Here is a 121,896-nt window from a genome sequence, read left to right on the forward strand (position 1 = left end):
CGACCTAGGTCCTAGAACATAATGCACATTGATGTTTATTTTAGAAAATATCACACGTGTTAAAATGTAATCAATACAATGTAATGGTCTACTATAGTTTGACGACAAATAAATAAATAAAAAAAAAACGTTTTCCACCTCAGAATAAAATCAACTTGACCGAACAAAAATTTCAATATGTCCCAGTACAGACAGTAAAAGACGGAGACTTCTGGATACAAAACGAAATGAATTTAGGAATATTTTTTTTTACCTGGGCTTCACCGGAGCACAAACAGAACAGCAATAGTAGCAATACAAAATCATTCCGACATTCCGTTGGAAATTAATTTAAATGAAATTAAAATTAAAACAGACAAATTTCAGGTAATCACAGAGCCAAATAAGCAAGAAATTAACCAAAAATATAACTTTCGGGAAGACCATCTAAGCGACGAAAAAAAGAAAGCGCTAAAAACCGTCATCAATCAAAATAAAGAAATACTACACTCAGAATCTGAAAAATTGACATTTACACATAAAATTAAACATGAAATCAAGATAGCCGAAAATATACCAATTTATACAAAATCCTATAAATATCCTTAGATATTTGAAGGAGAGATACAAAGACAGGTACAGAAGATGCTAAAAGATATCACCATACACCTCTCCCGTAGGGATAGTACCGAAAAAAGCCGATGCATCTGGACAAAACAAATTTCGTTTAGTGATCGATTACCGAAAACTCAACGAAAAAACAGTAAATGACAAGTATTCGATCTCGGATATAACGGACATACTCGACAAATTGGGTAGAGCTCAGTATTTTTCAACAATCGACTTAGTATCAGGATTTTACCAGATACAACTAGCCGAGGCAGATACCGAAAAAACTACGTTTTCCGTGAATTCTGGAAAATACGAATTTACCAGAATACCCTTCGGCCTGAAAAACGCACCTAACGTATCCCGACTTTAGTAAAGAATTCATTTTAACAACAGACACGAGCGACTATGCGATTGGAGCTGTTCTCTCCCAAGGTACAATAGGAAAATTACTGTACCACCGAAAAAGAACTACTGGCAATCGTGTGGGCGGTAATGCATTTTCGACCGTATCTTTACGGAAGAAAATTTAAGTTAGTTATAGACCATCAACCCCTTACATATTCCTTAACCAACACGAACAGTAAAATCGTTCGATGGAAGCTTAACCTAGGAGAGGAGTTTGACTATGAGATTGTATACAAACCCGGCCGGCAAAACGTCGTAGCAGACGCTCTCTCAAGAATCAACATAGTTTCAGAAAATCAGACTGAATCCCTAAGACTATCCCTAAGAAGTATAGAAGTAGAACCATCCTCAAGGGCACAAGTGATGATTATTCCATACCCTGTACTGAAAAACCAATGAACCTTTTCAGGAATCAAATCATTTTAAAATTAGGCAACAAAGTCATAACATCGTACGAACAAGTTTTTCCGAAATAGCACCGGCACATAATAGCATCGGAGGTATTGGATGCTCTCGGCTAGAACTTCTGTTCGAACTGGTAGCTTGGGTGCTAATTCCCTAAGAAGTATAGAAGTATGTAATATAAGAAATTATCCCATCCTAGCATGATCCATTCTAAGTACAGTTTACATTCAATCCCAAACCAAATGCGACTTTTTCACGTATGTGGATATCCCGGTCATAAACCTTACTGAAATGCGCGTATCGCATTTACCTCGACCTAAGTCCACCGCGCAGGCAGCTAGCAATATATTTCGTGATTGCTTGCCCTGCATAAAGCGAAGGTCCATAACCAAATTTATGACGTCACAGCTGTGAACGTTTTTACCAGTCCTTCTCCATTACCAACGACATTCTCTCTCTCCCTCTCTATGGCTTTTCCGAGTTCTCCCGCTCCAGGTACGTCCGATAAGAAACGATAAGAATAATTGTACGGCTAGAATTAAGTAAAAAGCGAAATACATATTCATTATCAAAACACCACTCAATCGATCACCTTCGTGTGAAGTCCGAAAAAACTCACCTACATGGCGAACCGTTGACATGTGTCACGGGTCAAAGTCATTAGTGAAAGGAAAATTCTCAATCTCTAGAATCAAGCCGTAACAATTGTGAAGCAGTCAAAAAAAAAAAAACAAAACCAGTTCAAATAATTGTGCGAAAACAAATGAAACTTTGAAAAAGCATATACGCAAAAGCAGTTAGATCCAGCGGCAGACGGAGGTGCCGAGATTGATAAGGGTGTGATAAGAAAAATGGGAAAGTCCAGCTCGAAGCACGTAACGCAAAGTGGGGACGCACAGGTAAACATCCTGAATGAGCTAGAAACTCACACCGAGTTTCACGAGGCTAATGAATTAAAAATAACAATCATATTAATACTAGTGGCAGTGAATCTGGCAATAAAAATTTATATGATAGTTAAAAGACACGCCCGAGGCCAGGCGTTAAAAGCTGCGAGGTCAAAGTTTAAAGTTTAAAGTGTAGAACAGGGGTCCTACGGGACGAGAACAACAAAACATTACCCAGTAGGGAACAGTGGTCCTACGGGGCAAAAATAATAAAGAAAAATTTTCCAACCTTTCAGCATCTTTCCAACTATTACAAAAGGTAGGAAGTAACGGGCGATGTCAACCAGGTAAAACAAGTGCTTGAAATAGATATGAAAATAAGTTAGATTTAAGTGCTATGGCAAGCAGTTATTCTGATGCTTAAAACCATTTGTTAGTAGTACACAGATAAACTAATTAAAATGCATTTACGCGTACTTTAGTGAGTTTTAAATCAGCTGGGTGATGAATAATGTTGCGTTTGTGATCAGTTTATTTAGCATATTCAATAGTTAGCACTATTTAAAAACAAAATAAACAACAAATAGTAATAGTATTTAGCGGGTAATAGCACCACCGATTCCCTCCATCGAAAGTCAAATCTTATTCGTCATCCAACAACACAAATTGAACAAGATAATAACACACAGGCCAGCAACTCTGGCATCACTGCTTGTTTACGAACCGCTTCCTCGATAAACGCACGATGTAAAACATGCGGACACTAGCTTCCGCACAAACGTCAAATAGCACAGAAAGGGAAAAGCAAAGAACATCCACAGTCGGCTCAATCAGTCATCGGAGGCGGACGTCAAATTCACTCCGCAGTGACACAAAAAATTCGCCGCTATCGGCCATTCTACATCATCTGAAAACGTGGCCGTAGACAGCTCGAAGATCCGTCCACAACGACTAGCAAGAGGACACCAGCTAACGAACGGGGTAGGAAAACGACTGCGACGCTGTTAAAGCAAATCTAGCGCTAGGAAAGAGCAAAACCCCAAACGCGGTGTGATAGGAAACTTGTTCGCGAATCGGCGGGCACCGAGCATATTAGCGGACACCCCGAAAGGGTAATAACTCACCAAAGAGGGTGGTCACGCAAAGATTCAATGTAGCCATTATTTCAGGGTGTTGTTGTTTTTGGTTCACCTCGCATTTCTTCGGCGACGGCTCAGTTCATTGCGTCGGCAGGCGTGCTATCATCGACCCAAGCGGCGCACGGACAGACAACGATTCTTGTACTTCAAATTTGATGGCCTGACTCCTCTCGTTTGATTCGAGCATTGTTGACGGTGGACAAAGCGGAAAGTTAGCTGACGCATACGGTGCAAGAAAAGTACCGTGGCCGTACTTAGTGCGCAACTCGCGGCGTTGGATACCGGCGAGTGAATGCTGACGGAACGAGCGACGCCATTGAGCTGCAGCTGATCGATCGCCGGAAGAGAGCAGCCATTGTGTGTTCGCCGTTGGCAAAATGGCGACGTAATTGAGATGATGTAGGCTAAGTTCACAAGTCTCCGGTACCGTGAGTAGAAAATCACTATTGTAAATATCATGAGATAACGCTGAGGAAAGTGAAGAATTTAGAGACGGTGGAGGAAGGAAGGTATTGTGAGGTTATGATTTGTTGAGGATGAAAAAATAGAGAAAGAGTGCGAAGAGCAGGCCAGTTTTGAGAGAGAAAGTAGGAATGTGGGGAAAGGAGCAGGAAAGTACAGTTGAGTGAGGTTATGATGATGGCTTATGATTGAATATAAACGCATGAAATGACACACCGACTTCATTTTGATTTATTTGAGCAAGCCTGGAGTAACAATGGCGCCCAACGTGGGGCCCGAACCCACGACCCTGAGATTAAGAGTCTCATGCTCTACCGACTGAGCTAGCCGGGCAAAATATATATATTCTATTTTTCTCAAAAGTAAATTCAAAGCCTAATGGCGTCAAGAGGAATGCGAAGCCAGGAATTCCGGCAAATGGCAGACCCACGCGATGGAGTACCTCGCACAGTGAAGAAGCCTTCCCGCCGTGATCTCGAACGCATGAATGCGTTTAATGAAAGGAAGATTGAAGCCAGGAACGATGAAAACTCTTGGTATCACGAGACGGAGAGAGAGGACAAATACCGAGTGGCCATCGATAAGAAGAGACCACCACGTAAGAGGAGAGAAGCACCGTTAATTCAAGTTTCCACCTCGGAAACAAAACCAATTGACGAAGACATTTTTACCGGCGACTGCAAGGGAGCGACAGTGAAGCGGAAAACTATCGGCCATAATTTGGAATTTTCTAGTTTTTCCGACGTATTATCCAGTTCACACAACACGGCACAAAAGTGTGAACCACGACTCCAGCAGATGTGTCCATTCCCATTGTACCAACATGCAATGGTCGAAATATTGAACGCCAGGATTTTGTCAGTGCAGAGAAACGAACAGCGGAATCCCGCCTTGACAGGAATGCAAGATGCGTTAGAAGCTATACGCGCAAAGGACTTGCTTATTCCAAAACCCATCTTTGACTATATCAACAGTGTTGGTCAGAGTATTACTCCGACTGGAGATAAAGTTTGGTTCAACTATCCCGACCAAGCCATGCCACAGGGACCAATAGAAGACGCAGAGAGCGGCACGTTTGGAGTACCAACTGCAGCGAACCATAATGTCTACGAGGCTTATTGGAGTCCACACGTCACCAAACAGTACATTCTACCAACTATAGAATATAATAGGGGCGTCGTGACGGAGAGAGAGGACAAATACCGAGTGGCCATCGATAAGAAGAGACCACCACGTAAGAGGAGAGAAGCACCGTTAATTCAAGTTTCCACCTCGGAAACAAAACCAATTGACGAAGACATTTTTACCGGCGACTGCAAGGGAGCGACAGCGAAGCGGAAAACTATCGGCCATAATTTGGAATTTTCTAGTTTTTCCGACGTATTATCCAGTTCACACAACACGGCACAAAAGTGTGAACCACGACTCCAGCAGATGTGTCCATTCCCATTGTACCAACATGCAATGGTCGAAATATTGAACGCCAGGATTTTGTCAGTGCAGAGAAACGAACAGCGGAATCCCGCCTTGACAGGAATGCAAGATGCGTTAGAAGCTATACGCGCAAAGGACTTGCTTATTCCAAAACCCATCTTTGACTATATCAACAGTGTTGGTCAGAGTATTACTCCGACTGGAGATAAAGTTTGGTTCAACTATCCCGACCAAACCATGCCACAGGGACCAATAGAAGACGCAGAGAGCGGCACGTTTGGAGTACCAACTGCAGCGAACCATAATGTCTACGAGGCTTATTGGAGTCCACACGTCACCAAACAGTACATTCTATCAACTATAGAATATAATAGGGGCGTCGTGACGGAGAGAGAGGACAAATACCGAGTGGCCATCGATAAGAAGAGACCACCACGTAAGAGGAGAGAAGCACCGTTAATTCAAGTTTCCACCTCGGAAACAAAACCAATTGACGAAGACATTTTTACCGGCGACTGCAAGGGAGCGACAGCGAAGCGGAAAACTATCGGCCATAATTTGGAATTTTCTAGTTTTTCCGACGTATTATCCAGTTCATACAACACGACACAAAAGTGTGAACCACGACTCCAGCAGATGTGCCCATTCCCATTGTACCAACATGCAATGGTCGAAATATTGAACGCCAGGATTTTGTCAGTGCAGAGAAACGAACAGCGGAATCCCGCCTTGACAGGAATGCAAGATGCGTTAGAAGCTATACGCGCAAAGGACTTGCTTATTCCAAAACCCATCTTTGACTATATCAACAGTGTTGGTCAGAGTATTACTCCGACTGGAGATAAAGTTTGGTTCAACTATCCCGACCAAGCCATGCCACAGGGACCAATAGAAGACGCAGAGAGCGGCACGTTTGGAGTACCAACTGCAGCGAACCATAATGTCTACGAGGCTTATTGGAGTCCACACGTCACCAAACAGTACATTCTACCAACTATAGAATATAATAGGGGCGTCGTGACGGAGAGAGAGGACAAATACCGAGTGGCCATCGATAAGAAGAGACCACCACGTAAGAGGAGAGAAGCACCGTTAATTCAAGTTTCCACCTCGGAAACAAAACCAATTGACGAAGACATTTTTACCGGCGACTGCAAGGGAGCGACAGCGAAGCGGAAAACTATCGGCCATAATTTGGAATTTTCTAGTTTTTCCGACGTATTATCCAGTTCACACAACACGGCACAAAAGTGTGAACCACGACTCCAGCAGATGTGTCCATTCCCATTGTACCAACATGCAATGGTCGAAATATTGAACGCCAGGATTTTGTCAGTGCAGAGAAACGAACAGCGGAATCCCGCCTTGACAGGAATGCAAGATGCGTTAGAAGCTATACGCGCAAAGGACTTGCTTATTCCAAAACCCATCTTTGACTATATCAACAGTGTTGGTCAGAGTATTACTCCGACTGGAGATAAAGTTTGGTTCAACTATCCCGACCAAACCATGCCACAGGGACCAATAGAAGACGCAGAGAGCGGCACGTTTGGAGTACCAACTGCAGCGAACCATAATGTCTACGAGGCTTATTGGAGTCCACACGTCACCAAACAGTACATTCTATCAACTATAGAATATAATAGGGGCGTCGTGACGGAGAGAGAGGACAAATACCGAGTGGCCATCGATAAGAAGAGACCACCACGTAAGAGGAGAGAAGCACCGTTAATTCAAGTTTCCACCTCGGAAACAAAACCAATTGACGAAGACATTTTTACCGGCGACTGCAAGGGAGCGACAGCGAAGCGGAAAACTATCGGCCATAATTTGGAATTTTCTAGTTTTTCCGACGTATTATCCAGTTCATACAACACGACACAAAAGTGTGAACCACGACTCCAGCAGATGTGCCCATTCCCATTGTACCAACATGCAATGGTCGAAATATTGAACGCCAGGATTTTGTCAGTGCAGAGAAACGAACAGCGGAATCCCGCCTTGACAGGAATGCAAGATGCGTTAGAAGCTATACGCGCAAAGGACTTGCTTATTCCAAAACCCATCTTTGACTACATCAACAGTGTTGGTCAGAGTATTACTCCGACTGGAGATAAAGTTTGGTTCAACTATCCCGACCAAGCCATGCCACAGGGACCAATAGAAGACGCAGAGAGCGGCACGTTTGGAGTACCAACTGCAGCGAACCATAATGTCTACGAGGCTTATTGGAGTCCACACGTCACCAAACAGTACATTCTATCAACTATAGAATATAATAGGGGCGTCGTGACGGAGAGAGAGGACAAATACCGAGTGGCCATCGATAAGAAGAGACCACCACGTAAGAGGAGAGAAGCACCGTTAATTCAAGTTTCCACCTCGGAAACAAAACCAATTGACGAAGACATTTTTACCGGCGACTGCAAGGGAGCGACAGTGAAGCGGAAAACTATCGGCCATAATTTGGAATTTTCTAGTTTTTCCGACGTATTATCCAGTTCACACAACACGGCACAAAAGTGTGAACCACGACTCCAGCAGATGTGTCCATTCCCATTGTACCAACATGCAATGGTCGAAATATTGAACGCCAGGATTTTGTCAGTGCAGAGAAACGAACAGCGGAATCCCGCCTTGACAGGAATGCAAGATGCGTTAGAAGCTATACGCGCAAAGGACTTGCTTATTCCAAAACCCATCTTTGACTACATCAACAGTGTTGGTCAGAGTATTACTCCGACTGGAGATAAAGTTTGGTTCAACTATCCCGACCAAGCCATGCCACAGGGACCAATAGAAGACGCAGAGAGCGGCACGTTTGGAGTACCAACTGCAGCGAACCATAATGTCTACGAGGCTTATTGGAGTCCACACGTCACCAAACAGTACATTCTATCAACTATAGAATATAATAGGGGCGTCGTGACGGAGAGAGAGGACAAATACCGAGTGGCCATCGATAAGAAGAGACCACCACGTAAGAGGAGAGAAGCACCGTTAATTCAAGTTTCCACCTCGGAAACAAAACCAATTGACGAAGACATTTTTACCGGCGACTGCAAGGGAGCGACAGCGAAGCGGAAAACTATCGGCCATAATTTGGAATTTTCTAGTTTTTCCGACGTATTATCCAGTTCATACAACACGACACAAAAGTGTGAACCACGACTCCAGCAGATGTGCCCATTCCCATTGTACCAACATGCAATGGTCGAAATATTGAACGCCAGGATTTTGTCAGTGCAGAGAAACGAACAGCGGAATCCCGCCTTGACAGGAATGCAAGATGCGTTAGAAGCTATACGCGCAAAGGACTTGCTTATTCCAAAACCCATCTTTGACTACATCAACAGTGTTGGTCAGAGTATTACTCCGACTGGAGATAAAGTTTGGTTCAACTATCCCGACCAAGCCATGCCACAGGGACCAATAGAAGACGCAGAGAGCGGCACGTTTGGAGTACCAACTGCAGCGAACCATAATGTCTACGAGGCTTATTGGAGTCCACACGTCACCAAACAGTACATTCTATCAACTATAGAATATAATAGGGGCGTCGTGACGGAGAGAGAGGACAAATACCGAGTGGCCATCGATAAGAAGAGACCACCACGTAAGAGGAGAGAAGCACCGTTAATTCAAGTTTCCACCTCGGAAACAAAACCAATTGACGAAGACATTTTTACCGGCGACTGCAAGGGAGCGACAGCGAAGCGGAAAACTATCGGCCATAATTTGGAATTTTCTAGTTTTTCCGACGTATTATCCAGTTCATACAACACGACACAAAAGTGTGAACCACGACTCCAGCAGATGTGCCCATTCCCATTGTACCAACATGCAATGGTCGAAATATTGAACGCCAGGATTTTGTCAGTGCAGAGAAACGAACAGCGGAATCCCGCCTTGACAGGAATGCAAGATGCGTTAGAAGCTATACGCGCAAAGGACTTGCTTATTCCAAAACCCATCTTTGACTACATCAACAGTGTTGGTCAGAGTATTACTCCGACTGGAGATAAAGTTTGGTTCAACTATCCCGACCAAGCCATGCCACAGGGACCAATAGAAGACGCAGAGAGCGGCACGTTTGGAGTACCAACTGCAGCGAACCATAATGTCTACGAGGCTTATTGGAGTCCACACGTCACCAAACAGTACATTCTATCAACTATAGAATATAATAGGGGCGTCGTGACGGAGAGAGAGGACAAATACCGAGTGGCCATCGATAAGAAGAGACCACCACGTAAGAGGAGAGAAGCACCGTTAATTCAAGTTTCCACCTCGGAAACAAAACCAATTGACGAAGACATTTTTACCGGCGACTGCAAGGGAGCGACAGTGAAGCGGAAAACTATCGGCCATAATTTGGAATTTTCTAGTTTTTCCGACGTATTATCCAGTTCACACAACACGGCACAAAAGTGTGAACCACGACTCCAGCAGATGTGTCCATTCCCATTGTACCAACATGCAATGGTCGAAATATTGAACGCCAGGATTTTGTCAGTGCAGAGAAACGAACAGCGGAATCCCGCCTTGACAGGAATGCAAGATGCGTTAGAAGCTATACGCGCAAAGGACTTGCTTATTCCAAAACCCATCTTTGACTATATCAACAGTGTTGGTCAGAGTATTACTCCGACTGGAGATAAAGTTTGGTTCAACTATCCCGACCAAGCCATGCCACAGGGACCAATAGAAGACGCAGAGAGCGGCACGTTTGGAGTACCAACTGCAGCGAACCATAATGTCTACGAGGCTTATTGGAGTCCACACGTCACCAAACAGTACATTCTATCAATTATAGAATATAATAGGGGCGTCGTGACGGAGAGAGAGGACAAATACCGAGTGGCCATCGATAAGAAGAGACCACCACGTAAGAGGAGAGAAGCACCGTTAATTCAAGTTTCCACCTCGGAAACAAAACCAATTGACGAAGACATTTTTACCGGCGACTGCAAGGGAGCGACAGCGAAGCGGAAAACTATCGGCCATAATTTGGAATTTTCTAGTTTTTCCGACGTATTATCCAGTTCATACAACACGACACAAAAGTGTGAACCACGACTCCAGCAGATGTGCCCATTCCCATTGTACCAACATGCAATGGTCGAAATATTGAACGCCAGGATTTTGTCAGTGCAGAGAAACGAACAGCGGAATCCCGCCTTGACAGGAATGCAAGATGCGTTAGAAGCTATACGCGCAAAGGACTTGCTTATTCCAAAACCCATCTTTGACTACATCAACAGTGTTGGTCAGAGTATTACTCCGACTGGAGATAAAGTTTGGTTCAACTATCCCGACCAAGCCATGCCACAGGGACCAATAGAAGACGCAGAGAGCGGCACGTTTGGAGTACCAACTGCAGCGAACCATAATGTCTACGAGGCTTATTGGAGTCCACACGTCACCAAACAGTACATTCTATCAACTATAGAATATAATAGGGGCGTCGTGACGGAGAGAGAGGACAACTACCGAGTGGCCATCGATAAGAAGAGACCACCACGTAAGAGGAGAGAAGCACCGTTAATTCAAGTTTCCACCTCGGAAACAAAACCAATTGACGAAGACATTTTTACCGGCGACTGCAAGGGAGCGACATCGAAGCGGAAAACTATCGGCCATAATTTGGAATTTTCTAGTTTTTCCGACGTATTATCCAGTTCATACAACACGACACAAAAGTGTGAACCACGACTCCAGCAGATGTGCCCATTCCCATTGTACCAACATGCAATGGTCGAAATATTGAACGCCAGGATTTTGTCAGTGCAGAGAAACGAACAGCGGAATCCCGCCTTGACAGGAATGCAAGATGCGTTAGAAGCTATACGCGCAAAGGACTTGCTTATTCCAAAACCCATCTTTGACTATATCAACAGTGTTGGTCAGAGTATTACTCCGACTGGAGATAAAGTTTGGTTCAACTATCCCGACCAAGCCATGCCACAGGGACCAATAGAAGACGCAGAGAGCGGCACGTTTGGAGTACCAACTGCAGCGAACCATAATGTCTACGAGGCTTATTGGAGTCCACACGTCACCAAACAGTACATTCTATCAACTATAGAATATAATAGGGGCGTCGTGACGGAGAGAGAGGACAAATACCGAGTGGCCATCGATAAGAAGAGACCACCACGTAAGAGGAGAGAAGCACCGTTAATTCAAGTTTCCACCTCGGAAACAAAACCAATTGACGAAGACATTTTTACCGGCGACTGCAAGGGAGCGACAGTGAAGCGGAAAACTATCGGCCATAATTTGGAATTTTCTAGTTTTTCCGACGTATTATCCAGTTCACACAACACGGCACAAAAGTGTGAACCACGACTCCAGCAGATGTGTCCATTCCCATTGTACCAACATGCAATGGTCGAAATATTGAACGCCAGGATTTTGTCAGTGCAGAGAAACGAACAGCGGAATCCCGCCTTGACAGGAATGCAAGATGCGTTAGAAGCTATACGCGCAAAGGACTTGCTTATTCCAAAACCCATCTTTGACTATATCAACAGTGTTGGTCAGAGTATTACTCCGACTGGAGATAAAGTTTGGTTCAACTATCCCGACCAAGCCATGCCACAGGGACCAATAGAAGACGCAGAGAGCGGCACGTTTGGAGTACCAACTGCAGCGAACCATAATGTCTACGAGGCTTATTGGAGTCCACACGTCACCAAACAGTACATTCTATCAACTATAGAATATAATAGGGGCGTCGTGACGGAGAGAGAGGACAAATACCGAGTGGCCATCGATAAGAAGAGACCACCACGTAAGAGGAGAGAAGCACCGTTAATTCAAGTTTCCACCTCGGAAACAAAACCAATTGACGAAGACATTTTTACCGGCGACTGCAAGGGAGCGACAGCGAAGCGGAAAACTATCGGCCATAATTTGGAATTTTCTAGTTTTTCCGACGTATTATCCAGTTCATACAACACGACACAAAAGTGTGAACCACGACTCCAGCAGATGTGCCCATTCCCATTGTACCAACATGCAATGGTCGAAATATTGAACGCCAGGATTTTGTCAGTGCAGAGAAACGAACAGCGGAATCCCGCCTTGACAGGAATGCAAGATGCGTTAGAAGCTATACGCGCAAATGACTTGCTTATTCCAAAACCCATCTTTGACTACATCAACAGTGTTGGTCAGAGTATTACTCCGACTGGAGATAAAGTTTGGTTCAACTATCCCGACCAAGCCATGCCACAGGGACCAATAGAAGACGCAGAGAGCGGCACGTTTGGAGTACCAACTGCAGCGAACCATAATGTCTACGAGGCTTATTGGAGTCCACACGTCACCAAACAGTACATTCTATCAACTATAGAATATAATAGGGGCGTCGTGACGGAGAGAGAGGACAACTACCGAGTGGCCATCGATAAGAAGAGACCACCACGTAAGAGGAGAGAAGCACCGTTAATTCAAGTTTCCACCTCGGAAACAAAACCAATTGACGAAGACATTTTTACCGGCGACTGCAAGGGAGCGACAGCGAAGCGGAAAACTATCGGCCATAATTTGGAATTTTCTAGTTTTTCCGACGTATTATCCAGTTCACACAACACGGCACAAAAGTGTGAACCACGACTCCAGCAGATGTGTCCATTCCCATTGTACCAACATGCAATGGTCGAAATATTGAACGCCAGGATTTTGTCAGTGCAGAGAAACGAACAGCGGAATCCCGCCTTGACAGGAATGCAAGATGCGTTAGAAGCTATACGCGCAAAGGACTTGCTTATTCCAAAACCCATCTTTGACTACATCAACAGTGTTGGTCAGAGTATTACTCCGACTGGAGATAAAGTTTGGTTCAACTATCCCGACCAAGCCATGCCACAGGGACCAATAGAAGACGCAGAGAGCGGCACGTTTGGAGTACCAACTGCAGCGAACCATAATGTCTACGAGGCTTATTGGAGTCCACACGTCACCAAACAGTACATTCTATCAACTATAGAATATAATAGGGGCGTCGTGACGGAGAGAGAGGACAAATACCGAGTGGCCATCGATAAGAAGAGACCACCACGTAAGAGGAGAGAAGCACCGTTAATTCAAGTTTCCACCTCGGAAACAAAACCAATTGACGAAGACATTTTTACCGGCGACTGCAAGGGAGCGACAGTGAAGCGGAAAACTATCGGCCATAATTTGGAATTTTCTAGTTTTTCCGACGTATTATCCAGTTCACACAACACGGCACAAAAGTGTGAACCACGACTCCAGCAGATGTGTCCATTCCCATTGTACCAACATGCAATGGTCGAAATATTGAACGCCAGGATTTTGTCAGTGCAGAGAAACGAACAGCGGAATCCCGCCTTGACAGGAATGCAAGATGCGTTAGAAGCTATACGCGCAAAGGACTTGCTTATTCCAAAACCCATCTTTGACTACATCAACAGTGTTGGTCAGAGTATTACTCCGACTGGAGATAAAGTTTGGTTCAACTATCCCGACCAAGCCATGCCACAGGGACCAATAGAAGACGCAGAGAGCGGCACGTTTGGAGTACCAACTGCAGCGAACCATAATGTCTACGAGGCTTATTGGAGTCCACACGTCACCAAACAGTACATTCTATCAACTATAGAATATAATAGGGGCGTCGTGACGGAGAGAGAGGACAACTACCGAGTGGCCATCGATAAGAAGAGACCACCACGTAAGAGGAGAGAAGCACCGTTAATTCAAGTTTCCACCTCGGAAACAAAACCAATTGACGAAGACATTTTTACCGGCGACTGCAAGGGAGCGACAGCGAAGCGGAAAACTATCGGCCATAATTTGGAATTTTCTAGTTTTTCCGACGTATTATCCAGTTCATACAACACGACACAAAAGTGTGAACCACGACTCCAGCAGATGTGCCCATTCCCATTGTACCAACATGCAATGGTCGAAATATTGAACGCCAGGATTTTGTCAGTGCAGAGAAACGAACAGCGGAATCCCGCCTTGACAGGAATGCAAGATGCGTTAGAAGCTATACGCGCAAAGGACTTGCTTATTCCAAAACCCATCTTTGACTACATCAACAGTGTTGGTCAGAGTATTACTCCGACTGGAGATAAAGTTTGGTTCAACTATCCCGACCAAGCCATGCCACAGGGACCAATAGAAGACGCAGAGAGCGGCACGTTTGGAGTACCAACTGCAGCGAACCATAATGTCTACGAGGCTTATTGGAGTCCACACGTCACCAAACAGTACATTCTATCAACTATAGAATATAATAGGGGCGTCGTGACGGAGAGAGAGGACAACTACCGAGTGGCCATCGATAAGAAGAGACCACCACGTAAGAGGAGAGAAGCACCGTTAATTCAAGTTTCCACCTCGGAAACAAAACCAATTGACGAAGACATTTTTACCGGCGACTGCAAGGGAGCGACAGCGAAGCGGAAAACTATCGGCCATAATTTGGAATTTTCTAGTTTTTCCGACGTATTATCCAGTTCACACAACACGGCACAAAAGTGTGAACCACGACTCCAGCAGATGTGTCCATTCCCATTGTACCAACATGCAATGGTCGAAATATTGAACGCCAGGATTTTGTCAGTGCAGAGAAACGAACAGCGGAATCCCGCCTTGACAGGAATGCAAGATGCGTTAGAAGCTATACGCGCAAAGGACTTGCTTATTCCAAAACCCATCTTTGACTATATCAACAGTGTTGGTCAGAGTATTACTCCGACTGGAGATAAAGTTTGGTTCAACTATCCCGACCAAGCCATGCCACAGGGACCAATAGAAGACGCAGAGAGCGGCACGTTTGGAGTACCAACTGCAGCGAACCATAATGTCTACGAGGCTTATTGGAGTCCACACGTCACCAAACAGTACATTCTATCAACTATAGAATATAATAGGGGCGTCGTGACGGAGAGAGAGGACAAATACCGAGTGGCCATCGATAAGAAGAGACCACCACGTAAGAGGAGAGAAGCACCGTTAATTCAAGTTTCCACCTCGGAAACAAAACCAATTGACGAAGACATTTTTACCGGCGACTGCAAGGGAGCGACAGTGAAGCGGAAAACTATCGGCCATAATTTGGAATTTTCTAGTTTTTCCGACGTATTATCCAGTTCACACAACACGGCACAAAAGTGTGAACCACGACTCCAGCAGATGTGTCCATTCCCATTGTACCAACATGCAATGGTCGAAATATTGAACGCCAGGATTTTGTCAGTGCAGAGAAACGAACAGCGGAATCCCGCCTTGACAGGAATGCAAGATGCGTTAGAAGCTATACGCGCAAAGGACTTGCTTATTCCAAAACCCATCTTTGACTACATCAACAGTGTTGGTCAGAGTATTACTCCGACTGGAGATAAAGTTTGGTTCAACTATCCCGACCAAGCCATGCCACAGGGACCAATAAAAGACGCAGAGAGCGGCACGTTTGGAGTACCAACTGCAGCGAACCATAATGTCTACGAGGCTTATTGGAGTCCACACGTCACCAAACAGTACATTCTATCAACTATAGAATATAATAGGGGCGTCGTGACGGAGAGAGAGGACAAATACCGAGTGGCCATCGATAAGAAGAGACCACCACGTAAGAGGAGAGAAGCACCGTTAATTCAAGTTTCCACCTCGGAAACAAAACCAATTGACGAAGACATTTTTACCGGCGACTGCAAGGGAGCGACAGTGAAGCGGAAAACTATCGGCCATAATTTGGAATTTTCTAGTTTTTCCGACGTATTATCCAGTTCACACAACACGGCACAAAAGTGTGAACCACGACTCCAGCAGATGTGTCCATTCCCATTGTACCAACATGCAATGGTCGAAATATTGAACGCCAGGATTTTGTCAGTGCAGAGAAACGAACAGCGGAATCCCGCCTTGACAGGAATGCAAGATGCGTTAGAAGCTATACGCGCAAAGGACTTGCTTATTCCAAAACCCATCTTTGACTACATCAACAGTGTTGGTCAGAGTATTACTCCGACTGGAGATAAAGTTTGGTTCAACTATCCCGACCAAGCCATGCCACAGGGACCAATAGAAGACGCAGAGAGCGGCACGTTTGGAGTACCAACTGCAGCGAACCATAATGTCTACGAGGCTTATTGGAGTCCACACGTCACCAAACAGTACATTCTATCAACTATAGAATATAATAGGGGCGTCGTGACGGAGAGAGAGGACAACTACCGAGTGGCCATCGATAAGAAGAGACCACCACGTAAGAGGAGAGAAGCACCGTTAATTCAAGTTTCCACCTCGGAAACAAAACCAATTGACGAAGACATTTTTACCGGCGACTGCAAGGGAGCGACAGCGAAGCGGAAAACTATCGGCCATAATTTGGAATTTTCTAGTTTTTCCGACGTATTATCCAGTTCATACAACACGACACAAAAGTGTGAACCACGACTCCAGCAGATGTGCCCATTCCCATTGTACCAACATGCAATGGTCGAAATATTGAACGCCAGGATTTTGTCAGTGCAGAGAAACGAACAGCGGAATCCCGCCTTGACAGGAATGCAAGATGCGTTAGAAGCTATACGCGCAAAGGACTTGCTTATTCCAAAACCCATCTTTGACTACATCAACAGTGTTGGTCAGAGTATTACTCCGACTGGAGATAAAGTTTGGTTCAACTATCCCGACCAAGCCATGCCACAGGGACCAATAGAAGACGCAGAGAGCGGCACGTTTGGAGTACCAACTGCAGCGAACCATAATGTCTACGAGGCTTATTGGAGTCCACACGTCACCAAACAGTACATTCTATCAACTATAGAATATAATAGGGGCGTCGTGACGGAGAGAGAGGACAACTACCGAGTGGCCATCGATAAGAAGAGACCACCACGTAAGAGGAGAGAAGCACCGTTAATTCAAGTTTCCACCTCGGAAACAAAACCAATTGACGAAGACATTTTTACCGGCGACTGCAAGGGAGCGACAGCGAAGCGGAAAACTATCGGCCATAATTTGGAATTTTCTAGTTTTTCCGACGTATTATCCAGTTCACACAACACGGCACAAAAGTGTGAACCACGACTCCAGCAGATGTGTCCATTCCCATTGTACCAACATGCAATGGTCGAAATATTGAACGCCAGGATTTTGTCAGTGCAGAGAAACGAACAGCGGAATCCCGCCTTGACAGGAATGCAAGATGCGTTAGAAGCTATACGCGCAAAGGACTTGCTTATTCCAAAACCCATCTTTGACTATATCAACAGTGTTGGTCAGAGTATTACTCCGACTGGAGATAAAGTTTGGTTCAACTATCCCGACCAAGCCATGCCACAGGGACCAATAGAAGACGCAGAGAGCGGCACGTTTGGAGTACCAACTGCAGCGAACCATAATGTCTACGAGGCTTATTGGAGTCCACACGTCACCAAACAGTACATTCTATCAACTATAGAATATAATAGGGGCGTCGTGACGGAGAGAGAGGACAACTACCGAGTGGCCATCGATAAGAAGAGACCACCACGTAAGAGGAGAGAAGCACCGTTAATTCAAGTTTCCACCTCGGAAACAAAACCAATTGACGAAGACATTTTTACCGGCGACTGCAAGGGAGCGACAGCGAAGCGGAAAACTATCGGCCATAATTTGGAATTTTCTAGTTTTTCCGACGTATTATCCAGTTCATACAACACGACACAAAAGTGTGAACCACGACTCCAGCAGATGTGCCCATTCCCATTGTACCAACATGCAATGGTCGAAATATTGAACGCCAGGATTTTGTCAGTGCAGAGAAACGAACAGCGGAATCCCGCCTTGACAGGAATGCAAGATGCGTTAGAAGCTATACGCGCAAAGGACTTGCTTATTCCAAAACCCATCTTTGACTACATCAACAGTGTTGGTCAGAGTATTACTCCGACTGGAGATAAAGTTTGGTTCAACTATCCCGACCAAGCCATGCCACAGGGACCAATAGAAGACGCAGAGAGCGGCACGTTTGGAGTACCAACTGCAGCGAACCATAATGTCTACGAGGCTTATTGGAGTCCACACGTCACCAAACAGTACATTCTATCAACTATAGAATATAATAGGGGCGTCGTGACGGAGAGAGAGGACAACTACCGAGTGGCCATCGATAAGAAGAGACCACCACGTAAGAGGAGAGAAGCACCGTTAATTCAAGTTTCCACCTCGGAAACAAAACCAATTGACGAAGACATTTTTACCGGCGACTGCAAGGGAGCGACAGCGAAGCGGAAAACTATCGGCCATAATTTGGAATTTTCTAGTTTTTCCGACGTATTATCCAGTTCACACAACACGGCACAAAAGTGTGAACCACGACTCCAGCAGATGTGTCCATTCCCATTGTACCAACATGCAATGGTCGAAATATTGAACGCCAGGATTTTGTCAGTGCAGAGAAACGAACAGCGGAATCCCGCCTTGACAGGAATGCAAGATGCGTTAGAAGCTATACGCGCAAAGGACTTGCTTATTCCAAAACCCATCTTTGACTATATCAACAGTGTTGGTCAGAGTATTACTCCGACTGGAGATAAAGTTTGGTTCAACTATCCCGACCAAGCCATGCCACAGGGACCAATAGAAGACGCAGAGAGCGGCACGTTTGGAGTACCAACTGCAGCGAACCATAATGTCTACGAGGCTTATTGGAGTCCACACGTCACCAAACAGTACATTCTATCAACTATAGAATATAATAGGGGCGTCGTGACGGAGAGAGAGGACAAATACCGAGTGGCCATCGATAAGAAGAGACCACCACGTAAGAGGAGAGAAGCACCGTTAATTCAAGTTTCCACCTCGGAAACAAAACCAATTGACGAAGACATTTTTACCGGCGACTGCAAGGGAGCGACAGTGAAGCGGAAAACTATCGGCCATAATTTGGAATTTTCTAGTTTTTCCGACGTATTATCCAGTTCACACAACACGGCACAAAAGTGTGAACCACGACTCCAGCAGATGTGTCCATTCCCATTGTACCAACATGCAATGGTCGAAATATTGAACGCCAGGATTTTGTCAGTGCAGAGAAACGAACAGCGGAATCCCGCCTTGACAGGAATGCAAGATGCGTTAGAAGCTATACGCGCAAAGGACTTGCTTATTCCAAAACCCATCTTTGACTACATCAACAGTGTTGGTCAGAGTATTACTCCGACTGGAGATAAAGTTTGGTTCAACTATCCCGACCAAGCCATGCCACAGGGACCAATAGAAGACGCAGAGAGCGGCACGTTTGGAGTACCAACTGCAGCGAACCATAATGTCTACGAGGCTTATTGGAGTCCACACGTCACCAAACAGTACATTCTATCAACTATAGAATATAATAGGGGCGTCGTGACGGAGAGAGAGGACAAATACCGAGTGGCCATCGATAAGAAGAGACCACCACGTAAGAGGAGAGAAGCACCGTTAATTCAAGTTTCCACCTCGGAAACAAAACCAATTGACGAAGACATTTTTACCGGCGACTGCAAGGGAGCGACAGTGAAGCGGAAAACTATCGGCCATAATTTGGAATTTTCTAGTTTTTCCGACGTATTATCCAGTTCACACAACACGGCACAAAAGTGTGAACCACGACTCCAGCAGATGTGTCCATTCCCATTGTACCAACATGCAATGGTCGAAATATTGAACGCCAGGATTTTGTCAGTGCAGAGAAACGAACAGCGGAATCCCGCCTTGACAGGAATGCAAGATGCGTTAGAAGCTATACGCGCAAAGGACTTGCTTATTCCAAAACCCATCTTTGACTATATCAACAGTGTTGGTCAGAGTATTACTCCGACTGGAGATAAAGTTTGGTTCAACTATCCCGACCAAGCCATGCCACAGGGACCAATAGAAGACGCAGAGAGCGGCACGTTTGGAGTACCAACTGCAGCGAACCATAATGTCTACGAGGCTTATTGGAGTCCACACGTCACCAAACAGTACATTCTATCAACTATAGAATATAATAGGGGCGTCGTGACGGAGAGAGAGGACAAATACCGAGTGGCCATCGATAAGAAGAGACCACCACGTAAGAGGAGAGAAGCACCGTTAATTCAAGTTTCCACCTCGGAAACAAAACCAATTGACGAAGACATTTTTACCGGCGACTGCAAGGGAGCGACAGTGAAGCGGAAAACTATCGGCCATAATTTGGAATTTTCTAGTTTTTCCGACGTATTATCCAGTTCACACAACACGGCACAAAAGTGTGAACCACGACTCCAGCAGATGTGTCCATTCCCATTGTACCAACATGCAATGGTCGAAATATTGAACGCCAGGATTTTGTCAGTGCAGAGAAACGAACAGCGGAATCCCGCCTTGACAGGAATGCAAGATGCGTTAGAAGCTATACGCGCAAAGGACTTGCTTATTCCAAAACCCATCTTTGACTACATCAACAGTGTTGGTCAGAGTATTACTCCGACTGGAGATAAAGTTTGGTTCAACTATCCCGACCAAGCCATGCCACAGGGACCAATAGAAGACGCAGAGAGCGGCACGTTTGGAGTACCAACTGCAGCGAACCATAATGTCTACGAGGCTTATTGGAGTCCACACGTCACCAAACAGTACATTCTATCAACTATAGAATATAATAGGGGCGTCGTGACGGAGAGAGAGGACAAATACCGAGTGGCCATCGATAAGAAGAGACCACCACGTAAGAGGAGAGAAGCACCGTTAATTCAAGTTTCCACCTCGGAAACAAAACCAATTGACGAAGACATTTTTACCGGCGACTGCAAGGGAGCGACAGTGAAGCGGAAAACTATCGGCCATAATTTGGAATTTTCTAGTTTTTCCGACGTATTATCCAGTTCACACAACACGGCACAAAAGTGTGAACCACGACTCCAGCAGATGTGTCCATTCCCATTGTACCAACATGCAATGGTCGAAATATTGAACGCCAGGATTTTGTCAGTGCAGAGAAACGAACAGCGGAATCCCGCCTTGACAGGAATGCAAGATGCGTTAGAAGCTATACGCGCAAAGGACTTGCTTATTCCAAAACCCATCTTTGACTATATCAACAGTGTTGGTCAGAGTATTACTCCGACTGGAGATAAAGTTTGGTTCAACTATCCCGACCAAGCCATGCCACAGGGACCAATAGAAGACGCAGAGAGCGGCACGTTTGGAGTACCAACTGCAGCGAACCATAATGTCTACGAGGCTTATTGGAGTCCACACGTCACCAAACAGTACATTCTATCAACTATAGAATATAATAGGGGCGTCGTGAGAGATGCGTATTGGAACCCTTTCCCAGCAGAATGGTTACCAGCTGGCGCTAGAGTTAATGAAAATCTGTTAGGATGGCTACCTTTAGAGCAATGTCATCGTACTGCCCTACAGAAGTTACAACAATGGCGCCCAACAAAACGAACCATTTTAATCTGTGGTTTATGCATATTTAATAGTTTGTTTAGTGTTTGTTTTTGGATTTTAAAGAAAATAGAGTTTTGGCACGATCCAAGAGTATTGCATTAGGTTGCTGATTTTGCAACTCAATTGCTTTTGTTTAGTTGGCTAATCATAGACCTTAAGGATCATGGATCCATCAAGCCTGACAGAAGAAGAGATTTGGTATGAATTGGCGTTGCGCCACGTGAATAATCTCGGCGTACTTCCTCGCAGAGCAAGATCCGTTCGCTTACGGGCGCTCATGCAAGAGGATGAAATTAAAGGAACCATTTATAAAAGTTCCGCTCATGTAAGCAACAAAAGTTGCCAACCACGAAAATAAAACACGCCAAACGGTGGCTGACACGCCACGGTGTTATTTTGCATCGGAAGTCCTCGTTCGGCGGTAATCATTTGGACAAGGAATTAAACAATTCAGCTATGCAGTCGGCGAGCAAGGAGCTGACGACGAGGAGCAATATGCTATTCACACACGTACTTCGGCAATGGCTCGAGGACCTAAATCAAAAATCGAAACCTCGCTAATCCTTGCACTTAAAAGGACCAGCACTTCAGAATCTCTGACGAACACGGTCTAACCACACATTGTTTGATCTACCAACAATCATTGCGATAGGTCCTTATCTCAGGCTTAGGTCTTGAACGAGATGATATTCTTTTGCATGGGGATCACTATGAAATCTCACAAAATCAACGCGATCGGGAGGCGCGGTAAATCCTCTTATCAGGGCTCATAGTGATTTAGGTCGCGGAAATGCTTCCTTTACTCAACGCGCATTTAAGATTAGCCCTCTAATCGTTCAAAGATTAGCCAACATTTAGTAGTAATTTTTGTTACATGTAAGATTTCTAGTTCTATTTGCATTCTAGAACTAGTATAGATCTAATGAGTGTCGAACCACAGGAGCGGCGAAGCACAGAAGATGGGACAAGAACTAGCGTAGAGACCTTTGCTCATTAGTGGGCGTTCAGATCACCTTTGGCAGAACTTGCTGCCGTTATGTTTGTTTGTTAGTTAATTAGCTTAAAGTTGAGCTCTTAGATCTGGCGAGCTACAAGGCTTGCGTATATTAGTTATGATATAGTTATCACTATTTTGGGGTCTACCCAAGTCGGTAACGTTTGGATCTGTTCGTTTACCTATTCTAAAGATGCTCGTTATTATCGGGGTGTCATTTTTCCTGCCTTCCGAGACAACGTTCCAATTGCCCGCTATAGATTGTTTTATTGTATATGTCCGCAAAACGATCGTCGAGTTTGTCTGCTATGATTTCCAGGAAGATTCTTAAATTACAGGTTCACGTCGGCCGTTTATGGTTCGCTCATGCTTCGTCGGCGTTATGATCTACACTCAATGTACGTCATTATGAATAGTATATTCGGTTTTTGCTTACTTTTGCGATATCCACTCCTGGTCTTTTGCTTCCATTCTTTTGATTAACTTAATTTCATTTAGTTTGAGCCCTTCGAATAGTAAACATGTTTCGCCAAACATTTGTAACGGGTACCTCAAGTGCAGCCGATAGCTGGTGCGAGAGCACCAGCGTGATCCAGGTAAGCAGAACTTCAATATTAAAATTTGATTTTTTTTTTTCGATTTTCGCCAATTATTGTTATATATTTTTTTTTCTGTTTTACTAGCTGGCGCACCTGCGCCGTTGGTTGGACTTCCATCCAGGCACCCCGGCGTCATCATTTGTCGCCAGTGTACCGTTTTTACACATGCTCTTTGGCCACTACCTCCTCGGAGGTACTGGCTGCAGCCGTGCAGAGCTGGTGGCCGAGGTGAAAGCGTGGGTGCGCCGCCGCTGGCGCCTTGCGTCGTTACCGGGCCCCACGACCGAGGAAGATCGATGCGGCTAATTTTGGGAATTAGGGCTTGCATACTACGACACACAAAGTCAGCCTCAAATATTTTGCAAAACTAAACTTTTATTTGAGCCATCATCTACGTGATCGTTCTAATCCAGTTACAGTTGGCTTACTTCTTAGGCATTTTAAGACAAAAATAAACGTTATAACCTTAAAATCAGTTTTAATTTTAATTTGGGAATACTTAATAGTCTGTGTAAGTTATTAAATAAGTCGCAAGTGTAATATAAATTGTCTAACATAGTTTGAGTATAAGCTTAATAAACCATTTAAACAACAAACAGATTAACACTGTATGTTCACCCCTGTTTATAGACCGATAGATTTATCTAAAATAACCCTAACAGTTCAAAGAAACCCTGCTAGAGCAATGGCAAACAAATTCGAATCTATTGATGCTATTCGGGCAGAGATAAACTCAATTAGAGACCTTATTAATGAGCCGGGCTTCATAAATGAAATAAAACAAGCTCTCTCTGAATTTGAATATCAGGGCTTGAATGTGACAAGCCTAATGAATATATTATATGCCAGAGGTGCGGCTGCTGATAAACCAACTGGGGAAATTAGAAAGGATGTGCTGTCTATGATAATACTATTCCTAACCAGAGGCAATAACATTAGCAAAATGCTGCTCAGAACAAATGAGATAGGTAAGACTAGACTAACACATTTAAAACAAGTTTACCAGTTAATGGATAATGTTGGAAAGGGAGGGAACAATGTCCTGACATTGTCAAGAGTTGCCGCCATATTTCCTATAGTGACAATTCGCATGTTGAACTTGCAAAAGGTGCAGATACCAAGAGCTACGTCATTGTCAAGCACAGATTTTGGACAGATGAGTTTCCCAGGTCCATGCAGACAGTGATTGCCGCAGCATTATTTCCTAATAATTGAAATTGGCGCTATCAAACTAAACCAAGGAATGACCTTGGTAACCGACGAAATAAAAATAGGTAATTCTCATGGACGGAATAGAAACAAGACAATATATCTCGAAAATTTAACAGATGTCACACCGGAAAGCCTGATTAATTGGAAGCACAAGAATATTCCTGCACGGAACGACCGAAATTAGCTCTGCGCCTAATTCGTATTACTGTTTTTGAATTAGTTGATTTTATCAACAAAATTTCCAAAATAACTATAAAATTAGTTAAAATTGAGAATTTACTTTGCTGAAAAAACTCTTATTTTTAGAGAATGTGTTTAGTTGGTGAATATCCTGGACACAAACCAGCAATATTTCAATCCAACACGAAATTCTCATTGACAACTAATTTTGTTATTAAAATCACAAAATTTGTTTCTATTTATCGATCACCATCATAACTGAAGGACAGCACAAAGAAAACAAATATGAAATTGGTTTTTTAACAAGTTTATTAGCCAAAAACTCATGAGAAGTGTCAAAGCAAAACAATCCATTAAAAAGCTAAAAAGGACAGTCTTATTGAAACTGCTTGCAAATTGTTTAGATGTTTTTCGCATGTGTTCGATATATCTTTATTTAAATTTCTAAACCGATATGTAAGATGTCGTTAACTGTTAGTGGAAATCGTATTTATTCAGAATTTGTGCGCACTTGAAGCGATTGTGCGTAGTAATGTTTTTAGGCGGAACAGTGAAGTGAATTTCGAATGTTTCACTCTAATTGTGATGAAGTTTTTTTGTATCTTCAAACCTTCCGAGCTGCGCCGTCCGGTGTACTATTTGTATTCGGTTTTTGTTTTCCGAGTGCTCAAAGTTTTCAGTGAGAATGAAGAAAACAGTGATTTAGAAGAAAAAAAATTCAAAAAGATGTTTACGTTTCGTTTATGTCTTTTTGTCCAACACAACATCGTATTTATACCTGCCAATATGGAAAAGACAACCGCGTCTGAAATTTTTTCGGCAGTAGTGTGCCATCTAGTGGCTAGTAGTCATTACGGTGTTACCGTTTCGGTGACAGGGCGCCATATAGCTGCAGATTGCAGAAGCCAATTCAACCATATATGTTGGTTGAAAACAACATTTTATTTCTTTGATTCAACTAAAAAATTAGTTGAATGGAAATGAAATGTGCCTTAGCTAAGAAATGACAGCACGTTTAATTTGTGAATTCAACTAAAAAAAATAGTCATTTCAACAAATATTTTATTATTATTATTAAGGAAATGAGAATAAAAAATCTAAATTAGCAAAAGTAAGAATTTTTTAGTTGTCTCAAAAAATAACTAACTAAAATCAGCAAATCAACTAAATTTTTCGCGAAAATGCTGATTTCGGTCGTTCCGTGTGTAATAAATAAGGATAATAAGATTTTCACATTTATTGATAATAAACGCCTTTTTGACCTGGGTATTGACGTTAAAAGAATAATAGAACACCAAACAATATTAGAGAATGTAATATATGCGCCCCTGGAACAGCCGTGGATTACGATGAGTACAGTAATTATCATATGTGGTATAGTAACGACGATATGTGCGTTCTGTCACAAAGGAAAGTTTTCATGCTGTACTAAAACCAGAATAGTGCATAACGGCAAAAGTGGATCATCGAATGACATGACCCACACAAACAAGAGAAAATTAAAAGAAGAACAAACTCAAGAAACTATAAATATTCCTTGTATCACTAACACTAGAAGAAACACTGTCGGAACAATGGTAGCAGGTACGGTCACAGCAGAAACACATGCACGCAAAATTGATGGTCAATCGAATAAAGACGCGAATATACTAGAAAAACCAGACACGCAACCCTCAAAACTGAAAACTAAAAACAAAAGCACTCGACATATCGTAGTGATCTGAATATTCTTTATTTATTCTTATGGGCTGTCAGCATATGTACGAGAATGATTGAAGCAAAAGGTATAAAGGAATGACTGAACAAGGGAAGCGCATCCCAGAATGTTTGAAGAAGAATGTCTAAATAAGCTCCACGAAAAAAAAAATATCTATATATATGAGACAAATAACTAAAAGACAAATCCAAGTATATTTCTAGGTCTATTTAACAGCCTGAAACCCGGTCTCCGTTCGAAAGGAAGAAGGAGTCGCGGTCACAAGCAGATCATCAGTCTAGATGCATAAATGAAGGACGAAAAGACGAATATGAACGAGGTGAAAAATGAGGTAATATTCGGCGTGTAAAGAAAGTTGTTTTAAAAAGAAAAGAAAAAAGAAAAAAAAATTAAATATATAAAGAAATAAATAATTTAGGAACAACAATGCAACAATCTTCGCATGCCACCACTTTAAAGAAAAGATCTACTTTTACAGGATGGGGGGGGAAGCTAACACTATATCGATTGCCGAAGAAAAAAACATCCGATACGACATACGAGCAATATAATCAGCCATGAGTCTTTAATTATTTACGAAATTTGATTTGTGTTAAAACTCAGTGGAAATATATATATATATATAATCAGTCATGAGTCTACAATTATTTACGAAATCTGATTTTGTGTTAAAACTCAGTGGAAGTAATGCATTATTGAAATGATAACAATTGAGTGTTAGTTACAATTTATAGTTATGCGCATGCAAATTTATTAAGAGATTAGCCCTAGAAGAAATAAAAGCCCTGGCCAACGTGTGCGTCCAACGTATTCATCGCGGTCGTGCAAGAAGGAAGGATGTCGGTAGCATAGCAAAGCTACCTAAGAGAACGAGAGGGTGTGGTCGAATGCGGTGGCAAGTCGAAGACAAAGGGAACCGTGGACCCATCAAGATGTCGGAAATATGAACACAAGAGCCTGTAAACCGGAAGAAGGCGCAGATTCGGTATTGGGGATCATAGCAACGAATTGAAGTAAAACGCAGTCAACGCAGTTAAAGACGATGCGCGGGTGCACCACAAAAGTCCAATGTGCTATCTCGTGTTTCACACGCAGTAAGACAAGAAGGAAGTAAACGCAGTCGACATCGTCGAGAATGATCTGCGCGGGGGTGCCACAACAATACAAGGTACTACCCCGTGTTTCACTCAGTGGGCATCGTCAAAGCTCAACTGAGTGCCATAAACAAGCATAGGAAAAAATTCAATGATCATTGGGAAAGCGACCACGAAACCAGACGAAACATTTTTGGAGATACGCTAGAAGCCTCAACTCATCGGGCAGAATAATGCAGTAGTTTCGATGACACCTAAAACGCAAACGAAACAGCGATTAATTCTTAAACTATGGCCAACAAACCGGAGGGTACTAACGGAGATGTTTGATTATGAAAACCCAGACGAGAAGAAGGAACTACTATGGAGGAAACGACACGGCACCCAGAGTCCGAGACTAGCAACCGTTCGATCACTCCACCCCACAGAGGAGGTACAGACAAAAGCGACTACAAGGCGGCACTGGGACTGGAATGGAAGCACACGCTACGGCATTGTAAGGTTAGGGAAGCTAACTTCATTAAATATTTAAATGGAACAAATTAATATGTAACAAATGAATATGTAAACAGAAAAAAAAGGAAATAAAAAATTATTAATCTTTTGTAACGGCAATCTTAGGGCTAAAAGTTTTACATTCCGATAACATAACCTGTTAAGTTACTACCCGCGCGATCAACTTGATGTTATCATCAAGCTCAGTAAGTAAGGGGGCATGCAACAGCCCTAATTTTATCATAGATCAGGCCGAAATCTATATCTTAGCTAGTACAGATAGTAGATCAGTAAAGTTATTGCAATGCTCACGGCTGGCTATTTTAACATATTGCATCAGCCAGAAAAAACTGTACCACCAAGCGAGTTAATTGATTATGTACACAAGCGACGCGCTCGCATTGAATTCACGTATACCCTTAGGTAGTAGTTATAGGTGGTAGTTAGTCAACCAGATATATGTAAAGCTGGAATATATATATATATATATATATATATATATATATATATATATATATATATATATATATATATATATATATATATATATATATATATATAAATATAGCTTTTGGTTAGGTACTTACATTTTGAGTATAAAAAGGACGGTTTTTGATTTTAGAGGTGCTTCTTAATTCTACTGTTAAGAGTAATGCTCCTTGGGCGACCGGGTAACACCGTAATCAAACTTGGAATTAAGGAAAAAGGCAAACACAGTTAGACCAGGCACAAAATTATGTGCTGTAGGGTAGTTAGTGCGTTGAAGTGTAAAAGCTGTTAAAAGAATAAAGGAAAAAAAATAAAGTGCGGTCTATCGATTTAACAGGTAAAATCTGTTCATTGAAAGAAATACCCCTCTCGCCGCTCGAGTTTTCGCATGTGTTCAATAAAACATCATTTTTCAAATTTAGAAAAGGTTTTCGAAAGACTTAGAAGATATAACTTGAAATTAAATGCAAGCAAATGTAGATTCTTCAGAAGTGAAGTTATATATCTGGGACATAAAATAACTGACAAAGGCATTCCGCCAGACGACTCGAAATATGAAGCAATAGAAAATTACCCAGTACCTACAAACAGTGACGAAGTGCGGCGATTCGTAACATTTTGTAACTATTAAATTGTAAAATTAATAAAACAGGTACGTCCGATAGGAAACGATAAGAATAATTGTACGGCTAGAATTAAGTAAAAAGCGAAATACATATTCATTATCAAAACACCACTCAATCGATCACCTTCGTGTGAAGTCCGAAAAAAAAACCACCTACAAGTAGAACCATCCTCAAGTGAAAGTGATGATCTATGAAACAGTTCACTCAGCAGACACGAGTGATGATTATTTCATACCCTGTACTGAAAAACCAATTAACCTTTTCAGGAATCAAATCATTTTAAAAATTAGGCAACAAAGACATAACATCGTAACCACCGGCACATAATAGCAAAACAAGAGTTTACAGGAAACGACATGATCAACATTTTCAAAAATTTTCTTCATGTAAAAGGAACAAACTGCATTAGAATGCCAATTTCACTAATTCAACAGGCCCAGGAAACCTACAAAAAATATTTCTCCACTAACAGAACTTACAAGATTCTCATTTCAGAAATACTGCTAGAAGACGTAAGACTGGAAACTCAACAAGACGAAATCATCAGAGAAGTCCACAACTACGGGCATAGAGGCACAAAGGAGAACAAGCACCAAAGATTAGTAAAATATTTTTTTACACAGATCGAAAAAAAGCTCAAAATTTTCATAGGTGCCTGTGATATTTGCCAAAAAAAAACAAAATATGAGAGGTAATCGCCAAAATAATTTAGAAAAAGCACTTTCGGCAAGACACCGTTCGATAGAGTCCACATTGACATCTCCTGAAAGGTCAAAAGTGGCTAACTATAGTAGATTCCTTTTCCAAATTTGCAAATGCAATTCACCTTCAATCAAGAACAATAATAGATACGAAAAATGCTATAACTGGGCACATACGTCAGTTCGGAAGACCAAATACTATAGTATGCGACCAAGAACCATCATTCAGATCAATCGACTTTGTCGGATTCTTAAGTGATCTAGGAATTGAAATACATTTCGCCAGCAATTCTAACGCGAACGGTATAGTTGAAAGATTCCACTCCACACTTATTGAAATCAATTAGATCAACGAAACAACAATTCAACGATCTCTCTCTCTCTCAAAGAACACGTTAACGTCGCGATCGATATCTACAATAACACTTTCCATGAAGCTACTAGAGCTAAACCGCGCGATTTGATATTTAACACTTTAAATACAACAAATACTTTAGAAATAACAGAAAATTTTCAAAAACTTCAATCGAAGGTTAAAAATGAACTCGATAAACGAAGAACAAAGTACGAGGATAACAACGCACACAAACACCTAAAACATTAGACCCAGGCGAAGAAAAATATATTAAAATAGCACACAAAGACTAACAAAAGATAAGAATCCGTATAAAATTGTAAAAGTTAAACAAGACAATGAACTTTCCTTTGAAGACTATAATGACATTAAAATCCATAAAAATCGACTAAAATGAGTGAACACCTAAAATGTCCTTCTACTTGCAGAATAATCTCACTCAGCATGATAAACGCCACCATATATAAAGAGATAACAAACAGTAATGGACTACTAGCGACGAAAATCGATACAGTTAGAATCAAAATAGGATACAATAGAATAATACACAAAATAGATCTGGAACTACTAGAATACAACATCAATTGTATTGAGAAAATAGCGAAAGCAGTAAAAATTAGTGACCATTCAGAAAACACAGGTTTAGTCGATGCTCTAGGAACAGCAATAAAATATATTTCAGGAAATCCAGACAATAACGACTTGAATATGATCCAGCAAAACTTAGGTATATCGAATGAGCAGGAAAACAAACTCGCTAATAATCAGATGGAACAGATCACAATCAATGAAATTTTTCAGAACAAAAAAAACAATATTACAGCAATTTTGAAAAAGATTAACGCAAAATTATTCAGAGAATTCAGTTCATCACAAGGCAATAAGGTGAGGACAGAAGGCCACGTGTTGAGTTTCAAACCGAACACGTGGCTCGCTCAATTCCCTTTGCGCATCGTATATCTCTTGAACTCTCTCGTATATGAGCAAACTGTAGGCAGCCTTGTCGAGCAAATTTTATTTCTCTCTCCTTTTTCAGAATGCTATCAGGAAACCAAAGCGAAAAAAATGGTGGATGCATTGAAACTGACTTTGTTTCACAGAAAAATACAAGACTTTATTTTTATCGCGATAACATATATATTTTTATGTACTAATCGCATCTAAACTTTGTCACGGTAGATTTATGATAAAATCCTCCAAAGCCGAGATATTCGATGAACAAGTAGAGGTATGCATTTCCGAGCGTTCCAATTTTCAGCAGTTCTTTAGTCAGAAAAAAATGCAATACGACCGCTAAATTCAATGAATTATTCTGAAAATTTCACAGAATATTCTCAACTAAATTTCGAAGACATTGTCAGGTGGGTTTTTCTATATTCTGCACCGTTTCCAAGAAACGGGAAAATGCAAAAAACCTACCACTTTACAGTACTGTCCTCAGCCCTTAAAGCAGATTTAGAATTTATACACCTTATTTGGAAAACAGAAGAGATAATCCAACTGATAAATGACATAGAATACCAAGTAGAATTCTCCAAACTAAACCTTATTAACGGGAACATACTTTCATTATCAAAATATCAAGATATCAAAATAAATGATATCAAAACAGATGAAATTTTTCGTTTTTGCACAGCTGGTATAGGAATCAGTAGAAACCAAGTAGCCATACATATAAAAATCCCTATACTGGACGAGAAATTCTACGATTTGCTGGAACTCCACACACTCAATATCAACGGGACCCGCATCAACACGCACATCCAACTGGTAGCGAAACACAGAAACCAAATCTACATGCAAACAACAAAATGAGATATTTGCAGTAATCACCTTCCACTTGAAGACGAATGCATCCTTAATCTTCTTGTTCATCAAATCAGTTACACGAGCGAAAGAACCTTCGAAAATCATAGAAATCTTTGTAGGCATCATCTTAATAGATACCAATAGCAAAATCGAAGTATCAGACTCATGTGGGAAACCCAAAGCAATAACCGAATAGACACACTAATAGAAATTGAAAACTGTACAGTGAAAATACACAATCTAACTTTCTACGGGAATCCAGAACTAATACACAAAGACAACTATCTCATACCAATATACAACAAAAGCTTTCAAACGAAGTCAGAAACAATCAAAGCTGAAGATAACCTTTTGACAAGGATACAGAACTTGGAAGAAGTCAGCGAAATCCAGCAATCATTACACCAAACACAGAAAGAAGCGACACTAGGAGGATTCTGCCTCCTAACACTAACATTTGCTTGTTTATCCATTTATCTCTGTAGAAGGAAGTCATACCGAACGAAACTCCAAATCGATGGGTTGCCGAGATCACCTACAACAACAAAGGCAAGCGATACAGCAACTGCGATAATAGTCACAGCAACCGGAAATAAAACCGAAAGTAAAAAACCACGAGTCATCCCGATACCGAGATTTGAACTTTTGATACATCAACCGAAGACGCTTGATGCTTAAGGAGGGAGACGTTACGGAAAATCCATCCAGTACCCTAACTCGATATCGCGACCACACCAGAATATTCATAACCGACATGCGGAAAGAAGATACCACGTACACCACGGACAAATCGATGACCCAACAAACCAATCAAGCTACCAGTAACCAACCGGATGAGGAATGCTGACACAACAGGATCGACAAACAAAACCATTTGGATCGAGCCGGTTTAGTCAGTTCTAGTGAAGAAGTCGTTTAGTGCATTTGTAAAATCTTTTAGCGTTTCCCAAGAACGTCACCAATAGCGGACGATCGAGATTCCCAGCATCAGCAACAATCGCCGCCCCAGCATCAGTCACGTACACGGTAAACAAATCTTGTATCGCCTTTCTGGCGCTGGGGAATAGCAAATCGACAGGATTCTCACGATCGGCAGCTAGCAGCTAGGTTAGGCTTAGAGTAAAGTTAGAACGAAAATAAAGTTTAGTTTTTAGTTTAACCTCAATAGTGAAACGAGTCTGTCTTTTTCAAAAACCCATTTGCGAGGGTAGATATTTTAAATGGCGCAGTCGCGGTAGGATCCAAAGTGTTAAAGTTGTTCCGCAATAGTGCATCCGCGAGGGAACATCGCAGAGTCGTGTTAAACTACACCAAAGGATCCGCAGAACCTACAACCGAAGGAATATCGGAAAATTTTATAAGAATCTACAGCGAGAGAATATCGCAATCTAAGTAACCGTAAGTAATTTTGATCTTTTTAATTAACCACTATTGCATAAGTTTAACGCATCTAACATTTCTTACCTATTGCTTAAAAGTGAATAAAAGTACATTATAGTGAAGTGACATTATTTTAGCAAAGATAAACAAATCAGTGAGTGGAAAATGGAACAGCACCTCAGTAGTAACGAGTTCTCTCTCCTTTTTTAAAAAACCCTTTGCGAGGGTAGATATTTTAAATGGCGCAGTCGTTCGAATTGTAGTGCGGTTTTTTTAAAGTGATTTCTTTCGGCACGAAGAGCCATCCCCGAATGTACATCGGTGATTAGTGAAGAGATCCAGAGGAAGCTGCACCGGACCCACCTAGTTATCAGCGAGAGAATATCGCAACCTAAGTAACCTAGATAAGTTCTCTAGATTCGGAGTATTGATCCCAATAAAATCCAGGAATATAGTCGATGTTAGAAGAGGCCTGCTGAAACTTCTCTCAACCTATGGTACACCGGAGCTTATCGTAAATGATAACGAACCTGCATTTCGATCAGCCGACATAAGAGGTATGGTTAATAATTTGAATGTACAGATGCATTTCGTACCTGCTAATCACAGTGAAAGCAATGGTTTGGTCGAAAGATTTCATTCAACAGTTGCAGAAATCTTCCGATGTATAAAGCCCCAGTACAATGACCTTACGCACAAAGAAATTCTCGTAATTGCTTGTACTTTGTACAACAACACCATTCATTCAGCCACCGGCTTTAAACCGAGAGATTTTCTTTGGGCTAAAGGACGAACACGAACGGCGACGACGAACACGAAAATTATAGAGGAAAGAGACAACTTCTATGATGAGGTAATTTTGGCAAACGATAAGACACGATCAAAAAATTTTGCCTTTCACAATAAAGGAAGAGAAGAAGCACCTCACATAGCAGACGACGAAATAGGAATCAAAAAGAAAACTAAAGAAAGATTTTCACCGACCGAAGCTATGGAGGACAAACAAAGAACGATCCTCGATAGGTCCAGCCGGAGAATTCACAAAGAAAACATAAAAACATATATATATCTAAAAATATATGTTAACCGAACGGAATTCAATGCAACCCAAATGTAACATATGTACAAACCGGAATCTGCCTTGCAAGCGGTTTGAACGCAGTCGACAGTAATACGATCAGGAACACCGGACGACTACAACATCAACATTCTCTTTGGACACACAAAGTCAGCCTCGAATATTAACAAACTTAAACTTGTATTAAAGTTTTCATTTTAATTAATATCAGAGTCCAGTTTGAGTTTGCATGTTTGCTTAGTTGCCTTTGTCAAAGGTTTTAGTTGAAACTCTACGTTCAATTGTAATTTGAATTAAGCTATTAACAATCATAAGTAGTACTATAAGTAAAGATAACAAATAATTCTTAAGTTTAAAAACTACAGTAACTTTAAAGCTACAGAAAACTTAACTCTACATAATTGACACATTATATGACCACACCAGTTTACAGACCCATTGATTTTTCAAAAGTAACATTGTTTCCAGAGCTAACCCAGAGATCCACAATGGCCACCAAGAAGTTTGAAACAATGGAGTCCGTTAGGGATGAAATTAATGCGATAAGAGATTTGGTTAATTCTCAAGGGTATGTTGAGGAAATTAAAAAAGCCCTAACTGAGTTTGAGTACCAAGGACTTAACGTTACTAGTTTGATTAATGCAATATACAGCAGAGGAGGATTTGCCCAAAAAAGCACGGAAGAGATTAGGAAAGACGTCTTATCAACGACACCCGGTCATGAGTAGTTTGGTCAGCAGTTAGATTCTAGAAGTTAGGTTCGATTATTGAAATAAAATGAACAGCAGATGGATGCTCTCGGCTAGAACTTCTGTTCGAACTGGTAGCTTGGGTGCGCCGCCGCTGGCGTCTCGCCTCGCTACCGGGGCCTGTAACGGCCGAAGACCACACCACAATGCAGTTGATCCTGGGGCGAGATCGGAAGTATTTTTTCCCTCCCCGGATTGGGCCGCTGGAGCACCTCTATCGCTTCATCCACCGCGGTAGCCGCTGGACTCGGGACGTATACGTCCCGGGTGAAGAAGCGGCAGTTGTCCGGCGATGTCTGCGGCTCGAGCAGTGGGAGTGAACCCCAAGTCTGGGCCTGTGTAACAATGTGCGATATTGTGTCATAAAAGAGAAAAAAAAGTCTGGGCCTGCAATTATTTACGAAGTTTGATTTGTATAAAAACTCAGTGGAAACAATACATTGTAGAATTTATTAAGAGATTAGTTCTAGAAGAAATCGGAGCCCTGGCCAACGTGTGCGTCCAACGTATTCATCGCGGTCGTGCAAGAAGGAAGGATGTCGGTAGCATAGCAAAGCTACCTAAGAGAACGAGAGGGTGTGGTCGAATGCGGTGGCAAGTCGAAGACAAAGGGAACCGTGGACCCATCAAGATGTCGGAAATATGAACACAAGAGACAGTAAACCGGAAGAAGGTGCAGATTCGGTATTGGGGACCATAGCAACGAAATGAAGTAAAACGCAAAATAGAGTCCAAATGGACACCAACAATAAGGCCGTTCAGTAGAATACACATTGATTCCGTACATTTTTGTTGGTGGTGGACAATTTCTCCAAATGGATCGAGGTTGCATACATGAAAACTGATATCTATCTTCGCCAGGTTCGGTTTGCCAGACATTTTAGTTTCTGACGGGGGGTCCCAAATCAATTCTTACAATTTTGTAATTTTTTAGAAAAGCAGAGTATAAAAGTTCTAAAATGTCCACCTTGCAATCCACCTAGTAATGGTCAAGCCGAGAGATTAGTGAGAACGGTAAAAGAAGTATTGAAAAAATTTCTAATTCCTAACCGCAAACTAAAGAATTAAATTCAGAGCATCAATAAAATTTATTTTTATTTAACTATACAAACAGTTGCTTGACAAATGCGGGAAATTTCCCATCAGAAAGAATTCTGAATTATACGCCAAAGAAACTTATTGATTTGCTTGACATTATAAGAAACATTTGTTGTTACCACACCCTCCCACTGATAAGAGGTTAATATGTATAATTGAATCTTATGACAATCTGATGGAAGGTGATGCGGTTTGATATAAAATTCATAATCCTCATAACCACAGAAGATGGTTAAAAGCTAATTTTTCAGAACGTTTTTCCAAAAATACTTTCCAGATTACAATTGAAAACCTGCCGGTAATGGCACACCGTTCCCAGATGCGAATCAGGGTGGCAACTGAATTGCCGATTTCAATTTCCCGGTTTTTTCCGGTTTTCTTGGTGCGCGAGACAAAAAATTCCCGGTTTTTAGAACAGGCTCGAATCGCCTATGTTCAGTATTTTTTTGAATATTCCTAGGAATCCCATATCCAAAAGAACATCGAGAGTTGAGAAATAAAGTATTTTTTGGGTATCTCGATTTAGAAATAGAAAATATTCATTATGCCAAGTGCACATAACAATGACAAGAAGTCTGTGAAAACCGATTTTGGAACCAAGGCCCGGAGGGCTGAGTGTCATATACCATTCGAATCAGTTTGTCAAGATCTGAAATTGTGTATGTATCTATGTAACGTGCGATCAATTTTCTCAGAGATGGCTGAATCGATTTTCCGAACTATTCAGTCGTTTGTAAAACTACCACTAAATAATAAGTCTTATTTAGGCTATCTGGAAAATCTATCCCGGGTTGGCAGTTCAATGCATAGGACGCTGGTCTTACAAGCCAGTTGTCGTATGTTCGAGCCCCGACCTGGAAGGATTCTTAGTGTCAGTAGGATCCATAGTACTAGCCATGCAATGATTCTGTACACTAAGAATCGGCTGCGAAGTCTGTTGAAACAGGAAGGCCAAATTCCACCAAAGGAATGTAATGCCAAGATTTTGCTTTTGGTAAATCTATAGTTCTTAAAACTCTTAGGATTCACAGATTACAGATTCATTACAGACGAAATTCAGTTCTTCACTCGTTTCTCTTACAATCGAAGCTCAGTTTTACCACCGTCAGTTGCTTTCTTGAAGTAACAAAATATCTCTTTCAAAAGTGTGAGAGTGGCCTTCAAATGAGGTATATGTAAACATTCTAATTGGTTCAAGACAATACTGCCCATACTCGCATATCAGTCCCATATCAATTTTCGCCAATATTGAGTTAGCTTGAGGAATGCAAACTATGCTCAATATTTTCTCAGAAATTGCAATAAAAGTTGAGGGTTTGTGTGAAGTACCCGCATATCAGTCCCATTTAGTGTAAATTTCAATAATTTCATTTGTTGCAATATTGGAATAGCAAAGGTGTGTTACCGATATTTCATGTAATAATACCATAATTTAGCATTAGGTAGCACAATGAATCAAAAAATTCGAAAATAAAATTTTAATCGTCTTTTTCTTGACATGCCGATTTTCCATATGGGACTGATATGCAAGTATGGGCAGAATAGATGAAAGACAAATTAGATAGCTAAAATATCAATTACAGTATACATATAAATTAATAGTTTCCTCCTTTAGTTTTCGTTTTTAATGCTTTACTCCGATTATAATTCTATTCATTCGTACTTGCTCACTACCAACAGCGAAGACAATGAAGCAGCTAGACTACTTGGCACTTGAAACTGATCAGGAAAACTTCAAATGACTAGGTACGATTATTCAACTGACGATGAATTCTGAGAGCTTCACTTGAAAACGGCAGCAAAAGTCAAATGCATTGCATTAGTAGGAATATGCTGACGGTCAGGGGCCATAAATTTCATTTTCATCTTATATTAATCGATTGAAAATGAAATTTCACCGCACTGATAGTTAGTTTTTTTTTTTTTGCAATCATTCTCTTTTTATCTTTTTATCACCAACAATCATTCTCTTTTTATACGTTATCAAAGGTCACGGATGTGTGTAACTACTACTAGATTCCTCATACCAGCAAAAATTCCGAAAAATGCAACTAACTTGTATACATCCTCAAAGAATTCGATTACTTTCATTTCTATATAGAGAACTATCATTATTAAACAAGGAACTGCAATTCACTCACTTTTCGAGGAGATATAACTCGTTGAACTGTTCGTGAACGGATTGCCCAACTCTAGTGTATTCCAATACTATATTAGCCTAGTATAGTCTAAAAAAAGTATACCTAAGGTTAAAAATGAACCAGAAACAATTCTCCTCCCGATTCCATCTAACAACATATACGATATTCTTTCAAAATTGAATTTTGGCGAAACAGAACAAAATCCTTCTAAAATTCTTGAAATGGACTCTTGTCGCTTTGGAAAACAACAACAATCTAATGTCGTTTTCGCTTGAGAAAACTGAAACTGACCCAGGGTAGTTTCATGAAACAGACACTTTTCACTAAACTCTGTTGATTTCGCACTTAGCAACGGGGGTTTTAGCAAACCTGATATAAAAATCAGGTTCGAAACTGACTCGATTTTCAGTTCAACAACGTTAAAACTAGGTTCGAAACTAGCTTCAAACAAACGGTTTGACAGCAGTTAGGGTGGGAACTGGGTTAGGTTTGCTATCAAGCGAAAACGACATAAGCCTCTAGTAACTGAGATGATCTAAGTTGGATACTTCGTCGACATCAATACCCGCATTCTTGTGATCCTACTAAGAAATCCATCTTTAATATAAATTAAACATTAAACATTCACTGAACAAATCAAACCATCTTCTAAACCTTTCTAAGGTTTTTCACAAACTCTCAGGTACCAATTTCAGCTCTCAAAGAAGGAAATAAAATACTCATTGCAAACGGTGGACAAGGTCAAAGTCGACAGCTTTTTAAATTTAATCCTATTGAAATCAATACCAAGATTACAACACAAGTATTGTCTTAAGATGACATTACTGAGACAAATTATGATGAAATTAGGACAAATTATGATGAAATTAGACCACTCAAAAACATGAAGGCTCCTAAGAATTTTTCATGATTTTATTAAACATGTTACCTGATATTCCTTCTGCAATTATATTCTGCAAACTTATTCTAAAATTTAACAGAAATCCAGCAAAAGCATCCATTTGATGTGCTGTTGTTGATAACAACTAAGAAAGCTTTGATTCTTTCTGATCCATTCAAAATTGCTACCAAACCCTTACAAAAATTGATGAACGAAACATGGGATATTGGCCCCATCTCCAATCGATTGTGTACCATAAAACCTGTGTGGGACAATACGATGTTTCAAAACTTTTACTGAACTTCTCACTTAAACACAAAATGGAATATTGCCTCCAGCTTTTCATTTGTTTAATCAGGAAATCATGATTTACTACCAATAGGGCTAGTAATTTTTTTCCGAATTTGCACTAAAATTCCCGACTTTTTCCCAATGGAGCAATGGAGGGAGAGGAATTCAGGGGATTCCCTGAGCAAGAACAGGAGTAAAGATTATTTAACGGTAGGCCGACGGAATGGTCGAATTCAGAATTAAGAAGATAGAAACGTTTGCGAAAAGCAAATTTCGATAGTAATTTCATCAATAAATAATCAAACATTATTCGAATTTGTTGTATTTTTTACTTAATGTAATTTCGAAGTGAATTAATGAATTACAAAGCAAAGTCTTGGCATTACATTCCTTTTGTGGAATTTGGCATTTCTGTTTCAACAGACTTCGCAGCCGATTCTTAGTGTACAGAATCTCATTGCATGACTGGTAACTATGGATCCTACTGACACTAAGAACCCTTCCAGGTCGGGGCTCGAACATACCTGGCCCTATGCATTGAACCGCCAACCCGGGACATTAATGAATTACACTAGCTAGAAAACCTTGTTTTGGGTTGAATTTCAAAAGTTTACAAATGTAAATATTTTAACGATTTAATCTCTTAGATGTTTTATAATCAACAAATCTGTACAAAATGTTCATTTCGACCTAAGTAACAACAATGAGAGATTCTCTTTTTTTTCGGTCATTTCTTCAGTGAAGATTAAAAGATGATAGCTTTAGTTATTATTATCGGTAAATAATTGGAGAGAAGGATTGCTAAGAAAGAGAATCTCTCATTGTTACTTAGGTCGAAATGAACATTTTATGCAGAAATGTCCTTTTGGGAAAACTCTGCATTTCCACTTCCGTTAGTGACCGTTTGTCAAAGCTCCTTGTAAATCACTTTTGATTTACTAAAATCAAAACCAAAAAAAAAAGTTAAAACAAAGCAGTTTTGAATAAGGAAAATCTAATGCCATATTGCAGCTTCAGCTTTCCACGGAGGACATCCAACACAAAGTACCCTTGCTCTTTTGAACGACAAAACGCACAGAAATTACATCCCATTGAAACGGTTACAGATGGGCTAGTAAATTTTGCTGTATATATATACCTCAATACAAGTTTTCCAGTACACGTTATCAAGGAACTAAAATTAACTATCGAAATGCATGATCTCAATCAAACTCTCAACATACGCAATCAATGCCAACACATGCTCAACTAAACATGCTATTTTTTTCTTTCTTGCCTTACTTATATGTCGCTTTTAAAGCTCCAACTATGTATTTTTGTTTTTTTTATAAGCAATCAGTCTATCAAGTACTAAGAAACCACACTCACGCTCCCATTCTCTCACGACGACGTAGTCAGCGATGGTTCAACCAACAATATGAACACTTTTCCACTCCGGTGACCTCACCGGCACAGCAACCCGACTAGAACACCTTTCGGAACAAACGGCGAAAGCTTCCGCCGCCGTTGCTGAACTTCCTCTCGTTTGAGCTAGTACTGCCGTTAAAGGAAATCGAAGTTCTCACCTTTCGCTCGGCAGTCCTCGGATCCGAGGACGCCACGGATCCATTTTCAACCGTTTCTATTTCGGGACTTTCAGATTTCGACTTACGTTTGGTGAACTTATCTTGACTAGATGTTTTCTTCAGCTTGTACCACTCATTTCCGCTGCTGGTTGTTGTCACGTTGGCATCGGAATCGCCTGCAGCCGGAGATGGCACTTCGTAACTGCCGGAATTATGAAGATTGATGTTGATTCTAACATTACTGCTACCACTGCTGCTGGTATTACTACTACTGGCACTGCTTATATTTTGGCTGGGTGTGGATTTCTTCCCAGAGGCCTTTCGACTGCCTCGGAGAAAGGAGGATTTGAAGAAAGCCGGCGAAGATAGACGACGACCTTTCCCGGATTTGTTCGTTTGCTTCGAATCGATGGACGACGTTGACGAAGTCATCCCATTGGTTTTGACGACCTCGGACGTAGAGTCCGGGACAAATTCGTTGTATGACAGATCCGAAGCCGTCGGGATGATGAACTCATCGTGATCTTCCAGCATAGGTAGTTCATCTATGCGATTGTGTTCGTCTGGTTTGATCATTTCGGGAGTGATTCGTCTCGGTTCCGGTGCCGATTCGGTTCGTATCAGATCCGGTTTGGTGGCTTTTCTTGCATCTGCGGGTTCAGCCGATGTCGCCCTTTTCGTCTTTCCACTCACATGCGGCTGCATGCTTGGAGTTGAAACCTTCCTATGTTTGTTTCTACTTTTCTTTCGTTCTACTTTGGCAATATCTCCCCCTCCGCCATCTTTAATGAGCAAGTTTTCATACGTTCCAGTGATGTTCAAAGCTTCTTCGCTGGGACGTCTCTTTTTCAGTGTACCCAGCGTAACCTGATTGGCTCCTACCATTCCATCAATTGACTTTCTTCGTAGAAGTTTCCCCGTAATGGGTTTTCCGCTGGACATCTGAGCAAGTTCTTTGTCGATGAGGACATGTTCGGGCTCAACCGAGCGTTTCCGACAATTTCTCAAGGTCATCCAACAAATCACAAATTGTATAAGAAAAACGGAACCCAAGCCAATGGTTACGTTTTGCCAACTAAACACACCGTCGCGGAATGCGAAAAATTCATCCCGCAATCGATTGTTTTCCTCGCGAAGTAACATCTCACTTTCCCTGATGCGACGGTTTTGTTCTTCGATTTCATGCAATGTTTTAGCATAGGAATGCTGTAGTTCTTCCACCTGCTTGCGATAACGGCGACTCAGTTCCTCTAGATACTGCCCGGAAAGGCTCATGTTGCGCTCCAGTGCCTGAAAGAGGAAAACACATAAGCGCATTAGTTTCGATACATTGATTTGCGGGGTTATATGCGCATGGTTGTGCGCAAGCGGAACAAAAAAATATATAGCCCTAAAAAGTCAGATCCACTTAGAATTCGATAATTTTATATGGTCTATTGCAGTGATTCCCAAACTTGTCCCTACGACCCACTAGTGGGCATTAGATCATTTTCAGTGGGTATTACACTCAAAACTGTTAACAGGTGGGCAATGAGTCGCAAATAGTGGGGTTCGATACCGAAAAAATCTTTCTGAGACTGGCCCTGAGTAAATTGTATTCATTTCAAATTTATATAGACATGTGGGTTCCAATCCAAACTATCAGTTGCAAAAATGAGGTGATTAGTGGATCATTCAATTCTTGTGAGATTTGTGAAAAAAAAAAACGAAATTAAGAAGATGAAAATTTAAGTGCTGTTTCGACCAAGAATTGGTCAAATAAGAATGAGTGTAAATAGTTTCAATGTTTCACTAGGAATTCATATCATGTCTATATTCCAAATTGAATGCATACAAAATACAGAAAAAAATCAGATTCATGTTCAGAATCCTGAGGTCAGATCCAGAATTGAGATTCATGTTCGGAATTCAGACCCAGAATCCTGCTTCCCGATGCAGAATTTAGGTTCAGATTTAAAATTTCTGTCAGGGATTTAAACCCAGAATCTAGGCCTGGGATCAAAACTTATGTCCAAAGCACAAGAAAACCTATGTTTTCTTGTCAGGAGTTCAGATCTATAATCCAGGTCCAAAATGCAGGGCTAAAATTCGATTTTCGTCCAAGAAGTTAGGTGCATGTTCTGAAACTAAGGAAATAAGCTATCCACATACATTTGTGTTGTACTTGTATTTGTGATGGGTTTTTATACTCAGATCACAGCATGCTGTGCGTTTAGCTGTCAGCTTTCGTTTGTTTACTTGTTTGTGCGTTTGAAATTCTGCGTTTTCAAAATGTCGCGTATTGAAAAGGAAGTGAAAATTAAGGTTCTGGACACATGGCTAAGTGCAAAGGGTATTACTATACGAAAATTGGCGAAGCGGTTTGGAATTCATCATGCCAGTGTTAAAACCATCATTAATAAGTTTGGGGAACACTATTCTTTGGATGAGCTAACAGGAAGAGGCAGAAAACCCGGCTCTTCCAACCCGAAACTGGACAAGAAAGTGGTATCTCTAATCACGAAGAACAAATCAATGTCAATACGTGATTTGGCAAAAAAAGCAGAAACAAGTGTCGGAATGATCCAACGTATCAAGAGGCGAAATCACCGGTCTTGAGAAGCAAGAAGCAGAAAATCTCGAAACAAAGTGTAGAACTGAAGAAGCGAGCAGCAACAAAGGCCCAGAAATTGTATTCGCGTCTTTTGCAGTGTCCGGATGCATGCGTTTTAATGGACGATGAGACTTATATAAAGGAGGACTCAAAAACCCTTCCAGGTCCACAATACTTTACTGTCTTCGTTGGGAAGGATGTGGGCGATGCGGACAGGTCGATTCAAATGGAGAAATTCGGTCGAAAGGTACTGGTATGGGAAGCATTATGTTCCTGTGGTTTGAAGTCAACCATTTTTTACACTACCGGAACTATAAATGCAGAAATCTATCGATCTGAGTGTCTCCCGAAGAGATTGCTGCCTTGATATAAGAAACATAGGACACCTCCACTGTTTTGGCCGGATTTAGCGTCGGCTCACTGGAACTGGATGTAAACTGAGGTAAACAGATTTGTAGCTTGTGTTACGTATTCGACTTTTAACCAGTGATTTTTTTTTTGTATTTTATGCCCGTTTCAACATTTTCATCGTTATTATCATAATCACCGTCTCTTACATCACCCGGTTTAATTGGAGTACACCCGCTCCGTGTGACCGAATAAGCGATCCAGACAATTTTTAATACCAAACATCCACCCGTAACCGAACAATGGATTCCATCTCAGTTTGTTGTACCTGCGCTTGCGAGCTAAAGAAAGCAGAAGAAATAGTTTGCAGCGGCTTTTGCCGATCATCCTTCCATCTAAAGTGCGTGAAGCAATCAACTGCGACTCGTGATTTAATTGCTGAATGCTCGAATATATTCTGGATGTGCAATGCTTGCACAAAAAATAATGGCAAATGTCACTTTCCGTCAGACCATCTCATCCACGAACAATGCCATAACCGTTATAAGCGAGGAATACAACAAAGCGCTGCTGGAATTGAGACAAGAAATCGAGCTTAACAGCGAAAAAATAAATAAAATTTTACAGCATATTCCAGCCGCGTTTCAGAAGTCCGGTAAAACTCCGGATGGAACTTCAAAAAACTCTCGTAAACGCCCCCGTTACTTTTGATGTAACAGAAGGTACAAAAGACGTGGATGCAAATATTGTGATACCAAAATTGAGGCGAAGTGGATTCCCTGTTTGGTTAACCAATTGGATTCTATCATATCTCACGGATCGTAATGCTTCCAGGGTGGCAAGTGAATTGCCAATTTCAATTTCCCGGTTTTTTCCCGGTTTTCCCGGTGCGCGAGACAAAAAAATCCCGGTTCTTAGGTTAATGTTCAGTATATTTTTGAATATTTCTGGAAATCCCATATCCAAAAGAACATCGAGAGTTGAGCAATAAAGTATTTTTTAGGTATCTCGATTTAGAAATAGGAAATATTCATTATGCCAAGTGCACATAACAATGGGAAGAAGTCGTTCTTGGCTTTTTCATATAGATAAGTTATGCAATCACTGCGAAAACTGATTTTGGAACTAAGTGTCAGATACCATTCGAATCAGTTCGTAAAGATTAGAAATTGTGTATGTAGGTATGTATGTAACGTCTTTGAGCGAACAATTTTCTCAGAGATGGCTGGACCGATTATCTTGTGGTCCCATGCGAATTTCATCCCGATCCGACTTTTGGTTGTGAAAAGGGTGAAGATCTGCAGAGTGAAAATATAAGCTCTAATCTTGATTGGAAACTGTTTCTTCGGTTCAACAGCGTCCTTGTATCGATTATATGATTTTGAGTGCTGTTTTTTTAATTACACTCCCAGTGTTCAATATAGCATTATCCACGAAACGCTGAGCAACAAGACTTTCAAAACGTTTTTGTTTAAGTATGAGGCTTTGCTTAATAGAAGATTTACGATTTAAATAATCTTTGGAACGACGTTTAAAAACCTCATCCACAATTTGTCCAAATATTCACCTTTAGAATCAACAGTACCACCAAGCTCAATGTATTCCATCTTTATTTTGTCTGTTCAAGATACAAAGATAAAGTAGTAGCTTTTCAAGATAAAAATTCAATCTTTTTGATTCCGGCGAACGACCAAAATTAGGTTAAAGCCGGGTATAAATAAACGATATAAAAAAATCTTTTTGATTATTTCAAATTAATTCGAGGTAACAGGAGTATTAAAACAAGAAACATAGCTGGCCAGCGGATATGATAAAAGTGATAAGTCTTGCATTTCACGAAGGAATACAACATTAACATTCTTGCAATTTTGTCTAAAAATCAACACATTTTATTCAGACTTCATGCTCTCTTCAATAATTCTCTTAAGTGCAACTTTTATCTTAAAGTCGATTATTGGCTTCAACTTTTTTGGTTTCGTTTTTCTGAAACTTTGCATGTTTCTTCGAAAATAATATGAGAGCTTCAGATTACAAATTCAATAATAGTGAGTACTTTTTTCATGTATTTCTACCAACAATCATTCTCTTTTTATACGTTATCAAAGGTCACGAATGTGTGTAACTTCTACCTTCCTCAAATCAGCAAACATTCCGCAAAACGCAACTAACTCATAAACATCCTCAAAGAGTTCGATTTTTTTCTTCATTTCTATATAGACAACTATCATTCTTAAATAAAGAACTCAAATTAACTCACTCTTCGAGGAGAAATACTTCGTTGAACTGTTCGTGAACGGATTGCCCATTTCTAGTGTTTTCCAGTACTATATTAGCCTAGTATAGTCTAAAAATAAGTATACCTAAGGTTAAAAATGAACAAGAAACAATTTCCATCCTTATTCCATCTAACAACATATACGATATTCTTTCAAAATTGAATTTTGGCGAAACAGAACAAAATCCTTCTAAAATTCTTAAAATGGACTCTTGTCGCTCTGGAAAAACAATTACAATCTATGCCTCTAGGTACTGAGATGATCTAAATTTGATTCTTCGTCGACATCAACACCCGCATTCTTGGGATCCTACTATGAAATCCTTAGGTAATGATCTTTAATATAAATTAAACATTAAACATTAACTGAAGAAATCAACTCACCTTCTAAACCTTTCTAAGGCTTTTCACAAACTCTCAGAAACCAATTTCAGCTCCCAAAGAAGGAAATCAAATACTTATTGCAAACGGTGGACAAGGTCAAAGTCGACAGCTTTTTAAGTTTTGTGAATCCTATTGAAATCAATACCAAGATTACAAGTATTGTCTCAAGATGACATTACTGAGACAAATTATGATGAAATTAGGACAATCAATAACCCACTCGAAAACATGAAGGCTCCTAAGAATTTTTCATAATTTTATTAAACATGTTACCTGACATTTCTTTTACAATAATATTATGCAAACTTATTCTGAAATTTAATAGAAATCCAGCAAAAGCAACCGTTCGATGTGCTGTTGTTGATAACAACTAAGAAATACTTTCTGATCCATTAAAATTTCTGCCAAACCATTACAATTGTTGAACGAAACAATCAATCTCCAATGGATTGTGTACCATAAAACCTGTGTGGGACAATACGATGTTTCAAAGCTTTTACTGAACTTCTCACTCAAACACAAGATGGAGTATTACTTTGTTTAATCAGGAAAATCATGATTTACTAAGATTAGGGCTACTAATTTTTTTCCCGGATTTGCACTAAAATTCCCGACTTTTTCTCGGTTTTTCCCGATGAAACGAAATTCCCGACTTTTTCCCGGTTTTCCCGATCACTTCCCACCCTGTGCTTCCGTACGAATCGGATCTGCACTCTCGGATTCATTTCACGTTACTTCGGGTGTACCGCAAGGAAGCCATCTCGGACAACTTCTTTTCGTGTTATTCGTGAACGATCTTTACAGTGAATTGTCGTCATTTTAAGTAATGTATGCTGACGACCTCAAAATTTATCGCATCATTACAAGCCTTGTGGATTGCTGTGCTCTACAAATGGATATTGACCGAATCCTGGATTGGTGTGACAGAAACGGCATGACAGTAAACGTTAAGAAATGCAATGTGATCACTTTCTCACGGGCACAGTCTCCAATTATTTTCGAATACTCCATGATGATGGCTTCAGTTGAACGAGTTTCGTCTATTAAAGACTTGGGCATTATTCTCGATTGCAAGCTTCGTTTCATCGAACAGTTTTCATTCGTTACTGCGAAGGCCTATGCAGTTTTGGGACTAATCAAACGAAACACTCAAAACTTCAACGACGTGTACTGCCTCAAAACAAGTTTACATCGCACTAGTACGCAGTATTCTGGAGTATGTAGTTACAATTTGAGCTCCGTATCACGGTGTTCACATCGATCGGATCGAAAGGGTGCAGAAGTGCTTCGTCCGATTCGCACTCCGAAGACTACCTTGGATAAATCGTCCTCAACTACCTCGTTACGAGAATCGCTGTGCTCTCATCAACCTACCTACTTTACAAAACAGACGAATACTCCTTCAACAACTCTTCGTGTTCGACCTACTGAATGACAACATTGATTGCCCCATACTACTGGAAAGAATTAATTTTAACGTTCCGGGAAGATCATTGCGAAGAACGGATTTTCTTCGTCGCTCACTTCATCGCACACATTATGGCCAAAACAACCCAATGGATGTCTGTTGTCATCGTTTCAATACAGTGTATCATTTATTTGATTTTAATATGAGCAAGGACACATTCAAATCGAAAATAATATTTTTAAGTTAACATAAGTGTGTAGCAATAAAGTAAAAGTCTGTGCGATAGGTCACCTCTAGTCGAAGACAATAAAGAAATAAATCATAAATCAACATGCAGGAGTTCAAAATAATTTGGGCTCAAGCGTCCAAAAAATTCGATGCAACACTTGTCCGGAATTTCATTATGCTCAAGTTTAACCTCGTACAACAGAGGATCAATTTTTAGTTTGAATAAAATATCGTTTTTATCATAATTTGAAAGAAAAATGTGTGGATAGCTTAGTTTCGATACACTCCTTATGTCCAAAATTCAGGTGAAGAATCATGGTTCAGGATCTAGTTTCAGGTTTAAAAACTCTGTGGTTCTACCCCAGAACCAAAGTCCAAGTCCAGGTAGAAAATTAAATTCCAGAATCCAGATGCAGAGTTCAGGTTCAGGTAAAAAATCTCTGTCAATAATTTTGGTCCAGAATCTGAGCCGAAATCCCGATTTTAGGTTCAGAATTCAGATTCTGCACTCAGATCACAAACTCATGTTCAGAGGTTACGTCAAGCCGGAGCGCCTCAAAAGGCCGAATCGCACAGGGTCGAATAAAAAAAGACCGAAGCACAAAAGGCCGAAATCTCGGAAGGCTGATGTACAAAAGGCCGAATGCTAAGAAAATGCCGAAAACACGCGGATAACAAATTTCCTTCCTAGTGCTTCGGCTTTTTGTGATATTCGGCCTTCTGTAGTGTACTCCCCGTCAAGCTACTCAATTCAACCAGTTTCTGAGTAAAAAATTACAGTTCGGAATTCTGGTCTGGGATTCAGATCTTGGCTTTGAATCCATGTACAGAATTCAGGTTCAAATTCAGAATCCAAATAAAGAGTTCTGTATCAGTTTCAGAATGCAGAATCAGGATCCAACGTCAGGTCCAGAACTCAGATCCAGAAATCAGGTCCTTAATCATGCTTCAAAATTTTGCCCCAGAATCCAATTCCAGAGTTATGTTTCTGAATCCAGCTTCAGGATAACGTTCCAGGTTCACGGTTCTGGTGCATTCCCAGTATCTTTTCAATTTTGTTTAAAGTAAAAATCTCTAGCTCCAGAATCCTGCCCAAGAATACAGGTTCAGATTTAGTATTCTGATCCAGAAACCTTGTTAGATAGTTCAATATTCTAATCTAGGACCAGAATCCAGATGTAGATATCGCTATTATCGTTATTACTGGGTGAGAGGACTTGGGAGTTTTTCTATCAACCATAGAACCAAATATCAACAAATGTAATAAACACAGCCATGCACATCTTTATAACCAAAAATTTGTTTTATCGTAATTTTCTCCTGTGGAAAATCGTCGCTGGAGAGTCGCAAATAAATTATTTAATCTCAAATAAACTGTTAGATTTAAATTTTTTTTGTTCATTTTTGTCTCTCACACAAGACGTAAAACCAGAACTAGAAATGGTTCGAAAAGTTACTTTTGAGCAAGCTCTTAAAAAATCATAGTGTTGTCAACCTACGCCACAAGAAAACACGCCCAATGCAGAACTTTTCTCCATTATCCAACGAAAAGATGATCTGAAATTATGACTGATAAAATGAAAATAATGAAATCCAAAAACCTTCTCCAATCCGAGGAAATCGCTCTGCCAAATGAACTACTGTGGATGTTATGACACACAATGCAGAAGACTTCCGGATAGAAATGAACTTGGTATTTGCTATGAATGTGCATGGTCGGTTAAGTTCACGTTTAAGTTGATCCCCTGTGATCCAATTTCGCACTCAAAAACTTCAAAAACTCTACCAGTCGATCTCGCTTTATTTTCCGGTTGAGCAATGATTGTTTTGCTTACCCAATGTTTGAACGATAGGGTCTTGGAAATATCGATTAATTTCTAAAACGTTGGGCTTGGGAAGCAAATTATTTTTTGTATTAACATATCTATTTTATATTTAAATCTGCGAAAATGTTGATTGTCGCAGAATTTTAATTTTTTTTTCTACTTGGTGGACAGTTTAACGAATAATATAATGAAACCAACCAAAAGAGTTTAGGAATCACTGGTTTCGTCTCTACTGGAAAAAAATGAAATATTTTTGGAAATGGTTGGTTTTGAAAGAACTAGAACTAGAAACACGGAGATAAAATCTATAAATTTGAAAAAAAAAATTGACCACCCATTACAGAAAGGTTACAGGACTAAAGATATATTGAATCTGTAAACGGAATGTTGTTCTTAGCAAATACAAGGTTGTTTACGAAGATAAATTCATCAAAAAACTGATGATCTGGTGAAAAACTACAAGGATCAGCCCCATGTGGTTGTTCGAGCCATTGATGTGGAACAAGGCAACCAAAATTTCTAATGATCTACAATCAAACAGTTCAATCAATCGTTATACTTTTGAATCCGCTATTGCACGAGAGTCTGCCTAGATTTATCTTGATTAGGAACCAACACCGAACATTGTTTGTTTTATAGCCGACGAAATTGCACCAATATCCCAAATGTATGCAATTATATCTTTGTACATACCTGCGATACGATTTTGATATTAAATCTTCTCTTCACCAAGCTTGTGTTCAAGTTTTGTATGCAAGCAGTTTTTTTTATAGCGTTAAGTTTCTCTACCATTCTGCGATTTCGGTTGAAGCGATAAACTTCTTCCTATTATCAATCGAGTTCATCTTATATAAATTAGAAATCAATCTTACGCACTCAACATTTACCCTGGGGTAGTTGTCAATTTCTCAGACGAAATGACACAACATGGAATTTCATCCGAGCTTGCATGACACAAGATCAGAGCATACCAATTAAAGCTTCAAATCGTTTTATGGCACTTTTTGTCTTGTTGCCTAGCAACAACCTACCTCTAGCATGCTACGCGTAGGACTGAAACGTTAGCTATAATTTCGCTTCGTTAGCTATAGATTCGCGTGCTTCCAACAGCTTCGCTTTTGCATCGATTGACCGATCAGAGCGATGCTTTCCCTTTGATATATCGCTTACCCCTTCAAAGCCGGCGTCTATGGCAGGGAAATCCGATATGCCGGAGATTTTTTAGCAGACAAAATAGAACACTGCTCGCTACTATTAAAAATTTCAATCATTTATAATTGAAAATACGTGGCTTGATACATTCAAATCGAATCTTAGAAATATTTCCAATCAAATAATGAAATAATATTAATAATTGATACAAAATATACTGAGTTGTAAGTGTTTAAAAACTGACCACATTTCTACGTATATTTTTCTTTAAGTTTCCAATTTGCACTCCTATATAGAAAATAAAGATGTGTTCCACATCAAAACAAGACTGTAGGGAAATGCTACAATGGTACCAATATAATGAGATGCATTTCGTAGTTGTCCAGAATTGCACTTAATCGAAAACTATTGGGCCTGGATGACCTGTCAGATATTCACCCGATCATAAAATTGAAAAAATAAGTACTCAGTAGCATCTGAATGTCATGCAAGTATTCTTCTGGTTGACCACAGTTTCCTCACTGGTAGTATGAGTCCGATTTCTAAGTGGACCAAAATCTTATATTACAGATTTCAATTATCCTACCTTGATTCTGTTTGACAGCCGAAGAAAAACACTTTCCGGTTGACCCTTCTGTGTTGCCGGCGATCCGCCTGGTGTAGGTGTTGTGGTGGACGTTGTACTGGTAATGATGGGAATGTTCGTAGCAACCCCTCCACCAGTAGAACTATCCGTCGGTGGCTGTTCGTCAAACAACAAATTATCCATCTCTTCCATGTGGCCTCCGTTAGTGAGAATGTAATCCTTTTCTTTGTCCTCTTGAGCCTGCTCCGTCCCCTGTACAGTGGAGGACGACGAAGAGGTTGTTTCCACTTGCTTCGGTTGATCTACACCTTGTACATCGGCACTGATTTCCTCATGGAGATTGAAAATATTTACGTCCTCTTGGGCTGCTACTTTTTGCTGGTCCTCTTGTGAACTAGGAACAACTGGGACAGTGTCTTCTTTCGTCGCAGTATTAACCGTTGGAATCACTACTAATGCTGGTTGTTCTTCATCGACTTTAGGTGAATCATCTCCGTTTGACGAACTCAAGATTGAATCTTGTTCTGTGACGGTTCGCTCCAAATCTCGATTTTCGGTTGGTATTTCCGCAACTATTGGTTCAATTAGACCTCTCTCATACGCCCGAATGTTACAAAATCCGGCTAGAAAATCAACCGACAACCAACCTAATACACTTCCACCGATATTCCAGCTAGCATATTCTACATTTTCACTGAAACTAAATCCTACTATATTGGCACAAAGCAAATGCTGAGATTCCTCGAACAACGCACTGACTATTTCGGTACTTAATAAACTATCCAGAAGATTGTATTTACAATTCATCGTTTGCTGTAGACGTGTCCGGAGATCAAGCGGACAATTTTCGCATTGCGGTTCGTACGCCAACGACCAGCATCTACTTCGAGACGGATGAGGCAGGGTCGCCATGTCAGACGGATTGTTATTATCAAAAGTAATGTTATGATTATTATCACCCACTATCTCGCCCTCAGCAGTGTGAGAGGTTTTATTTCCCTGATCTTTGCCCTCATTGGCTTTACCTAGTGCTTCTGCCGCTTTCTTAACTATATTCATTACAGCCTCGCCGGCCGATTTGAGGATATTATCGGTTTTTTTCATCTTGTTTGCAGTAGAATCGAGGCCTTCTTCCTTTTGATTGATGCCTACCAAAGCTTCCTCTCCTAGCTGAGAAGCAGAAACGACTACATCGACATCATCCTCGTCATTGTCGTCTCCCGAGGGCGTATTATCCGTTTCGAAGGCTTCGAACTCTGACGTGCCATAAACACGAAATAACGACACTGGACAGTAATGCTCCGAATTGTAGTGCGAATGAATTTCCACACGAACAAACTTCCCGTACAGGTGTGGATGGAGATTAAAGCTCTGAACATCGCGTTCGTCCTTCGCAGTAAACTGTCCAACGTTAGCCCAATCTCTAGAGGGAAACCGATTGGTAACCGAAACGGAAAAATCCTTCGGTGACGATGAGAACAGCTCGAAATTTGCCATTTCAATCCGTTCGGCCTGAATCGGCTCGCACAGCTCGACCACAAACCAAATTCGGCTCGTGCAAGGATTCAGCAAATATTCGTCCTTGTGAGATGTTAACACCGATCCCGTACTCTGCGCTTCTGGATTGGAAGCAATTATCTTGGCGCCACAATCCGGAGCAGCGTAATTTTTCACTCGCAACTGTAGAGAAGGCGTTTTGCTACTCGACGGTTTCATATTTCGCTTCATCGTCGAGGCGTTGACGTTTTCACCGAGCTTTTTCTCGGCATCAGCCATCTGTTTCTGGGCCCACTCGGAGAATACTGGCATAGGGTTTTCCTCCGTCAAGTTAACCTCTGACCCCAGAGGCGAGTCTCCGGTGATGTTTTGAACTGTAGTTTGATCGAGCACTGTATTCTCTGGACCACCGGAATCATTAATTTTCTCCTCCAACTGTTCCGATTGTTCCGAATCAGTCCGGATCGGTATATCAGTGGAACCCAACTGTTCCAACGGTTGAGTTGTTTCATCTTCTACCACGTCTACGTGCACGTCATCGACACTGCTAGGATCAGCGATCTGATGACTGATGTTTTTCAGCGTTGCTTCAATGTTTTCCTCAAGCTTCGATTCAATGTTGAGCTCATTGTTCTGATGGTCCACCAAAGTGACTACCGATGGGGGACCAGGAATATTCTGTAATCTGGAATAGAATGAAGAAAAAAAATTCTGTTAACAACGTTGTTATGGGAAATTTGCAGTAGTTGAGATAGTCTTAAAATAAGTCCAGGAAAAGCTTATCGAAGAAGTATTTCAAATAGTATTCAAAATTTTACGAATGTTTCACACAAACTCGCAATAAAACACGTTCTTCTACGTCATCGGAATTTTACTTCATTTCGATATGACCTTTCAGTATTGCAGTTGAAGAAATAAATGTGTGGCAATACGTGCGCTCTTTTCCTACCACCTGAGGCGGAACGCATCGCTGAAGTTGATAGGTTTCGTGTTTCGGAACCATGAGCGTAAAATTGTTGCCGTGTAGTAATTTATCTGAAAGTATCAGACTAACGAATGTTTTGCCGGAATACTGAATCCACGAGATGTTTCACATTAGAATAAGACTAAAACTAAAGCTTGTTTCAGTTTATTGAGTTTAAAACAATTGCTGAAAATTTCTCGATCGGATGAAATTATGGATAACTGGGAGGTCCTTTTTAATGCAATGCATCCGGTTACCACGATACTACTAAAGTGTTTCCCGATTGTGGAGATAGCCACATCAAATAAAAAAATTTCGGCCAAAAATGGATATACGCCTGTTAAAGACTTCTTCTCGAGTCATGGTCATATGAAACTTTAACCCGACAACCAGCTTAGAGTTCATGTAACCGACTTATTTGGAACTTAGTAGACATTATATAAAGAGTAAGTGTAACTGTTTCTTACATTTTTAGTGTTTTTCTTTTCAGGTATCACCGCGGACGGATGACTAATCGTAATCTATAATAGCAACGGTAAGTTTTAGGTTAAGGTCAGTATTCTTTATTCTAAACGTACCTCAATTCTACTAACTGTTCCACTTACTACATGGATGAATCAATTTAGCTTCAGAAATCCCAAACAGAATAAAAATTTAATTCAAACCGACTATAAATTCCACTACCAATCGCTTGCACATGTTTTTGCTTTTTTTTTCTTCTGGCTCTTGCACTAGTGACAGTTGCCAAGGCGCAAGCTTTTTATACCCTGTGGTAACTTTCTTGCAAGGAATAGGGCAGTGTGGTTCGCAAATCATATCGACGAGAGGTATCATCAAAAAGTTGGTTCAAGAAGAACATTAACGAAAGACGAATTTATGCTTTATGCTTGGAATGAGATGAAACGGAACCTCGTGTGGAAAATAAATATTGCGTTTTAATTGTTGTTTAATGAATTTAGTCCCCTTTCCGGTCGATGAAAATATTTAAGTGATTTTTTCGAGCGAACGGAATTTTTATTCATGTGTCATTCTTTGAGTTGTTTAAGAATTTGTTTTTTCGCTTCATGTAACGCCAACAAACGCTGCACATCTCCTTGGCAGTTAACTTCCTTGGTACATTTGTTCCACATTTTGATCATCTGAGTCGCATCCCGAGCCGTTTTTCCACTTTTCTTAAGCTCTCTCGATGGGACGGAACTGGATGGATTTATATTTTTTATTGATGAAATCTACGTGATTATCGCAGATGACTTCCCAGCTATAGTGGCAACTTGCCAAATCTTACCAAAACATCACGGGATCTTTATGGGCTTTAATGAAAGATTTACTTTACTCGGCTTTTGAGGCATTCTTCCTTGTACAGATTCGAGTACATCGTCTTGTTTGTCATGAACACTTTGGTATTCGCTCCGCAGCGATATATTCCTTGCCAAATCAAGGGAAAACTTAAACTTCAGGAACTTTTCCTAGTGCCGTCGCAATGCAGAATTTCGCAATCCATTTCGACGTAGGTTTCATCGTTGATGAGCAGGCATTCTTGGTACTTCGTCAACACCTGCCCGAGCTCAAGTTTTAGTGATGAAACTTTGCTTCTTCGCTCTGTTTGGTTGCTTGCTGGCTCGATAAGAACGATATCCTGCTTGTAAACGAATTCGTCGAACGGTACTGCGAGTAGCAGCGTATTTTTGTGCGATTTTTTTTTCTGATAGGCCTGGATTTGCTCTGACGAATCTTATCACCTTCGGGTTTAGCTTGCGGAAATATGTCCCACTACGACGCTTACCTTGAGGCACTCGATCCACGCTCTTTCGCTTCCTGAAACGTTTGAAAACATCATACACGGTTGATTTGGCGATTTTAAACGTTTTTAATTGCGGACCACGTTGGATTATCACAGTAGGTATACAGAATTTGTTCTTTCCTCTCGGTTTCCATCTGGAAGAATTTTTGACTCACTTTATACCACAGAAAGTGGGCGCATAGGTAAACAAACCGCTGTAAAAGAATTCTAACCGCTGCAATACAATAAGTGATTCCGTATTCTAACTGGACAGAACTTTAAGTGATGTTTTCACGCGAACGGAATTTTGATTGATATGTCATCCTTTTTAGGTTGTCATGCAAAAACAGAATTTGTTTTTCCGCTTTATGTTAAGCCGTTTTGCAGTTACACTCTGAGGTCTCTACCGCGAATCGCGTAAAAAACCGCGCAATGAAAACGCGCTAAAAAATTGTGTAACTTCCGAACAACCGCGTAAATTCGAAAATCCGTTAAAAAAAGCCGCAAAACTAAAAAACATTGTTTTTATGCCAAAAATTATTTAAAATGCCGTCCAGATTTGGAGTAATATAGAAAAAATCGACTTTGAAACTTGGAAAAAAAATTCTTGGCATGAAAAATTGAGATACGGTGTAATTAAGAAAAAAATGGAAAAAACGACTTCGGGGCTTGAGAATTTGAGAGCGTGTAGCATCGGAAATCCGCATAAAAAACCACGTGAAAAAGACCTCAGTGTACTGAGACTTTCAATCGCTGCAATAATATGCGAATAAATAATTTCGCATCCGTATGGCAAAACACACTTCCGAAGTGCGCTCGCGTTCGTGTTTTCGGTCCGGCTCTCAATAGCAAGAGAATGCAATAGTACACTTGGTTGTCTAATGCAGAATAATGATCACGTCAATGAGAGCTCGATCATAACATTTCTTCGTAAAAGTGCAAGTATATTGTTACATCTTTTTAATTCACCATGGACCGTTCCAGGTCTTATATTTTTTAAAAGCCTGTTTCGAACGAATTAGTAAGATTCGAGGCAATGGTCCAATGATAGTTTGATCACTCCAAAGCACGACACTCTTCTGATCCTAATAAACATACCTATGACCTCGAGTGTAAATTACAGCCTATGTGTAAATTGGGAACCGTTTGAACCTTTCATGACACATCGATTCACCAATATATTACACTAAGAACAAATTTGGCTTAGAGCCTGCATAACTTTCTTAGAAAAAATATATTAAATTGTAATTATCTAAACTATACAATATCTTACAAAAATTCTAGCCGAAATCGACTTTTACTGATTACTGGTTGATCATAGAATTGGGTCCTATCAAATGGTAATAATATGAATAAATAATTGAAGAAGCTGCATCTGCACTAAGACAATTGGCAGATGATGGCGTGGTTTCAGTTACTGGACCCAAAGCTATTGATCTGCAAAAACCATTGCAAGGTACTTTAGATAACTTGTCCGTTTGGGCTGTTCATCGAATTCTCTGCGGAGAAAACAGAGCTGGTCGTCTTTTCAAGAAAGCAGCTTCAGCTTCGTATGATGGAAAGAATGATCCAACAGGTTTTGACTTTCAAATACCTCGGGGTGTGGTTTGATTACAAATGCACGTGGGGAGGACACATTAGGAATCTGATCACAAAATACCAACAAAGAGTAAATTTTCTTCGAACAATAACACGATCTTAGTGGGGTGCTCATCCGGAAGATCTAATAAAATTGTACCAGACAACGATACTTTCAGTGATGGAATATGGATGCGTTTGCTCTCGTTCCGCTGCAAACTCCCATATTATCAATCTGGAGCGAACTCAGTATCGTTGTTTGCGAATTGCATGCATTCGACACATACAATGAGTCTTGAAGTTCTGGTGGGAGTTCTTCCATTGAAAGATCGCTTTTGGGAGCTTTCATCGCGACTGCTAATAAGATGTGAGGTGCTGAATCCCCTTGTTATTAATAACTTCGAAAGGCTAGTTGAGCTTCAATCTCAAACAAGATTTATGACAGTATATTTTAACCATATGTCAACCCTTCAAGATATATTCCTATTCGTGTCAGCCTCCTAAATGTCCCTGACTCAACTTTATTTTTCGACACATCCATGCAGCGCGAAGTGCGTGGAATCCCGGAACACCTACGCTCGATGGAAATCCCAAAAATATTTACAAGTAAGTTCAGGAATATTGACTCTGAGAAATATTTTACACGGACGGATCACGAATTGAAGAGGCTACTGGGTTTGGTATATTCAAAAATAATGTTTCGGCTTCATTTAGGCTTCAAGAACCTGCATCTGTTTATATAGCAGAGTTAGCAGCAGTTCATTACAGTTTGAGTCACATTATCTTCAAACCATTATTTTCTCTTCACAGATAGCCTGAGTGCAATTGAAGCCATTCGCTCAAACGCTGCTGGCAAAAATGAACCGTTTTTCTTGGGCAAAATAAAACAGTACCTGAACGATATATTGAACAATAATTATCAATTCACTAGTCTGGGTCCCGGCCCATTGCTCCATTCCAGGCAATGAAAGAGCCGATATTTTAGCCAAACGTGGTTCTATTGAGGGTGAAATTTATGAGAGACCGATTGCTTTCAACGAATTCTATAGCGCGTCTCGCCAAAGAACACTTGCCAGCTCGCAAGCTTCTTGGGATAAAGATGCATGGTTCAGCGGACTGGATGTGAGTAGGGACTTCATTCGAGTGATGTCCAGACTCATGTCCAATCACTACACGTTAGATGCACATCTCCTTAGAATTGGACTTTCCGAGACTAATAATTGTGCTTGTGGCGAAGGTTATCGCGATTTTGATTATATCGTTTGGACATGCGTGGAGTATCGTGATGTCAGATCTAAACTAATAAATTCCTTGCGTACCCAAGGTAGACTATCCAATGTCTCAGTTCGCGACATTCTTGCTTGTCGTAATCTTCCTTACATGGAACTTCTTTATCATTTCATTAAGTCCATTGTTAGCCAGCTATCTTATATTAAATAAAAGTGATGAACTGATACAAACAAACTTCAAATAGTTATAAGATCATGTACAATTTATGTAATGTAATTTATAATAGCAAATCGCTTGATAAAAACAGTGTTTAGATTAACTAATGAATACCAAAATACTAATATGAAATTCGAAATGTATTAGGTTTAAAGTACTATGTATTGTGGATGCCACGACGAAGAAAAACTTATGTATATTGCCTATGAAATAAACATATTTATGAAAAAAGATGCATGTGATGGATTTAATTGCGAAGTCATCGAAATTGATCACGAGACTACACGAGACGTCTACAGTAAAACAAAAACATTTCGTTTGATAAAACATGTTTCCGGATAATAAAAAAAATATTTTCAAATAACTTTCAGGGAACGAACACAGTCAGAATATGCACAACCAGATAAGGATGTTGCGTAGATTGATAATGGCACTGTGCACCGAAAATATCAACCGGCGTTCTACTCACCCATCATTGTAAAAACTAGTTATGGCCAGTATCTGAGACACCAGCAGAACCCAGCAGAACGCTAGCAGTACAGTCAACTTTTCCATCCTTTTAACACGTTCCAGCAACGCATTCAGCAGCTTCATCGACAGATGCCATTCGATGTAGCAAATCAACACCAGATAGACGTTTACCATGTACAACATTTACTTGGGATGTGTATCAAATCGACAAGCTTCCGATCGCGAACATTAACTTCTTCTATGTTTTCAAATTAGGCACTTTTATTTTTCTTAACCACAATTCTACAATTTCGAGGTAGAACATTGCATTCAATTGATCAACTGCAAATCACACTTCGCATTACTTAAATAGTAGGTCACACATTCACGAAACCGGGTACACCGCATTCGACACTGACTGTTCCGTAGAATGCCGTCGTTGAGACTGATAAAAAATAAAAGTACCATTTTACGACTTATTGGGACAGTGCTAATTTGCCAGGTTTCGCTAAATGTTCACCGATGTATGTGTGCTCCGGTTCAAATAAACACTGTCTAGAGATATGTCTCCGAAAATGAAAGGGGATCCGCTGGATCTTATTTTTTTGCTCCCCGTCTTCAAATGAATCAGTCATAGAGAAGTAAATCACGTTTCACGGGATAAAAGTAATACTAACAATCTCATTCCGAACGGAACAACGAAACAATGGGACAGTCGACAAAATGTTTCGGAATTTCATAATCAGTGCACATTTATTTGGATATTTGACACCCGCCATGCGAGTGAAAAAGATACCCATGAGCACAAACTGGCTTACCCAAGAGGTACCGAACCCCTAAATGAATACCTACAGGGAATTCTATGATAGTGCTGTTGATTAGTAGCTTTTAATAAGTAAAAATCTTTTCCAATCCACTTAATAGCACAATGATGCCTTTCTCGTAGGCGTATTTATTAGTGGGATTCGCCAATAAGGTGCTAATAATATGTCTCCGGAACCGGCAGTGTTTGTTATGAGTCTTCAAAATCAATTATCTATAAGTAACTTTCAAATAAACCCTAGATTGTCGGAATTTGTTTAGTCATTTCTGAGAATTGAGATAATTACTTATTGCATAATATCATCGGTTCAGAAAAGCGTGATTTTCAAAATTGAATAGTGATCCAACAGAAGGTTTCAAACGATCTCAAGACGGTCGAAAACGTTGCAACCATCTCCAATAAAATTGAACGAGTAGAAAAAGGCGGGTGGATAATGTCAGAGACATAACTGGATGACGTATATACGAATAACATTGCCACATTCCCTTCTCACTTCTGATTATCAAAACCCATTCTCATTAGCTGACTGTTTGTATGAACACTTCTTCATTTTCAAAATTGTAACGACGCATCTATACTAAAGTATGACTTATTCAAGTCAACTTATTCAACATATAATTAAATAAGGCTAGACAGGAGAGAGTGTGAAAACGGATCGGCCGCAGAACCGCAAACAGCACGAATTACAATAATACTCAAATCAGCTTTCAAGCGAGAAAAATATATCAAATAGTTCTTTGGGATTGTTTTTGAATTATTGAATTTTTCCGCGAAGCTGTTGGTTCGGTTCGAACGGCACTAAAAATAAACTGGTAATTAGGTCTCTGATGAGAAAAACCAGTTGAATAATGCTGGATACAGTTTTCAGTCACTTAACATGAATAGCGATTTTTAGTTCAGCCATGATCACAGAGGTAAAGACTGTTCCAGAAAGTATGGACGCAACCAAAAACCGCTGCCATTTCGCAATGGTTCAGAATCTGTCAATTTCTATGGCTGCGTCCTGTTGTTTACACTTTTCTCTATCCACTTGTGCAGTTGTTTATTCGTTTTCATTAGTTTGTTTCGAAATGCTTGAACTTTCAGCAGAACAACTACGAAAAATTGTGTACAAATGGTGCACAGAACGCGGACTGTCACTGAGAAAGATTGCAAAAATGGAAGGAGTAAGTGAAAAAGCCGTGCGAAATGCAATCAGGAAGTTCGGTGAGGATAACACCTTTGAAAACCGAAAACGGGTCGAAAAAAAGGGCCTGGTAACCCTCAGTTGGATAAACGTATTCTGAAGGCGTTCGAGCAAAAGAAGGAGGTTTCAATTCGGGATGTGGCCAAAAAAGTGGGCACTTCGAAGTCAAATGTTCTTCGTACTAAAGAACGTTTGAGTTTTCGAACCTATAAGAAGCAGAAACAACCAAAACGTAGTCCGAAACAAGAAGCATCGATCAGGCCGAGGGTTCGAAAGCTGTACAATTCTCGAAAACTCGAAACTCGATTACAAATCCTTGCCGGGACCACAATATTATACGGTGCGAGAAGGGCAAGTGTTAAACCAGTCCGAGACATCGATTGAAGTCGAAAAATTTGGTAAGAAAGCTATGGTCTGGCAAGTAATTTGTAGCTGCGGTAAGATTTCGAAACCCTTCATCACCACTGCTTCAATGAACAGCGAAATATACATCAAGGAATGTTTAAAAAAACGACTTTCACCCATTGTTCGAAGCCACAAGGATCCAGCTGTCTTCTGGCCAGATCTTGCTTCTTGCCACTACTCGAAATCAACGGTAGAATGGTATACTACCAAAAATGTCACTTTCGTCCCAAAAGACATGAATCCACCAAATTGCCCACAACTTCGACCAATTGAGGAATTTTGGGCATTAACGAAGAAAATTAGAAAACTGAAAGCATGCAATAAATTCTGGTTTAGAAGTTAGAAGTTAGTTCCAATTCTGGTTGGAATCTGACATTTGGTTCCAGAATGCAGATCTAACATTCATATCATATTTTTTTCCAGATTTCTGAAGGTGAAATCCTAAATCAGAATTCTGGATTCAAATTACAAGCAATTAAGAAAAATAAGGAACTGAATTCAGTTCCAGTCATGAAACCAATTCCAAAATTAGGATTCAGTTTCAGGGTCATAGTTATAATTTCTGAGCCTATCTGGAACACAATTCTTCTGGAAATTTCAACTCAGAATTCAGAATGTTGTTTTTAGAATCCAATCCAAAATTCAGTTCCCGAATCCAGAGCCAGCATTCAGAAGCTGAATGCGATTATTGATAATATGTTTTTGCTGAAGGTCCTCAGCAAGACGTGCAGTTCCGTGTAAAGCACAAGAAGAGATGATCAATTTTTGACCATGGTTTACCATTCATACTTGTTCAGTTGAACATCGGGACTGATATGTGCCTGACCTAAAAACCGTCGTCGCAGATACAAGAATGGCAATAAACCAAATATTTGAGAAAACTAAATATTGACTAATTTATTGATGACATGTTGAAATTTTAATCAAAATTTGCTGATCACATATCAGATAGGGGAGCGGGTCATTTCGCCGAAAGTCGTTTCGCCGAATGCCATTTCGCCGAAAGTCGTTTCGCCGAATAAGTCATTTCGCCAAAAGTCGTATCACCGAAAATCGCCTCGTTTGCCCGATCTACTCAAAGCTAGGTTTCTTTGCTTTAGTAGTGACCCTTTAGTAGCGAGGTCGGTCAACACACGAACCAAAACGATGTGATGAAGTTGCATTGGATTTTTTTTTTCATTTGCTTTCAGTAAACGAAAAACACCACAAACATTTGCCTAGTAGTAGTACACCTAAGCAAATGCTTTGATGCTTAGTAGCTAATAAAGTCAACAATTTATTTTGGGAACTACGTTCTAAGAATCATGAATCAATCTTCATTCAAGAGTAGTCTTTCGGGATTAAACGCGGTGAAAATGAATTTATCCGTTATTTCACATAGCAGATATTTCAGAAGTACAATCAAAGGTCAACAAAACGGGCATTAACGCTATCATCTTTCATTTGTCTTTATTATAAATCAGTTTAAATTGCGATATTAAGACAATTGAAGGATTCGACGAAATGACCCTTTCGGCGAAATGGTATTCGTCGGAATGGCCCATTTGAGGAAATGGCTGGCATTCGGCGAAATGGCTCATTCGGCGAGATGTCATTTGGTGAAATGTCATTCAGCAAAATGACTCTGACCCATCTGGTAGCATGAAGAAAGAATTATTTTGTTGCGTTTAGTACAACTAGAAATATTCAAGATTAAGTTCTATTAATTCTTCCACAGGGTGATTTTGAAAAATCGCCTTCGTTTGAGTGTGAGAAACCAAGTAGATGAATAGACCTCCTTGATTTAACAAGTTCAACAAATTATCGTTTATTGAACATCAATCATAAATTGCTGATCAGATAATGAAATAATGTTGTTATATATGGTACAAGTAGAGATATTCCCCAGGTAACCAGCAAGCACTAATAATGGCATAAAAATAATCTTTTATGGGCACCAAAAATGCTTATAGCTCAATATCTGCGCAATCTAAATGCTCATCTGCTGTAAAACAATCAGAATTCAGCTTTCAGAATGCACACTAGCCTTAAATAAGCATTATCTATGAATAGCCATATATTTTGCCAAAGTTGGCCTTAATGCAGTCTCAAGTGCAATTTAAACGCCAATTAGCGATTATTTGCTGCCATAATGTGGCATTGGTATGTGCTTATTGGTTACCGGGGTCGCGACAAAAAACTATTAATTTTACCAAGTTGTAAATTTAGAAAAAAAAGACGCGTCCACGTCAAAAATGCGCGGTTTGTCGGCTAGTAGGTTATCTGAAACTTTGCACACGTCTTTAATATAGCTGCACTGCAACTCAGAAACTCTTTTTGCCTTTCTCTATAGAAAGGTATTAGAATTGCTGGAAAAAACCGACTTTCGAACGGAGCCTCGGAGACCCATAGTGTTGTATACCATTCGACTCAGTTCGACGAGATCGGAAAATGTCTGTGTGTGTATGTATGTGCACTTTTCGAAGATATTTGAACGCGCTCAATTTTCTCAGAGATGGCTGAACCGATTTTAACAAACTTGGGCTCTTTGATCAAGTTCGAAGATCAAATGGCTGTGAGTTTTGGTTCCGGAGATATGATTGTATAAGTGACGTAACCGACAAAAAGCGTTATATTTTTACGCGCTCAATTTTCTCAGAGATGGCTGAACCGATTTTAACAAACTTGGACTGGTTTGAAAGCTACTGTCGGGCCATTGATCAAGTTCAAAGATCAAATGGCTGTGACTTTTAATTCCAGATATATGATGGTATATGTGACGTAACCGACAAAACACGTTGATTTTTACCGCTTATATATATATATATATATATATATATATATATATATATATATATATATATATATATATATATATATATATATATATATATATATATATATATATATATAAGGGTGCCAATATTTTGGAATCATCTCTACTTTCGTAAAGCGCTAGTGTTAAAAAGTTTAAGCACCTCGAAAAATGTCCTCATGCAAAATTTGAGCTAAATCGGACATGCGTAAGGGGTGCTGCCCGGCGGTTAAAATTTGAAAATTTCCGATCTTGAAACCATAGGGGGGAGTACATGAAATTTCCAAAATTTTTTTCGAGATGACACTCAATCACGACGTTTCATGCAATTCTAAACCTTTTGTCATCAAATTTTTTTTTCGATTTCGAAAATTTCATGTACTCCCCCCTATGGTGATTTTTCAAGATATATTCAAATTCCACTAAGTGAACTGAGAAGGGTTTTTTTTAGATTAGCATCACTGTTCTCATACACATAGGCAACGCAAATGTCAAGCACTAGTTTGGAAAAATGATGCTGACTGTGTGACATAAACACTGAAGCATGCGTTTGTGAACTACTCGAATCAATCTGAATCAATTGGTGTCAAAATAAGTATCCGAAATTATTTAATAAAAGTATGAAATATATTTTCATGAGACTGTTATGAAAGAAGAGAAACACCACTAGGTGGATTAAGACGGGTTTTCATATGTTGTTGCTAGATTATAGAAAAACGATACCGAAGAAAAAGTTCGAGGAAATCAATTAAACACTCTAAAAAACGTGTCCATTTTATAATTTAATTTTAAAATAAAACTCCACATTTGTTGTTAATTTGATTACTGTAAATTAAAAAGTAAAAACTGAGAAAATTTTAAGGCATTTTCCTTGTTAAAAAATAATCATTTCAACTATAGAATATGATTCAACACATAAAAAGAAATTAGTTTAAAAAAAATTACTTCTAGGGGAAATGGCACTATTGGTAAATTTAATATGTGTCTTTTTGAATTTGATTTTTGACATATTTATTTTCTATATAGGGGTGCAAATCAGAAACTCAAGGAAAAATACCGGCAGAAGTGTGGTCAGGTTTTGAACACTTACAGCTCAGTCTATTTTGTATCAATTATTAATATTATTTCATTATTTGATTGGAAATATTTGTATGATTCGATTAGAATGTATCAAGCCACGTATTTTCAATTATAAATGATTGAAATTTTGATTAGTAGCGAGCAGTGTCCTATTTTGTCTGCTTAAAATCTCCGGCATATCGGATTTCTCTGTCATAGATGACGGTTTTGAAGGAGTAAGCGATATATCAAAGGAAAAGCATCACTCTGATTGGTCAATCGATGCAAAAGCGAAGCTGTTGGAAGCACGCGAATCTATAAATAGAAGCAAAATTATAGCTAATGTTTCAGTCCTACGCGTAGCATGCTAGTGGTAGGTTGTTGCTAGACAGCAAGACAAAAAGTGCCATAAAACGATTTGAAGCTTTAATTGGTATGCTCTGATCTTGTGTCATGCAAGCTCGGATGAAATTTCATGTAATGTCGTTTCGCCTGAGAAACTGACATCTACCCCAGACAAATTTTGAGTGCTTAAGATTAATTTCTAATTTATATAAGATAAACTTAATTGATAATGAGAAAAAGTTTATCGCTTCAACCGAAATCGCAGAATTGTAGAGAAACCTAACGCTGCGGATTCAAAGTGTGACGATTGATTAATCTGTTTGATTGTAGAGTATTAGAAATTTTGGTTCGTGTGCCACATCAATGGCTCGAACAACCCCATGAGGCTGATCCTTGTAGTTTTTCTAGTGATTTTTTAACTCTGGAAAAAGTGTTTTTATCAGTGTGCAAAGTTTCATCCAATTCGAAACAAATTGATTCTGATTTTGCCACCTTTTCTGCTGTTAATTTCTGGAATTGCGCAAAGCAGAGTAGCTTCCCGGATTAAAGAAAGGTTATAGATTTAATTTCATTTATAGAAGTATTCTTGTAAAATTTTATTTCCTTTAATTTTCATTCTCGTAGAGTATTGACAAATGGCTTGAAACAAATTTAGGAATCGCGTGAAAAACATTCGAACACGACCAAACCGAATAAGACAATGCTAAAAATAATTGATTTTAATGCACGGAAATACTGTAAAAAACACTGTAGCAATGATCGAAATTTTGGAGATTGAAAACACAACCGTTAACCGATGTCACCGATCGATGATCTATTCAAAATGCCTTTCACCATGCTGCAAACAAGTGCAGACAAGCTAGAGATACCTTTTCTACTGTTATTCGCAGTCGTACCCATTTACAACTAACTAAGCAGTTAGTTAGTTTAGTTTAACAAACGATTCCCATCGAAACGCAACCAGCCGTTCACCGATCGCTTTTGGAATGCAACGAAGCGGCGAATGGGAACTCAAACGTAACTACTAGTTACTATTTTTAGTGCACCGCATTTATTTTTATTTCTGTTCCAGTCTATCTCACTATCCCAATATTAACACATGGAACAGGGAGGGAAATGGTTATGCCACGGAAGAATGGCGATAGCTTGAAAGTGAAAGCATGAAACGGTTCATCTTCCAGTACCCGTCTTCCAGTACATCGTAGAGTTTCCTCAATTTCCTACAAATGGTACACCTCAGACGTATAGCATGTGGTCTTCTAGCCTCTACTGCAAGTATTTTTTTACGCTTATTTGGTTTCTTTATTCGTTTTTACTCAGACCGTGTTAATTAGTTCTTTCTTCGGTTTAGTGATTTGAGTTAATCTCAGACTGGATCAACTACGAAAAACTGAGTTAGATAATTCATTAAAGATCACCAATCAGATCGATTCCCAACCATGTAGTTTTTCTGACCCGACAGGCGAATGACCATAAAGTTAAGATCATTCAAAACGATCGGAAATAACTTGAGCAGAGGCTCCTGGATTTTCGACATTTCAAAACATTTTTTTTGTGAAGAAGGAATTCTGTTTTTTTCTTGTTATCTAAAATAAAGTACGTGTGTGGAGCATACCCATGAAGATGTCCATTCCTTCATACGTGGTCTTCGATCAGGACACAAGATGATGCATTTCGCGCCAACTGTTAACAAATGTTGAATCCTCTCAGATTTGTATGAAACTTTCGGACATGTAGATATTGTCACAAAAAGCCACTTTGTATATTTTGTTTTTCCAAAACTGGTCACATCTACCTTTAATAAAAATCTAAATTTCTTCATTTCAGATAGCTACAGCCGGAACATGAGAAATCCTACAAAAAAATACTGTGGTAGTGATTTACACATAATTTGTCATATTTCCGAATAATAATTCTGAATCGAGTCCACCACTGAAAAAACCGATTCTACAAAAATAACATAATTTACTAATAGTAGGATATTTTGTCCCAAGAAACAAAATTATATTTCCTACTAACCGTTCAAATATTACAAGATAGGTAACACATGGATCAATAAGTCCCGAGACTAAAGCAGAGATGGCGCTCGTAGTAAACCAGTAACCACGTCTTTCTAGAGTACTAACCTTTGCTTGAAACGGGTCAAAATTTTAAGTCGATCCGACCAGAAACAGCTGAGTTATCGAGGTTGGAGTAAAGTCATTTTGTAGTTTGTTTAAAAAATGGAAAAACCGAGTTTCGTGTTTTGATAAAACATTGTTTTTTAATGGGTAAAACACTGTGCAAGCGAAACAATGGATTGAAAAATGTTATCCGGACTCTTGTCCATCAAAAGCAACGATTTGCCGGTGGTTTGCCGAGTTTAAACGCGGTCGTACCGACACAAATGACGCGGAACGCTCGGGTAGACCTGTGGAAGCCGTTACACCGGAAAATGTGAGTGAAGTGACAAAAATTATAATGAAAGATCGTAAAGTGAAGCTCCGTGAGATTGTTGAGATGACACAGATATCATATGGAAGTGTAATTACTATCCTTCATGAAAAATTGAGCATGAAAAAGGTTTTTTCCAAGTGGGTGCCGCATTGCATTCGATGGAACAAAAACAGCCTGCCACAAGTCGATGAAAACAATGGCGAAATTGAACGAATTGAGCTTTGATCGGTTTCCCCACCCCCCATACTCGCCATATTTAGCCCCCAGTGACTACTGGCTCTTTGCTGATCTTGAAAAAATGCTCCAGGGAAAAAGATTTGGCTCAAATGAGGAGGTCATCGCTGAAACTGCAGCTTATTTTGAAGCGAAAGATAATTTTTTTATAAACATGGTATTGAAAAATTGGAAAAACGTTGGAACCATTGTTGATGAATAAAAAAAAAATTTGCAAAAAAAATGTTGTTTCCATTGTTAGTCTCGAGACTTATTGATCCATGTGTTACTTTTTAGGAAGAAAAGCTTTTCTAAAGATAGAGTTAAAGCTACTATTGAGCCATTGATCATGTTAGAAGCTCAAAATGGCGGTCACTCCTGGTTCCGAAAATGTAATGGTACAAGTAACGTAAACAACAACAGCCTTCTTTCGGAAGGATGCTTCTGGGTCCAAGTTCGGGATATAATGGCATAAGTGACGTAACCGACAAAACGCACTTTTTTCTGTACGCTCAATCTTCTCGGAAATGACTTACCGATTATATTAAGCTTAGGTTCGTTTTAAAGCTACTGTTGGGTCACTAAACAAGTTTGATGGCTGTCACATCCGGAGATATAATGACGTAAACGACAAAACTAATTTTTCCGCTAACTGACAAATCAACTTGTTTTACTACTATGGGCTAAATTAGTAACACTTTTGAATTATATTTCACGCGGAAACCTTATTCGTCGAAATATTTTTTCTCTAGGTTGGTATGACTGTCAGTGACTTCTGAAGCCAAGTGTCACGTCAAAATATTAATTAGTGTTTAGTCTGTCTTTCTGAAATATTAAATTCAATCGACCATTTTTACAATGAGTGAAATTATTCAACAAAGAAGCTCCATTAAATTTTGTTAAGAATGTCGCAGAAGGCCTTCGGTGATAATTGTATGTCGCGAGCAAGTGTTTTTGATTGGTACAAGTTGTTCAAAGAGGATCGAGAACGCGTTGACAACGAATTACGTTCAGGACGGCCATCAACATCAACTGATGATGAACACGTCAATAAAATCAAGGAATTGGTGCTCGAGAATATCGGAGAGATCAGTTAAAACCAATAAAAGTGAAAGCACGATTGGTTCCAAATTGTTTTATTTAATCTTCGTGATTTTTTCGCCAATATTCCAACCAACATCGTTCCGCAACCGCCGTATTCACCTGAATTAGCTCCGTGTGACTTCTGTCTATTCAGCAAACTCAAACGACCACTCCGGAGAAACCGTTTTGAGTCAATTGAAAACATCAAACGTGAAACGCTACACGCATTGAAAGCTATTCAGGAAATCGACTTTAAGAACTGTTCTGAAGATCGCAAAAAAACGAATAAATTGAGAACCTTGAAATTATGAGCAAAGTCTTACTATTTTTTGCCCACAGTAGTATTCGTATGACTATTTCAGAAAGTTCAAATACATTTTCGCTGAAGCATACTTTTGTTCACGACCCGAATCAATCTGAATGAATTTTTATCAAACCTGACCCCAAAATCAGGTCATAAATTATGCTGATAGAAAAATTTTAATGAGACTATGTGAATGATCAGCAACGATGCATAATATAAAACTTTCCTCGATATAGCAGAACTGCTACTGAATGAAATGCGAGGTGTGAAGCAACCATCAAAACCGTCGGCCTTGTTAACCCGGGGGTTTTAATATTTGAATCAAATAAACTGATATAATCAGTTTCATCATATTATGTGTTGAAGATTATTGGAAACGCAAAACCACTGTTAGAAAACTTTTCTAAACGAAATTATTCTACCGTATGATATATCATACACACAAATATTAGCATCAAATTTTACATTATTTAACACATTATTTGGGATTTTTTTATAGATAACCTTTTTAGAGCCTCTGCTAATGTTTTCTCACAAGATATAAGGATTACTAAATAAATTATTCATTTATTTAAAAAAAATCATTCAACAATTTTGGATCGAAACGATGCTAAAAGTTTGCTGTGATATAGTTTTTCTGTGTTAAATTTACTATCTAATTTATTACTAATTTATTAATTTGTTATAAATGTCTGCTTTCGGACTTCTGTAGTTATATCAAATTCAATAATAATTGTGATACAAACGTTTTAAAATCTGTTACGATTTTGTTCTCACTAGAGTCTTTTTTGTTGTGATTTTTGTTATTTTAACAGCCAAAAATATTTCAAAATTTGTTACAAAATATTTCTGAAATAAATTACTCCAGTTGTTATAATTCTGTTATTTCCATCTGATCGGGTGTGCATGGTATTGAACGGAGATAGCAGCAGATTGTTTCAATAGACGAGACAAAAGATGTGGCTTGACTAATCAGCAGCAAACATGATGAAAGCAGTTTCCAACAAGATAAATAAAAATCTGCATTTCATCGTGGAATATTTCAAAATAGCAACACTAAGGCAAATGGAAGAACAAAACTCGGTGTCGGAAGTCAATTTGAATGTAGTTGCAGTTGTTCTGACCTTGAAAACATCTTCGCAATACTCAGTATGGTGCGATAAGGTGCCCTGAGTGTTACATCACTGTAATAATGTATAATGACGGCACTTCAAGTAAAAAATGCAATGGTAATGGACTTATTTTCTTCTTACTCATAGAAATATCGTTGATGAAAGTTGTTCATTGGCGAACATTTTCGATTTCCAAACTAGGTTTACGACGCAGTATGTCGGGCTAGTTCGCAACGTAGAACCATTTAATGGCACCTTCGAAAATCGCTCATCTCGCGATCTCGCACTGACAAAAATTCATGGCCGTACACCATTCAATGTGTCTCTGGCTCTGCATGAACCAGAACCAAAACAAACAACCGAAACAGCACCGGTCACCGCAAGCGATCGGAAATAAATTGAACTGATAGTGAATGTTGTTTGAGTTCAAACATTGCATTCCACTCACAGCTCACAGAGTTGTATTGGTAGATACTATGAGGAGGGCTTGAATTAAGAGACACGATTCCAACACAGCATCGTCGCTTTCTAGTGACGTGGATGAAGCAGAATTCACTGAGCCATCGAGCCGATCGAGTTCACTAGCACCGGGAACAGTGACGTGTCGAGCCTGGCGTAAACCGCGTCAGCTCTAATGTGTGAATGAGTAGTATTTATTTACTTACTACTGGACTTAATCAGGTGAAATTGTGTTACCGGATAGTGCTTTTCCCCCGTTTTGGTCAAATAATTTCCCTTTCCAGTGCGCACAACAACGTTGCATTGAGGAACCTACTTTAAATGGCAACCGCGTTCTTTGTCACTTCCGCAATGGCAGCTAGTTGTTGAGAATGGCAAGTGCTATTGCTCGGCCTTCAGGTTTCGTATTGACGCAAACGACTACACAAATGTTTTTTTTTTCGATTCTCGCGGAGCATTTGTATTACTAATGAGATTTGCGTTCTAAAGCAACATACATTCCTATTAACTAACCTGGGGTTATTTCTGTTTCCTTATCACGAACAGATAATAACGAGTAGCTTCAGTACAAGTCGAAAATTGATTAGAAGTTGCGGTTAAAAATATGACAACGAAGGTGTTGTTGACAGAAAAAGCCATGTTAATTTTCACGAAAAAAAATTTCAATTTCAGCTTCACTTTCAAATTGTGAGAACGAGATCCAGCACATTAGCGAGTTCTTTCATTCGTTCACTCGGTTTTGAGCAAAAATCGCATACTGTGCAACATCGATATTTTGATACGAAGGTATCTGTTTGGGTCCCAGTTCATTGCTCCATTCCGGACAATGAAAGTACAGATAAATTAGCCAAGTGGGATGCTCTTGAGAGTGAAATTTGTTTCATTACTTCCAACAAATTTTACAGCGCATCTCGTCAATGAGCACTTGCCAGTTGGCAAGCAAGCTTCCTGACATGAGGATGATCTGGACAGTGACTGCACTCAATTATTCCCAAAAATAACGACAAAGGTACGGATCAGGGGATTTCATTCGCGTGATGTCCAAACGCATGTCCAATCATAATACGTTAGACGCACATCTCCATCTTGTTGATTAACTCGTTTGAACATAATAAATTCTTTGCACAACCAAGGAAGACTGTCCAATGTATCAGTTCTACTTTACGTTTCGTCTTCGACTCGTTAGGGCATAACAGTTTATGTTGAACAGTTATGCCACTCAGCAGTTCAACATGAACCGCCAACCGCATTCTTTTCATCATTTCATAAACACTATTTGATTTTCAATTTAATGACTCGTCAGATTAAAACTTATTACACAGAATACCTAAAAATGTCACCGGCATGAACAGAGTAACCTTTCCAGATTTTGTATTTCTAATTCAAAATCAATAGCACAGAAACATTGAAATGTAGAATACAGTGACTAAACATAAAATGTATTCAAATTATCTTTGAGGAAATTGAAGTTATCAACAAATATATTTCTATTGTTAATGCATACCAAATGAAAGACACGAGAAAATAAAACAATGAATAATTATTTTACTATGTTTGTAGATTTTAAAATTCAAAACATCATACAAAGTTCGAGTTTTTTGTTGCATTTTGACTAAAAGTTTCTAAAACTACTTCAGAAGTTATCAAAATTTTATAACAAATTATAAAACACATTGGTCTTATACCTACATAAGTTATACTATCTGTAAATTGCGAAATAATATCAAAACAAGCTATGATACCGAATTGAAGCATTATTTTGCCATTTTAATAATAAAGCAATGCCTAAACAAGCAATGATATTAAAATGAACTATTACTATCATATTAATTTGCTATCACAACCAATCAAATTCGAAAGCGCTTAACTTAAACATGTATGACAACATCGTTTTGGTATTTCAATAGCATACAATTCAATCGATCCGTTCTCAAGAGTCAATCACAGCATGCCATAATGATGTCATCCACCTGATTTCTCTAGAACGGCGGACGGTTTCGACTGTTGCTTCACTCCTCACATTTCATTCAGTAGCAGTTCTGCTTCGATCGGTGTAGAGAGGATTCACGTCATGCATGAAAAAGTATCACTATATAACAGGATTGTTTTTACAGAGAAGCAGTGGGGACACGTTCCCCCCGGGGGGGGGGGGGGGGGTTGGGGGGGGGGTCGTTGACGGGACCCATCGAGCAAAAAGAAAGTCATTCAGTTTGTTAGGGAAACACAAATAAATCTTGCCTCCGGGCACATTAAAACGTAGAGACACTGCTATAGAACCTTCGCACAGAACGGAATCTATAAATATAGACTGTGTCACAATTTCCACTGTAGTCGATGTCTGCGTGTGCCTGCGAACGAGATAAATAGCTTGTCTTGTGAGGGGATGACAGATTTCGAAAATTACACCCATTCGCTCACTGGATAGTCGCTTGTGTACTGTACAATTTTCAGTCTGCTGCACACAGTGTTCACTTGAGTATATTGAATACCAATTAGCTGTTAATTTCGCCAGGCAATTTAGAACTATCGGCGATAGATTTTTCGAACCTAATTCAAAGCGCTTGCATCTCTGTGATTTTCTAAGGATTTGCCACATTTAACTTAATTCGAAAGCATTACTTCAATAATGTATGCTTAAAATGGATTGGTTTGCGAACGGGATAACATACATACTGGAATCACCATTTACGAGGAAAACGGTGGCTCGCAAATGGATTCAGTACAAGGTTGTGCTACGAAGATAATCATAGATATTTCTTTTTCCATTAAATGTGGCGAACACAATAAGCCTTGAGCTACCCACTGGTTGCGAAAGAGCCATAAACAAAATATCAAATCAGCGTCTGCCAGCAAAGCAGAAAGTGAAGATAGACTTGCGATACGTGATATTACTGTAGTGCTCGATTTTTCTAGTCAATTATGCTATTTCTTCATGTGTTTCACATGCAAGGCAGTTCAATTGACAAAACAATTTCCCCGGATAAGAACCAACTACAGGTTCGAGTACCGTCTCTGTAGTAGCTTTTTCACTGCTTTCATTACATAGTTGTATTCGCATGTCATTTTTCAAATCTGATCAAATTTTACAATAAACTATCTTTCATCAAAATCACATTGCTACTATTGTTCAACTAAACCATAATCATGTAACCTTATTGACATGATCTGATTAAGCGAAATATTTTAATGTTTAATGTTTGATAAAAATTTTGCTTTCAAGGATCACATTCAAGGAATTTAAACTACCAGGAATAAAACACCTCAAAAGATTCAGAATAAAATTGTTAAAGTTATCTTTAAGCGGCCTCCTAGGTTTAATATAAATGAGTTGCAAATATTCACGTATATGTAGTATTTGCAACTCAAATAGATTTCCTAATGATCATAACTAAATCCAGTAGATAATAAAATTGAAAAGTCATCAGTCATATAAGAATTTCTGGAAAGTGTAGTTTTTTATAATAATTATGAAACAATCTGAACGTCAATTTTCTCATTCGTAAACAATCTCTGCGCTTTGAGAAGAACAAGTTTTTAGATAAGCGCATCTACCATAATCAAAAATTTGTATTTATTAAATGGACCTGAAAATTCGATAGTCGCACGACAAAATGGCCTAAGTGCAAATGAGAGCCTCTCTTTGTTTACCTTCTCTTTTGATTATTGTGGTGACATTACTGCAATTTCTTGAATGTTTCCAACATAAATCGAAAGCTTGTGGCTTTAACTTGAAAGTATTGCGAAGAGTAAGGCGTCAAATATAAAATCAATTCGATAAATCGTGAAAGAAAAAGTAAACAAAGTGAAACTCTCATTTGCAGTTGGGCTCTTTTGCAGTGGGACTATCGAATCATTTCATTTCAAATGTTAATTGTGCTCAGTCGTATCTTGTATACAACCCTGTATTTATTCTAGTTAATATATGATACAGATATACTAAAGAAATTAATCATGTTATTTAAAGAAACCAGTAGAAATATTCTACAAAATTAGACATTTTTTATGACTATGATGACGTTTCGCTTTCGGCTCATCAGTGCAATGGTAGATTCAATCAATCAATATTTTCTTTCCCATCGTTCTTACGGTAAAGACGTTCGAGAATCATTGTAGCTCATTGCCGTTTGTGAATCTGTAATAACTGAGAATTCATGACACCACCCGGTAAACGGTACTTTCAAACATCGGTTCATTCTAACATACTACTACTGGTTCATTCTAACATACATACTAACATAATCTACATACTGGAATAGTTGAACGCAATTTAGAAGCAATTTTTCGTTCCTGCATCGTCGCTCTAAATGGCGATTTGAAATTTTAAGCACAATTTGTCCAGTACTTCTGGAACAGGAAGTCGGATCCGAATGAAATTCAACAGTAACTAACAATGGGCTCTATAGAAGCAAGACTGAATTTAAGTATATGATACTCCGCCTTCCAGGCTTTGGCTTAAAAATCGCGTAAGAAAAAGCAAAACTAAATAAATTTTTATTTTTGGTGCCAAATGTCTTAGAAAAGTATGAAACGTCCATATCTATTGTAATAAAAAGACATAATCGTCGAGATCTGGTGTAAACAAAAAAAAAATTTTTTTTGAAAAAAAAATCGAGAATTTTCTGTTGACTTTAAAAAAAATTCAGAACAACACCAGAGCTTGACGTTTCATGCATTTCTGAAAGAAAATAAGGAAAACTTTGAAAATTCGCCTTCGGGAATTCGCGTAAAAAAGACCTATTGAGCTCTCGCGTGTTAGTAGAGTTCATGTCTTTGAGCATCAATTGGACGTAGTTCGCGGCATGACACTCAGGACCTTATTTCCGTAGTGACAAGATGCCAAATCACCAAAATAAAAAGTGATAATTGTGTTACTCGAGAATAGGTAAAAAAAGGAATTCATTCATTTCATTGAGAGCTCTTGCATAGTTCAACTGGTTAATTACCGTCAGACCCGTGCGGAGGGGGGGGGGTTGTATGGGGACAATTCTGAAAACGAGATATGAATTGTCAGGATATTTGAACTTATTGTTCATGGAACTTAATGTTGAAAAATCTTCCATGGGGGGGTTCAAACCAACCCACTCCCCCTCCCTGCGCACGGACCTGTCTCTTGTATACGAACGGTAATTGTAGTTACCTCAACTTGTTAACATCTGTATAGAAAGGTAATAGAATTACTGGAAAACCAACTTCTGATCGGAGCTCCGGAGACCACTAGTGTTGTATACCATTCAACTTTTCTCGACGAGAACGGAAAATATCAGTGTGTGTATGTGCGTGCATCTTTTTGGAGATTTTTCTCTCCGCACAGTTTTATCGGAGATGGCTGATTCGATTTTAACACACTTTGACTCGTTTAAAAGCTACTATTGGTTTGTTAATCAAGTTTTGGATATATAATGGTATAAGTGACGTAACCGACAAAATGCGTTCGTTTCTATCCGCAATTTTTTTTTCAGAAAGTAATCAATGATCAAGTTCAAATGCATTATTGCTGATACTTTTCATTTCGAGAATGTTGTCTAAACTGCGACGTTAGCGTTAAGTCACGCTTTTCTGAACTAACCGAAACAATTTGATTCGATTTGTGTTAAAAATCAGCCCCGAATTCGTGTATGTTTTAATGAGACTGAATGACAAGAGAAAGGCATTATCACACCACTAGGTGGATTAAGAAGAGGTTTTTTTTGTAATAGTAGTAGTAGTAAACCTTTTTCGTTCAAGCGGAGCTGTGTGTGTTCGTAGTCAGTGGGCTTCAAATTTGAGCTTTTTGATGCGGGGGACCAAAAACAAAATACGTTTTCCCTGCACACAAATTTCCTGGTTGAAGTAATGTCGAATGAAGTAAATGTCACTCTTTAAACCACAGGAACAGACGTCCTGCCATACCAAAAATTTCTTCGTGAAACTCGACAACTCAATTTGTTTGAAAATTATCTAAACGTAGCGTTCATCATCCGGCACCACGAAAGCAATCATCGTCAACATTTCCATTTTCAGTTTCCGCGATCGAACAATGTTTTGCTTATTCCGCTCGACAGTAGTCCCGCTTGTTTTCTGCTAGATGCACGGTTGCAGACGACACCCCCAGTTTGTTTGCAACATCTCGGACGTAGAGGTCCTGACAGAACTGGGCTCTGTTTTCTGCATTATTGCTTTCGTTTTCACTCTTATTCTCGGTTATCCATATTGTTGACAAATATTCTACGTATATTTCTTTTACTTTTATGACAATGGATTTGGCCATATTTGAATAATTTCGCGTGCGAGTAGTTCGAATGAGCGCAATGAGCGAGCAAAATTTTGACGCCTTCCTCTTCTTGATTCGACGTCATTTCCACAACTGTACGGTAAATGTCAAAATCAAACAGTAGGTCTGCTGCTAAACAAACACATCTTCAACATGAGGGAAGTGTGAGCTTTCCATTGCACGGCAAACAGAATGATTCATTCAAATTTTGATCCATTTCAGGTGCAAAAATACAAAAGATCGAAATAGAATTGACTTAGCCGATGCAGGTGTTTAGAGGTAGGCAAATTTGTATAGCCTACCCCTATATGGAAAACAGAGATATTTCCCACATCGAAATTATTATCATACAACCATGTTGACACCCACTGCATTTTGAAACATAGCGTTGGAAGTTGTCGGATCGTTATCGTCAACTCGTCGTTTGAAACAATTACTTCCAGACCACATCCTAGCGTAATGTGTTTGAAAATCGGAATAAACTCTTACGCTGACGAAAGCTATAATGATTATACCCTACATCACATCCCCCCCCTTTAACACTTCTTCCGAAAAAGAATCTGATTATTCCAGCTGAACTCAGCAAAGCAAACAGGCAGGAGCACACATACACTTGACCTTATGATTTGGCTCAGATCCGATTATCGATCTTTTTTTCCATAAGCGATCAGATTTTTCTGTTCTCTTCTGCATACAAATTTGATTGAAATCATTTCCGTTAATGTCATTTACTCAATAACTCTGCACTGTTAGAGTGTACTTTTTTTTAATTTCCACCTTGACATTCAACACCGGCATTTTCCCGTTACGGTTTCCCAATTGAGACAGTTATGTAAAACACCTGTCTTCACAGCCGGTTCAAACAGATGAAATTAGCTAAAACTAAAGCCATATCCTATCGAAATCTATTGACTAGGCGACATTTAGCAACACATCCAACAACACATCGTCTCACATTATCGACCCGACATTTCATCAGACCAGTTTGCCGCAATATGACCACTTATGTACGTGTGCACATCTACAGCACAGCACTATGCCAGTTCTTTTTTTTTCTTAACGCCAACCGTATTTCCGCCACCCACCGTTCCGATCAGTGACCATCTCGTGTTCCAAATGGTTTTCTGCACTTTCAAGAACAAGTTGTGTCATTATATCAAACCGATGAAATATTTCCGTTTCAATTTCTACACGCGACAATACTGATAACAACGACGACGACCGAAAATGGTCAGTAAAATATGCCAGCGACTACATTCCCGTCGTATGCTTCGAACGAAACTAAACACCGCCATCCACAAACGAGACGATGCAACCGAACTATGCTCGGGGTTTCTTTTTTATTTTGCTCACTCAGTTCATCATCATGGAGCGAATGAATACTGTTTTCGTGGCTCATCTACGCAACCAAGCCAAGCAGTGGTTATGATGGGCGAATGAGAAATTGCTCTGTCAGCTTCAGTATTATGAAATTGTTGTTTTTCGCGACTGTCGCGACGGCTATTCTTAAATCTGGAAATATGGCGGCTGTTGTGGGCCGGTTGGTAACTGATCTATCTCTAGATATCGTGCCTTCCTTATCGAATTTGATTTTTTATATCTATCAACTTTCAATTATATGAATGGTAATTATTTTTTTCACCACCGATCCGAATTTAAGAAAACTAGGATTACAAGTTTTGTCATGTATACGCGAAAAAACGACACTTTTTCAAAATGTGTTTCTTTAAGTACGTTTCAATCTTTATACTCAATAACACATCAAGTACGCTTCCTAAGTAAAGTGTGTCGTCATATGGCTCAATCAAATGTCATCATGTTTTAATATTAAGGGCAGACCTGTTGATATAGAATGCCTTTGAACATGAGACTAAAGCTTGTAACTTTATGACAAAGATCCATGTCACAACATGTTTATATGTATTCTCAAAAATCTCTGCGAACACACCTCCATCGTCTGTTGAACCCCATCTAAAAACGACGCCAGTGGCAAAGTCTGATGCAGTGAACGACTGTCAACGGTATAGATTAAAAAAACAAAACCAAGAAGGGTGAACCAGCAGGATAAGCCGTAATAGTTTTTTTTTCTCTATTTGATAGTTTTGGCCATTAAAACGTATAGTTATATTTATAGTGCGCTAAAATAGAAATTCTAAAACTAATAGTACGGCTGAGTGAATTTATAGAGGTTGGTTAAGAATAAATATGTAAAAAGTAACTGTTGAACCTAATCTAAGATGTATCGCAGGACTGTATCATAGCTAGTTTCTGCATCACTCGGGTGTTCAACTGTAATAACACAGGTGAACGTAATCACAGATCTAAGGTAGAACTTCAAATCTATTATTATATATATAAAAATGGATGTAAGTTTGTATGTTTGTAACGCGATAACTTCGGAACTACTGAACGGATTGCCACCAAACTTGGCACTGGTACTTCTTGTATTTCAGAGATGGTTTAGGGAGTATATTTATAGGGGAGGGAGCGTAGCAAGTGTCATAAACAAGGGGGAGTCATGGAAAAATTCATATAACTTGACAAGAATCGATACGTTTTGAAGACCATAGAAACATTGTGCATACCTTAGATATGACTATATGGGGAGTGGATGTAGCAAGTGCCTTTAAATAGGGGGGTGTAATGTTTAAAACGGCATAATTCCGAAACTACTGAACGGATTGCCACCAAACTTGGCACAGATACTTCTTACTCTTCTAAGATGGTCATAAGCGTATTTCTATGGGGGGAGGGAGCGTAGTAAGTGTTCTTAACAAGGGAGCTCATGGAAAAATTTGTTTAGTTTGACGAGAATCGATACTTTTTTAAGACCATAGAAACATTTTGCATATATTAGATATGATTATATGAGGGGTGGATGTAGCAAGTGCCTTTAAAAAGGGGGGTTAATGTTTGTAATGGCATAACTCCGGAATTACTGAACGGATTGCTATGAAACTTGGCACATGTACTTCTTGCTCTTCAGAGATGGTCATTAGCGTATTTTTATGGGGGGAGGGAGCGTAGCAAGTGTCATAACCAAGAAGGGTTATTGAAAAATTCATAAAACCTTATGAAAACCGATAGTTTTTTAAGATCTTAGAAACATTTTGCATACCGTAGATACAATTTAATGGGGGATGGATGCAGCAAGTGCCTTTAAAAAGGGGGGTGTAATGTTTGTAATGGCATAACTTCAAAACTACTTAACGGATTGCTATTAAACCTGATACATGTACTTCTTGATCCTCAGATATGATAATAAGTATATTTCCATGGGGGGAGGGAGCGTAGCAAGTGTCCTTAACAAAAGTGGTCATTAAAAATATTATCTAATTTGACGAAAATCGGTACTTTTTGAAGACACTTTTTGCACAACTTAGATAAGATTATAAGGATATTCTGTTAGGAGAGAGTGTAGTAAGTGCCTCTAAAAAAGGAGTGCAAAGTTTGTAACGGCATAACTCCGGAACTATTGCACGAATTGCTATAAAACTTGGCACATTTATCTCTTGCTCTTCAGTAGTAGTCATTAAGGTATTTTTAGAGGGGAGGAAGCGTAGTAAGTATCATTAACAGGAGGGGCCAAGAAAAAAAAATCATGAAATTTGACAAGAAATGATAATTTTTGAAGATCATGCAAACATTTTCCATACCTTAGATATGATAGATATGGGGAGTGAATGTAGCATGTAGGGGGATGTAACGGCATAACTCCGACACTACTGCTGCACTGCTATCACATTTGGCTGCTTTTTGCTCTTCAGAGATAGTTGTAAGGGTATTTTTATGGGGGAGAGAGCGTAGCAAGTAACCTTAACAGGGGTCAGAAAAAAAATTATTTAATTTGACGAGAATCGATACTTTTTGAAAACCATAGATACTTTTTGTGCAACTTAGGGTATTCGTGTCCCTCTAAAAAGAGGATGTAACGTTTGTAATGGCCCAACTCCGGAACTACTGAACGGATTGCTATCATTTGGCACAGATACTTCTTGCTCTTCAGAAATGATCATTAGGACATTTTCAGGGAGGAAAATGTGTAGGAAGTGTCCTTAACATGGGGGGAGAGGGTCAATGACGAGGGTCAATTTACGAGTACAGTATATTTCTAGCAACTGAGAGAGGTTCACAAAAATATTCACAAGAGGAAGGGGAAATAAGTATTCTCAACATTGATCTGAATTGACGAAATCATACAATCAATGTGCATTTTATTATGTAAATTGAGAAAACTGTCAACTCAAGGTGATGGAAATAGGATTAAAACAACATTTGTATTAACTGAATCATTATTCTATAGGTTTTCCTCTCCAATGAACGACCAAAATGGTTAACACCTTGATAAAATAAATTATATAAAAACGTGATTCTATAGTACGAATGTAGTTATGATGTTAAACAACTTTTCGTTATAAAGTAATCATTATCAGATGGAAAATTTTGAACAATTCATGATGCCATAAAATTTTTATAAAGAGGAGGGAGTAGCAAGTGATTACAACCATGGAAGCCAAAGGTATTGTAGATCGATTGTGACGAGGAAGTACGGAAGTACGTTACAAGCACATATAGATATGAAACTTGGAGGTTACTAAGAAGGTATTTATAGAGAGAAAGGTGTTTTAAATGTTCCTAACAAAAGGGTTCAAATATAAAACGGGCCCAATTTGTTGAGAATACCATGAAAATTATGATTATTGTGAGATCTGAGATGAGACACTGATCATTCGCAGACTGAACATGAACGGAGTATTGTTCGATCGGGTTTCCGTCTAAGTTATGTTTCACTACAAGAGTATTTCACTAAGCAGGGCAATTTCGAGAATTTTTCTCGACCTTCCCTCCACGAAACATTTCCGAGCAACGCCGGGTAAAATATGAATTATATACCTAACACTAAATTAAATTATACTATGCAGGAGTTTGATACTTGCACCGTACCCTCTCATTTACCGGTAGGAACAAAATTTGAACTGAAGAAAATCACTAAACGTAAGTAGCTTAGAATGAACTGTGAATTGATTGTCGTACGTTTACTGATAAAAATATTACCGGCAGGAAAAATTTAACCAACTTAATTATAAATAAAAGAGTTTGTTGAAATTTTCGGAAATATCATTATTCATCGTATTGTTGTCTGTTCGGGAACAGTCAAGTGTCAAGTGGTTATCAAGCAGCTTTCCAAGCGAGTAGTGTTTCGACAAAAAATTATGAACGTGGTCACGAAAGACTCAGAGAAGACTTCGAGTTATCAATGCATTGCTCTTGGCACAAACTGGTACCCATGCGGTACCAAAACCCCTAAATGACTGCTATCTGTTGACGACCAGGAAACCGTCACTATGTTTCTTACTTTCGACATATACAACTAGAACTAAGCACCATGGGTTTCCTTCTCATAGAGCTTCAGTGGAAACGCGTGTCTGGAATCGCTAGTTATTACTATTTCCCACCTCTCAGGCCATTTTCGAATTTCATCTCTAAAAACGTCTCATCTTTTGAAGAGATACAAGTTTGAAGCCAATTTAGATTTCTTACATTCCCTGGCAAGACAATTCAATCGTGAGACTCATTGAAGTGACAGTTTCTCTCTTTGTGTGTGTGTGTGTGTGTGTGTGTGTGTGTGTGTGTGTGTGTGTGTGTGTGTGTGTGTGTGTGTGTGTGTGTGTGTGAGTGTGTGTGTGTGTGTGTGTGTGTGTCGAAACAAAATATGTTATCACATTATAGCAATGGAAAAATAACCAAAGAGGAACTGTCATTTGCTGATACGCTTTTTTAAAAATTCATGACTCATTAAATGTTCGTATCTTCAGGTAATGTAATTGGGAATTACCAAACAAAATCGTTCAATTCGTCGAAAACCTTGTGTCAGTTGGCGAAACGAAAATTGTATATTAATATTATTAAACATTTTAGCGAATAACTTATATTCAATAAACTATGTTTGACAAATTTCAGGGTGGCAAGTGAATATCCGATTTCCCATAAGCCCAGCTGCTATTACCTTGAACAAATTAGAGTGCTCTAAGCAGGCTATCCCTATGGCCGAGAATAATCTTGCATGGAATGATGGAATATGACCTCGGTTTTAATATTCATTGGTTTGTAATCCAGATCACGAGGTAATGATTAACAGAAGTAGTTGGGGGTATTAGTATTACGGTGCCAGAGATTAAATTCGTTTCCCGTTTTTTCCCGGTTTTTTCGAGATAAAAATTCCCGGTTTTTTGGAATAGGCTCAAATCGCCCCTGTTCATTTTTTTTATATTCTTTAATTCAAACTTAAACAGATATCCCATGTCCAAAACCGATCAGCTAATTGAGGATTGAAGTAATTTTCAGGCATCTCAAAGTATGAAGGACTATGCACACATATCCGGTCCGGTTCAGTACCGGCACGATACCGTGCACGGATACTGTTATTATTTTATCCGTTTTCTATGCGCGCATTCACACCTATCCGGCACAGTGCCGTTTCAGTGCAGCTCGCCGTCAGTGTAGTGTCCGTCCGACAAATTCAAATTCGCCGATATTTTTTATTTTCACTGAAGTCGGTATGTCACTGCATTTGCTGTGTCGAAACGAAAGCTGCACGGAAACGGAACGGTAGGGTTCCGGCAAAAAAAGAACACTGACGGCGCACCGAAGGCACTTTCACTGAACCGTCACGGAACTGAAATGTGTGAATAGTCCTTAAATAGTAAATATTCATTATTACATGTGCATATAAGAAAAGCATAACACTTTTTTTTCTAGCTATGGGTTTTGGTTACACGTAAACGATTCCTTTCGAGTGCACATGACGGTTTTTATTATTTTTTGGTATACATATGATTGAAAATAAACCAATAAGGAACAACAATCCCAAAAACGGACGCTTGCTACTCTGAAAAAAAAAACAAAAAACAATCTATGCTTTCAATTTCAAAGCATTTTGTACAAGGCTTTTTCTTCCGGAAGAGAAAGTGGAAATCTCAGTTCGGCCGGAAAATTATAAACGGCATGATGGCACAGCGAACCTAACAATATCGTCATTGTCAGAGCTTCGACCATGGTACAACAAATTGTCATTGTGGTAATTCGCTTGCTAGCACATCTGTTCAATGAATTGTCATGCTGTGATTGTGATGAAAACCATAAAACCAATTATTAACAATGTCCTATCAGACCAAAAAATTCGAATTTTCATGTAATAAAATTCAATTTAAAATCATTAGATACATATACGTAAGGTACATCAGTTATGTCATCCCATGAAATGCAGCATGTTTACGATTTCGATGCGTTTATGAGCAAATAAAAAGCAAGTAAAAACGCACAAGATATCGATCTATTTTTTCCTAACAAGATTCTAAATGCTTGGGGAGTAATCAGAAAAATAATCAGCAAGTACGAGCTCTTCATGATGAACTCTCCGCTGGTTTTAAGCCAGTTTTATTTCCAATAGCTCAACTAATTCATCTTCTACGAGAAATCTTTCTACAATTGATCTGATGCTAGCAGATCAGTTTAACATTTGTAACTTTCGGACAAACAATCCTTATTGCAGCCCTTTTTTATTGGCGGCAGCTTAAAGCTCTAATAACGCTTTATTTGCAATATAGTCTTCCGTTTATGCCAATATGCTTACATATTTTGTTTCTCTAGCGTGTCGTTGTCACCGGAATCCATGACGGATTACTATTCCAACTAAGGTTTTATATGCAAACAAGAAGCAGACTAATACCTATAGTTTTAAGACATTTCAATAGTTTAAACTAACCTTAAATGAATTCAATGAATAGTAGCACACATCCTGTGCCACGTGCAACAGATGTGATCCGAAAGCTCTCGCAAATCTATATAAATAAAAATGCAGAGGTCATTCTTTGTAATCGCATCATTTAAGAACGGATGTACGGATTTACATGATTCTTTTTTTTTTTTTTTGTTTGATCAGCGTCTACCCCCACCAGGTTTGTACATCAAAAAAATTAGGGAAATTTGACGGAAAAGTGGGAAAAATCCACAAAGTTATTTTGTATGGACAAAGGAATTTTCCGTTGAAAAGGTCGTCAATGATTGCTAGATCTACTAGCAATCATTGAGCTAGATGTTTGGCGCGCAACGAGTTGCATAACTGTATGGTCGTCGAAGAAAAGAATACTAGATCGTAGGAAAAATCGTTTAGCGCACATATTTCACATGCACACTTAATCCATGTAATTTGTAATTTCGAACCATGTGCTTAATTGAGTATCAAAATTATTGCTTGCCAAATGACTCCATGACGGAATGTTTATGACTGTTCTAGAAAACCGCTGTAGGCAGGAGAAGAAGCTCTGATATCATTTGCCAGTTAATGAACTGTGTTCAATAGAGTCAGATGAATAGTGTTGGTCATCGCGGGCGCGAGTTTAACAAACCAGACATTTTTTTCAATGGATCAATGAAAAGACAGTGCTGTAGAAGCGTTAAAGTCAAACTAAGAAATTTTTCTCTCTAATGATTTAGATAAGACTAAGTGCACACGATAAGTGGCGATTAGATATCAATATTCATAGATATATTGCCATTATATATTCAATATTCTGTGAAGAATGTTCAAATTGGTAAGATCAATATCAAATTAAAATTTAAGAGTCGTCTCTCCAAGCAATTAAAAATTCCACTATCATCTTTATTAGAACTCTAAAGTACGCGTTGTACTTTTTGCAGACCCTGTCAGCTTGGAGCGAAATCAATCTTCAGTTCAGCAACGCCATCGCACGGCATCACATTCAACATATCATGTCAATTGTATGGGTGCGCAGTGCTGCTATTTTGGCGAGCACGAATTTGACATTTCTCTCCCCTGCTTCTATATACGAAATTCGATGCGGACTCGCCTGAGGGCACCATGTTCGCAAAAAAGAATGTTGCCAATGATTTGTTCGGAAAATGTGAGAGCTTGATATCTTGTTAATATGATGTCTTTGCTTTTTGGCAACTTGAACGTACAGAACAAGTTCTGAGAAAACTTTCTCGTTCCTTAAAAACTGTACAAGTACTGCTTCAAAGTTCGTTCTGTCGGGTGATCATTCACATATGAGTAATTCCTTAAGAACGGACTTTGTATGTTACTTAAGCCAAATTTTTTATGACGAACTTTTGGTTGCATAAGCTATATACAAATTGTAACTATATATTACTCAAGCGAATGAACAACTTTAGAAGAGAAACTCTTCAACATTGGGTTAAGTTTATCAATACAAAAAGCTGGTTATTGAGCTTTTTTATTAATTACCGAAAGTAAGAATTACATCTGGAAGAGAATACGTAGCACTCCACATACTTTTTGTTGAAGCCATTAGAAAGAGGTTCTGTACAGTGAACGAGATGACAATCTGTGCATTTGCTCAATTTTCGATTAACAGAAGTATTTCACATCAATCTTTGGTAAAGCAAATGTGTGTCGAATTCCGTTGATTGTAAGTTGAGTAATCAGAAAAATAATGGACAAAAACCTTAACCAATTAGTCGTTTGACAATTCTTCTGTTCGAAAACATAAATTCGACCAAATAGTTTTTGGGCGAGACGAAGTTCGACGGGTCAGCTAGTATATTATATATCAATATGGATCGCTTTAACGAATCCATTACAAATCGAAAAAGACAGCACAGTAACACCATCTCGTGACAAAAAAGATTATTAGTTCAGTCATGTTTAGCAGTTTGCGTTTAGCGTGCATCCAGAAGTGAAATGTCAAAGATAATTGAGCATGATGCCCACATAGAGGTGTGAACTTTTTTATATGTAAGTGTGTTTTTTTTCTGACGAAAGTAAATACAAACGAATCGAATCCAAAGAAAAAAAATCCTTTTTTGTCCTGTTATTGATAACAACTGAAAAAAAACTCTGCTTCCTGATTGATTTAAAACTGTCTGCCCTTAAAAATCGTTGGACGAGGCATGGAGTGTTGACCCATTTTCCAATAGAATGTATGGGACAACAAGTTGTTTCAACACTTTTACTGAACATCTAGCTCAAACTCAAAATTGGAAACTGTCTCCTACTTTTCACTTGTTGAAAAAAAAAATCATTATGCTAATCACTGTTACTCATTCGTGAGCTAGTAATATTTTTCCCGGTTTTTCACTAAAATTCCCGACTATTTCCCGGTTTTTCCAGGTGAAACCAAATTCCCGAGTTTTTCCCGGTTTTCCCGATTTTCCTGGTCACTTGCCATCCTGATTTTAGCAATAGGAAAATAATCAAAGAAAAACTGTCATACGCTCTAAAAATTCACCATTCAATATTGATTTTTTTATTTGCATGACTCATAGAATGTTCGTGTTTTCAGGTAATGTTTTTTTGAGCATTTTTAAGTGTCATACATTTGAAATAAATTTACTGTTTGATGAATGAAATTCAAGTGTGTTATCAATAGAAATTAATATGATTTGGTTTGAATCCGATTTAAAGTGACATACACTTACAATTAAAGCGTCGAATCAAATGCGATGAAAATAAGTGTAAAACACATCAGTCCAACATGTCGATTTTTATCAGTGTATGTTATTAAAAAACCTCTTCCTAATTCTTTTGACATTCAAACAGTCTCGTTAAAACAAATTTCGTTACGATAATGTCTGACACGAATTTGGGTTGATTTTTTAAACTAATTCGGATTGTTTTGGTTAGTTCGGAAAAGTGTGACTCAACGCTTACGTTGCGTTTTAGACAACATTCTCGAAACTAAAAGTAGCTACAATAATGCATTTGAACTTACGTCACTTATACCGTTATATCTCCGTAACGGGAGTAACAACCAATCAATTTGTGAGATTAGTTTACTGCGTAAAAGTAGCTTTCAAACAGCTTGTGAAAATCGGTTTGGCCGTCTCAGTGAATATATGGCGGAGAAAAATCTTTGAAAGGTACACGCATATACACATACATACTACCTTGATGAAGAAGTTTCCGGAGTCACCACTATGTGGCGCTCCCAGTCACCCGATTCGATTTTATGTTTTTGGGTTGCCACATCTGTCATTGATATTCTATCAAATTTTCAGCTTGATACCTGGACTTTTGTGTAGTAATACGCCGAAAAACACCAGACTTGTGGGCAAACAACTCGTGGATCTTGAATCACGATAACGCACCGTCACATAATGCCATCGTTATCCATGAGCATTAGACTAAAAACGAAACGAATTCCATTTAGTAACCACCGAATTCACCTGACTTGGCTCCCGGCGACTTTTTTCTATTCGGTCGGCTCAAGAAACCGCTCCATGAAACGCTTCCGCTTCTCACGCCATGGTTCTTTGCTGAAACAAACTATTCCTGAAAACTTTTTGTATCACTCGGCAAACATACGAATTTGGTAAATCGATAAGAAAAATTGAACCTGACGATCTTTCTCGTATTGGCGACAAGAATGTGCTAATTAACTTGAAAACTTGACTCCCCGAGACCGATTAAGTACTATTCGATAGCTTATCAACTCGTTGCGTCGATGTCGTAGCGCTTTACAAAGTAATTTCATATAAATCCAAGGAAACAATTTCAAAGTAAGTGTTTCTTATGCAAAAATGTCCGTAGAATCGATTGCCAGTAGTGATAGTGACCGCAAAATTCAATATCATTCTCATTTTACTTTTTTTTCTGACATCACTTTGAAGACTGATGCTTAACCCTGATAAAACTGAATGTATCTTATCAGATGGTATTCGTGACATGTGACCACAAATAACTGATGCTTAAATCGAGAATTAAAGGCCCTTTTTTCAACAACAGCATCATTAACGTGCACTGCCCACATGAAGACCTGACAACGAGAAAGAAACTGCTGGAACAAGCTTATGACGGCTGCCCACGTAGAGACGTAAAAATTGTACCGACCGGAGATAGAAGGTATTCCGATTGAACAATAATAAGGCCGCTGGCGTTGACCAACTACCAAGCGAGCTACTAAAACACGATGGTGATACGTAGAAACCTCCAGAAATTACATTACAAATAGTTCAATGATCACATAAATTGTGTTATATCTCTTCAACCAAACTTTTATCTCAAATCCTAAAGCCGATCAAATACAACCTCCAAAAATCAAACTGTAAGGAACTAGTATAACGAGTCGAATAGATTTAGTGTGTAGTTGGATTCATCTAGAGTCGGTATAAAAGACCGAACCCATTTCCCCTCTTTTATGTAAATATGTTTTTTGTGTACATAAGGAAATTAGTTATGCTAAAAGTAAAATAGATTTGATAGATCACTTTGATCTGGACTGGTGAACTTATCGGACGCTTTTCGTTTTTATTAAGAACTTGATCAAGAAAGTAATTCCTTCAAACAGTGAGTATCCATATAACAGTGGCGACGAGCGAAAATTAGGTTAGTTATTTTCGCGTGTGATATCTACTCGGGAGCGGTCATATTTCGCAGCACAGGAGTGCATTGGCGAGAGTTCCGGCTGTAAAGTTCGATTCGGTGGCGGCATTTTGGAGTTCCGTCAGGGTGACCAGAATTACCAAGAGTGTTCAGAACTCGGACAATAGGTTACCGGTGAGTACAAAGGCTTCCGGGGCTTTAGAAAAGCTCAATTGTATTTGATTTGAATGTGAATATTGTTATAATTCTATATGACTAAATAGGTGTATTCTTGATCGATTGTTTTACTAATTCTTTTCTTTATATTGTTCAAATTTTTAGCCGGTCGCAAGCGACGCTCTAATGCTTTGGCCACATGTGGCGCACTTTCAATCCGTGACATAAGGCAATTTCTTCACGTACGAAGAAGGATTTAGGAAAAAATCGAACGGTAGAGAAACCTGATACAGGAAAAATAAAAGCCTCTGGCCAAATTGCAGGCTGGTTTAGCAAGCAGAAATCGCTGACGCTTGAGGTACGTGTCCTTTCATTATTTTTTTTTATTATTGGTGTGAGATTTAATTCGATTAGGCATGGCGTTGATTGGATCGATTGACCCATATGTAATGGGCACGTCCTTTTCCAATTATATAGAGCGTTTGGAATATTTTTTCTCGTGCAACACCATTCCTAATGAACGGAAAAAGGACATCTTCATGAGCTTTTCCGGTATGCGCATTTTTGAGGAATTAAAGTTACTTTATCCAGAAGTAGATTTAAAAACCTTAAGTTATGACGCCATTACAAAAAAATTAAAGGAAAGATTCGATAAAGTTGATTCGGATACTGTCTTAAGGTTCAAGTTTCGCTGCCGGAGACAAGGACCGACAGAATCCGGAGAAAATTTTATACTGGCAGTAAAACTTCTTGCCGAACAATGCGATTTCGGGAAGTTTCGTGATATGGCCATTAAAGACCAGCTTATATTTGGGGTTTACAACAAAAAATTGCAACAAAGATTATTAGACGAAGAAGACTTGTCAGTTAGAACAGCAGAAAAAATTTTTAAAAACAGTGAGCTGGCAACGTCAAGAGCTCAGCTCCTAAATTCAGATGAAAATTTAAATATAAATTCCGTCAAACATCGGTTGGGAAGAAGGGAGAATTACTATGAATCGCGAAATGACGATTGGAGACGCGATAGATCTCGAAGCAGAAATGGCCGCGACCGGGAAAGTCGTTTCAACCTTTACTCGAGTAGGGGTAGGTCACGTTCAGTACACAGATCAACCAGCAGAGGTAGATACTCCAATTTCGTGTGCAACTTTTGTAAACAAAAAGGGCACATACAAAAAAGCTGTTATAGATACAAAAATCATCAAAGAAATTCGGTCAAGTCAGTTGAGGAAACTACGGAGAAGGATGACAACGTTTACGATTATTTTAAACGGCTTCGGGTTGATTATAACAGCGAAAGTGAATCTGCAGGTGATTATGCATGCTTGATGATGAAATCCGTAAATAAAATTAGCGAACCTTGTTTCCTTAACGCTAATATCAATAACAAAACTATTAAAATGGAGGTAGACAGTGGATCGGCGGTAACAGTCTTTTGCAAAGCAGATTTTTTTAGCAATTTCATGCACGTTTTATTGAAGAGCAGCAGGCGGAAACTTATCGTGGTAAATGATTCTTCCTTAGATGTTCTAGGATCAGCTCTGATGGCAGTTACAATCAATGGCAAAAATGCCTTGGTTGAGTTAGTGGTGATAAACAGCGATCACCGTTTCATTCCTCTTTTAGGCCGGGATTGGCTTGATGTATTTTGTGGAGATTGGAGAGGGAAGTTCTCAAATATTTTTGCGATAAATTCCTTGATGCCCCAATATACTTCTAAACAGATTTTAGATCAAATTCAAATAAAATATAACAACATTTTTGATAAAAAAATATCGTCCCCAATTGTGGGTTTCGAGGCTGATTTAGTGTTACGTGAAGATAGGCCGATTTTCAAAAAAGCATACGAGGTTCCGTATCGCCTGAAAGATAAAGTGAATGAATATTTAGTAATGCTTGAAAAAGACGGAATTATTTCACCCATCAAAACGAGTCTTTGGGCATCTCCAGTAATCGTGGTAATGAAAAAGAACGACACTATTAGATTAGTTATAGATTGCAGGGTTTCTCTAAATAAGGTTTTGATTCCAAATACGTACCCGCTTCCTACAGCTCAAGATTTGTTTGCGTCTTTGGCGAATTGTATTTTGTTCGCTTGATTTATCTAATGCTTACACACAGCTGAATTTATCAAAGAAATCAAGGGAGTTTGTTGTAATAAATACTATGCGGGGCCTTTTTATTTACAATAGGCTTCCGCAGGGCGCTTCTTCAAGTGCTGCCATATTCCAACAAGTAATGGACACTATATTAAAGGGACTGAATTATGTCTTCTGTTATCTTGACGATGTGTTGATTGCTGGAAAAAATTTCGAGGATTGTTCTGCAAAGCTGTTTTCAGTGCTAGATCGATTACATAAAGCCAACATAAAAGTAAATTTTGACAAATGCAAATTTTTCGTTAGTAAATTGCCTTATTTGGGGCACATTATTTCTGAAGATGGTCTGATGCCGAATCCAGATAAGGTGGCAACAATCCAACAAGCAAAAATTCCGGAAAACGTAACGCAACTTAAAGCATATCTTGGACTCATAAACTATTATAACAAATTTTTACCAAACCTCTCTTCGACTTTGAGTCCTTTGTACAAGCTATTAATGAAAGATGTAAGATTCGTGTGGAGTAATATGTGTGACAAAGCTTTTAGTGATAGTAAACGTCAGTTGTTGAATGCTAACATACTTGTATTATATGATCCAAAAAAACCAATAGTTGTGTGTGCTGATGCTTCTTCTTATGGACTAGGTGGTGTAATTGCCCACATAATTGATGGAGTAGAAAAACCTATTTATTTTACTTCTTTCTCGTTAAATTCCGCGCAAAGGTCTTATCCAATTCTTCATTTGGAAGCCCTAGCGATTGTATCTACAATAAAGAAATTTCACAAATATTTGTATGGGCAGCGATTTATTATATATACAGACCATAAACCACTTTTAGGAATATTCGGAAGATCTGGGCGAAATTCTATATTTGTGACAAGGTTGCAACGTTACATAATGGAATTGTCTATATATAATTTTGATATTCTTTATAGGCCATCCGACAAGATGGGTAACGCAGATTTCTGCTCGAGATTCCCACTCGACAATGAAATTCCAAAATCGATAGAGAGACAATGCATTAATAGTTTAAATTTTTCAAATGATCTCCCACTAGACTATATTATGATTGCACAGGAGACTAAACGTGACCCTCATTTACAACAGATTTTAAAATACATAAAACAAGGTTGGCCAGAAAGAATAAATAAAGGCTTAAGAGATATTTACTCTCAGCATCAAAATTTAGAAGAACTAGAGGGTTGTTTGATGTTTCAAAATAGGGTTGTAATTCCTTTTTCCTTACAGACTAGAATATTAAAACTTTTGCATGCTAATCACGTGGGGATAATAAAAATGAAACAGCTTGCAAGGCGAAGTGTCTACTGGTTCGGTTTGAACGCGGACATAGATTCTTATGCAAAACAATGCGAAACATGTATTAAAATGGCGACAGTCCCAGGGAAAAACATAACGTACGAGTGGAGGTCTACTTCCAGGCCTTTCAGCCGGATTCATGCTGATTTCTTTTATTTCGAGAGTCATGTTTTTCTATTGATCGTGGACAGCTTTTCTAAATGGCTTGAAGTCATCTGGATGAAGTTTGGTACAGAAGCAGAAAAGGTTATAAAAAAATTTCAAACATTCTTCACATATTTCGGTTTACCAGACGTAATTGTTACAGACAATGGACCACCATTTAACTCTAAATATTTTGTCTCTTATCTTGAAAGGCAAGGAATTAGGGTATTGAAAAGCCCGCCCTATCACCCACAAAGTAATGGCCAAGCAGAACGGCTGGTGAGAGTGGCTAAAGATATTCTCAAAAAATTCCTTATTGATTCTGAAATGAAATCCTTGGGCATGCAAGACCGGTTAGACTATTTCCTTTTTAATTACCGTAACAGTTGTCTCACAAATGGAGGGGATTTTCCGTCAGAAAGAGTTCTTTGTTATAAGCCAAAAACTTTATTGGACTTGGCTAATCCAAATAACAGTTTTAAGCATCAAATTATAACAAAGGAGCCCAATGAGCTACCAAAATCAAGACATACTGAAAAAGAATTGATTGATCCTTTTGCTCAACTAGTCGCGGGAGACAAGGTTTACTACAAAAATAATAATTTAAAAGAAACACAAAAATGGTTAGAAGCAAAGTTTATTAAAAGAATTTGTACAAACATTTTTCAGATCTCGATCGGCTCAGTCTTGATCTCGGCCCACAGGGGGCAGATAAGGATTGCCAATAAACAAGAACACAGGCGCAATGTGGCGTTTCAATTGCCGGACACATTCTATCGCTTGCCAAGTCGTGGCACGAAAAGACGTTTTGAGGACTCAGATGACGACACACCGTTCAGAGGGTTTTCACCGGAACCACCACCAGCTAGAAGCGAGTTGCATCCAGAGGCGTTGCGTTCGAATGAATCGAGCAATAAAAGTAGCGTTATCGAATCCGCTACTTTGAGGAGGTCTACAAGAGCTAGGAAAAAGAAGTTTGATGGAGAATATTTGTATTTCAAGTGAGATGGTTAAACCTTGCTTTAATTTTCATTATTGAATACCGAAACTAAGCTTTGGTCAGAATTTTAATACTTTATGAAATGTAAATGCTGAATGAGCATAGGAATTATATATATATTTTCTCTTTTGTTTCAAATGTTATAAATGATTTCAAATAACTTAAGAGGGAAGAATTTGTAAGGAACTAGTATAACGAGTCGAATAGATTTAGTGTGTAGTTGGATTCATCTAGAGTCGGTATAAAAGACCGAACCCATTTCCCCTCTTTTATGTAAATATGTTTTTTGTGTACATAAGGAAATTAGTTATGTTAAAAGTAAAATAGATTTGATAGATCACTTTGATCTGGACTGGTGAACTTATCGGACGCTTTTCGTTTTTATTAAGAACTTGATCAAGAAAGTAATTCCTTCAAACAGTGAGTATCCATATAACACAAACCATATTACTTGGAGAACTTCACAATAGCGGAAGCATGCCTGTGTTTTGAAGCGAACGAATAGGATTATTTTTCCAGTACCGTACTCACCTCGTTTGCTATGTAACTCCTTGCGTTTTTAAAAATATGACTTGTCTTGACAATCTTCACCCTAGGACTGCACTTTTGTCTATACGACTGTAGACTTTAACTTCAGAGACTAGTGCTAACTTGAATACGTTTTGAAATCAAATATGATTACCGCTTCACTATTGCCCTTATATGAATTAGTGCCAACAACATACAAATAAAAGCAATCTACACTGACCAAAATAGGTACGATCGATTCCTATGTAAATAGTACTTCAATTTAAAATGATTTTTCATTTCAATCCAAAAACAAAGCGAATTTTTTTAGATTTCATGTACAAATTGTACAATCTATTGAAACGAACTACATGTGTTAAACAATGGAAATGGATTACAGCACGACTGCAAATGTAAAACACTTGATTCGGTCAAACGAAAATCCAATTAAAATCTATACGGGCTTTATATACATTCGTTTACAAAATTCATACATAATCAGGCGGCAACGATATATTTTATCGTTTAGAATTGCATGACATGATTTTTATCAGTGTACCAAATCGTCATTCGGTATTGTGTTCAATGTGTATAGTGAGGCATGTAAAAAACCAAAACAAAATTTCGCCGACGTTGACATTTTACGCGTGAAACCACTCATTGAATATTCGCTGCGCAAGTCAAGTTATTGGAGAACGGAGCGGAACGTCGCATGTTTCAGGCGGTTTCCACGATGCAGCGCAGTTGGGTGCCAGAAATTCTAATTTTATCCAAAGTCACTGTTGTTTATCTACCTTCAAAGTATATAGGCGCTTCGATTATTGTAGCAGAAGGCTATCGAAAACTACAAGTCGATGTTGTGTCGTTGTTTTCTACCAGAAATGAACTAAAACATAAACTGAATTTCAGCATATCACTTAAACAAATTTTAGTTCACCAGAACTTTTCAAATTCTAGAGTACGATTATCATTATTAGTATCTAGAAACAGTAGGCAATGACAAACGAATGACTATTATACTAGATCTGTTCGCAGTTCTTAAAAAAGCTACAAGATTGCATCATCATTGACCACAAGAGTCATTTTCACCCAATAATAGTTTATTTCAGCATAACCTATACACACACGAAGCATTTCACGAGGAATATTTTCTTAAAGTGAAAATCTTAAAAGAATAATTTAATAAAAAAAATGCGTAAATGACAGATTAAAAAAAAAGATTTTTTCTGCATTTTCTTACGGTTCCTTCGTGTATCATATCTAAATTTTAAACAGCCTTGCGTTTTTCACATAATAATGTCATTTAGATACACAAAACGCAAATTTCATTCAATAAAAATAAAATCATTGCTCAATTAGCTTCATCGAACTTACCCGCTGTTGGTGACACCGGCATTTTTGGACACGGTTTCCAGAAAGATGACGTCGTTCAAGTCCGGGGACTTCACCAGTTTGGTTGGCTTCTCCACCAGTATGTTTTCTTTCCGGGAAATGGCATGCCGAGACCGTTTGCCTAGATCGTGATTTCTTCGTGCTTTCCTTGCTCGCACTTCACCCACCCTGGCCCTAGGAGCATTTCCGTTCACTATCTTCTCAATTTCACTTAAAAGCTGAGTGCTTTGTTTCGATTCACTGTCACCGTGCATCACTTCGATATCGGCAGGATTGTGTGACTTTTCACTGGTTTTACTGGATTCTTTGGCCGGGAGGTTGCTTTTTTGCCGAACAAACGTTGAGTCATCTTGCGGCTTCCGATGATCGGATTGTTGCTGCAACGGCGTTGAGGCTTCTGAAGCTACCAGAATAAACAGCAAACTACTGGAAAGAAAATTATTCATTGTTATTTTGTTGGTACCAGCTTGCTATGTTACAATTTTGACAAAAGCATTCTTTATTGACTCAACATGTCTGAACAAGAGAATGGGAATGGGAAAGTCCAGATGCAATGACACATAAAGAAAATTATCTCTATAACCGGACTTAATTTTTTAATTCTTACCTGCACATTAGAAATACCATCATCAAAGCGCAATACGTGCAGCTTAATTTTGATCTCATTCTCGGCGATTTATAATCGTTGTTCATACTTAATACCCAAAAGCTCGACCATACATTGGCAAAGGTGGGAAACTTGCTTTGGCATCGGTTTGAAAAGCTTGAAAACTCTCCCCGTTCATTTCACACAGCTTATACTTTCGACCAGCCGGTTGGCTCGAAAAGACCACGTACACAAATGAAAATAAATTAACTTAGCCTGTTCTTCGTCCAGACAAATGCACTCGCTTCAACTGAACACTTTTTCGCAGCGACGCTATTTACTTATTAAACTAATTTTCATGATTCTGTCGTACCACAAGTGAAGCATAGAATCAATGAAACAATGAATTTTCAAACTTTTGACGTTTCAGCAAAAACGAAGGTCTGACGTGGGCGACAGTTTCATAGGGGGGTCATCGTTCCCGGGAATGATGATAATTACATTCACTTTAAAAATAAAAAGCAGTGTCTCTACAGGGTCCTGCACTCGAAGTGTAACCAATTAAAAAGGCCATAAATTCAGTTTGGAAAATTACTTTTACTTAATTCAAAGTACAAAATGTGTAAAAATAATACAAAATTCAGAATCAATTCACTTTTGCTCGATATGACCACCTTTTGCCTTGACTTGATGACTTGAGAGAGCGAAGGAGTTGCTTCGTTTGGCCGAATGTGACTTGCAGGTATTTTGGCCCACTCGCGGACAATAACTTTTTTCAGCGCCTCGAGACTGGTGTATCTTTTAGTTCGGACTTTACTCTCCAAAATGGCCCGTAGAGAATAATCCATTGGATCCGCATCTGGTGAATTCGAGAGCCATTGTGTGTACGTGATGAAGTTCGGAACGTTGTTTTTCAGCCATTCTTGGTTCACTCGAGCTTTGTGAGACGGTGCCGAGTCCTGGTGAAACGTCCATGGTCTGCCACCAAAATGTTTGTCTGCCACCGAAATGTTTGTCTGCCCACGGCTTCAAAGCAACCTCCAGAATACTTTCCCGATAATATGTCGCATTTACCTTGACGCCAGGCTCGATGAAAACGATTGGAGCGCCCATCTGCGGTTACAGCGGCCCAAACCATTATCTGTTGCGGGTGCTGCCTTCTGGTGGCCAATCGATGACTCAAATTCTCGTATGAACGGTCGGTCAAGTAAACCCTATCGTTTTGAGAGTTTACGAATTGCTCAATTGGAAAAATTTTCTCGTCAGAAAATACAATGTTCGGAAATTGACCGCTTTCGGCCAAACGAAGCAACTCCTTCGCTCTCTCAAGTCATCAAAAGTCACGTCAAAAGGTAGTCATATCGAGCAAAAGTGAATTGATTCTGAATTTTGTATTACTTTTACACATTTTGTATTATGAATTAAGTGAAAGTAATTTTCCAAACTGAATTTATGGCCTTTTTAATTGGTTACACTTCGAGTGCCGGACCCTGTACTCGTATGAAAATGATTCTTTCTTTATTTGACAGGATTTTTAATAAAAATAGAAATATCCAATTGAAAAATCATCGCAGAAATGGAAAATGTTTTTGCTCTAGGACGGCATTGTCGATTTTGCCGAGGGGGGCGACACTAAAAATTTGCACTTCGCTTCGATTAGGATTACTCACTTTTCCACGCTGCATACGATCATGCACACTTTCCTTCTCTTTGCTACACATAGTAACGGTTGAATATGGATCGATCGTCTTTTCTTGGGTTTTTGCTGGTTAAAAACATAACCATGGAGATATGATGTATCGTATAAGCAATGAAACCTGAAATGTCACTTGAAAGAAAATATAAATTCGAGTATTTAATTATTCAAGGAACAATGGTATTAAATTTAAAATAAAATAATGATATTTTTAAACCATTAGTTTTCAGGAACATTTTTGGTAAAGATTGGAGAAAGAAGTAGACGAGATTCCGGGTAACATAAAAACAATACTGGAATAAGTTGGATTTGTGAACGGCGCTCTAGCCAACATAGAGAAAGGCAAAACACTTGAATTGGTCAATCATTATTCAACGGAAATCTATTTGTGAAAAAAGTGACTTTCATACATGGAATTCATTCATGAATCAAGTGGAGGTTTTAATGAATTTCATGTGTTTTACATGTTATGTTAGTGATTAAATGCTCTACACTTGATGCTTGATGACTTTCCATTAGAGTACTGTCGATATGAGAAATTAAAATGAATTATTCTTTTCTCAATGTCATATTTCATACGCAGATGCCGATACTTGTGATTGAATCTTCCACAATTATTTCCTAATATTCAGCGCTCACATTTTACGAACAAATCATAGGCGAGAAACTTTTTTACCAGCATAACGCCCTCAGTCGAGCTCGCAGCAAAACTTATACATACAATGAAATATGACAAATTCATCATACCGATTGAACACGGTTTCGCCTCAGTCGTATACTGCTCAAGCCGTCATTAGACCATTATTTGGTATTTGAACTGCAGTTCAACTGCATTTTTTTAATTTTATTCCATATCAATCACAAAGGTTGCAAAGCGATATTTGGTAAAAATCAGACGGTCTTTATAATTACGGTTGACATTATAAGTTCAACCGAGCTAAAGCCATATTTTTGGTTCTCAATCAAGTTATGAATACACTCTCCTAAATCCATGTTACCCGATCACCAAATATATAAATTAATAATTGATTGTAATGAATTGGATCATGCCATTCCATACATGCCACATAATTCAAATCTATGGTTGTTTTATGGCTCTTTCTTCGGGAAACTCTGGTTGTAACAACGACTCTAGAGAATATTGTTCGAAACTTACTGAATATTAGGTTTTTTATCGTGACGACACAAATGAATAAGTATTCATCCTTGACAGTTCAGCGGTACTGTTTACAAACAAGCTTAAACAAAAATCGAAGAGCACATCTAAAACAATCATCTTTACACTTTGCAACTAGTCTTTTATTTAATAAATATCAAAAACGAACCGTATTCAATCGTGAACAAATGTTTTAAAACTTTATTTAGGCGATACGGACCGTAAATGGTCTGATCCAATTTGTCAATAAACAAACAAAAGAAATTTCTGTTTACAAACAGTACTGCTGAACTGTTAAAATGTGTTCATCCGATTGAGGTTAGCAGTGACGGTAAAAAACCTAATTAGATGTGGAAAATCAGAAAGTAGATTCCCGGGAAAACAACAGTTGTTCCCGGCAGCATTTCATATCCGTTTCATATGACTTGAGCGAACCCTAAAATATAATTGACAGCTGGGGTAAACTGTGGCAATCCAGAAGGAAATAATATGGAATATTAAATTCAACAAAATTTATCGTCATTTCAAAACAATCGACAATTTGTGATCTATCTTTTTCGCGCAGCGAATGTGAACAAATTCTACATAAATGGGTCAAGTTAGAAGCCAATTCACCGAGGAGGAACTCCAAGACTACGAAGATCTGACATATTTCACCAAGAAGGAAATTCTCTAGTAAGTGCACCACTCCCTTCGAATGTATTTAGTATGTAATTAATTTCTGGTTTTTGCTTGATTTACCAGCGCACACAAAAAGTTCAAGAGTCTTGCTCCGGAGAAGGTAGGTCACAACAAAAATGCTCGATTGTCAATGAACAAAATTCTCCAGTATCCGGAGTTGAGAGTAAACCCGTTCGGCGATCGGATTTGCAAAGTGTTTAGCTCCAACAATGGGGAGATTTCTTTTGAAGACTTTCTGGATATGATGTCGGTCTTTTCGGATGCTGCACCCAAATCGGTTAAGGCGGAACATGCGTTCAGGATATTCGGTTTGTCAGAAAAAAGCTTCCTTATGTCGAGATGAATAACTGTAATCATTTCAGATTTTGATGGCGACGACATGATCGGTAAAAGTGATCTCAAACAGGTGATACAGAGATTGACAGGATACAACAATGCTCTTGGTGACGGCGATATCGATCAACTAATAACGGTAAAATGCATTTTGACCAAATTACGTTTGACCCACAAACTACAGAATATCGAACTATTTTAGAACATATTAGAGGAAGCTGACTTGGATGACGATGGAGCACTTTCTTTTGCCGAGTTTGAGCATATCATCGATAAGTCCTCCGATTTTACAAAGTAATAATAATCTATTGTAGTTATCCTTCTTGGAATGACTTATGCGTTTGTTTTTCTTTTTTCGTTACAGCTCCTTCCGTATTCGATTATAAATGTACAACTTAAACGTTTGTTTGTAGTCATATAAATTAAGAATCTCTGTTTTTACTCAATTCGTGGAACTTCTCACTAAAATAAGAGTATACTATTATGTAGACAATTTTTTTTATTACCACGCAAATAACGAGTGTTTCGTAAAATAAATGCATGCGTCGAATAAAAAACGTTCTAAGGTTGTAAATATCCTGGCAGTTTCATTCGCATGAAAATCCATGTCGTAAAGAACGACACCAGAATAAAAATGAATCCCATTGCAATCAACAGAATTTTGTTTAATTTGGGTTTACCCGGGGTGTGTGTTTGATCCATTATTATGAAACCAAGCCCACCAATAGTAAACAGAAAACTACTTGCAAGCCCTTCCATAATGTACTGCCCATTAACGCGATATGGCATGAAGGCAACCTGTGAATGACAAAAAAAAAACAATTATCGAGTTCTTAAGTTAAAATACAGCACTTACAGGTCGTGAATGGCCGTGTTCATCAGTTGTAGAACCGACACTAGGAGGTTCTACGATCACATCATATATGATACCTGAAAAACAAAGATCCTATTTTTTCTAACTTCTTTATATATTGTTATCTCATACCTCCGGTTACCAGAAAGTAAGACAGGAGTACAAACGAAAATACTGTCATTGCCGATGGTTGCTGAAACCATGACGGCCTTTTCAGTTTCAAGTTCGGCACTTCGAATAGCATGAACGGAACATTGTACAATGATTCTATCATGGTTTACGAATTTTATTGATAGTTTATATGTAAGAAATACAGATGAACAAAGCTGAGTCGATTTTCAGAACAGCCGCAAGAGAAATGCTGGCAGCTCGAAATGACAGATGGCAAACTTAAACGTATACACTTGGTGAGCCGGGATGCCAGTTTAAATTAGAAAATTTTCTTGAACCATCATGCGAGAAGCGATAGGTTAACCACATACAAGCTTAGTTCGTTTCGAAAAAAGAATACCAAAATTATCCATTTCTAGCATGATACATAACCAAATCATTCAAATTTGTCTTGTAATAGTCCAAAAAGAAGACGTTGATTATTTATAGAAAGCTCCTTCCAGATCCTGGTTTCACTGTCGGGAGTCATGTCGAAAAACTTCAATGACATGTCTTCCAACATATTCGACAATCGGCGGTTAGTCCGAATTTCATATTTCGACGTCAACATTCCAAAAGGGTCTGAAACAATTGAATGATTCTCTTTGTTTACTTTCTTTTTCGACTATATCTGTTTTATTATACAAACGTTCGTTACATATTTGGTACTGTTGGAAACATGGGGTTATTGTCTTTCATTCTACACGAATACTTTGTAGGTACACGTGAAAATTAAGGAAATATTCACAAAAGAGAAAGTAAACAAAGAGCAACTTTCATTGGTTTATGTTCCCTTATGAAATGTTGACATCGAATTTTACAACTGTACGTACTCGGAACATAAGAATTGTATTTTATATTTTTGTGTATGTTTATACGAAAACAAAATGAAATCTTGATCTCCAATTGGATGTTTATAATTATAACAAAGCGAATTCTTTGTTTACATTCAATTTTCGAAGCTTCATTAATTTATAAACTTCACTTCGTTGCTTTTGCCTAATTTTGTAAAAGTTGTGCCGAATAGACAATAAAATTTTTATCTGACAATTTCAGTAATAACACATTTATCAAATTTAAGTTTACTGAGACATCGCAATTTTATCTTTTGCTGATATGATTACCGAATACTCGGCGTGCAAATCTCGGTAATTATTTTGCCGAGATTTAGCAAAAAAAGTGTGTATATCTAATAAGTATGAATGTTAAAGCCGGGGTGAAATAAACAATAATAATACGTATGGAGGAAAATATCCCGAACTTTGTCGAACGGTCCAATTATCGGACCGATTAATCACAATATCGACCCGATAGTAGATCAGCGTCGTCGGATACTTTTGCATCATATGCGTCATTCACGTCAGCCGCAAAATCAACGCATTCCTGTTTTTTTTTTGTTTTTCAAAATAGTGCTCTAACAAAATACAATGTAAACGTCAAACATAGTCAAAATGCAACTGTACGTCGGACGATTGATCCGACTGACTAATCACTAAGTTAGCACCTATGAACCAACTCGTACCACAATATTATTGACATTTATAATACTTTTTCCTGTGTTGTTTGAATACCATTGTTCATTATTTAGTAAAAAAATGAATAAACATTAAACATCGTTGTTTCAAACAAAATATTTGAGAAAAATTGACATGAATACTAAATGAAAAACTACAAGGATCAGCCCCATGGGGTTGTTCGAGCATTGATGTATGTCAAGGCAACCAAAATTGCTAATGATCGACATTTTCAATTAATCGTTACACTTTTGAATCCGCAAATGCACGAGAGTCTGCTTAGGTTGATCTTTATTAGGAACGAACAAGCGAACCCAGAAAATAGACTATTTGTTTGGTAGCCAACGAAATTACATCAATAGCCCAAATGTATTCAATTATATATTTGTACATGCTTGCGAAACGGATATCGATATTTAAGCTTCTCTTCGCCAAGCTTGTGTTCAAGTTTTGTATGCAAGCAGTTATTTTTATAGCTTTAAGTTTCTCTACCATTACTACCATTCTGCGATTTCGATTGAAGCGATATACTTTTTCTCATTATCAATCGAGTTCATCTTATATAAATTAAAAAATCAATCTTATGCACTCAAATTTTACCTAGGAGTAGTCAATTTCTCAGGCGAAACGACATAACATGAATTTCCATCCGATCTTGCATGACACAAGATCAGAGCATACCAATTAAAGCTTCAAATCGTTTTATGGCACTTTTTGTCTTGCTGTCTAGCAACAACCTACCTCTAGCATGCTACACGTAGGACTGAAGCGTTAGCTATAATTTTGCTTATATTTATAGCTTTGCGTGCTGCCAACAGTTTCGCTTTTGCATCGATTGACCAATCAGAGCGATGCTTTCCCTTTGATATATCGCTTACTCCTTCAAAATCGTCGACTAAGGCAGGGAAATCCGGTATGCCGGAGTTTTTTTGCAGACAAAATAGGACACTGCTAGCTATTAATCAACATTTCAATGATATAAAAATAAAAATACATGGCTATGAACATTCAAATCATTACGTAGAAATATTTCCAATCAAATGGTATTTAATAATTGATATAAAATTGACTGAGCTGTAATTGTTCAAAACATGACCACATTTCTACGTGTATTTTTCTTGAGTTTCTAATTTGCACCCCTATATAGAAAACAAAAATGTGTTCCACATTAAAATAAAACTTCTTGCAGTTCTGTGCGTTTTCATTATCGAATTTTCTAATCGAATCAGGAATGCAAGAATACATCGTTTTTCATTGCCGTTTCTATATCCGGTTTTTGAAACCAGCAATCATCAATCATAGTTGTTTTCAATAGAAATTTTGTGGTTTCAATTATGCTAAGTTAGACGTCTAACATAAGGATATCAAAATCATTCAATTTTGAGTGGTGTGTCACTCAATTTTGAGTCAGGTTCAATGAGGGTGTGATTGATAATACTCCTTGAGAAATCATTTTGTTATCATATCTAGCAACTCTGCATCCAATTCATATATGCTGTCAGTTAATTCGCCCCATCAGCTCTTGGTTTGACAGATCAATTTCACGAGTTTCTGGTAACTTGTGCAACCGTGGGAAGTAGGGTGTGTGAAGGTTACCAAACATAACATTTCTGTATGCGTAACCGTCTAATGAATACGAAAATGTGTGTGTGCATGAGGGCAAAGTGAGCCAGTCAGTCAACCTCAGCAGTGAAGCAGCTCGTGTTTTTCGAAGGTTTTATTCCTGTTTGTCGTGACAAGGTGTCATATTTTCGCTATCGACTGTCACAAAACCGTTCGAAATGGTTAAAAATCACTGCACGGTTACTCGCAGATTGTGATTACGGTGAATTTTGATTAATTGGCATCTAGGTAAGCGTGAATTTCTGGTTCAAAAGGTCCTTTCAACTCGCCAAGGGTGCTCATGGTATTCTTTTCTTCGCCAAGTTGTGCGTGTAACGAGTGTCAGCCATCATAGCTAGCTTACGACGCACTCATACTACTGTTTCACGGTGAACTGGGTACGATATTGACAATACCGTTCGTTCGTAGTACTGACAATGTTAGATGCTTCGCACTACTTTCTCCACTGCTCAAAGTTTAGCGGAAAGGAGACGGACTATGTCAATTCTGAATTGAGAATACGGTCGGACACTAACACTATGTAGCCGTTCTCAATCTATTACAGCACCTGACGATTTGTGTTTTGTGGGATAGAAGGAAACTGCTTTCAGATGTGGCGTAAACAGACGAAACGCATACTGTTCGAATGTACCTTTTGTGATACTTCATCACGGTGGGCATTCGAAATAGTTTCTAACATATATAGCTAAATATCCTTTAAATTTATTTGATATAAAATGAATTATTTCTAAATTTCAACTTTAGAATTCAATAAAATTTCATTTAATTTCTACTTAAAATGTTGGAAGTCCTATTTTTCATCCAACTAAAAGGTTTTCAGCTTGGAAATTTCATTTTTTGGTTAACTAATTTCCAAAAAAAATCACTTTCAAAACAAGTTTTATTCGGATTTTCAAAAACCTTCTTGAGTGAGTTTTTCTGACGTACCTAATATCTCATGAACTAGAAGGTGTCATTCGAGACAGTTTGCAATCTGTATTTCTACCAGACAAATTGAACAATTTAAAGACCTATTTTTTTTTATAGATATTGTATTTTGCTAGATACATGAAGTTGAAGCGGGAAAGTTCTCTGTTCTACTTTTGTCATTGGAATTTGTCGATTCAATTTGTGAGTCAAGCGATACCAAATCACGTAGCCTACTTGGGTTCTTGCATACTGTGTTTTGTGACTAGATTCCTTCTCAAAACATTAAATTTTTATTATAGATGATTCGCTGTGATGACATTTGCTATTTGTTTTCTTAAAATTGAATTGCCTGATGAATAAGATTAACATTCTCCTTTGTATAATACAAGAAAAACTAACATCCATGTTATCTCTTATCGTATTTTCCCACTACAGGAACTTCTGCATCATTGTGACAGCACTGAAATCGAATGGTAGTAGTGCGTCCGGATTGGTAGCGAGAGTTTTGCGATTGTGTGTGGCATCATCGTTATTAGTTTTCGCTGTCGTCGTCGTCGTCGTCCCGTCGGTTGTTCGATACGTGCACTGCAAAAGAAGACGGTCTACAACCGCACAAGGGATATAGATCGACATCGAGACGATTTTCAGCAGTGCAAACTTTGAAATTGAAATTGCCTTCGAAGCAGCAAAATAATTCACCATTGGAGAGCGGTGGCAAGCGAAATTTATGCAGCAGATCGACAACCATTGAATGAATGCAAGAGAGTCTCGACTCAACGAAGGCTAACTAAAACTGAGGTTTGCTTTTGTCTTCGTTGGGCAAGTTGATTTGATGAAGGGCGAAAGCAGCTGGAGTTGATAAAAAAGAGGAAATTCTAAACTATCGAAGTATTTCCCCGCCGTCAAGGAGACGTCAAAGAAACAAGAAAGCATTTCTTCCTGTGTGTTGCGGACGAAGTGATTCGATAAATTAGTCCTGCGAACGAGGTAAGTGTTTGTGTGTGCCCTACTGACGGAATCATTAATGGCAGAATCTATTACTCTGTACCTAAAATCATTAGAACAAATGAAGTGGTGTTGTTACTGAAACTAATGAAGTGTAATGTTGTGATTGTCGACTTTTGGGCTCCTTTGATATGCTCTCCATTTTGTTGCTTCCTTTGTTTTGAAGCTAATTCGGTTATGTATGTCAATGATCATTTTCATCTGCTACGCCACCATTGAGTCTGAGTTTATTTTCGGAGTTTACAACGGATCAATTATGTTGATTACATATATTGTGTTCTTCAAATTGATAAAGGCAATCACTGTTTCGGGTGATCTCTGCTTTCATTTTGTTACCAAGTCAACTTGCCGAATTACATGAAATGCGATGTAATTATTACTCGTTACTTAAATTAGCTTCTTCCGATACGGTTCGTTTTGAATTTCCTGCGCATTAAGTAGTAGTTCAATTGATATATAGTAAGCACTCCTTTACGAGCTTCACTTTGAGAAAAAAGGCGGGTGGGTAGTGTCAAAGACATAACTGGATTGACGTGAATACGAATAATATTGGCTCGCTGGAAATGAAACTGTTCTTTTATAATGCAATGATGAACGACAAATACAGGTTAAATTTCTGAGATATTGTTCCATATAACCGAAGCAAAGATACCCGATTTTATCAGAATTCGGTGATTGAAATTCTAGAAACCGGCAAAATAACTTGGTGACTCTACTAATGAGATGACTATTAGTACAATAGCTCTATAATAATAAGTCCAATTTCAAATATGATAACACAAAACGAAAGTATAGGAAATAATAGAAATAAATCTTTATAATAACGCATGCGCCATTCTAAACAACATTTAAACTAAAGTTGTTTTACAAATCAAAGGATATGTTCTGCGTAGAATATTATTCTTTGTATCTGTAGGCAAAGTCTCAAGAAGATAACATCGAGGAAATTTTTAATTATTAAAAATTTCTAGGGTCTCCATGTTTTTCAGTTGGCTAATCATTGTCCTAATTTCATCAGAATTTCTTTCAGTAATGTCATATTATGCTCATATTTGTGTGAGATATTGATTTCATCAGGGCGCACAAAATTTGTAAGAGTTGTCGACTCTTATATCATCCATTGTTCGCAGGAAGTGTTTGATGTTTGTTTCCGCCGTTTACCCGGGCTTGCTTGAATTTCTTCATGTTGACATTCAGAGCACTGGCAGAAATCACATTGTGTCAACACTTGTTGGGGCCATCACAATGCTATGCTAAACACTCGGATTTCTCAGCTGTGCCAGTTCTGAATTGACTGTTTATTGATGACTACAGAACCCAGGACGGTGACGTGTGAACCCAGTTGCGCGAACAACTGGATGCACCGGGGCACTTTGAGGTAGAAGCCCACGGAACGTGATTGAGCTGGGAAGCCCTACCGAGCAAACGACGGCAGGATTATAGCCCGATTCATCCAAATCTTCAGAGCCAATCCTTATCCCGAAGTTACGGATCTAATTTGCCGACTTCCCTTACCTACATTCATCTATCGACTAGAGACTTTAAATCTTGGAGACCTGCTGCGGATTCGGTACAAGCTGTTGAGAGTTTGCGTGCCCCAGTCTTCGATTTTCAAGGTCCAAGAAGAGAATATCGACTCAGCAATTTAATACCATGCTCTATCAGCCTGTCATATCTCTTTATGAAAGACTTCCATGACTAGCTGATGACTGTTAAACAGAAAAGAAAACTCTTCCGAAATCTCTTGTTGGCTTCTAGAAGAAAAGGATTCATGTTGCCATGATTACAAAGGCGCTATCGTTTCCAGTATGCACGCCAATGCAAACGTATACTCAACAGGCTCCGGAATTGTAACCGGATTCCCTTTCGCTCGTTTAATATATACTAGTGGATGTTGCATCAACACAGGTTACATGTTGTTTTAGAGTTGAAACTGGTTTTTGAGGACTTGCAGGACTTTCGCGGATTTAGCGCGGTTTTTGATGCAATGGCGCGTATTTCGCGCGAATTTCAAGACACATCATTTCACATTTGTGTATCGTTTGTTCGAAAAAAATGTTCTTTGCAAATTTTTGAAGCTTGTGAGTTTTATGAAACCCCAAAAAATTAAGGATGGGCGAACGTTTCAGCAATTCGGTAGTAACATGTGATTAGGGCATATCGCACGATAGGCCCTTGCGAATATTACAAAATATAATGCTCATTGCACGGCTCTACAACCTTCATTAACACAATAATCGATATAATCTCGTAGATAGAAGCCCAATCGACGAAATTGTTCAAAATATGCTTGAATTTCATGTTTAAAACTTGAGTAATGAGCATTATTTTTCGTAACTTTCAAAAGGGCATATCGCACGATATGCCCTAATCACATGTTAGTACCGAATTGGTGAATTTTCTCCTTGATAAAACCAAAATTTACGAGAAGGCGTTTCTAGCAAATGTTTTTTCAGTGGACAAAATTTCGTTTTTATGCTCTCCGATCTCGAGTGGTACAAATTTCTATTTCAGCAGAACAGTTACCAGGAACATTTCGATATATGTGATTGCGTTTCCCCATTCTAATGCGAAAATCGAAAGAAGATTTTCGCACTCAAAGATATTGATGTCTGATGGAAGATAACGTCTCAGTTAAAACACATTCAATAATGCAAATAACGTAATAAATGGAATGTTATTCTTCGATAATATGGTCACAAATTTTGTGTCACAAGTTAAAACGTTCATCTAGTGCCGGATGCGACGGGATTCTGTCCATGGTGATAAGAAATTGTTCTAATCATTTGTTAGTTCCACTATCCAACATTTTAAATTGTTCTTTGAGTTCTGAATTTTTTCCTGAAATATGTAAGAAATCCTATGTGAACAAGGGTATAGTATCCAACTACCGTAAAATTGCTGCTTTGTGCGCTGTATCGAAACTGTTTGAAATTATAGTCCTGGATTTCATAACATATAGTTGTTCTGACTACATATCGGAGACTCAGCTTGGATTCATGCCAAAGCGTTCAACTTCCCAAAATTAAGTAACCTACATTTCCTTCATCATACCTTCTTTACAAACACGACTACAAGTGATTCTATATACCCCGATTTCGCTGCTACATTCGACAAAATCAATAATCACATAACGATCTCCAAGTTAGGTAGACAATCTCACCATTTGATGTTACCTCTGGAGTTCCTCAAGGAAGTCACCTTTGACCGTTTAGAATTTTATTGTATCTCTACGATCCAAATCTTTTGATCAAGTGTATGAAACTATCGTTTGCCGATGACTTTCAAATATTTCATATAATCAAATCTGCAGCTTACTTAGAGTTCCTACAAGAACAGTTAGATAATTTAACTAATTGGTGCAACGGATCAGGGTCATATCGCCTAAAGCCATTTCGCCGAAAGCCGTTTCGCTGAAAGCCATTTCGCCGTAACATGCATGAGATATGACCCTTTCGGCGGAATTACCCTTTCGGCGAAATGATCTATTCAGCGAAACGTTTTTCGGCGAAATGGCATTCGGCGAAACGACTTTCGGCGAAATGGCTTTCGGCGATATGACCCGCTCCCGGTGCAACATTAACAAAATGGTTTTAAATGCCACTAAATGCTCCGTCTTCTCTTTTAGTCGCAAAAAGTCTGTATTTAAGTTAGACTATAATATTTCACAAACTGTTTTTGATCGCGCATCGTCTGTTAAGGACTTGGGTGGTCTTCTGGATTCCAATTTCAATGTTAAAAAGCACATAGGGTTTACTATCTCTAAAGCCTCTGAGCTATTAGGATTATTTTCCCGCATTACTAAAAAATTCTCTGATGTACGTTGCTTGCAAGATCTGTATTGCGCTTTAGTTCGTTCAACTCTCGAAAGTGCTGTTGTTGTCTGGTCATCTTATTACCAAAACGATATCCAACGCATTGAAGCAACTCAACGCGAATTTTGTCCGATTCGCTTTCCGACATCTTCCATAGAGATATCCTTTAAATTTTGTGACGAATCTACTTCGATGTCGAAATCTTCGAACCTATTTTTTCTTCGGATCCCCTATGTTAGAACTAATTATGAATATAACAAGTCCATCAATTTCAATTTCAATTCAAGTTTCAATTCTTTCGCCTTTTATTTATCACATAATGTTCCTCATGTTCTGATGTTACTATAAAAGCACTAGATTTAAGGAAATGTATCATTTGGCTGATTGTGATCTCTTGATGCAAAAGATGAGGTGGTTTTATGCCTGCTGGAGACCAAGTTTGACAGAACCTAACTCCAGTGAGCTTTTTCCTGCTCCAAATAAAAGAATAAAAGATGAGGAGAAAAAGAAAGACATTCATACTAAAATACGACAACAGAAGAATGCGCTGTCTCAGAAAACGAAAGCTAATCAGAAGGCGATAAATAATTAAAACTAAAATTGAAAAGAGTGAATCAGATCATTCTGATGTGGTCTATCTTAAAATTCTTCTTGCCGAGAAGAAAAAGCTTGCTTCGCTCGAATATCGGGCGTTTTAGTTTTCAACTTTGTGGGGATTTTGCGCGTTTTAGTTTTCGACTTCGCGCGGATTTCGCCCGTTTATTTTTAAAATTTTTCGTATCAACTCACTTGTGAAAACTCTAGAAACCGTTTAGAATCTGGTTTTCTTTGTTCTATGTATAATTTTCTTTTGAAGGTAGTAAGATCACAAGAATGTTGATATTGATATTCAATCATTTGATGATTTAAATAATCTTTTGTTGTATCGCATTGTTTTCGGTATGAGATTTATATCCTAGATCAGTTCTAAGGTGGTGGAATATAGAACTACTTAAATTAATTATTGCTTTATTTTAAATTCTAAATGTTGTTAGTAGATGATCTGCATCAAAATTTGAATAATCAGTTCATCATAAATGTTACATTGATCTGCTAGAATCAGATCAATCGTAAAAAAATTTCTCTTAGAAGATAAACTAGTTGGGCTATTTGGAAATAAAACTGGCTATGAAGAACTTGTATTTTCTGATAATTTTTCTGGTCAGATTCCACGAGAGATGCTTAACATTTACAACCCTATTGCGAAAAACAAGTAGATCGATATCTTGTGCGTTTTTGCAAATTTCATTTGATTTATTTGATCTTCAACGAATTGAAACTGTAAACATGTCGCATTTTGAAAAAGGAAAGACGTGACGGATGTAATTATCGTTTATTGACTAACAGCTACATTGAAAAAAGGTCTTTTAGAAGAGCCAGTCGTGATAGCAGAACGGTTCTGCTAAATGTTAGGTATATTAGGTATGTACATCTAATGATTTTAAATTCTTGTAACCATCGGTTACGTGCCAAAACCCCTGGATGACTGAAAAAAGGCTTTCTGCCTTTCTCTTATGCACTAGTACAAATGAAAAAGCTTTGGTATTACATTCCTGTAGTGGAATTCGACCTTCTGTTTCAACAGACTTCGCAGCCATTGCATGGCTGGTGCTACGATCCTACTGACACTACGAATCCTTCCAAGTCGGGGCTCGAACATACGACTACTGGTTTGTAAGACCAGTGCCCTATGCATTGAACCTCCAACCCGGAACGAGTAATAATGAATATTTCCTGTTTATATATCGAAATCACCGAAGAATACTTGAATTCTTAACTAGCGAACCTATTAGAATGTTGCTTTTGTTTATATGGAATATTTGTTCAAAGCTTGAAATAGGTTTTTTTTTAAATATTTCCTTAAAAAGCCTAGAAACCGGGAAAGTTGAAATCGGCAATGGATTTGTTAAATTGAAAGCAAGCCTTCCGGCCTTATACGAAATTCCTGAATTAAGTACGGATTCAGTTTTCGGAACTAAAGGGTATTTTGCAATTCATGCAACATATAATATGCATTGTGATTGAGTTTTTATTATTGCTATTATCATTATAAAAGGAGATTTTTTAAGAGGTATAAAATCTTGTTTTCAAAATGAAAAAAGCTCAAAGAATTTGAGAAATTTATGAAATTTGTATTGGAATCGATAGGACGATTAAATGTTTAAATATAATTTCTTGCAAATGTTGGCCGCCGCTCCGCTTTAGATAGCCCATGCGCATGGTCCAATTTTGGCGCAATCTTTCCAACATATCTGTCGATATTTCACGAATATATGCTCTAATATTGGCTTCCAGTGCGTCAATCGTTGCTGGTTTATGCTTGTAGGCATCCTTATGACATGCCCAGCCCAACGTAGACGTCCGATTTTAGCTGTCCGTACGATGGGTGGTTCTCCTAGCAGCTGTTGCAATTCCCGATTCATACGCCGTCTCTACGTTCCGTCTTCCATCTGCACTCCGCCATAGATAGTCCTCAGTACCTTTCTTTCGAAAACACTGAGGGCGCGTTGGTCCTCTGCCAACATAGTCCAGGTCTCGTGGCCATAGAGAACAACCGGTCTAATGAGCGTTTTGTAGATGGTCAATTTCGTGGCGTACTTTTCTCGATCGAAGGGTTTTTTTCGCATGATTCCCTGCCAAAATACGTCTCTGTATTTCTCTGCTGGTGTCATTGTCGGCGGTCACCAGTGAGCCCAAATACACAAACTCGTCAACCACCTCGATATCGTCACCGTCTATCAATTTTCGTGGGAGGCGTAGTGTTTCTTCTCTAGAGCCTCTTCCTCTCATGTATTTTGTTTTCGACGCATTTATGGCCAGTCCGATACGCCTAGCTTCAGCTTTCAGTCCGATGTAGGTTTCCGTCATCTTCTCAAGGTTACGTGTTACAATATCAATATCGTCAGCGAAGCCAAAAAGTTGTACGGACTTTCGGAAGATCGTGCCACTCGTGTCGATCCTCGCTCTTCGAATCACACCTTCCAAGGCAATATTGAACAAAACACAAGAGAGTCCATCACCTTGCCGTAGCCCTCTCCGAGATTCGAAGGGATTCGAGAGCGTCCCAGATACTCGGACGTAGCACATCACTCTATCCATCGTTGCTTTGACCAATCGCGTCAGTTCATCCGGGAAACCGTATTCGTGTATGATCTGCCATAGCTGTTCTCGATCGATTGTGTCGTATGCCGCTTTGAAGTCAATGAATAGGTGATGCGTGGGTACGTTGTATTCACGACACTTCTGGAGTACTTGTCTTATCGCGAATATGTGATCCGTAGAAGCGCGGGCTCCAGTAAATCCCGCTTGGTACGGCCCTACGAACTCCTTAGCTATTGGTGATAGACGACGGCAAAGGATTTGGGAGAGTACCTTGTAGGTGGCGTTGAGCAATGTGATTGCGCGGTAATTGCAACAATCTAGCTTATCGCCCTTTTTGTAGACGGGACATACCACTCCATCCATCCATTCCTGCGGTAGAATCTCCACCTCCCAAATCCTAGAAATCATCCAGTGCAGTGCTTTAGCCAGTGCCTCTCCTCCATGTTTGAGCAGCTCGCCTGGTAACTGGTCATTGCCCGCGGCTTTGTTGTTTCTCAGTTTGCCGATCTCCTCACTTATCTCCGACAGATCAGGGGCTGGGAATCTATCGTCGGCTGAGCGTGCACCCAGATTGATTCCTGTACCGTTCTCTGTATCTTGTGCTTCGCCATTCAGATGCTCGTCATAGTACTGCTTCCACCTGTCGATCACCTCACGTTCGTTCGTGAGAAGGTTACCACTAGTATCTCAGCACATTGTAATCTGTGGCGTGAAGCCTCTACGTGAGCGGTTCAACTTCTCATAGAATTTCCGTGTATCATTTGCTCGGTACAGTAGTTCCATCACTTCGCGATCTTGGTCTTCTTGGTGGCGCTTTTTCCTCTTGAAAACCGTGTTCTGTCTGTTCCGTGCCTGTCTGTATCGTTCCTCGTTCGCTCTAGTGCGGTGTTGCAGCATCATCCCCCTTGCTGCATTCTTCTTTTCGATCAGCTGCTGACATTCGCCGTCAAACCAGTCATTTCCTCGATTCGATAACCTCGTACCTAGTACGGTTGAAGCAGTGCTATTCACGGCGGATCTTATATTCCTCCAGCCGTCTTCAAGAGTCGCCGCGCCAAGCTGCTCTTCCGTTGGTAGCACTTGTAGACGTGTCCATTCAACCAGAAATAAGCTTCGTCGCTGAACACGATTTTTCGAAAAAAAAATGGATCTTCCTTCAACTTTACCTTACCAACGAACATTCATGATTAAATTAAAGATCAAACAACGATTCATGATTAAACTATAGACCAAACTGATCAAGTTTGACAATGACACAAGACACGATACACGCGTTATCCAGTAAAAATCACCATTTAATTGTATCGGCTGCAAAATTTCCTATAAATCCCAAAGCATGGAAGTCCGACGCTTTCTTTTCAAATAAACTTCAAACTATTGTGACGCATCCGAAAATCTGCTGCACTTCAGCCACGCGCATCCTGTAAAGTGACCGAGCTTCGGTGTCGGTTTTCGTTTCCTTCACCGCGTATATGAAATCGAACGCAATACCCCCTGTGTGCTTTGTTCGTAGAGGCAGTGTTGTGTTTTCTTCTTCCGTACCAGCGCATATACGTAGCGGTGCGCTTTATATGGAGATTTGAAATTTTTGACACTCATAGCCCCTTCATTCTGTAATTCCGGAATCGGAAGTTGGATCCGGATGAAATTTTGGAGTTTTACATGCGATAATGGTACGTTTTATTTGAACCTAAGTTTGTTAGAATCCATCACGGCGTTTCTGAGAAAAGTGAGGAAGTAATTTGATATTGAAAATTTTAACACTTTAATTCCGAAACAGGAACTCGAATCCAAATAAAATTCAGGAAATATGTATAAGACAATTATACATTTCGATATTTGAAAGTTTGTGAAAATCCAATAAGCCATCTCTGAGAAAGGTTGGCGCACTTTTTATCATTTTTGTACACATATCACTATATAATTCCGGAACCGGAAGTCGGATTCGAATAAAATTCAGAAACCTTGTGTGGGACCATTTCATTTGAATCTAAGTTTATGAAAACTGATTTGTCGATAACGTCACTTGTACGATTCTATCTTCGAAATATGAAATCAGTTGCGTATCCAGGAAGGGGCGGCAAATTACCCCGGGCTGCTAATCTGCTCCGGGCGCCAATTTTTTTCGGTACACCACTGCATGAAATGTCAGCCATATGGTCTTCGAAATTGATTCACAGCCCAATTCTAGTCTCTGACTAGAAAATTACTAATATATGGTTAATCCGTTTACAACAAAATTCAACGGTAATGAGTTTTGACGTTTACGTCACATATACCACTCTGGAACCAGGAATCATAGCCATTTGAACTTCGAACTTAAGCAATGGCCCAGTAGAAGCTCTCAAACGAGCCTAAGTTTATTGAAATCAGTTCAGCAAACTTGAAGAAAATTGAGCGCAGACCTTTTTCGATCTCGTCAAGCTAAATCGAATAATCGAAAGTCGGTTTTTCAGCAATTCTATTAACTCTACAGATTTTTTATTATATCTTGTAAGCTAGTGATTTTGAACATAATTTATAATTGATCGCAGACGAACCATTTTAAATTAAAAAAAAAACGAAAAAAAATATTCCGTTCTGAAATCGTCCCCATGTGAATGCAATTTTCCTTTGCAAATCAAAATGCAAGCCGATCATCCATATTCCAATATCCTCAGATGTCAGAGCCATGTGCAATATTAATGATTTGATTGTCGCATTTCTTCCATTCCAGTTTCGTCAGGTTTGGCTTCGCGAGCCTCGCCGGCTGGCTGCGTTTACTCTGGTGGCAACGACGAAGGAGGGGTTCCTGACTGGCGATCGACCGATACCATCGACATCGACAATGGAATTGCGCGTAGGGAACAAATACCGGCTGGGTCGAAAAATCGGTTCCGGTTCGTTTGGCGACATCTATCTGGGTACGAACATTTCTACCGGCGAAGAGGTGGCAATCAAACTCGAATGCATCAAAACCAAACACCCGCAGTTGCACATCGAGAGCAAGTTCTACCGGATTCTCCAGGGTGCCGTGGGCATCCCAACCATCAAATGGTGCGGTTCGGAGGGCGACTACAACGTGATGGTGATGGAACTGCTTGGTCCTTCGCTGGAAGATTTGTTCAACTTTTGCTCAAGACGTTTCACACTGAAGACTGTGCTGCTGCTTGCCGATCAGATGATTTCCCGTATCGATTACATACACTCGAGAGGTTTCATCCATCGGGACATTAAGCCGGATAATTTCCTAATGGGACTGGGGAAGAAGGGAAACCTAGTGTACATAATTGATTTCGGTTTGGCGAAAAAATATAAAGATTCCAAAACGATGCAACACATTCCTTATCGGGAAAATAAGAACTTGACCGGTACGGCACGTTACGCATCGATCAACACACACTTAGGAATCGAACAAAGCCGTCGAGATGATTTGGAATCACTCGGATATGTGCTGATGTATTTCAATTTGGGCACACTACCGTGGCAAGGATTGAAAGCGGCAAACAAACGGCAAAAATACGAAAGGATCTCGGAGAAGAAGCTATCGACGCCTATCGAAGAACTGTGTAAAGGTTTCCCGCCAGAATTCGGCTCGTACCTATCGTACTGTCGCCAGATGGAGTTCACACAACGGCCAGACTATTGCTATCTGCGGAAGGTGTTCCGAACTTTATTTGCCCGGCAAGGATACACGTATGATTACGTGTTCGATTGGAATATGCTGAAATTCGGAGGATCCTCTCGCCACAATAACACAAACGATCGAACCAAAGCCGGCGCTGTAGTTCAGGCGAACGATTCCGCTGCTATCGGTACCAGCATGGTGGCCACCGGGGGAACGGGTGTTGTACCGACTGCTACCGGAACGAATGCATCCTTAGCGAAGAATGATTCTTGCAAACAACTCGCCAACAGACTTGTCCAGATGATGGCCCAAACCCGACCGGGTGCCGAAGGGCAGCAGGTTCCTGTACCGGGAGCACCTCAACAGCAGCAGCCCCAGGCGTCCCACAACAACAACGCCGGAAGTGCAAATCCCGAGCCAATCGCGACCTTCTCTCGGCACGATACACCTGAGCGCCGTTCGTCTATCCGCTTGCGTGGCCAAAATTTAGACTCACGAAATATTGAATAATATTAAATTTTCTTCCTAAGTTTTTATTTACATATATAATTTTAATATTATATACGTAGGAATCAGTCTCTCCCCCTTCCCGGGTAAGGCAAACCGCTTGGTTAAAACTCGTTCCAGAGACAGCTTGAAATGTTTTGGTAACTGCAGAATAAAACAAATGTAGTGTCAATCCTTCTTTAAATTTTTTTTTACTCAACAAAGAAGGATTACTACAGTTATACATAGACTAGCTAGAGTGAAAATTTACACACAAAGCGGAGCCGGGAAAAAAATGATGAAATAGGCAGAGAAACAGTTTATTATATGTTTAAGTGTCGGCCAGGCCAATAAATAAGGTGGTAAGGCAGAAGGAAGAACACTATATGAAAGTTTAGATAATATTGAATTATTAATTATTTCATTAATTAATAATATTGATAAAAGAAATGTAATAATAAGTGAAGCTCGGTGAAAAAGATACAAATTGAAGGCGACAAATTTATGTATTGGTGATGTAGCAGTCCTTCACTCGAACAGTTCACATAATAAACAACCACAAACTACCCACACGATCCTACAACACTATTGTATGTGTTTCTATACATGCAAGTTCAAATACGCGTAGGGGAAATGCAAAACCGGGAGCCAGCACTTGAAGAATAAAAAAGTAAGCGTAGCGTAAGCATATTTAGCGATTAATAAAGCAGCAGCAAACAAAAACAAACAAAAAAAAAACGGCAACACTTAACGACTTAGTCTTAGGCAGTAATGCGTCTACTTCCATTAACTGCAGCATAACGACGTGGGGGAAACACACAGATCAGTCCAGTTTACGCAATTCTGGTTGAAAATTGCTAACAGAAAACAAATGTTTTATATTAAGCCAGTCACAATATAAAAGAAATCCATTCAATACAAACATTTCAGATACATTCGCTTTATTATCGGTGTACATTTGGTTTATTTTGTATTTATAAGCACACCTTCGCCGCTAGCTGTACTGTAAATACACAATTCTATACATTTCATTGTTTTTCGCAAAATGTTACACATGATTTTGTTTGAAATTCGAATTGAAAGGAAACTCCATGACCTTTTTTTTTGTTGCATATTTTGCTGCAGTAAGAGAATCTTTCATAATATCTAGCTTAGAAAAAAAGAACCTCTGGGAGTATGTCTTTATCCGGAGTGTCCGTGAAATAGATAGAGAATGAGAGATTCTGTTCAATCTAGCCCGCTTAGTTTTATCCTCTCTCGGAGCTGCGCGAATGTGATTTTTTTTTGCTTTTTTATCGTAGATTTGTGGTGAACATAAACTCATACACAACCTAAAATACTGAATCGTGCGAACGTTATCATTTGAAGACGGTGAGGGAAAAAATTCAACTACTAAGAATAATAACAAACAATGATTTATTGCTAATCACACATACAACTAAGAGTAAATAAGAAATACCTACCAATCGTGATAGTAGAGAAGTAACGAAACAAAACAAAAAATGCGGAACTGTTTGAAACTACAAAACAAACATGCAAACAAACAAACAAAAAAAACAATCGGATAAATGGGACTGACAGATCCGCTCCCATCGCAAATAAAACCCATGAAAAACCAAACAACTTTTTCGACTGTGTATAAAACTTACAAAATATTGCGAACAAACCGATTTATTGGATATTTTCTTTACTCGGCGGTAAAGAAGAAAAACCTTGCCGACTATATTCTGGGTGTTTGGAATCAACATTAACTCATATTGTCATTTAAATAACTGCAAACACAGTAGCAATTTCATCAACTTTTCGGGATAGGAGTAACGAGTCGATCAGAGACAAGAGAATAATTAAAAAAAAAATCAAATCAAAGCTTCTGCGTCTAACTAATAGCGATGTTTATTGATAAAAGAAACAATACCTATAAACATAGTACATTATATAAAACAGAATGATATAATGAAATAATTCTAGAACAAGCAGAAATGGACATTGTTTAATGGTAACATTAGCAAGCAAAGCAAGCGGAAAGAATTATACATTTTTAGATGGTAAAAGTAATTATTGCCGTACATATAGAAAAATCAACCACAAAAACAATGAAAGAAAATAAAAATGAGAAAATTGTTTGTTTTCTGTTTTATTTTTTCATTTTCAATAATAAATGATTTAACAAAAACAACTGTAAGTCATACAATTTCAATGAGATCACCATCCTGAAGTTGAACTTTGCTGTTTTTTCGTGATACAGTTTACTGCCCATAATTACTATCCTTGGTAAGGTAGGAGATCCCGGCCGAACTCCTCAAAGTTAAAAACAAGTGGGAAGGTCGGCTTACCTTGAAAAAATGCTCGACTGGTGTAATCGTTCCGCTTTGTTGTTAATTTCGGATGTCACTTTTTAAAGAAGTTTTTTTTTCCCAACTTATGGAAAGCGTATTTTATGTAAACAACGACCGTGGCATCATATCTCTTAGTGTAGCTCCTAATTTGCGTGGTTCACGAGCTGTACCAAGTAATCAAACATGCGGACATTTCAAGGCTAAAGAAACACGACAGACTACAATGGGCTGGAACCTGGAAGAGGTCGTCGAATGAAGGGGAGACCTCGAACTCGCTGGATGTGTGCAATCGAGGAAGCTACGTGTGTAGCGATGTAGCGACTGGACAACGGCGGATCAAGATCGAGTATCCTGGAAATCTACAATTCGTTCGGCCATGTTCCGGAGACGGAATGTGCACCATTGAAGCACAGAGAACAGACGTCTAAGCTAGTACACACTTTTTCAAAAATCACCGTTGCGTCCAATTTTGCACTTCATTAATTACAGGTGTATGAACGCTCGAACGCAAGTGCCCATAAGGCATTACTGGGCTGCTCGAAGCGCCTCCAAAGACTGTCTCAGAAAGTATGGACGCAACCAAAAATCGCCGCCATTTCGCAATGGTTCAGAATCTGTAAATTTTTATGGCTGCGTCCTGTTGTTTACACTCTTCTTTAACCACTTGTGCAATTGTTTATTCGTTTTCATTAGTTTGTTTCGAAATGCGTGGACTTTCAGTCGAACAACGTCGAAAAATTGTGTACAAATGGTGCAGAGAACGCGGACTGTCACTGAGAAAGACAGCAAAAATGGAAGGAGTAAGTGAAAAAGCCGTGCGAAATGCAAACA

General features: G+C 39.0%; 4 protein-coding genes, 1 long non-coding RNA gene and 1 other non-coding gene across 8 annotated transcripts; 3 read left to right on the forward strand and 3 right to left on the reverse strand.

Moving 5' to 3' along the window:
• Window positions 1-4,149: 4,149 nt before the first annotated feature.
• On the reverse strand, window positions 4,150-4,222 carry Trnak-cuu (transfer RNA lysine (anticodon CUU)). The gene has a single exon. It is a non-coding gene; the product is annotated as a tRNA-Lys (tRNA).
• Window positions 4,223-33,044: 28,822 nt separating this feature from the next.
• Window positions 33,045-98,162, reverse strand: LOC131431924 (SUN domain-containing ossification factor). Of its 3 annotated transcripts, none has more exons than XM_058597885.1 (4): window positions 97,782-98,162; window positions 97,157-97,597; window positions 52,008-54,189; window positions 33,045-42,497 (listed from the first exon to the last, which is right to left on the reverse strand). In XM_058597885.1, exons 1-4 carry the CDS (start codon window positions 97,865-97,867, stop codon window positions 41,106-41,108), a joined length of 4,101 nt encoding a protein of 1,366 aa, XP_058453868.1. In that variant the 5' UTR covers window positions 97,868-98,162; the 3' UTR covers window positions 33,045-41,105. The 3 variants fall into 3 exon arrangements, with proteins under 3 accessions (XP_058453868.1, XP_058453867.1, XP_058453869.1); XM_058597884.1 differs by having other exon boundaries at window positions 97,157-97,600; XM_058597886.1 differs by lacking the exons at window positions 97,157-97,597; window positions 97,782-98,162 and adding exons at window positions 59,742-60,167; window positions 79,277-79,456.
• LOC131431925 (uncharacterized) lies at window positions 90,285-95,998 on the forward strand. The gene is made up of 3 exons (XR_009229757.1): window positions 90,285-90,729; window positions 90,877-91,069; window positions 94,945-95,998. It is a non-coding gene; the product is annotated as an uncharacterized LOC131431925 (long non-coding RNA).
• A 2,898-nt stretch (window positions 98,163-101,060) lies between the features above and the next one.
• On the forward strand, window positions 101,061-102,202 carry LOC131431926 (calcium and integrin-binding protein 1-like). The gene is made up of 5 exons (XM_058597887.1): window positions 101,061-101,287; window positions 101,357-101,601; window positions 101,656-101,765; window positions 101,829-101,920; window positions 101,991-102,202. Exons 1-5 carry the CDS (start codon window positions 101,202-101,204, stop codon window positions 102,010-102,012), a joined length of 555 nt encoding a protein of 184 aa, XP_058453870.1. The 5' UTR covers window positions 101,061-101,201; the 3' UTR covers window positions 102,013-102,202.
• On the reverse strand, window positions 102,108-102,852 carry LOC131431927 (putative oligosaccharyltransferase complex subunit CG9662). Its single transcript, XM_058597889.1, has 3 exons — window positions 102,612-102,852; window positions 102,483-102,556; window positions 102,108-102,424 (listed from the first exon to the last, which is right to left on the reverse strand). The coding sequence occupies exons 1-3, from the start codon at window positions 102,751-102,753 to the stop codon at window positions 102,188-102,190; spliced, it is 453 nt and encodes a 150-aa protein (XP_058453872.1). The 5' UTR covers window positions 102,754-102,852; the 3' UTR covers window positions 102,108-102,187.
• Window positions 102,853-105,807: 2,955 nt separating this feature from the next.
• Window positions 105,808-120,905, forward strand: LOC131431928 (casein kinase I). The gene is made up of 3 exons (XM_058597890.1): window positions 105,808-105,994; window positions 107,111-107,662; window positions 117,353-120,905. Exon 3 carries the CDS (start codon window positions 117,464-117,466, stop codon window positions 118,751-118,753), a length of 1,290 nt encoding a protein of 429 aa, XP_058453873.1. The 5' UTR covers window positions 105,808-105,994; window positions 107,111-107,662; window positions 117,353-117,463; the 3' UTR covers window positions 118,754-120,905.
• The last annotated feature ends 991 nt before the right edge of the window (window positions 120,906-121,896 follow it).

This window comes from Malaya genurostris, chromosome 2 (assembly GCF_030247185.1).
Source record: "Malaya genurostris strain Urasoe2022 chromosome 2, Malgen_1.1, whole genome shotgun sequence".
In the NCBI taxonomy this organism is placed as follows: Eukaryota; Metazoa; Arthropoda; class Insecta; order Diptera; family Culicidae; genus Malaya; species Malaya genurostris.

Bases quoted from the DNA above. Each gene is read 5' to 3' on its own strand.
- LOC131431926 (XM_058597887.1), top strand. From the start codon at position 101,202: ATGGGTCAAGTTAGAAGCCAATTCACCGAGGAGGAACTCCAAGACTAC. The intron at 101,602-101,655 runs GTTTGTCAGAAA...TAATCATTTCAG, and splicing joins ACATGCGTTCAGGATATTCG to ATTTTGATGGCGACGACATG. The intron at 101,766-101,828 runs GTAAAATGCATT...GAACTATTTTAG, and splicing joins ATATCGATCAACTAATAACG to AACATATTAGAGGAAGCTGA.
- LOC131431924 (XM_058597884.1), bottom strand. From the start codon at position 97,867: ATGAACAACGATTATAAATCGCCGAGAATGAGATCAAAATTAAGCTGC. The intron at 97,601-97,781 runs GTAAGAATTAAA...TTTTCTTTCCAG, and splicing joins ATGGTATTTCTAATGTGCAG to TAGTTTGCTGTTTATTCTGG. The intron at 54,190-97,156 runs GTAAGTTCGATG...ATTCTATTCCAG, and splicing joins GCCGGTGTCACCAACAGCGG to ATTACAGAATATTCCTGGTC.
- LOC131431927 (XM_058597889.1), bottom strand. From the start codon at position 102,753: ATGATAGAATCATTGTACAATGTTCCGTTCATGCTATTCGAAGTGCCG. The intron at 102,557-102,611 runs GTATGAGATAAC...TTTGTTTTTCAG, and splicing joins TTACTTTCTGGTAACCGGAG to GTATCATATATGATGTGATC. The intron at 102,425-102,482 runs GTAAGTGCTGTA...TGTCATTCACAG, and splicing joins AACACGGCCATTCACGACCT to GTTGCCTTCATGCCATATCG.
- LOC131431928 (XM_058597890.1), top strand. From the start codon at position 117,464: ATGGAATTGCGCGTAGGGAACAAATACCGGCTGGGTCGAAAAATCGGT.